At 42.9% G+C, this 144179-nt stretch overlaps 2 protein-coding genes across 7 annotated transcripts; one reads left to right on the forward strand and one right to left on the reverse strand.

Annotated features, from left to right (window-relative positions):
• The first annotated feature begins 7854 nt into the window (after positions 1–7854).
• TBC1D30 (TBC1 domain family member 30) lies at positions 7855–92847 on the forward strand. 6 transcript variants are annotated; one of them, XM_037136022.2, is made up of 14 exons: positions 7860–8592; positions 12327–12491; positions 55418–55479; positions 56325–56390; positions 58620–58745; positions 60363–60548; positions 62818–62986; positions 64853–65021; positions 71383–71488; positions 80850–80962; positions 85652–85791; positions 88341–88547; positions 88720–88782; positions 91821–92847. In XM_037136022.2, exons 1-14 carry the CDS (start codon positions 8145–8147, stop codon positions 92600–92602), a joined length of 2802 nt encoding a protein of 933 aa, XP_036991917.2. In that variant the 5' UTR covers positions 7860–8144; the 3' UTR covers positions 92603–92847. The 6 variants fall into 6 exon arrangements, with proteins under 6 accessions (XP_053517901.1, XP_036991917.2, XP_036991918.2 ...); XM_053661926.1 differs by lacking the exon at positions 88720–88782 and having other exon boundaries at positions 7855–8592; XM_037136023.2 differs by lacking the exon at positions 88720–88782 and having other exon boundaries at positions 91893–92847.
• Positions 77741–78154, reverse strand: LOC119042294 (10 kDa heat shock protein, mitochondrial-like). The gene has a single exon (XM_053661852.1). It carries the CDS (start codon positions 78152–78154, stop codon positions 77741–77743), a length of 414 nt encoding a protein of 137 aa, XP_053517827.1.
• Positions 92848–144179: the final 51332 nt, after the last annotated feature.

A 144179-nucleotide genomic window follows, 5' to 3' on the forward strand; every position in this document is an offset into this window, starting at 1 on the left:
GTTGATAGATATGTATTTATTGTCATTTTATTGTTCATAGTTTTGATCTTCTTTTTCTTTAATAAGGCCCTTTAACATTTCATATAATAATAGTTTCATATAATAATGGTTTGCTGGTGATAAACTCCTTTAGTTTTTTTCTTGTCTTAGAAGCTCTTTATCTGCCCTCCAATTCTAAATGACAGCTTTACTGGGTAGAGCAATCTTGGCTGTAGGTCCCTGCTTTTCATGACTTTGAATATTCCTTGCCATTCCTTTTAGCCTGCAAAGTGTCTTTTGAGAAATCAGCTGATAGTCTTCTGAGGATTCCTCAGTAAGTAACTAACTGCTTTTCTTGCTGCTTTTAGGATTCTCTCTTTATCTTTGACCTTTGGCATGTTAATTATGATGTGTCTTGGAGTGGGCCTCTTTGCATCCATCTTGTTTGGGACTCTCTGTGCTTTCAGGATTTGCATGTCTGTTTCTTTCACCTAATTTGGGAAGTTTTCTTTCATTATTTTTTTCAACTAGATTTCCAATTTCTTGCTCTTTCTCTTCTCCTTCTGGCACCCCTATAAAGCAAATGTTGGACTACTTGAAGTTGTCTGGGGGGATGCTTACACTATCCATGTTTGTTTTTCTTTGGATTCTTTTTTCTTCTAGTTCTGACTGGTTGTCTTTTGCATCCTTGTTCCAAATCATTGATTGGATTCTCAGCTTCATCCACTCCACAGTTGTTCCCTTGTAAGTTGCTTTTTATTTCAGTGAGTGTATCCTTTGTTTCTGACTGAATCTTTTTTATGCTGTTCAGGTCCTCTGTAAGTTCCTTGAGCATCCTTATAACCAGTGTTTTGAACTCTGCATCTGATAGATTGCTTATCTCCATTTTTTTTAGATCTTTTTCTGGAGTTTTGATCTGATCTTTCATTTGGGTCATGTTTCTTTATATCCCCATTTTGACAGCTTCCCTGTGTTTGTTTCTATGTATTAGGTAGAGCTGCTATGACTCCGGGTCTTGGTGACTACTATATGAGGTCCATGGCCTCATATAGTAGGTGTCCTGAAGGGTCCCATGGCTCAGCCTCCATTGTCACCCAAGCTGAGTATTTGTTGTGTGCCCTTCATTTGTGCTGAGTCCTCCTCTTGTAGTTGAGCTCTAGTTGGTGTTGGAAGATCAATGGAAGGGATTTACCCAGGCCAGTCAGGTGCAAGGACTGGCTATGACCACTGACCACCAACCTCCATCCTCCTTGGAAGATCATCTGTGCAGGGGCAGGATGGCAGTGCTCTGATGTGGTCTGTAGCTGTCTACTGCATTTCAGGCCCTAGGGTTTCTTGGATGGTGCAGGCCAAGGTCAGCCCCTACCTGTTTTTTGCCTGGGACTACCCTGCCTGAGTTGTAAAGCAATCTGAGACAGCTGCTGCTTGTGCTGGGCTTGGAGATTTCCAGGCAAAGCCAAGCTGTGAATCTAGGCTGGCTGCTGCTAGGGCTGGGCCTGGGGCTACTTAGCAAGAGGTACAAGGGCTAGGGGCTCAGGGAGGCCAGCTATATGAGAGGATTTAGAAAGTTGTGAAACATGAGCCAAGACCTGCCGCTCACATGAAAAACCCACTGTTAACAGCTCTAAGTTAGGTGGGACAAAGTCTCCAGGGATCTCCAGGGGGGAGGCAAACAATGTTAGCCAGGTTGATGGAGTTTCAGATATGGCAACAGCCTGCTGGCTCTGTGGCTCTGCCAGTGGCAGGGGTTCAGAAAAGGGACAGTGGCCTTTGCCCACCTTTCTGACTGAAAGAAAGCTGTCCCCCAGCTCTCACCTTGGTGCCAGATACTTCAGCTCCTTCCTGGGTGCCTCTGGTGCCTTTGAAACTACTCCCCTTGTGTTGGGGCTCAGAGGGGGCAAGTCTGAGTAAGTCCGTGTGTGGGTTGTTTGAGAGGAACTGCTCGGGACTCCAGAAATTTCTTCCATGACTCAGTCCCTGCTGTTTTTTGCAGCCAGAAGTAATGGGGTCTTATCTTCCTGGCACTGGAACCCTAGGCTGGTGGGCCTGGTGTGGGCCTGGGACATCTGGATCCCAAGAGATCCCTCCTGAATTTTTATCTACCACATGTGGATGTGGGACCCACCCATTCTGTGCCTCTGCCCCCCCTACCTGTCTGGATGGATATGGTTTCTTTAATTCTGTAGTTCTCAGACTTCCATTCAGCTTGATTTCTGATGGCTCTGAGAGACAGTTGTTCTAGAATTAAGCTGTGATTTTGCTGCGGTTGTGCTAGGAGGCCAGACCTATTTACCTGCATCACCATCTTAGCTGTTATCTTTAGTCATGACCAGCTTGAAATCGTGTTCTATTAGATTAATGGTTCTTTCTTACATTCTTTCAGTCACCAGGCAGCAGGAATGTAGTGTACAAAAAGAGGCTTCTGTTTGCTACTTCTAGGATTCTGTGTAATGGAATGCACTTTTCTTAGGGGAGTCGGCAACTGGTTGGTTATCTCTAGTTTTCATTTTATTAATTCAGTTAATCAATTTGGCAAATATTTATTGAGTACCTACAATGTGGCAGGGACTGTTCTAGGTGGTGGGCATACATCAGTGAACAAAACAGATAAAAAAAATCCTGCCTTCAGGTGCTTATACTTTACTGGTGTGAAAGTGCATATAGTTGTGGTAATAACCTGAACTTCCTGTGTTGGTTGAGGTTCAGGCTTTGTTTGGGTGTTTTCTGTTGCCAGCCTGTTGTCTGTGTGACTTAAAACACCTGTCTGGTAATAATTACTCTCTTGAAAACTGGGATGTTCACTTTCTAAGGGAACAGTTATTGAAGAGCTATCTGCTAGAACCCCTGCTGTATGTAGATACTAAAATTATGAGCCCCTATCCTGTGAATTTTTGTCTTGATGGACCACAATTACCCAGGACTTTTTACAGCTAAACTGGCCAACTTGGGGCTCCTTTGAAATCCCCAAGTTAATTTATCTGTCCTGTCAATTAGAAGAAGACTATAGGTTGGGGGGAATGGAGACAACTGTACTTGAACAATAATAAAAATATTCAAAAGAAAAAAAAAGAAAGACTATAAAACTAAGCAGTGACCCAATCTCAGCCCCTAATGGAAGCACCTATGCTACTGGCTGAAGCAATTGGAGTTTTAAAAGATAACACTATAGAAGCAGATCATTTAGCTGTTTGACAAAATAGAAAGAAAATTGTGAGAACAAGGCTATAAACTTGACTTTAAAAGAAACCTATGGGTAGGTCCCAAAGACCAACCACTCCTCTCTGATTGCATACAGCATCACATAGTACAATATGTACATGGCTTAACTCACTGGAATGCTGATAAAATGGTTTTATGGGGGACAGCAATACTACTGGAAGCCATTTCTATAGATAGCTTCCCAGGCAGACCCCAAACATCAAATCTTCCCAAAGCACAACCCTGGAAAGCCCTTTCATCATAACTCTACTGGGCATTTTCCCTTGTCATTAGGACCCTTTAAGGTTTGGCAAATGGACTTTATTCAGTTGCCCCCTTCTCAAGGGCGCAGATATGTGTTAGTAATGATTGGTATGTTTTCTCATTTCGTGGAAGCATTCGCATGCGGCAGAGCCACGCCTCAGCCATAAGTTCCTCGGGAAACCCCCTCAGAGCTCCTTAGTGACTGGAGAACTGATTTCCACCAGACAAGTTGTACAGTCTGTTAAGATCTGGCTGACTTTACATTTCTATTGTGTTTATCATCCCCCAGTTCTCTGGTCTTGTAAAAGAGACTAATAGGTAATCAAAATTCAATTGGCAAAATCCATGAAGTCTTTTAATCCTCTTTGGTCTAAAGCCCTTCCCTTGGTATTGCCCAACCTAGGATCTGCTCCCTTTGGCAAGCATAGATTGTCTCCTTTTGAAATTATTACTTGGAGACACGTGAGATTAGATCAAGTTATGTATGAACCTGCACTGCTGAAAGGAGACCTCCTGTTTACTGCAAAACAAAACAAAACAAAACAAAACCGTAAGGGCTCTTATGACTCCTATTTGTAGAGTAATCTCTCCATGGCTTGTTCCTGGGAGGCAAAGATCTGCAAATCATGATCTCTAACCTGGAGATTATATCTATTGGAAATGCCATCTCCATAAAAATACCCTTTAGTCCTAAGGGAAAGGGCCATAGAAGGTATTGTTAACTACCCCTCGTGTTGCTAAACTTAAAGGTATTGACTCACAGATTTGTGTTTCTCATTTAAAAAAGGACACCCACACCTGAGTGGTCATCTCAGCCTCATGAAGATCTTAAGCTGAAAATCTCTGAACAACCCAAGATCACCATTAGAATTTTTATCCTCAGATTGAAGCAGAAGGCACCTGATGTAGATGGTTCTCCCAAGACCTTGGGCCAGGACAGTCCATCCTATATGATTCCACACAGCAATACTTGCACTGTTCTTCCATTTGAACACCTTTGTTTCATTTACTGATTGTGTTGCTATCATCACCCCCTTTTTTTTTTGCCTGAACAAAACTCTTTGAGAAAAATGTTCTTCCTTTTCCTAGCTCATGAGTCTGACTTCAAGATGAACATGCTCAGATTCTTATGTCTGCTTACTGCAATGACTGTTCTCACGGTCCTTTAACACCCTTTCGCGCCTGCTATCCAATGATTACCCAACAGTACTAATTTAACTGCCTGTTGGATATGCAACCGAGCTAACAATACCCACGATGAACTAGAATTTGTGGCTTGGCCCTTAAGCCTTGAAAGCTTACAAAACCTAGCTAGACATAACTCCAGGTTTAAAGTCCTTTCTAATTTTCAAACCTCAAAAAATGTGGATGGAACGTTCAGTTTTCCTGTAGCCAGATCCACTCATAAGGTCCCTCAGCTCCTCAAGGAATACCCATAAGTACAGTCTGGATTCTTACTGATTATCTGCCTATTTGTTTTGAAAATATAATGGTTCAGGTATACTTTTGGGTTTTTGTCCCTTTAAAAATATGTAACTACATTCTTTTGTATGACTCAAACAACTGTGAGTTCACAACCCCATAGACTTTAAGCAATCATGGTATTACTCCTTATAGTGGCTTTCTAGTGCTGGAAAAATGCAAAGAATAATGTCACTCACTTTTGGACTTTTTCAAAACTGAACTTTGAACTTGGATAAACCAAATGGCTATATCCCAATACAGTTACTGGAAGTGGCTTTGCATCATTAAACTCCCTATTAAAAAGTAAATTCTTTGTCCTGGCTGGTGTGGCTTAATGGATTGAGTGCTACCCTGTGAACCAAAGGGTTGCTGGTTTTATTCCCAGTCAGGGCACATGCCTTGGTTGGTGGCCAGGTCAGATCACCAGTAGGGGGCATGTAAGAGGCAACCACACATCCATGTTTCTCTCCCTCTCTTTGTCCCTCCCTTCCCCTCTGTCTAAAATGAAATCTTAAAAAAATAAATTTTTAACCTAGAAATGGACATGAACAATAAATATGGATTGCACAGTATATGTTGGCTTGCCAGCCCCAATCACAGCTCTTTCAAAGCTATTTATGTAATGCTTTTGAAAGCCTCCCTTTTTTCTGTTTATAAACTGTCTCTTCTTTCCCCACTCAGAACACATTGGGTTTCTACCCAGATCTGTGACTTCTGCATTTGCAATTCCTAAGACCCCCAAGTAAAACTTTTGTTTGCCTTACCCTGGATGGTGTGGTTCAGTAGATTGAGCACCAGACTGCAGGACTGCAAACCGAAAGGCTGCCTCCCAGTCTGATTCCTGTCAGGGCAAACGCCTGGGTTGTCAGCTGGGTCCCCAGTAGGGGGCAGTCGAGAGGCAACCCAACAGTGCATCTCTCAAAAAACCCCAACTCTTGTTTGCTTTACAGTTCTTAGTCAAAACTGATTGACACCGACAGAAGACATAATAAGATGAATCAGTAGAAGATATGGAATGCTGGGCAGTGGTATTATGGGAAAAAGAACAAGGAGTGGGGAGAATGGAATACAGGGAAGGAATAAGGGAATATATGCAGGTATTAAAGGGAAGATCATTCTAAGAGTGTAATTTCCTTTGAATTTGCCTGCCTTATTGTATTTTGCCAATTTGATAATGATGGAGAATGGGACATAAATTTTCAAGTTCTAATTAATTTATTGTAGAAATGTTGACTGTCAGTGACCTGCTGTTTTTCCTGGTCTTTTTCACAATTCCCTTTAGCTCATTTTGAGGTTTTTTTTACCCACAGGTGTTGACAGATAATATAGATGAGGTCAGTGCTGAAAACTAGCGGTTATCACATCTCCTACTGGGCTGAGAGAGGAAGGGCTGGGAAGTTGACCAGGAAAAGAGATCCGATTTTAGTGCTTCCCTGTATAAAAGTTCTGCTTGTTGCAAATCTGGGCATATGAAGATAGGCTCCCAGGACTGTACTGAATGCCGGAGACAGCAGGGAAAAAAAAACCTTAAAAAGAAAACCATAACAAAATAGTAACCCTATTCCTTTTATTTCATAGATTTTTAAAATTAAATGGATGTAGTAGTAATTAACAGTTATACAATATTTCTAGTATGACTTTAAATTATGGATACCTAAGGGAAACGTTCTAAAACTTCTACTTTCCTCACATGAACTCCAATTTCAAAAAGGGTCCTCCCGTTCTGACTGTACGGTTACACACGTGTTGGGGTGGGTGCGGAGGGACCCCGGGTTTCCACCGGGAGGCCAAGGCCCTGTTCTAAAAGTGCCTTGCAAAGTGAGAAGTGTGCTCAACAAGCATCCAGCACCGCCATTGCTCACCAGGTGCATTGTTGCTCCTTTTAGAAATTCAGCCAGTATTCAGTGGCTTTAAGAAACACGTGCTCATCGCTAATGAAAGCTACACTTTGGCTTTAAGAAAAGTTGTTTCTTCCTCTTTGTGAACTGGCAGCTACTTAAACTCTGTGCCTCAGTTCCCTCATCTGGAAAGTGAGGATAAAACAGTGCTTCCTGTATTCGCCCACGTTTTGTGTGCATTACATGTGGAATTATTATACCCACGGCACGTCATCATTATACCCATGTATAATGCGCATCCTTGGTTTTCCCTCACAAACTTGGGCAAAACCGTGTGCATTACACACGGCAAATATGGTGCCTTTGTAACTGCATAACGACGGATGTTAATTTATTGTGGTAGTTATTTCACAATATATACAAATATGAATTAGTATGTCCTACACCTGAAACTAATATAATGTAATATGACAATTGTACCTCAATTAAAAAACAAACAACCCTGCTTTATAGGGTTAAAGTGAGATGGTGCCTCGGGCTCCATTGAAAAAGAACAGTGCCTAGCACAAAATCACTAAAAGTCGCTGACAGTTATAATTAAGTTTGCAAAAACATCTACAGCGGAGGGGACCTCAGAGTTCTCCTGTTGAGGACTTCCCCACCGACGTCCCTACGGACGCCACTGTAAAGTTTGGGGGTGACTGTGAGGCATCCCTACGGACACCACTGTGAAGTTTGGGGGTGACTGTGAGAACCCGCTACCTCGCTTTACTGGTTTGGTCGTCTCTTGGGCATTTATTAAACCCTCACTCTCTCGTCGGTCGTGTGCCAGGACATTAGTTAGTTGACTTTCATCCAGTGCTTGCTTTTTCACCGACGGTCACAGCCTTGTCACAACTCAAGCAGATGCCAGGGCTTCCGAAAAGTGACTGTCAGCACCCACACTGAGGAGACCTCGAGGGCGCCCCGGTCCGTCTGGTGGGAAGGCCACGCGGGCCGGGAGTCGGCGCCGGGCGGCGAGGGCGGCAGCTCGGGCCGCTGCCTGTGGATCGGCGTCCAGAACACGCCGGGCGTGGTTTCCAGCCGGTGGCCGAAGACGCGGCAGGAACTGCTTTCTTTTTGAGTGAATCACGTGCTTAAACGTGAAGGTGGCGGCGGCTGGCGCGCCCTGCCCCCGGGGCCGAATCCGGCCTCACCTGCTGCAGGTGTCCCCGGGGAGTCCGGCGGCGCCGCCACCCCGCTCCGCGCGCCGCCCCGAGCCCCGGGCCGGTGGCTCAGACGCCGGCGCCGGGAGGTTGGACGCCCGGGGGCCCCGGTGGCCGCGGGCCGCGGGCGGGGAGAGGCCGCGCGCCCTCCCGGAACTGGCGGGCGCGGCGGGGCGGGCGCCGTGGCGGCGGGGCCATGGAGGTCCTTCCCGCGGGCGGCGGCCGAGTCCCGCAGGCAGAGCCAGAGGCGAGGCCGGAGGACGTCGCGGAGGAAGCGGTTCCTGAAGAGCCCCGGGCCCCGTGCCCGCGGGGGGCGCCCCCGGCGGGGCCGCGGCTGTGCTCCCGGGATTCCGGGGAAGGCGAAGAGGACCCGGAGCTCGCCGAGCCCTGCGGCGGTCGGACGAGCCGCACGGCGTCCCTGGTGAGCGGGCTGCTCACCGAGCTGTACCGCTGCACCGAGGAAGAGGAGGGGGCCGCCAGGGGCGGAGGGCCCGCGGCCCGGGACAGCCCGGACAGCTCCACCGAGGCCTCGGGCTCGGACGCGGTTCTGGGCGGGCGCGGCGGGGCGGGCGGCTCCGCGGAGCTGCAGGAGCTGCAGGAGCGGCCGAGCCAGCGGCACCAGAGGCAGTACCTGCAGCAGAAAGGTGAGCGCCCGGAGCGGAGTCCGGAGGAGGGGGCGCCGGGGGCGCGGGGCCCGGGCCCTGCGGGGTCTGCCCGGGCTGCCGCGCTCACCTGTGCGCGCCAGGGCTGAATGGACCAGGGCACGGACACCGAATTGGTAGGGTCTCCTTCGGTCTGTCGCTGGTGTCCACAGGGTCACGGATTCCTGAGTGGACGTATTTCTCGTCTCCCCCAGCCCCTTCCGACAGTTGAGTGGAGCACATCAGTGGTTGGCGCGGTGGCGGCGGGTCCCTACTCCCCCCCATCCCATGTGTTTGTGGGGTCTCAGAATGGCGAGAAAGTCGAATTTCTAATTTCTCCAGAACAGCTGTGAGGACAGGTTTGGAGTTTCTAATATATGAAGTCCCAGAGGGCGCCGGGAGAAGAGAGGTGCCTTGGGGCTTTAAAATACAATAAAATAATAAAATCAATACAGTAATCCGCCTCCCTGGTCACACTAGTTGGATAGCGTTTAACTAGTGGGGCAGAATAATGCGGTTTCTAAGCAGGACGTGAGAATCCCATTTTTGCCAAACCTCTGGTTTCGAGCAGCTCACTGGATGGCGTTTTTATTAGTGGAGGGCCCTGGAGTGCTGGCATCAGCACGGAATTCAGCCGCTGGCGGGGACCTTGTGTTGGAGAGGTCATCCGAAAATGGCCTTGGTTTTCAGGGGGAGAGGCTAATTGAGTGTTTCTCTTGTTACCAGACTCGGTGCTGTGCCCAAATTGAGATTACCCCCTCGCCCTCAACTGTTCATAAAGAGCTTTTCTTTCTGGAACGAACACAATTATTGCAGTTGTCTTTTGAAAATAAGTATATCAAGGCCTTGATTTACAAAATGAAGTGAGGTGTGGAAAACAGATGCTAAACCACGTTTTTCCCATTAAAGTTCTTGTGCTAAATAACCGGGGGAGAGGGGAAAGAGAATGCATACTATAGAATGACATTCTGTTTCTTCTAATTGAAAAATCAGACTAGCTGTTGCCAGAAAACAAAACAAAACAAAAAAAACTAACCAGGAAAGGAATACCTCTGTCTGCTTTATCAAATCTATGTAACAGTTTTCAGCTTCCTCTCGGCTTCCTAGTGATGATTTTTCCCCCCAGCTGATTGTTACAAATGACTTCCACCTTCCTCCTCCTTCCTGGGACTTCGCTGGAGTTGTGCCATTTCATTTTATACAATTATCTGGCTGTTCTCAGAATGTCTGTTTATGCCTGGAGTTCCGTAGGGCAATAGTTCTTCCACAATCCAACAAAATCACCTCCAAAGAATTATGATTTGGCTTTCTGTTTTCACAAGGCTGGTCACTTTTCATTACAGAGCAAATTTGTAGGATTAGTAATTTCCTTTTGGAAGAGGGAATTTGGCAAACTGATGTTTAAGGAAGTGACGGTGTAGTTTTGCAAGTGGGTTTCAGATGCGTGACCCCTCAGTCATCATTCAGAAGGACTCTGCTTTGCTCAAGTTTCAGTCTCACTGCACGGTCAGGTGCCTGGTAATTTTTTTCTCGCGGTCGACCCTATTAGAATGAACAAGGTGCCATATTATAACAGCTGTCTGCTTTGTTTACAGCTTATTAGGTTACCTGATTTTTTTTTTCAGGGTCAGAAAAATCTCTCAGCACAATACCTAGTAGGAGTCTCACACAATGCAGATAACTTGTATATTATTAATTTACTCTCTTTCCTGTTAGAGAGATTGCTGTAGCATCCATGTAGCTGCTATCGTTACATATTTAGCACGTGTGGGCCCTTTATTTATCAGAGGCACCAACATGGTTTCTCAGGAAATCTAAGCTCTGGTCTCAGTGTTTTCCTTAAGGGATGGACTTTGGAGTCAGAACGCTTGAGTGGATATCCTGCCACTGTTCCTTACTAACTGTGCGACCTCAGGCAAGAGGTTTCACCTGAGTCCTTGTCCTCACCTGTACGTAGGGATCATAACAATACCTGCCTCAGAAGGTTGTAGTGAGAATTATGTGAGTTAACGTGTGTGAAGTGCCCAAATTCCTTAGAGAGGAAATTGGCCACTGTTTGTCATTTGATGATCTCATTTTCCTATTTATTTAACACTCTGTTAGGAGCTGTAGCTCCTGCCGTAAGGCAAAGATAAGACTTTATGCCTGACTTCAGAATGCTTATATACCAGCAAATCTCCAAACTTGGAAGGTTTTTCCCGTACAGGACAATATGTGTAATTCAGAGACCCACAGAGCTGTAGGTACCTTAAGAGTCACCGACAGTGACTCCTGTGGAAGGAAGTATAATTTAAATGCAAGATGATGATATTCTTACCCTGAGGACAGTTTTTAAACATTCAGAGGGAGGACATTTGCTTTCTCTGAAGGAATCTAAGAGTGAAGACCCTCAGATCTCCTCTGGCAGCTTGTTCTCATGTTTGATCATCCTTTTTGAACCCAAAGAGTTTCATTTAACCTAAGTAACCTCTTACTTCCCATTATATCCCATCGTGTTTGAACTCAGGGTGAGAGAAATAACTGGTCTTTGTTCTCATCTTCACAGACATTCCTTAATCTTATTTAAGTCCTATTTATATTAACATTTATAACAACCATTAACAGTTGTTTCTCAGAATAATCTTGCATTCTAAGCATAATTTGAGACTTGGAGCACTACCTTGCCTAAGATCACACAGGTGGTTGGTCAGTCCAAAGGAAGTTCTTGTTAACTCAAGGTCAAACGGCATTTTCCAAATGATGTGGTCAGCTACGGCAACCACTAAAGCACCCTCCTGCACTTCTCTTAAACAAGACCCAAACACTCCTTCCTTTCACCTCTGAAGTAATTTCATTCCTTTTGAACATTTCTTTTGTTCTCTTCTGGTCCTCTCTGGTTTCTCCAAATCGTTTACAACTTGAGTAGATCCAGACTCCATACAGGATCCCTAATGAGGGCCTAGCCAATGGCAGCCTGCCTTCCACTCACTGCGGTGACTCATGATAACATCCAGTGTGGCAGATGAAACTCCCGAATTGTGATGACTGTTCATGTAAAGACTGTTGACATTTCTGATTCCAATCTTTTCTTACTTATAGAAGACGGCTGTTGAGAATACTAGCATTATGAATGCAGAACTATTTTTAATTTATCTGTTTAAAGGAAATGTATTTTCTACATATTTTAAAAATTACTGAGTCTCTAAGTTACCTAACAGTCAGGGTATTGGAAGACTGTGTATTTAAAACAAAACCAGTATGTTCACATTTGTCTGCCTTAGAAAATGTGGTAGTATTATTTACTTTTAACTGATAATTTATAAGCAAAGGTGAATACTTTTAAAAATAGTTGTTATCAGCTATTAGGATTGTCTTTGATGTAACAGATTCAAACGATTCTTTTCTTGTAGCTTTGCCTCTGAACACATTAATGATACAAAATGTGTATTCCAGTTTTTAATCAATAAGAGGCAACTTTGCAACCAGAGCTAAATATGGTAAAAGTAAAAGTCTTGCTTACATGTTACAGGATCAAATTGATTTTAGAGTATTTGTCTCATGGACAGAGAGGAAATGGATGAGTGACTAAGTTGATCAGAGCATCTTCACTAAGTACACATAGTCCTGGGTGAGCACTCAGAATTACTTGCTTTAAGTAGATGTTCTAGATCATTTATGTTAAACAATTAGTATCATGTTGGCACTTGTATTCCTCTCAGGGTGTTTATTGCTCTATTTACGATTTTCTTTTTTAATAGGCACTAATGAATTGAAGATGATCCTTCGAGAGCTTAAGAACAGGATTGGTATTCAGTCGGTGAAGTTACTCCGGCAGCTGAAGCAGAAGGATAGGCTTATGCATAAAGTCCAGAGGAACTGCGACATCGTGACCGCGTGCCTTCAGGCCGTGTCACAGAAGAGAAGTGAGTACTGGAGGGGGGTCCGCCCTGGTGTGGCCTGCGTGCAGCTGGGATGCTAGCGAGCTGAGGCCGTAGTTGCTGTGTTTCTGAATCTGTTGAAAAATTTTAAATGGAAAGTTACCCCCTCAGCATTAAGAACTATGAATAACTGGTACAGTTTTGGGTTGTTTTCCAGTTAAAATGTGTGTTACATGTCTAATGTTACAAATTTAGTTTTATTCTAGATTTGTAGTAGTGCTTCACTGTGTGACCTTGGTTATTTTTACATGATGCTAAATAATAACCGAAATCTTTATTTTAAAAACAGCATCAAATAGATACAACCTAAAAGGCATGCCTTTTTTTTCTTACTCTCTTTGTGTTAATAAGTGAATTAAAAATTAATTTGAAAGGAGGACACTCTTGTAACAGGATCTTACAACTCGCTCTGAAACCTGAAAAGGACAAAATATTTTAACAAGTAAACCCATCTAGTATGTAATCCATTTGTAACTAAGAGACGCATGGTTTGTTAATTGAGTTAAAAGTAGTTTAATTACTAATGCATGTCAAATACCAGATATAAAACCTTGTGAATTAATTTTATAATTCTCCATGCAATAGTTTTATGTTTTATTCTGCTAACATTTCCCTATTTTTGTTTTGTATTCTTCATTAACATGCAGCATGGCAGAACAGTATGTTCAGGTATGGTAAACATAGGCGCCAATGAAGTCTTTTGCTAAAACGCCTGTGGCAGCTTTTCAGGTGCATGTGCAAGTTGCCTCTTCTTGTTCCCTTACTGTCACATTTTATATGTAAGGTGACGCCTCCTAGAGTTTTTCTTTTAAATTCCGGATTCAGATGTATTTATATTGATAAAAGCATTCTCAGGGCTTGGTTAGTTTCAGATAACATTAATGACTTCAATTCTAGTCTTATGTTTATTATTTTAAAAAAAGTGATGTGTTTTCTTCCTTCTCTTTTATTATAACACTGTTATCTTCAAATTATTATTCTTGCTAGTTACTAAATAAGGTGTCAATATAATGGGTGTTAAATATGATGCTGCTCCTCTAGCACACTGACCCGATGGCCCGTAAAGAAGGGGGACTATGATCGAGTAGACTGTTTTCAAAGGGAGTTTTCTCCAGAGCCAGTCGTCTGAGATGGCTACGGAAGGAGGGTGTAGATGTAGCTATAGATGTGTGTATATCTATTCATAAAAACTGGCCTCCATTATAAGCACTTCACATTTTCTTCATGGACTCTGATTGATTCACAAGGGCCCAGTAAACATGTTATTTTCTTCTTTTAAGGAACCTTGATTTTGATTTTTCCCTTTTCAGCTCTGTTTTCACCTACCCATTGTTATTGTTTGTACCAGAAGTGAAAAGCAGAAAGAGGTGACTGTGTGGAGTTTGCAGGTGTGGGAAAGCGTAAAGGGGCGCAAAGCCAGTGTCAGGAGACGGAGGAGAGTGCCAGGCTAGCCTAGGATCCTGGGCGAATAACTACCAGGGACTGATAATCATTTAGAATTTGAACTTATTTGCCTGATGAAAGGACCCACATTTATGTCTTTTTAGAAAAATGTGTCCACAAGCACCAATTTAATTTGTCAATTGGTGAATGCATGCTTCCCATGTATTTAGGTGAAGCAGACTCCATCCAGCGCAGTCCGTATATTGTGGATGAAATGAACAAATTCACATGGACTGCAGAAGTTCTGTGGAGAAAAAGGGATGGTATAGCCACTGTCAGAGAGAGAGCACCCCGACCCTTGCCTGGACAGGCTTTTATTGCTTTCTAATAGCATACATCAAAGAAGGTTCTCATTCATTATACTCGGGTTTGCTTTGGGTGACTACTTTTTACAACTAAGAAAGGAAAGGATGTTGCTGATTACTTCTTACCGATTAACAAAGAAACAATGTTGCAAATACAAGGGACCAACAAGGGTGATTGGTCTGGTTACACTCTGTCCTTGGGAGAATTAGCACAGACTTTAGGAGGTTACTTTAAAGATATGCAGCAAACATTTGGTGCTTCAACTCAGGGTGAAGGAGTTTTAGCAAAAGCAAGCCTAAAAGCAGCTTAGGTATAATGCAGGCCTGGTTTCCCATGGGAAAGCCAATTTGTGGGTCTGGCTCCTGTGAGCTGACTCGTGCCTGCCGGTTTTCTGATAGGGCTGGGCTACATTTGCCATTGCCAAGCAGACTGGGTCTGTATATTTAGGATTTGTTTCTTTAATGCTAGACAGGGGTTTGTACTTCAGACAACATGAGGTTAGTGACTCTTTTCCTAGAGAGTTCAATTCTCAGCTTGGTCCTAAGACTCTATTAAATCAAACATTGTATTTTTGTTAAGAAATGATGGTGCATCAAAATGATATTTTTCATCATATGGTACTGTTTGATGATGTAGGTAGACAGAAATTTGAGTAGGTAGGGTTTTTTTAATCCCTTATAGATCTCCAGAGGTTAGATGATTTGTGAATTAAATGCCTGATTCTAGTAGTTGTATTTTTTGCCTTTTTCCTCAAGGAAAAGGCAAAAGGTTAACCAATAACATACATTCAATTAGAGTTCTAAAGAACTGATATCTCACTATTCCATTGACTTTCATTTTTAGCAGTGATTGGCAGTGGTGTATTCAAATACAGCAAACCCATGCAAAAATCCAGACAGCCTTTATTTTTCCCACATGGGTTCAAAGCTTACAGATCTTTTCATAGCTGACTTCCCCCTTTCAGAACGTGCTGTGGAATAAAACTATTTTATTAAAGTGGGTTATTTCCTGTTGATACACCCAGGGAGATATAATAATTTTGAAATAAGAATACTAAGTTCATATGTATTATGAACCAAAATGACTAGATCATTTTTATCTCTAGCACAGGTACTGTAACTGCTTAGACTTTATGGTTTCCTAACCAAGCCTTATGGTAGAATTTCTTTATTTTAAAATGGGGGTAGGAACAAGAAGAGCAGGATCAGTATTTGCTTATGGAAGAGGAGATGTTCCCCTTGTATGTAACCATTCATCTTAGGATAATCATGGCGTAACCAATGTATTAATGTATTAATACATTGTATTAATGTATTAATACAATATAACGTATTAAGAATAAAATCAACGATAACAATGGCAGCAGCTCTAACTATTCATTACGTGCATTCTTTCTGCCAAAATGTTGGTTTTGTCTCTTATAGCAATTCCAAAAAGGTATGTATCATTTCGCACATTTTGTTAAGGCGCTGAGATTCAGAAAGCTTAATTTGCTAAGGTCACATACATAATAAATGGTTCAGCTGGAATTTGAACATAGATGTCTTAAAAGTCCACTCTTTTCACTATAAACTGATGTAAGAGGGTTCTACTTTTTTGTAGCAATTAGACTGATACTTCTGTAATATTATTGGAATATAGGTGGAACAAGAACTAATTTGTAACATACATAGGAGGTAATACAGTTTCAGGTTTATATATTCTGAGTATGAGTCTTTGAGATACATGTGCTATGAATACCTTCTCCACTTTTTTTATGGCTTGCATTTTCACTCTTTTCAGAGTGACATTGAATACAAGACAGTTCTTAGTTTTGTGAGGGGGCACCCAAATTATTTTCCGGAGGGTGGGCCCCTTGTAGTACAGGTTTCCCCACCAGGTGAATGTTCTAGGAACCCTTCTGTATCAGTGTAGCAGCTGGTGGTGTTGTGAGAGGCTGCGTTTGGCTTCAGGAAAATTTTTTTGAAGACTGCCTCAGTGTGTTTGCCCATTTTATGATGGGAGATTTACGAGCACACCTGCCCACAATGTGCTGAGTGTTCAGCAGTTTTTGACCAAAACCAGCATGACCCCTGTGTCCCACCCTCCCTATTCACCTGAGCTTGCCCTGAACAACTCTTTTTGTTTCCCCAATGAAAAACGTCCTCAAAAGGAAGTATTTTTGCCAATGTAGAAGAGGTGCAACAAAAAACAGCAGAAGCATTAAAAGGCATCCAAATTGATGAGTTGAAAAATTGTTTTGAGCAATGGAGAAAAATGTCTCGATAGGTGTATTGCATCAAGTGGAAAATACTTTGAAGGTGACTGAAGTTTGTGCAAGATTAAATACATAATTTTATAAGTATTGAATAAATTCTGTCTTTTGAGGGTCCCTCCTTGCACATAGTTCAATTTATTAGTCTTTTAGCGTTTGGCAGGGCTGGCTTCAGGGGCACGTGGCTGTGTAGTCACTCAGGGCCCTGTGCCCAGGAGGGCCCCACTCTTGGTTTCCTGCTCTCTGTTGCTTTCTTCAAGTTCTTAATAATTTTTGAATAAGAGTGTCCCACAAATTATGTAGCCAGTCCTGACCTTGTGGCTGGTACTTCTTCTACCCTGTTTAAGAAATCTTTTTTCAATACCCAACTGATGAAGAATTTCTTCCACATTATTTTCTTTAAAAAATATTTTATTTATTCACTTTAGACAGAGGGAAAGGGAGGGAGAAAGAGAGGGAGGGAAACATCAACGTGTGGTTGCCTCTCGCGTGCCCCCAACTGAGGACCTGACCTGGCCTACAACCTAGGTGTGTGCCCTGACCAGGAATCAAACTGGTGACCCTTTGGTTCGCAGGCTGGTGCTCAATCCATTGAGCCACACCAGCCAGGGTCTATTATTTTGAAGCTTTATTCTTTTGTTTTCATATCCGGATCTATATCCACCCAGAACTGATTCACGGTGTGACGTGAGAGCACCCTTTACCACTGCCCCCTGGTGCTGTGGTCGTATAAAGGCAGGTGTGTGGCATGCGTGGGTCTCTTCTCGGGCCCTTACTTTGTCTTATTTGTCTTTCCTCGAGCCAATGCAACACTGTCTTACTTATTTCACTTTCTAATAAGTCTTAATATTTGATAGTGTGGGTTCTTACACCTAGTTCTTCTTCAAGGTTTTTGGGTTGTTGGCTTATGGGAGGATAAGTGATAGCTTGACAATGTTGATCTTCCAATCTATAAATACGGTGTTTTTAATTTTATTTGAATAATATTTCACAAGTTTCTGTGTAGAGACCTTGCATCTGTATTTTACTACATTTATTCTTAAGTAGTTGAGATTTCTTGATGCTGTTTTAAATTGGTATTTTTTTAAAAATTAATTTTCTGTTTGTTCTTAGTACATAAAAATATGGTTGTTTTTGCACATGGTCCTTCTATCCAGTAATCTTACTTTTTCTTCTTTTGATTTCAGTAGTTTATATGTACATTATTTTGCATGTCTCCAAGTATATAATCTTTAGCATCTGTGAATACTGTCAGTTTTATAGATTTCTTTACTATTCTTACATTTCTTTTTCTTGCCCTATGCACTAGCTAGAATCTCTACTATAATGTTGAATGGAAGCAGTAATAATGGGATGAAATTTTTGTTTTATGTTCCGCCTAAGAGGGAAAATTTTTAAAAATTATTTCATCGTTAAATACAATACTTCTTAAATGTTTTCTGTAGAAATCTTTTATCAAATTGAGGAATTTCTCTTGTTCAGTTTGCTAAGAGGATGAATTTTTATCACATACTTATCTCATATTGAGGTAATATGTTGAATTTCATATATTTTATTGAATGTTAGAACATCTTTGCATTCCTGGAAAATTTCTAAACATGTATGTATATTTCTATGATGTGGATTTAATCTGCTGATATTTTGTTTATGATTTTTATGGCTATGCAGTGAGTGAGATTAACCTGTAATTTTCCTGGCTTGTTTTGCTCTCACCAGGATTGGGAGCCTCATACAGGAAGTTACAGAGTGTGCCTTCCTTCTCCGTTCTTTGGGAGAAGGTTGTGCAAGACTGGAATACCATTTCTTCCCTGTTTGGTAGAGTTCACTGGCAAAACACTTGGGTCTGATGCTTTCGTTGTAGGAAGGTTTTAAGTTGTGGATTCAACTTTAAGCAAAAATAATTATGGGATTAGTTGTATTTGCTATTTCTTCTTGTATTAGCTTTGGTAAATTATCTGGAATTTGCCTATTTCACATAACTTCACATAGACAGAATATTTTGGGGGTTCCTTTAGTGTTTCAAAATATTAAAACAACTTCACTGATTTAAACAAGAATTTACTTTCTACTTAAAATATTTTTTAGTATAGAGGGGACTTCCACCAAGAGGGAGGCTTAGGTGGAAGCACTACACCTTCTCGCACAACCAAATTTAAAAACAACAAAGTTTTAGCAACAAAAATGCAGCCAAACCACAGAAAATTGAACTACATGAAAGTGTGATAACAACAAACCCTTCAGCCAAACTGGTAAGAGGGAAAGAGCCAGCAGCAGAGTGGGGTTGGGCAGGAAAGATCCACTGGAACGACCCGGTGCGTGACCCAGTTGCACCAGCAGCCATGGGTGGATCCCAGGTGTGGAGTAGTGGGCAGACCCACTGAGGGCTGATCGTGGTTACACATTCGCATGCAGATAAACTGGTGAAAAAGCGAGCAGTGAGATGAACCGAGCAGGCCCCAGATGCAGGAAGCAGCAGAGGGAACCTCCACTGTCCCTTTCTGACCCCGCCCCCACATACAGCGTCACAAACCAGCCACCTGGGTGGCCCTGCCCTGGTGAACACCTCCTTGTACATAACAGGCACGAACAGATCAAAACATGGCTCAAGAACAACTCAGAGCCCCAGAGCCGATAAACCTAAGTGGCGAAGAAATAGCCAAACTTTCAGATGCACAGTTCAAAACACTGGTGATCAGGATGCTCATAGAGCTGGTTGATTATAGTCACAAATTAGAGGAACATATGAAGGCTAAACTAATTGAAATGAATGGAAATGCACAGGAAACCAATAGTGATGGAAAGGAAACTGGGACTCATAACAAAGGAGTGGACCAGAAAGAGGAAAAAAATGACCAAACAAAAGGGTGAGGAAACAAGAATTCAAAAAAAATGAGGAGAGGCTTAGGAACCTTCAGGACATCTTTAAACATTCCAACATCCAAATTATAGGGGTACCAGAAGGGGAACAGGAACAGTCACTAATGGAAACCTTAGTTGAACAAATAATAAAAGAGAACTTCCCCATTCTGGCAAAGGAAATAGACTTCCAGGAAATCCAGGAAGCTCAGAGAGTCCCAAAGAAGTTGGACCCAAGAAGGAACACACCAAGGCACATCATCATTACATTAGCCAAGATGAAAATGAAGGAGAGAATCCTAGAAGCATCAAGAGATAAGGGGACAGTCACCTACAAAGGAGTTCCCATCAGACTGTCAACTCATTTTTCAAAAGAGACCTTACAGGCAAGAAGGGGCTGGAAAGAAGTATTCCAAGTCATGAAAACCAAAGACCTACAACCAAGATTGCTCTATCCAGCAAAGCTTTCATTTAGAATGGAAGGGCAGATAAAGTGCTTCTCAGATAAGATCAAATTCAAGGAGTTCATCATCACCAAGCCCTTATTATATGAAATGTTAAAGGGACTTACCTAAGAAAAAGAATATAAAAAAGATGAACAGTGAAAGGACAGCAAACTCACAGTTATTAAGAACCACACCTAAAACAAAAGCAAACTAAGAGGACAGCTAGATCAAGAGTGAACCATAGAAATGAAGATCATGTGGAGGGTTAGCAACAGGGGAGTGGGAGAAGGAGAAGTGGGGAGAAGGTACAGAAAATAAGTAGCATAGATGGCAGGTAGAAAATAGATAGGGGGAGGGTAAGAATAGTATGGGAAATATAGAATCTAAAGAACTTGAGACACGTGTTCATGAACTAAAGGGGGAATGGTGGGGGAGGGGTGTGCAGGGTGGAGGAGAATGGAGGGGGGAAATAGAACAACTGTAATGGCATAATTAATAAAATATATTTTAAAAATTAAAAAATATTTTTAGTATAGGATGTATCATCATAAAGAGGAATATTCTAATATTATCTATTTTTAAAAATAAACAGATATATGTATGTGGATATCTACCTATCAAGACTGAATAATAAATATCACTGTCACGTTAGAAGTCCCTTTGTATGCCTCCCTGGTTGATATCTCCTCTCTCTCCCACATATGTGTTAATTATTCCCTTGCTCTTCTCAATAGTTTTTCCATCTACTGTGTATATTCCTAAGTGACATACAGTCTTAAAAAACTGAGTAGCAAGGCCAAGCCTAATTGTGTAGGGTAAGGGTGACGTTGTCTTTGTTAAATAAAAGCTCTCAGAAGGTAAGCAGTTTCGGGGCACAGAGTCTGAGGTTGGGTTCTCCGAGAATGCACAGGGAGGGACTCATCTGGGAGGGCCGGGGGCAAGGTTATAAATGAGTCCTGTGGCATGGGCCAGGGCTGGTCACTAAATGATCTCTAGGTTGGGGGAGTAGCCTGGTTTTTATTTTTCATTCAAAGCCCACCATGACCTTGCTGTTGCTCTCAGAAGTGAAAGCAGAACAATTTTGGGCATGGAGGGGAAGAGAGAGCAGGCATTCATGAGCATGCTGTGGGTTACACCCAGACGACAGTCTGCACCAACTCCCCTGGGCATTCGGTCCTCCTGTTCGAAAGGTGGCCCAGCAGCAGGAAGCATCTTCTGCTGACTGCCATTTATATAAGTGTTGCTTGAGCCGCACCGCTCGGGGCTGGGCTGGTTGTGCCACATGGCTCTGGCGCCCATTGGCCCTCATGGGATGGCTCTTCCCTCTCATGCTGCTGGCTGTCTTTGTCTCTGTCCTGTATCGGCTCTCTCATGTCCTGTTGTCCCGTGTTACTTTCCTTCTTTCTTTGATTATTTTTATGTTGTTGCCCATATGCCTTGCCTTTGAGGTAAATTTTTGGAACTTGTGCAGGAATGAAAATGTCTTTATTAAATCCTCACTTTGATGGGTAAGTCTATAGTCTCTCTGTTGACTTTTTGCTTCCATTCTTACTCTCGAGAAGTCAGAAGCCTTTCTGAGTCCTCATTCTCTGCCCTGGAGTGTTGCCTTTTCCTCTTCGAAGGCTTGTGGAATCTCCAAAAATTCATGATCATCTTGCTTGGTGTTGGTCTGTTTTCACCCATTGTGCTCTTTTAATTATTTATTTTTAAAGATTTTATTTATTTTTAGAGAGAGGGGAAGGGAAGGAAAAAGAGAGAGAAAGAAACATCAATGTGTGGTTGCCTCTCACACAGCCTCTATTGGGAACCTGGCCTGCAACCCCGGCATGTGTCCTGAGTGGGGATTGAACTGGCGAGCCTTTGGTTCACAGGCCGTTGCTCAGTCCACTGAGCCACAACAGCCAGGGCCCAATGTGTTCTTTTAATGATGCAACTTGTGTCCTTCATTTCCGCAAAATGTATGTGAATTATTTCTTTGATCCTTTTCCTCCCTCCTTCTCCAACCCCCTGGCATTGCTGCGATTCTATTGTTTGGCTGTCAGAACTGCCGGACTGGGCCTGGAATATTCTCCTGTTTCTCTTTTCCATCTTTTCTCCGCTTTTTTCTTTGCTTTCTCAGAGGTTATCTCCAGTTTATTTTCCAACCCTGTTATGAAGACCATTTTGGGGGGTTGTTACTTGGATGTTTCTTTTATACAATTGTATCCTTTTCTTGTTTCATAGATGCAATGTATTTTCTTATTGCTCTAAGGATATTAGTGATAGAGAATAAAACAAACAGAAAAGAAGTTAGAGGAAATAGATAATAGGGGGAGCAAAGAAACTTTGAAAACTGCTCTTATGTTTCAACTCTTGCTCTAACAGGGTGCAGCCAAGAGGGGGGCCCCAGAAAAGGATTTGGGATGGGGTCCAGAGTTCAGGGTGTCCAGGAAATATTAAGATGTCCTCCTCCCCGCCCCCGGGGAAGGGACAAATGGAGCAGGGCCATTGAGAGCTGTTTTGCATAGCAACAGTTTCGCAGCTAACCTCTGGAATGGCCATTTAACGTATCTATAACCTTTAACTGGTTTCATAGATATGTTAAATAGCCGTGGCCATGCTTTGAGCCAGGGAGAAGGGAGTGACTTCCCCAAGATGTAACTGGGGGGGCTGGTCCCCTGATTTACAGCGCCTGCGTGAGAGCTTGGGGTTGACTGGCTCCACACCATGGGGCCACACCTGCCCAGACTAATGATGGCAGCCCAGTACACTTGAAATAATAAGGGAGTCCTGGCAGGTGTAACTGACTGTAGGAGGAGTCGGAACTGGGGCTGCAAAGGAGGATGGGTGCAGAGATTTAAAACCAGATGTGGAAGCCATGAAGAGAGAGCCTTGTGGTTTTGGCAGAGTGCAGACCCCTTCTTGGCGAGGTGAAGAGAAAACCATGCAGTTTTGGCCAGAGTACAGACCCCTGCAACCAGGTGAAAGGGAGAGCCACGCGGTTTCAGCAGAGTGAAAGAGTGCCGCTCGGCTTTGCCAGAATGGGGACCCCTGCAGCCAGGTGAAGAAGAAAGCCACACGCTTTTGGTCAGAGTGCTGACCCCTGAAGCTTTGGTAGAAGAGGCCCACACAGCTTTGGGGTGCTCCCTTTGGCCACGTGGCCTGGGAAGCAGGAGAGACTTTGACTGGAAAAATGGGTACAAAGAACTCTTGCCAGTGGACCGTGAGAAGGTGCCACATGACTTTGGATTAATTGGAGATCCTGCATGGAAGGTGACACAGCTGACGGTGCCAGTGACCTGAAACATAGACGTGTGCTTCTTTTCCTGAGATACAGTACCCCAAATTAGGGCAGGGGGAGAAGGAAGCACTGTGGGTGTATGTGGTTATCCTAAAGTACTTTGATATTTTAATGGGGACATTTGGTCACTACTTTTAAGTCTGTACAGCTTTAAATAAACCTTTCCTTTTCACAAATCTCTGGCATTGAGAGACGTCTTTCCAATTGGCGGCAGACAGAAGAGCCCAGTAGGTATTAGTATTCCGTCCTTGGGAGGGGCCCCTGTTCTGTAACAGTTTTTGGCAACCCTCGGTGGGCCAAATATTGCCCACCCCCCGGACCTCTGTTTGGTAACATTTCCTCAGCTATCTAGTAATCCTTGGCTCTCTGCTCATAATTCACGGTGGGAGTCTAAAGTAATAACTTGAACTCTGAACTCCCTGGTGGGATTTATTGACTTGAAGCTTCACTGAAGAGTCACCTGGATGGGCCCTTTGTGACAAAGTCCCCAGGTCCATTCCGTCTGGTGTTTCTTCTGGGCCTGGTCTCATTCCTCAGGGAAGGCTGTTTCCTTTGACCTCCCGCTTGGACGGTGAATTCAGGCCCGAGGGGCTGAGGCCTGGCGTCTCAGACTTCGGTGCGCACTGGTTGCTGAATCCCTCTGTTTCAGGGAAGCTGGTTTTCCAGCAACTCTCTGGTTTGCCTGTCTTCAAAAATGAGATCTTCACTCTTTGGCAGGGATGGGAGAGGAATAAGTGACTGCCCAAACCCAGGGAGTAGAGGAGAGGACTGGGGGAGCTGATGGCTCTCCCACAGTCATCTCCGAGTTCTCCTCGTGAAGTCTCCCTGTAGGCTGCCTGTGTCCGAGTGGCTTGCTGACTGTGGTGTGATAGAGGTTGAATGGTAGCTTTCCCATGATGGTTCGGGTTTGGCTTTCTCAGGTCTGCAAAGCCAATTTCTGCTGGTCTGTACGCTTTTTCAGCTTCAAAATTCTATTGCTGGTGTCTCTGCTTCTTTTCCCCCTGCTCTTTGTGGGTGATGATAAACAAAAATCTCTGCCCTGTATTTTTAGTGTGGTTTTGGTGGGGACAAAAATTAGATGCATTTTTTCCTCCAGTTTTACTTCTTAACCCAGATGTACATATTCCTCTTATGTACATTTATTTGTTTTGATAGGTGAAAAGAAGTTAGCAGTTTTTCTGGCTTTATTGAGATATACTTGACATATAAAGAAGTTAGCATTTAGATTAAGATAGAATTGCCTTGAACTTGGACCTTGGTTGCAGGATTGTGAAAGTTGTCACGAATTTGTCAATATTGGTAACAGATTTAAGTATGTTTCGATATATAGTTAACAGCTTGGTGTGCCCTGAAATAACTTAGTAAACATTTGACTAGGTGAAAGAAACTGGATTATAATCCCTTACAATGTGTTTTAGCAATAGTTTCCTCTGATTATCTTAAAACTCTTTAGCATCTTATAACTGAGTTTTTTCCATTTTTGCCATAATCATTCTTATGCATACTGTAAATTTGTGTAACATTTGCAAGTACAACAATAGCTTTTTTTTAAAAGATTTTATTTATTTATCTTTTTAGAGGGGAAAGAAAGGAGAGAGGGAGAGAACTGGTGCACCCAGATCACCAGAGGCAACAATAGCTTTTGAACCTCCAGCTTCTGAGAGATTTTTGTAGCTTTGAAAAAAAACAGATGTTTCTTGCCACCTCATTATAAAGAAAACTGGTTTTTATGGGAAAAATATGAATCTCGAAGTCAGAATAATTTAGAGGTAGAAGAGAATTTAAACCTGATTTCTGCTTACTCCCAACCTGTGGCCGAGCAGAGTGACACGTGGAAGAGCTAACAGCCACACTGAAACTCACACAGCAGGTTGGTGACTCAGGCAAGAACCTCCCCCCTCGAACTTGGTGCCCTTGCTCTCAGTTATGACAAAAGAAAATTATGCGTACAGCCAGCAGGGGGAGCGCTCTTTGTCTTTTATTCTTTCCCAAGAACTGTTAAATTTGTGTTCTCTGTGTTGTCAGGACTTGAATCCTGGTTTGTACACTTTTTAAATGCGAGATTTTGTGCAAGTACTTTAACAACTCTGTGCTTCAGTTTTTTCATCAGTAGAAAAGAGATGATAGTACCCACTTCATAGGTCATTGTGAGAACTGGGCGAGTTAAAGTGTAAAACATGCTAGAAATTGTGTCTGGTTATAGATTTACTGTTATTGCCACTATTACTGCTGCGGGGGAGGTTTAGAGCCTGCCTTTCCCAGCAGCATTTGCATAGTTGCCTTTTTAAAGCAACTGTGAAGGTTTCCGGGGCTCATCACATTAAAAAGAAATGAGTGGTCCCTGGCAGGGTAGCTCAGTTGGTTAGAACATTGTCCCAATGCACCAAGGTTGCGGTTTGATTCCCACTCAGGCACATGCAAGAATCAGCCAATGAGTGCATCAATAAGTGGAACAACAGATCAGTTTCTTTTTCTCTCTGTCTCTTCCCTTGCCCCTACCTCCAAAAATCAATAAATAAAATAAATCACTGGAATGAGATTATTTAAGGAGGAGACATTGAGTAATTGTAATTACAGATTTTGTAATTTATTAGCTCTTTGGGAGAGGCTAGCTTACTCTTCTTCAGTAACAGGAGAGGAGATTGCTGCTTCTTTCTGGGTTTCACTTGAGAAGATGGCATGTGATCATGCTTTTGGGACACATATTCTATGTCAAAGTAGGTAACTGCCTGTGTGTCCCAAGGGCAGTAGGAGCAAAGGCAAGAACCAGCAAAATCCTCCTCGAAGCGTCAGGAAGCATTTGAAAGGAACCAGGATTAGAAGAATGATTGGAGTGAAGGAAGGAGGGCTGGGAAGACATTCCAGGCAGAGATAATGGTGCAGAGGCTGTGAGAGCATCAGGTTGGGGGGACACTTTGAATTGTCTAGCATTTACCGGATGCAACACTGGAGGCCGGAGGGAAGTGGAAGAAGTTGAGGCTGGGCTTCGCTCTGGGTCCCGTAGCACCATCACTGAGCGCTGGAGTGGCACAGCTGGATTTGCATGTTTCCAGGGTCATTTTGGCAGCAGGCATGTTACAGAACAAGAGGTGGGGGGGAGGGCGGCAACATTTGGCGCACCTAGGGATGCCAAAAACTGCTACAGAACAGGGGTCCTTCCCAAGGACATAATACTAACATCTACTGGGCTCTTCTGTCTTCTGCCAATTGGAAAGACATCTCTCAATGCCAGACATTTGTGAAAAGGAAATGAAATGTTTATTTAATGCTATTCAGGCTTAACGCCTCGACTAAAATATCAAAGTCCTTTAGGGTATACACCTACACACACACAGCTCTCCCTTCTCCCACCGTCCCAACTCCGGGTACCGTAAATCAGGAAAAGAGCACACGTCTGTGTTTCAGGCCGCTGGCACCGTCAGCTGTGTCACTGTGCAGGATCTCGAGTTAATCCAAAGTCATGTGGCACTCTCTCACGGTCCACTGGCAAGAGTTCTTTGTACCAAGTTCCAGTCAAAGTCTCTCTTACTTTCCAGGCTACGTGGCCAAAGAGGGCACCCCAAAGCCGCGTGGGCATCTTCTACCAAAGCTGCAGGAGTCCGCACTCCACCAAAAGCATGTGTCTTTCTTCTTCACCTGGCTGCAGAGTTCTCCATTCTGGCAAGCTGCGTAGTTTTCCCTTTCACCTGGGAAAGGGGGGTCTGCATTCTGCCAAACCTACGTGGCTCCCTCTTTCACCTCACCAAGAGGGGGTCTTCACTCTGCTGAAACCGCATGGCTCTCTCCTACATGACTGCAGGGGTCCTCAATCTGCTGAAACCTCGTGGCTCTCTCTCCACATGGCTGCAGAGGTCCTCACTCTGCCCCAAACCGCGTGGCCCTCTCCTCACCTGGGCAGTTATCCCCTCATGTCCTGGAGCCAATCTTTTCCAAGCTCTCACACAGGCACTGTCACTCAGGGGCGCAGCCCCTAGTTACATCCTGTGCAGAAGCCACTCCCTTCTCCCTGGCTCCAAACTTGGCCACAGCTATTTAACATATCTATGAAACCAGTTAAAGGTTATAGATATGTTAAATAATCATTCCAGAGGTTAGCTGCAAAACTGTTGCTATGCAAAACAGCTCTCAATGACCCTGGCTCTATTTGTCTCTTCCCCCTGGGGGAGGGGCAGGACATCTTATATGTCTCTCCAATATTCCTATACACTTTGAATTCTGGACACCATTCCAAATCTTTTTTTTTTGGGGGGCCCCCCCTTGGCTGCACCCTGTATCAGTCAGGGGAGGGTGAGCGGACATGAGGATTATCAGGAGGCGACTGATGCAGCAAACCTGTACAATTGATAGGCGCTGGGTCAAGGAGCTCTGGGAATGGAAAGAAGACAATGAGATATTTAGGAGGGAGCTTGGATTGGCCTGGGACTGGGGTAAGGGAAGAGGAGGAATCCGAACAGAGGTGAGGGCTTGGGGAAGGTGTGGGAGGGAAGAGGAAGTGCTTGCAGCTGAGCTCCTGGCTCAGGAGAACCACACAGGCCTGCTGGGGAGGAAAGAGCAGAGGAAGACAGGCGAGCACAAAGGAAGGCAGTGCTGAAGGAGCTGCTGCAGGACAGGAAAGTCTCAAGGAGGCGCAGTGTTTGCTTCTATAGAACAATTCTCAAGAACCATGTAAAGCACATGGACATGCATCTATAATTACTGTAGAGAAGTCAAATAGGAAAAGGATTGAAAAGGGCATTGGAGTTTTGCCATTTTAAAATGATGGGAGAGGAATTTCTGTTTCAGTCAAGTGGTGAGATAGAAGCCTTATTATATGTGGTTTATGCAGCAAAGGGTGTGACATTCTTTCTAAGGGTTTTGGGTGGTGAGATGGGGGGAGGACCAGGCCTGTTCTGCCTTGTACACAGGAAATGATGAACCTCTTCTCCCTCTGAACCCCACATTTTCTGTCGTGATATCTATAAGAGCACCAATAATATTTTCTTATGTTTGTTCCCTTTTTTATTGTGGTAATTTGCCTCTTTATACCATTGAACATAGATCCTCTGGGGAAAGGGCTGAATCATTTATCTTTTTAGTTTTAGTGTCTATTGCAGTAGGTACTTGGCACTATAGTCGGGCCCATTGGCTGTGGGATGGATGGTTGGATGAATGGACAGCTGGGCAGGTAGCTAAACTGAGGTTGGATCAGAGTTACTCTGTGTGTGCACCTGTGAGGCAGGTGACTCAGTGAGGAAAGTAAGACAGGCTAGGATAGGCTCAGAGCTTGTGAACAACAGCAGGTATGTGGAATTACCACTGTGGTCAGTGGCAAAGGGACTGCTTAGGAAGGAACAGCTTCAGGACTGCTGAGACTGGAACTTTTTAGTTAGTAAATGTGCAGGAATTTTGTGATACCATCTTAGATTTTTGGAGCTACAGGAAACCTCAGAGTTAGTCTAGTGTAAACCGTCTGTTCACAGACTGGCTGCAACCCAGGCACATGCCCTCACCTGGAATGGAACCAGCGACACCCAGCCTGCTTTGCATGATGACACCCAACCAACTGAACCTCACTGGTCAGGGCCAGTATTGCCTGTTTAACACCATTGCAGAAGGTGTGTTCACTAAGGACATGGTCACTAAGGCAACATCAAAGTCCATTTAGCCTGAAGTCTCTCCTAGAAGGGTTTTTGACCTGCATGAAAGGTTCTTTAGCTGGGTGCCTTGGTTTTTTTTTTTTTTTTTTTTTTTTTTTTGCATGTTTAGTTTCTCCAGCTGAAGGTGGAAGACCGAAAGGGGTCTCCTTCTCACATTTAGGTGCCACTACCCAGGATGACCAGCAGAGGGCAGGCTTGCTGCTTTCTCTGATTTGGGCCTTGGACTCACTTCTGCCTTTGTCTCATATACAGCAGTTTTCTGGTATGTCAGATGACACTGTTTCTAGAATCAGTTATGTAATATATTTAAAAACTATTGGAAAAGGGCTGCAAGATAACTTTCTTGTTTTCTCCATACATATCGACTCTTTGGGGGCCAATCTCTTTTAGCTCACGTGGACTACCCTCCGAACTTTTTCCGCCCTAATTCTCCTAAGATCACCCATGAAGGTATAAGTGACCCAACCCTTAACCCTTGTAATGTGAAGAGGTTTGTGGTGTTCCGGTGTTGGATGATGATTTTTTTGAGATATAATTAACATACAATGTTATATTCATTTCAGGTGATGTTTGTGTGTATTGGGAAATGATCACCACAATAAGTCTAGTCAATATCCATCACCACACGTAATTACAGATGATCCTTGGAGGAACATGAAAGAGACTTCTCATGTTTGATTCCCACATCAAGGCCCAGAGCGCTGCAGCACCTCTACAGAAGACCTGGACTTCTGTGTAGCTGAACTGTCTTTACACATCCACATTTATAGACTTTGTGTTCTTGGAAAGATGTGACAATAATCCTCCCTTTTAGAGGAGGAGCTAAGTTTGCAAACAGTGTTGGGCTGTGAGTTCAGGAGCCCCGGGTTCTGTTTTCAATGCTACTGCTTTTTCTGCACATCATCCGTTTGCCTTCGTTTACCTGTTTGTGAACATGTGTTCTTCCCGGGAACTTACTGGTGACGCTTCTTCAGGGTGTCTCACCGAGTGTTTCTTCTTTAACTCCTTGGTTGTCAGGCTTCCATACAGTTCAATTTTCCGTTAGTTCTGGTCGTTTTTTGTTTTTAAATTGTTGTCCTTCTCTTGGTTGTGAGAGGAGACACAGTGTGTCTACCTGTGCCTCCCTCTTGGCTGGAAGTTTTATTGAGAAAAATGTGTTTCCTTTTTCAAAGTTTTAGTCACTGTATGAGTGGGAGGATTCATCTACATCAGATAACATAACATTTCCTGGGAAATGACCATTTCTCTCTGCCATCCCAGGCTGAGCATGTTTTTTAGTTGCAATTTTATCCTTCTAGTGAAAGTCGAATAATGAGCCAGTGTCACTATTATATACAGTCATGGCTAACAGCCAACCCCTCCTGTGGGGGGCAGTTTGAAAGGTGAAATTCATTCCACCTGTGTGGACCGGCCAGCTCCAGTATCCAGTGGTGTCCGTGTCCTCTCCACGGACGGCTGGGACCGGGCTCTCTGAAACTTTCCCATTAACTTAATGCTCCCCGCACTTGAATTTCAGTCTGTGTTTTCCTTGAAACCATATCTAGAGTATGTGTCAGTGCTGTGAATATAGTTAGGGAATGTGAGCTTCAGAGTGATTAAATGACTTGTGTTTTTCCAGTAAATCAACCTAATTCTCCTCTAGATTCATAGAACGATGACATTTGAGATCCTTGGGGATCATCTAGTCCAATGCACTCATTTTACAGACGAGGAAATTGAAGGCTCAGAAAGGTTAAATAAGATGTTTTCAACCACCTCACACCCCTTTGGATGACTGCTGTCAAGAAGAAACCAAAACAAAATAAAAAGTGTTGGCCAGAATGTGGAAAAGTTCGAAGACCTCCTGCACTGTTGGCGGGAAAGTCAAATAATGCTGCTGCTAAGGAAAATAGTATGACAGTTTCTTAAAAATAAAAATAGAAGTACCATATGATCTAGCAGTTCTATTTTGGGGTGTATACCCCAACGAATTCAAAGCAGGGTCTTGAAAAGATATTTGTACACCAATATTTATAGCAACATTACTCACAATAGCAAAGGGCAGAAATGACCCAGTGTCCCTCACAGCTGAATGGATCGACAGAACGTGCTACAGGTGTATGGTGGACTATTACTCAGCCTTAAAAAGGCAGAGAGTTTTTGTTTGATAAGAGGAAAAGAATTCCGGAGATGGTTGTGCAACAGTTTAATGCACTTAGTGCTACTGAACTGTGCACTTGAAAACTGTTAATAGTGTAATTTTTGTTACGTGTATTTTAATACAGTGCCCCCGTCCAATGTGCATGGCCACCTGGGGGCTTTGTGCTCCCTTTCCTTTCAACTCCCTATTCTGTGCTTGTGCTCATACGCTCTGCAGGCCATTCTTTCAAAAAATTAATGGATCAAAAGCTAAAGCATCCTTCCCCCGCTGTGTACATCACCAACCAGAAAAATGATCTTCAGAGTTGATGCTGTTCTGGAAAGTGCTTTTGGCCACCTGGTCTGAACGAGGTGCTCACTCTTTTCAGGGTCATCCTGGTCACGTGGAATCGTTCTACTCTGTGTCCTGGCCTGCGGCTCACCCTGGAATGTGCCAGGCTAGTCTCCATAGTCCCAATGTCTAGCTCCTTGCTTGCCCAGAGTAGGTGCTTGAGAATGTTTGCCAAAAGTGAACTACATCTTGGAAGACACTGCTGTACGAGAGACATTCAAAAGAACACCAATTCATGCCCTGGCTGGTGTAGCACAGTGGATTGAGCATGGGCCTGTGAACCACATGATCGCGGTTCAATTCCCAGTCAGGGCACATGCCTGGGTTGCAGGCCAGTTCCCAGCAGGGGATGCATGAGAGGCAACCATACATTGATGTTTCTCTCCTCCTCTCCTTCCCTTCCTCTCTAAAAATAAATAAATAAAATCTTAAAAAAAACCAACTAACACCAATTCCTGATCTTGAAAGCTCTGGCTTTTTTTTTGTTTTTAAAGGGGTAGCTCTTATTTTTTATCATAGTAAAATCCACATAAACTTTGCCATTGAACTAATTTTTAAGTGTGTAGTTCGGTGGTATTAAGTACATTCACACTGTGCAATCTTTAGAGCTCTTTGTACCTCGTAAAGCTGAAACTCTGCACCCGCCGAGCTCTGACTCCCCATCCTTCCCTCTCCCCAGCCCCTGGCAACCACTGTTCACGCAGTATGTGTTCTTTTGTGACTGGCTTATTTTGCTCAGCACAATGCCTTCAAGGTTCATTCATGTTGTCAGATGTGTCAGAATGTTCTTTCCTGTTAAGACTGTAATACTGCAGTGCGTGTACGCACCACATTTTGTCTGTCCATTCGTTCGTCAGTGGACGTGTGGGCTGCCTCCGCCCCTCGGCTGTTGTGAATACTGATGCTGTGCTTGTGGTGGCTCTGACTCTGCCAACGAAGCCAGGCTGCCCTGGTGCCTTTCATTCAGCGCCACCAAAAAACATGCCTTTCATACCCTGAATTCTTCACAGTCTTCATCTTGGATTATTTTTCTTTGTCTATCTACTTTCTGTCCTGTTCCAATCTCTTCAGCTTTGATCTTGTGACTTGTTTTCCTCACCCCAACCTGCCCCTAAGGGCTTCTCTCTGCCCCTGAGACGCATACCCACCCCCCTCGTTGGTGCTTTCGGATGTAATGCTGCAGGGCCAGTCTGAAGACCTGCTCCTGTACCTCAGTGTTTGGGATCTCGCGATAGAACATCTTCCCTTCCCTTTTCCTTCTTCACGTTCTCCTCCCCTCCAGGCCTCTGTCTTGCACTTTTGCAGCTATTCCCATCAGAGAAAGGAGGATTCACTGGCAGCAGCCCTCCCAGTCTCTGTCCATCACAAAGCCCCTCCTTGTCCTTTGCCTCCTGCCCCATCCATCTCCCGTGATTGCAAGGCCTTGAAGATATGAAAAGTAACCTCCTAGACAACCAACAGCACAATGCAGCCACCTCTCCCAACAGTCCTCATTAGCGGATCTGTGGGGGGCAGGGAGAGCAGTCAGTTGTCACGTGCTCTCTCTCTCATTCCTTCCTTCACTTCACTCTAAACCTGTTCCTTCTCTCTCACTCCCAGAAGCATCACTGGCCCAAGGTACCGGGGAGGAAAGCTGCAGCTTGGAGGAAAATGAGAAATGGCTGACCACTGAATTGAGCCTTAGACAATATTGTTCTTCAATGTTCTTTGGCCTTTCTTCCCCTTGGAATTTCTCCCTGACAGTCTTTTCCTTTAGGCTCTAGTGACCTATTTTAGAACTCAACTGTCCCTACTGTTAAGAAGCCAGAGGCTTGGGAGCTAGAAGGTTAACCTGCATCACTGCCCTGCCCCAGTTTTTCCCTCATGGAAGAAGACTCAGTTAGTTGTAGGTGCGTGTGCTTGGCTGTAGCACCTCTTCCTCTGGTTCCAGCTTGCCCGGATGAGGTCAGGCAGGAGGGTGGAAGCGTTTGAAACATTTCTCTTTGACTAAAGTTTGTTTCCAATCAAGTCATACATCAGACTTTGTCATGCGAATGTCGGGCACGTGGTGAGGGAGCATCTGTGGCACTGAGTCCCTGCGCTGATGCCGCCACATCAGGAAGCGGTCAATGAGATTGTTATACTGTGGGTGATATTGTGCAAGGGCTTGCAAACATGTTTTTATTTTTTATTTAATTTTATGATCTTTAATTTAATTAAAAAAATTTTTTTTTGCAAATACGTTTTTAAAAGTCCGGGTAATTTGGTTTTAATCATCTCAGATTTACCCTAACCCGAGATGTCGATTATGACAGCTGCTGCTTGCACTCCAGGGAACACAACAATGCTACAAAAATTATTCAAAACTGATTATCCGTTGTGTTCGTATCGTTTAACATTTTCTCTCTAGGCAGAGGGTCTTCGGTTTGTTGCCTTTTCAGCTAATGAACCAGCTTCCTGTTTCCCATTTTACATTTGGCGCAGTATGTTGAGAGACAGATCATAGCCGTAGTGTCTTGGGGAACTCCAAGGTGGCCAGATCTTTCCTGGATGTGTTGTAAGGTGGGTCGGTGCAGAAAGACATGCCCCGTGAAGTCTGCACCAAGCCCCGTCTCTCTGTGGGCCCCAACGAACGTCTGCACGCCCTGCCACGGGCTGTATGAGATAATAGCTGGCCTTCTGTCGTCCTCACCTGAGAACTGAACTTGTTTGCTCTGGCATCATGGAATTGTTTTGTTCACTGGCTGTGCTGAGGTGACCTCATCGAAGCCATTTATTATCTTGTTTGTTTTAGTGGGTAAATAATGAGGGGAAGAATACATGTGATTTGAGGACATGATGGACCTTTCATTTGCTTCCATGAGTAACATAAATGGGGCTGTGAACAAGTCTCCATTCAGAGCTTCCCAAATGTTTTTGATCCTGCTCAGATAAAAAATGTCTGGTTGTATTTCATCAACTTAGTGGATGGGGTGTGGCTTCAGATTGAGACACCTGGGATCCGATCCCAGCTCCACTGCTTATTAGTTGTACGAAGCTGGGAAAGTTACTTAAACTTTTGGTTTGTTTGTTTGCTCATTTGTTCATTCATTCATTCCTTGTTTCTGTTCTTCATGAATTAAAAATTTGGTGAAATACATGGAAAAATACAATAAATTCCCATATTCCTGCTACTCAGAATTAGCTTTGTATTTGACTATATTTTCTATTCGCCATTTTCACCTGCGTTTAATTAAAAATTATTCTGATAATATATGTGTGCACTCTCCTTTTACTCCTTGGAAAACAGTATTTACCTTGCTGGGTTTAAACGAGATCAGGTAATTAAAGCACCTGGCCCAGGGACTGATCACACTAGACAATTGGTGTGATCAAGTCATTGTTCTCCTTCTCTGCTTGCTCCTTTTGTTGTATATCTCCTCGAGAAAATATAGTCCTGGCAAACTGATGGACGTACAAAAATGATTTGTATCGACAAGCTGTTTCTCCTTCTAGGAAGTATTTGCAACCCCCGGCTTGAGGAGTTGGGGTCACTACACGGAGGGATGTAGAACACACCGTAAAACTTACCTATACTGCCAGTAATGAAAATGTATTGAAAGACCAGAACTCTCTCATAAAGGATGGGCTACCTTTGGGGAACTCTTTAAAATAAAGTGATTGAATCCAATTTTAGAATGCTTTATGCATTATTTAAAAAGCTGTAATATTGGAGCAATTGAAAGATTGAGAATAAAATTGCTTACTCAAACTCTGCTGTGAAGTAATCATTTCATGCTTGTGGTGATCTCAGAAAGCAAAGTTCTGTCACATAATTAATGCAGGGGTGTTATTCATTTATGAGGAGCAGGGGAGGACTAATTTATCTTTATTGAAGCAAATTCTTTCCAAGTAACATGTTGAAAAAAATCAAGACGATGAAAAATGTGAACAACTTGTCAATTTAAATGAATGTTCCTGGGACTTCTGCCAAAATGGAGGCGAAGGTGGAAACACTTTGTGTCCTCACACAACCAAACCTAAAAACAATAAAGTTTTAACAACAATAAACGCAACCAAACCACACAGAAAATCGACAATACGGAATCCGAAAACAACGAAATGCTCAGCTAAACTGGTAAGAGGGGCGAAGCCAGCAGCAGAGCGGGTCGGGCAGGGAAGATCCCCCAACCCGGGAGGTGCACAGGCAGCCGAGGGCGCAGATCCCAGTGCGGGCTAGCTACGGGCAGACATGGTGAAAAGGTGCAGCTGGCTGTCTGCAGTCGGTTGCATTTGCACTCAGATAAACCAGTGAAGAGGTGAGCACTGAGACCGTGCGGCACAGGGCGGTAGGCTCGCACATTTGCGCTCAGATAAACAGGCAGGGGGCGAGCGGTGAGGCAGACTGGGTGAGCAGAGAGGACCGCCCCTCTCTGACCCTGCCCCCACATACAGCGCCACAAACCAGCGACCTGGGTGGCCCTGCCCTGGTGAACAACTAAGGCGCCTCTCCTCCTATGTAACATGCACAAACAGATAAAAACATGGCTCAAGAACAACTCAGAGCCCTAGAGCCAATAAATCTAAGCAATGAAGAAATAGCCAAACTTTCAGATGCACAGTTCAAAACACTGGTGATCAGGATGCTCACAGAGCTGGTTGATTTTAGTCACAAATTAGAGGAACATATGAAGGCTAAACTAATTGAAATGAATGGTAATGCACAGGAAACCAATAGTAATGGAAAGGAAACTGGGACTCAAATTAAGGGAGTATACCAGAAGGAAGGAAAAAATGACCAAACAGAAAAGGATGAAGAAACAAGAATTCAAAAAAATGAGGAGAGGCTTAGGAACCTCCAGGACATCTTTCAATGCTCCAATATCTGAATTATAGGGGTACCAGAAAGGGAAGAGGAACAGTCACGAGTGGAAACCTTATTTGAACAAATAATAAAAGAGAACTTCTCCGTTCTGGCAAAGGAAATAGACTTCCAGGAAATCCAGGAAGCTCAGAGAGTCCCAAAGAAGTTGGACCCAAGAAGGAACACACCAAGGCACATCATCAGTTACATTAGCCAAGATTAAAATGAAGGAGAGAATCCTAGAAGCAGCAAGAGCTAAGGGGACAGTCACCTACAAAGGAGTCCCCATCAGACTGTCAGTTGATTTCTCAAAAGAGACCTTACAGGCAAGAAGGGGCTGGAAAGAGGTATTCCAAGTCATGAAAACCAAAGACCTACAACCAAGATTGCTCTATCCAGCAAAGCTTTCATTTAGAATGGAAGGGCAGATAAAGTGCTTCTCAGATAAGACCAAATTCAAGGAGTTCATCATCACCAAGCCCTTATTATACGAAATGTTAAAGGGACTTATCTAAGAAAAAGAAGATAAAAAAGATGAACAGTGAAAGGACAGCAAACTCACAGTTATTAAAAACCACACCTAAAACAAAAGCAAATTAAGAGGACAGCTAGATCAGGAGCAGAACCATAGAAATGAAGATCATGTGGAGGGTTAGCCACAGGGGAGTGGGAGAAGGAGAAGTGGGGAGAAGGTACAGAAAATAAGTAGCATAGACAGTAGATAGAAAATAGATAGGGGGAGGGTAAGAATAGTATAGGAAATATAGAATCTAAAGAACTTGAGACACGTGTTCATGAACTAAAGGGGGGAATGGTGGGGGTGGGGTGTGCAGGGTGGAGGAGAATGGAGTGGGGGAAATAGAACAAATGTAATGGCATAATCAATAAAATAAAAAATATATAAAAAACAAAAAAAATAAATAAATGAATGTTCCTCTTTCTGGGCTTGGACTGGTTTCGCACTAAAACCTCTATGCCAAAGTGGGTGGTAGCATAATTAAAGAGCATAAGAGCTGGCGTGACCACATAGCATTGTTTGTAACCTATGACAGTGTTAAATGTCTTCCCTTTAAAACATGGTCTAAGTGACTTTAATACTATAAATGATACAATAGGTAATATCTATTACAAGCATGCCTTGGAGATATTATGGGTTGGGTTCCAGACCATCACAATAAGTGGATTGTAATCTTTTTCCTGGTAAAGGGTCTTACCTTCAATTGGCTTAAAAAGAAAAAAAGCAACATCTGTGAAGCATGATAAAGCAAAGCGTAATAAAGTACGGTATGTCTGTATGGAGGGAACTAGACCAAACAGTGTGCTAAGTGCGTGATGTGTGTCACTCCATCCTTAGAATAACCCCTCTGATGTAGGTGCTTTGGTCATCCCATTTATGAATGAGGAAACTGACGCAGTTCCCTTGCCCTAGTTAATTAACGTGCTGACATGGTGGAGCTGGGTTTCCAGTCCCACAGCTCTTTCTAGAGTCTGTGACTTTTAGCTACTATACTATGCTGACTGCCGTTGTAGCTACAATTTCAAGAGTATCTCTTACCTGGTAAGTACAGCAAATATGTGATATTTGATCCTCATATATTTTGGGGACTTGCCAGGAAAATTAAGCTGGTACTTGTACATTGCACAAATGTTAGTTAAAATAACTGTTCATACACACATCTCATTTCTCTCGTAGTTGAATTAAAAGCCCTTTTTTGTTGAGTGAGAAGGTGTGGCTCTCTTCTTGACATGATGAGTTTATGATGTTACTTATTTTTTTTAATAATCTTTAAAACCAGTCATGTGCCCTGACCGCCATCTAACTGGCAACCCTTTGGTTTTTGGGTCAGTGCTCAATCCACTGAGCCACACCAGCCAGGCCTTAATGTTTAATGTCACAAATCTGGCTATTCACCCACATTTAGACTTTTTTTTTAGTGTTTATTTATTTTTAGAGATGTGGGAGGGAGGGAGATGATGTTATTTATTTTTAATGTCACGTGCTAGGTGTCCAGTGTGTATGGAGCTCCACGTCAGCTGCAGTCAGGGGAGGGGAGAGATTCAACAGTGAATTGAGAGACTTAGTTCCTGTGCTCAGAGGAGTTTATGATTTATTGAGAGGAAAAGGTCACCTGTAAATAGTTCAAGTGTATGGATGAATCAGGTGTGGGAGTGGGAGGAGGGTGGCGCATGGAATACAGGCGTTAAGGCAGGTACCATTTTTAAATATCTGGTCAGCAGGACCCCAATCTGATATTCTTTGTGTGTCATAGATGCAATTAAAAACCACATTTACTGTGCGCCTACTGTGTATCGGGCCCTGTATACTGTGGGAATTTTTTTTTTTTTTTGCTTGGAGTGCGCCCAGATTTATTGTAGTATTACTTAAAATAGTAAAAACAAAACGAACACAAACCATTAACTCAAGTGTTTTTTAATTTTTTTAAATTTATTTTTAAATATTTTATTGACTATGCTATTACAGTTGTCCTCATTTTCCCCCCTTTACCCCACTCTACCCAGCACCTCCCACTCCCTCAGGCCATCCACACACCTTTCTTCATGTCCATGGGTCATGTGTTTAAGTTCTTTGGCTTCTCCATTTCCTATACTGTACTTTACATCTCCTTGGCTATTCTGGAACTACCTGTTTGTACTTCTCAATCCCCTCACCTCTTCCCCCATTCTCCCCTACACCCCTCCCACCTGGCAACCCTCAAAATGCTCTCCGTATCCATGATTCTGTTTCTGTTTTTCTTGTTTGCTTTGTTTGTTTTTTAGATTCAATTGTTGATATGTTTATTAGCATTTTATTGTTCATAGTTTTGATCTTTTTCTTTAATAAGTCCCTATAACATTTCATATAATAATTGTTTGGTGATGATGAACCCCTTTAGTTTGTTCTTGTCTGGGAAGCTCTTTCTCTGCCCTTTCATTCTAAATGATAGCTTTGCTGGGTAGAACAATCTTGGCGGTAGAACAATCTTGGCAGTAGTCCCTGCTTTTCATGACTTTAAATATTTCTTGCTAATCCTTTCTAGCCAGCAAAGTGTCTTTTGAGAAATCAGCTGATAGTTTTATGAGGATTCCCCTGTAGGTAACTATTTTATCTTGCTGCTTTTAATATTCTTTCTTTATCTTTAACCTTTGGCATGTTAATTATGATGTGTCTTGCAGTGGGCCTCTTTGCATCTGTCTTGTTTGGGACTCTCTATGCTTCCAGGACTTGCATGTCTGTGTCCTTCACCAAATTAGGGAAGTTTTCTTTCATTATTTTTTTCAAATAGGTTTCCAGTTTATTGCTCTTTCTCTTCTCCTTCTGGCACCCTTGTGATGCAAATGTTGGACCACTTGACCACTTGCAGTTGTCCCAGAGGCTGCTCATACAATCCTCATTTTTTATGTATTTGTTTTTCTTGTTGTTCTGATTGACTGTTTCTTGCTTCCTTATGTTACAAGTCATTGATTGGATTCTCGGCTTCATCCACTCTACTGTTGTTTCCCCATAAATTGTTCTTTATTTCAATGAGTGTATCCTTTGTTTCTGACTGAATCTTTTCTATGCTGTTGAGGTTCTCTGTAAGTTCCTTGAGCATCCTTATAACCAGTGTTTTGAAATCTGCATCTGATAGATTGCTTATCTCCATTTTGTTTAGTTCTTTTTCTGGAGTTTTGTTCTGTTCTTTCATTTGGGCTATGTTTCTTTGTATCCCCATTTTGACAGCTTCCCTGTGTGTGTTTCTATGTATTAAGTAGAGCTGCTTTGACTCTGTGTCTTGGTAGTGTGGCCTAATATAGTAGGTGTCCTGTAGGGTCCAGGGGACAGCCTTCTCTATCACCCAAGCTGAGTACTCAAAGTGAACCCTTCTGTGTGGGCTGAGTACACTCTCCAGTCATAGTTGAGCCTTGATTGCTGTTGGCAGATCAATGACAGGGATTTACCCAGGCCAGTCAGCTGCAAGGACTGCCTGTGACCAATGATCACCAACCTTTGACCACCAGCTGATCCATGGAGGACCAGCTGTGCAGGTGCAAGGTGGTGGTGCTCTGACATGGTCTGTAGTTGTCCACTGGGTGCGCAGGCTCTGGGGTTTCTTGGGTGGTGTAGGGCAAGGTCAGCCCCCCCCTGTATTCTTCCTGGGGCCACCCTGCTTGAGCTACAAAGCAATTTGAGGTGGCTGCTACATGTTCTGGGCCTGGAGATCCCCAGGTGAAGCTAAGTTGTGAACCTAGGCTGGCTGGTGCTAGTGCCAGGCCTGGGGCTCTTTGAGGCCAGCTCTTGCTTGTTTGATAGGATTTAGGAAGTTAATGCAGCATGAGCCAAGACCAGCCATGGAACAGCAGCTTGGGTGAGTATGTTGGGTGGAGTGAAGTCTCAGGGGATCTCCAAGGCAGGGCAAACAGTGTTAGGTTGATGGAGTCTCAGATATGACACCAGCTTTCAGGCTCTGTGGGCAGAAGGTTCAAAAAAGGGACAATGGTCTCTGCTTATCTTGATGTCAGATACTTCGGCCTCCCCCTAAATGCCACTGGTGCCTTTCAAGCTGCTACCCCAGTGCTGGAGTTTAGAGGGAATGAGTCTGAGTAAGTTTGTGAGTGAGTTCTTTAAGGGGAACTACCTAAAACTCCAAAAGTTTCTTCCACTGACTCAGTCCTCACTGGGTTTTGCATCCAGAAGTTGTGGGGATTCATCTTCTTGGCACTGGAACTCTGGGCGGGAGGGTCTGGTGTGGGGCTGGGACTCCTCACTCCTCAGATGTCTGTCCCACATTTCTATCCACCACACATCAGTGTGGGACTGGCCAGTTCTGAGCTCCTCCTACCAGTCTGGAGGGAGTATTGTTTTTTTAATTCTGTAGTTGTCATACTTCCCTTCAAGTTGATTTCTGATAGTTCTGAGTAATGGTTGTTCTATATTTGAGCTATAATTGTGATGTATTGTGGGACGAGCTTAGCCATGTCTGCCTATGCCGCCATCTTGACCGGAAATGGGACTTAATTTTTAAGTATTAGGAGACTTTAAAATTTAGAGAAATCAGATGTAACTTTTAAAAGACATAATCTATTCCCTCCCAAGGAGCTGGCATAGCTGATTGATACTGGGATTAGGCCAGCCTGACATACTGCCAGTAACATTCTGGTAAGCTGGGACTAAGGACAGTGGTAATTAGAAGTTCCAGCATTGCTATATTAAGTACCTGAGAATACTAGGCTGCACTTATATTGCTTGTAGAAGAGAAGGAACACATAGAAAGTGTATTTATTAAGAGCTTTCTGCCTCCATAGGAGTCTATTACCAAAACTTCAGGTGGAATTTCAGAAACTAGAACGCACATATGACTGTTCCCAAAGGCACACGGGTGAACTCCTGTGTCTTTACGTAGGTAAAGATCAAGGTGAATGTAATTCACCAGAGGTGCTACCCTTGAAAACATTGAGGCCTGTATTGGCTAACGTACCAAAAAATTTCTCTTACCCCAAGTATCTGTCACCCATATAATTCAGAAAACATGGGCTTTCCTTTCAATGTAGTTCCTGACATGACCTGAAATTTTTTTTTATTTCCTGTCTTGGAGTTTTACACAGTGAGAATAATGATGTGAAGATAATGTAAGATTCTTTTTAAAAAATTTAACGTATTTGAGAGAGGGAAAGGGAAGGAGAAACAGAGGGAGAGAAACCTGGAGGTGAGAGAGAAATATGGATTGGTTGCCTCTTGCTTACACCCCAACCGGGGAATGAACCCACAACCTAGGCATGTGCCCTGACCAGGAATTGAACCAGCAACCTTTCCCTTTGTGGGACGATGCCTGACCAACTGAGCCATACCAGCCTGGGCTAAGATTCTTAATAAATATGTAAAAATTCAATTTATTCAGAATACACTTTTAACGTCAAAAAAGTATAATGAGACATTTAAAAGTCCTTAAGAATTAAAGTTCTTTTTTGTTTAACTTCAGTTTACCTGAAAATATAGCAATCCAAACTATATTCTCCAAGCATTATAATTGCCCAGCATGTTTATTGGAGTGAGAAATTCTTCTAGAGTAGTAGACTCTGAATATCAGTTAAATCGGCCCCAGAGAATCAGTGTTGGAAGCATTTTACTGGTGTTGATAGGTGAGCCTCACCTCATTTCAAATGTCCTTTCACAGCACTCCTGCCTGCGGGGCTTTCAGCCTTCACCGAGAATTCCAAAGAGCAGGACACTGAGGATCTCCTAAAATGATATGTTTGATTATAGTGCATTCTTAAGATTTTATTTATTTATTTTTAGAGAGAGGGGAAGAAAGGGAGAATGAAAGGGAGAGAAACACCAGTGTGTGAGAGAAACATAGATTGGCTGCCTCTTGCACATCCCTGACCGGGGACCTGGCCCACAACCCAGGCATGTGCCCTGGCTGGGAATCGAAACAATGACCTTTTGGTTACTAGGCTGGCACTCAGTCCACTGAATCATACCAGCCAGGGTGGTACGTTGCTAAATTTTTCTGCTATCTACCTCTCTGTAACTCCTATTCAGCCGTTCTGATTTAGCCCTTTGGAGTAAACATGGAGCTCGTCTCAATATTCCCCCCAGTGACTGAGGACACCAGGGTAAGAAAAAGAAGAGGAGTGTCTGGTGAGGACCCCAGGGGGTGTTTTGGCCACTCAGACTCTCCCTGTGGGTCAGGTCCTGGGTCTTTTTCTGGGCTGCCTTCTGGATAGCCTACTAACAGGGCCCTCTTAACCTTTACTTTGTATAGTGACAACAAATATTAAGAAAAGGAGGACACCCAAAAATAAACATATTGAGAGACTCTTTTGTACCAGTATTGTGCTTGAGTCTTGATTAGCATTATGTCATTTATTGCTCAAAATGACTAAAAAAATATATTGTCCATTCTAAAGAAGAGGAATCTGAAACCCATAAATTAAGTGAGACAGAGTAATAAGTATGTTTGCTACAGTTCTAACCTTGGGAGCCTGCCTCCCAAGTGCATAGCCAGCACTTTTTGGTACATTCTTTGGCGCATTGCCTGCTGGAGGGCCTTACTAGGTATAGTGACTGCGTAGTTCCACACACTCCCTCACCAGTCCCTACATTCTGTCTTCTCTTCGGAAGGAAGCCAGCTGAGAGATCTCTGGCTCCCAGGCCCCCCAAGCTAATATTAATGTGGTTCTCATCTCGCCCCCTTCCTGATGCTTCTCTTTTCTCGCCATTAAAATGAACAGGATCGCTCTTCTCCAGGAACTGAGGTCTGTCCGGAAAGTATCCAGCCACATAGTATGAAAAATAGAGACATTTACTGAAGAAAACACAAAATATAAGAAACACTGTACACAGGACAGTGACGCCTCTTTCCCCTTCAAAGTAGGCACCTTGGGATCTCACACAGTTCTCCCAATTGCCATTAGCTGCCCTGTTGTATTTTCCTGAATCTCACCGATGATCTGAACTCTCTTCCCTTTCAAAGGTGATTTTAGTTTTGGGAAAAGCCAGAAGTCACGGGGCAACAAATCTGGTATGTAGATTTGTTGTGGCTGAGTCACCTGGGTGATTTGATGTGTGACCAAAAAAGTTTGCACGAGACGTGATGACCAGGAGCATTGTTATGATGAAGCTGCCAACCACCAGTTGCCCATAGCTGCGGCCTTCTGCACTTGATCTTAGCCAAAAGGCCGAAAAGCGATAGCTGGGGCCTTCTGAATCATCCAGATGGTTTCCTATTCTAGAGGAATGTTCATGCTTAGGGGAAAATTTGATGCAGATTTGTAGTTCTGTTCACTCAGTCATTTTGAATGCTACAGCCACACAGTACACATGCTCACTCAGTGGCATCTTCCGCCTCCACTGACTAGTGCAGTGAAGTTGTCATTGTTCACACATGTGCATTCTAGTCCACTCTCCTTGGCTGCTGGGTTACACTGATGTCACTCAAACCATTCTCATTGTATTAACAATAGCTGGATTTTTTTCCGGAAAGACCTCATATATTTTTAAGCCAAACTAATCTGCATCAACAGTTATGAGAAATCTGTCCTTTCATATCCCTCAACAGGGTCAAAAAGAATCTTAGAATAGCCTGGAGTCAAAGGTTGGGAAATCTAAGCTAAGTAGTTCATCATAACCAAGCTAACCGCTGATTTCATCTTCAAGTGGTGGGTGGGCCCTCCAGTTACACTCACTCCTCATGCGGAAGTGAAGTTTGATTGTGAGTACCAGAAGCACAAGAAGCACGCAGAGATTTGTCCTTGGCCTGCTTTCGGGTGAAATTTAGTAGTTCAGTGAAATGAAGCCCAGGGAAATCACTGGGATGGACAGTACTCAGGAGGAGGTGGAGATAATGGTGTCCCTCCAAGGGCTCACGCAGTGCGCAAATGGACCTGTCCCACTGTCCTTCCGCTGCCCACTTGTCCCTCCCTCAGTACACTGTAAGCTCCTTGAGGGTAGAGAATGTACTGAATTTACGCTTTTATTCGGCCATACATAGCACAATGCCTTTTCTGCAGCAGTTGATGAATGAATGAATATATAAAAGAAGTATAAAGTGGTCTTTATGTGGTCAACATGAACCTACCTCAAGTGATGTTGAATCAGTTTCAGTTTTATTTTGAGGCAAGAAAATACTTTACAGAAAATAACAAGCCAAGGAGACTAATATGATGACTTCTAAAATGTTGAGTTACCATATCTATGAGTTTCAGGTTACGTGGTCGTGGCTGCAAGTCCTGGCTGCAGGGCTTTAAGTACATTTCTGGTGTGGTGCTCTAAAGTGGGCCTTTCACTCCAGCTGTGAATTAAATTAGATAAGTTTTTAATCTGGAAAATTTCTGGTCTGTATATAAAGCCGGTTATTCTTAAAACACTTCACCCAAAATATTTGAGTGTGGTTGGGGGGAATTTTAGGCGTGGTTTTATTTTTTAAAATATCTGATAGAAGGGGATGGTCCTGAGAGAGCATAAACAGGGACTGTCAGGAGGGAGAGAAGGTGCCGAGCAGGATTTGGTGTTGGAATTTCAAAGCCTCTGTGTTCCATGCCTGTCAGCATCCTTTCTCTGAGATAAACAGATACAGAAGGCACACCTGATTGTCTTCAAGGAGGCCGGCATTTAAACAGAGAAACAGGTTTTTATGACTTAGAAGAGAAAACCATACAATAAGAAAATAAAATGTCCCATGTACGTAATGCGGTGTGTCAGATAATTGTAAGGTTTTTTTTCCTGTCCCCCGCAATTTCTTTCTGCTGCCCTGACTCTGCATCTCTTTCATGAGGGGAAAATGGTTATGATGCTTGTCACCATGAGCTCATAGTGTGTGGGCTTCGTCCTGGATAATGAGTTGGAAGAACTGCTTATTAAGGTCCTACTTTGAGGGGTGAGGAGAATGTTAACTTCTTATGGTGCTGGCCAGTTACAGTTGCTTTCAGTATTTGCTCACAGATCTTCAGATGCTGTGGGGGGAGCAGAGAGGAGAATAGTGGTTTTTATGTCACCAGACCCCTACCCTTCTGTTAGCAGGTGCACAAGATGCACCGATCCCCTGCACAATGGGAAACGACAGCCCTAGACCTGTGTCTGGTCAGACCCCTGCTGACTCAGCGGCTCAGTGCTGGTGGACAGCTGACTGTCGGGGAGCTGCAGCAGCAGGACGAGTCCCAGGCCCACTTTCCAGAGCAGGCCAGCTCCCTGTGCTTTTCTCTCCTCCCAGCTGGCTCCGGGACCTTTTGCTCTTGGTAATTGTCACCACTGGTTCTGCTCTGTTCCTGAAGATAAGCACGTAGGCCCTTTTTATTTTAAGGTTTTACTGTTAAACAAAAATAGCAGCATTAGGAAATCGTGGAAGTCTCAGGCCTGATTCCCTTCTGGAAGCCCTTGGGACATAGCTGTTATTTCTTATGCGGGAATTTCTTTCTCTTCTGGCTGCTCCCAACCCCTTTCCCCATGAAAGGAATAGTTGGCTTTCAGAGAAGCCCACTCCCAGCACGTAGGACCCAAGACTCCCACTTCCTTGTTTCCGCCTGGGAACTTGCAGATGTTCCGTGGGGACTGGACTCGGACACGTTCAGGGCGTTTTCTCTCAGTGCTCATTCTCTTTGGCAGTCCAAGTAACAGACTTGCATCCAACACGAAGTTTTTCTTGAGCCTTCTTTTCCCCAAATTCACAATTGTTTGGGACCATGCCAAGGTGATTTGCCCAAACATGAACGCACAGAAATTACTTGATTAGGAAAAAATCACTTGATTAGTAAAGAGTGGTGGCGAGTGGGCTTGGTGGGAAACCTCACGGTAGTGATCCTCCAGCAAAGTCCACGCCAGCATTGTCCCTTCTGCGAGCGGGCTTCAGATGGCATCTTCTGCTTTTGGAAAAACAGTGTTCCAGACATGAATAAGAAACCATGAGTCATACAATAAATAAATATAATTGTAGGCTTGTGCCATGGCTGCTTTTAGAGCATTGTATTTTAGTGCTCACTTAATTATCTGTTTGCTATAAAAGTTGGCAGTCTTGGTTTTCCTCTCCAATGTAAACAAAATAATATTATTTAATTCCTTGGCTAGTTATTGCTATAATAGTAGGAACTCTCTTTCTTTAATGAAAGGATGATTTAGAAAGTCTCAGAGGTAAGAAAAGTGAGCCAGCTGGGCGTAGGCTCATGAAAAAAGTTACAGAGACAAAAGGGGGGCCCTTGGAGCTTAGGAGAGAGAAACAAAGGTAAGGCACCTGGGGGGAATGCAGAGTGGAAGAGGAAAGGTGCAGGTATGCTCCGGGGAGGTGGAGTTGCCAGTAGAAACTCTTGTTTTATTTAAAAAATATTTTTAGAAATATTTGTATTTGTTTAGTTTTTAGAGACAGGGAAAGGGAGAGAGAAAGAAAGAGAAACATTGGTGTGTTAGAGAAACATTGATTGGTTGCTTCTTGGACACCTTCAACAGGTGGCAACCTAGCCCACAACCCAGGCATGTGCCCTGACAGGGAATTGAACCAGTGCCTTTCGGTTTGCAGGACGCCACCCAAACCACTGAGCCATACCAGTCAGGGTGCCAGTAGAAACTCTTAGAATTTTTTTTTTTGCTTGTTTCAACTTCTGGGTAGTTTAGAATAGGAAGTTTTTAAGGAAGTATGTATGTATGTATATAAAAGAAAAAACCATTCAGTTATTCTTGTACTAAATCTGAGGTGAAATATAATTTTCATCTAGCAAGTAAACAAGCCCTGTCACCAGTAGTAAAAATGTAAGTGAAGAAGAATTGGAGAGAGAGGCCACATTGTCAGTCACGTGTCTGCGTGTCTGGGGTCTAAGAGGTCAGCCTGGGCTGTCCAGGAATTTGACTTCTTTAGCTCACTGAGAGTTAAGTGAACTCAGGGGTATTGACTGCTGTTAACTGGTTAGTATGGCTTTTCCTCTGTGGCAAAGTCTGTCTCTATGGGAACCAAAATAATGGTCAAAAGTTTGCATGATGAGCATGGAGTCTGAGCCAGAGGGACCAGATGGTCTGAGTGGCACATGTCAGCCAGCCTTGGGAGCTGGACGTCCTTCTCTGCACTCCAGAGGCAAGGCTGCAGAGCAGAGGGCATTTCTCCTTCTGTTGGCTGGCAAGGCTGTCTTTCCTGCTGGCCCAGTGCTGGCAAACTGAGCGTGAATAGACTCTCTTGTTAAAATAGAACACAAAACCCTCTAAGGTTTGAGCAGATGAGGGCTTGGGAAGACGAGACTGTACATGCAGACACTAGCTTGTTCTCCTGGAGTTCCCCACTCCTCCCAGTTTTCTCCCTTTGATTCTGGGTGTTTATTACCCTCTTCACCCCAGGGGCCTGTTGTGCCCTTGGAAAAATTGGCCAAAGCCAAACATCAGATTTCTATTTTTGTTCTCAGCATAGGTGAGATGGGCTAAAAGAGTGAATGGCCATCTTCTTAAAATTAAGAGAAAGCTAAAGGAAAACAAACGTACCGAAACTGTAAAATCATCAAGCTGACGAAGGATAGGTTTCTCTGTGTGAGCGTAGTGTGAAACCAAAGCCACACGGTTAAACGTGACCAAGTAAAACAATGACTTCATCTTCTAAAGTGATGAGGCAGAATACTGCCTTTTTCAAAGCATCTGTGCCTCAGGCAGTCATAACAGACCAGTTTACGTGTGACTTATCCTCCTGGTTTATTTTTACAGATGACTAATCTCACTTTAAGATTCTTATATATGAAATATATATTTCATGCTTGGAGTGGTACCATTTCTGACATTGTCCTCACACTCAGGGGCATGTCTCCAAGCCCAGAATGTACTTGATTACAAGCTCAGTGTGCCAAAATTGTAAGAATGACTTCTTTTTTCAGCTCTTCCAGAGCAGCATTAGGAGTACACTTTTAAAATATTCAACACTTTTCAATCAATAATAGCTATTATTTTTGATGCTAAAATTGTTCTAACTTTGGCCAATAGAAGCCTATTCGTGAGGCTCCTGTGCCCTTTTGAGGTGATCCCATTAGTTTTGGAGTACTGCTGTCCTCTCTGAGCTCATCGGGATATTTCAGGCTCATCTTGTACTTTTTCTGGCCCAGGTCTGGGATCAGTCACACCTCAAAGGAGCCCTGGGTTCCTTTTAGTGGAGAATTGTTTTTAGAGACCACAACCTGGGAGCTGGGTGTGTTCATAGCTGCTGGGTCGTCCTTACTTCTAAACCTATTCCATGGATGCATATGTATTTTGGAAAAGAAAAAAAGGGAGTTCATACTAGTATTTCCAACTTAAGTATACTATTGCAGGATTTAAGAAAAGCTTTTTTTTTTGTATGCTTGTATTTTCTTTTACACTGAAAACATCTTGGTTCCTCTTGACATTACCATAATTATGTATTTGCTTTATCTGTAGTATATATAAGAATTAAAAACATAATACCAACATTACTAATGACAATAAAGCTACTGAATAAAATGTAAGATTTTGTTGCAGCGTTATTTGCTTTGGAATCACTATTCACATTTTGTCAGAATATTGCTATTCAAAAGCAACTTATTAATTTTTTCTGTGTTCTTATGCCATCAAAGAGATAATCCCTTAAGTTCATTTGTTTTCATTCATTTCCAATTTTTAGGGTTTTTAAATTTAATTCATTAATATTACTAATATAATGAGTCAGAACTATGTAAGACACATTTAGAGAAGCCTCAGTTTTCATTCCTTTCTCTTCCACACTGTTCTCTCCCACATACATATTCTTTTTTATTAAATTTTACTTTTCGATTGCATTTTACACTCAAAATTATTTTGTGTTAGTTTCAGGTGTACAGCATAGTGGTTAGTCATATACTTTACAAAGTGGTCCCTTGATTTCAAGTACCCACCTGGCACTATACACAGTCCTTACAGTATTATTAAAGGACTATATTCTTTATGCTGTACGTTACATCCATGTGATTATTTGTAACTACCAATCTGTATTTCTTAATTCCTTCACCTTTTTCACCCAGTTCCTCAACTTCCCTCCCATCTGGCAACCATCAGTCTGTTCTCTGTTCTGTGAGTCTGTTTCTATAATACTTTGTTTATTTATTTTGTTCTTTAGATTCTAAATATGAGTGAAATCACATGGTATTTGTTTTGCTCTGTCTGGCTTATTTCACTTAGCACAATACCCTCTAGGTCCATTCATAATGTTGCAAATGGTAAGATTTCATTCTTTTTTTATAGCAGAGTAGTATTCCATTGTATATGTGTACCACAGCTTTTTAATCCACTCGGCTATTGATGGGAACTTGGGTTGCTTGCATATCTTGGCTGCTGTAAACAGTGCTGCAATGGACACAGGGGTGTATATATCATTTCAAAATAGTGTTTTGGCTTTCTCTGTGTATATACCAACAAATGGAATCTCTGAGTCATAAGGCAGTTCCATTTTTAATTTTTTGAGAAAACTCCATACTGTTCTCCACAATGTCTGTACCACTTTGCATTCCCAGCAACAGTGCACCAGTGTTCCCTTTTCTCCACATTCTTGCCAACAGTTGTTGTTTGCTGAGTTATGGATAATAGCCATTCTGACAGGAGTGAGGAAATATCTCATTGTGATTTTAATTTGCATTTCCATGATGATTAGTGACATCGAGCATCTTTTCATATGTCTGTTGGTCATTTGTATGTCTTCTTGGAGAAGAGTCTGTTCAGGTCCTCTGCCCATTTTTAAACTGCATTGTTTGGTCTTGAGTTGTATGAGTTCTCTACAAATTTTGGCTATAATTCCTCATCTGATGTATCCCACATAAATAGCCTTTAGTTTTTGGTTTTCCACCTAATGCTCCTTTTCTAAATGTTAGTAAACACAAATATCTTTATATTCTGCCCCACAGCCTGTCTTTCCTTATTCTTCGTTCATTTTTATGATTAGTATTCCACTGGTGAATGACATAGTTCGGGAATGAGTTTTTTAAAAAACAGTAATGATAGCAAATAGTTCTGAACTAGTGAATCAGATCTCTAGATGGAGAGATGAGGAAGCACTTAAAAATTGCTTTTAATTGGGAACACTTCTTTTTTTTCCTTTGCATTTCAATTTGGGAATTTTCAGATTTTAAATATATTTTATTGATTATGCCATTTACAGTTGTCCCATATTCCCCTCTGCCTGCACCCCCCCACCTGCATCCCCCCCACCTTATTCATACATATAAGTTCTTTGGCTTCTCCATTTCCCATACTCTCTTAACCTCCCCCGTCTATTTTGTATCTATCATTTCTGCTACTTATTCTCTGTACCTTTCCCCCCTCTCTTGCCCTCTCACTCCCCCACTGATAACCCTCTGTATGATCTCCATTTCTGTGATTTTGTTCCTGTTCTAGTTCTTTGCTTAGTTTCTTTTTGTTTTTGTGTTTTTAGGTTCAGTTGTTGATAGTTGTGAGCTTGTTGTCATTTTACTGTTCATAGTTTTTATCTTCTTTTTCTTAGATAAGTCCCTTTATCATTTCTCATATAATAAGGGCTTGGTGATGACACTTCTTTTTTTTTCCTTGAAGAGCACACTTCCAAGGTAAACCACCAGTATTATTACTATATTTTTCTGTGCTTGCCAAGCCTTTCAAACTGCCAGGAAAGAGTTCGACACAATTTGGGGTGGAGCTTGGGCTTGGCCAAGTGCCAGCTGCTGGCTGACCGCCCCTTCCTGCCTGTTCAGATGAAGTGGGCATTTGCGTCTCACTGGTGTTCCTCATCTGAGACTTGCTCCCTTCGGTGTTCCCGTCATCCTCTCCCAGACCTTGCAAGTAGCATGGAAATCTCCAAGCTGCTTCTGGTTCCCCAGTGCGGTTGCTCACCTGCCGGCTCCGGGTTCTGGGCTCCGCAGCTCGGCTGCTCCTGATGTTGCTGGAAGCGGGATAAGCGCTGGGAGCAGGGTAAGTGCTGAGAGCAGGATGGGCGCTTGGGAGCTAGAGCTGCCCCGCCTTCGCACAGTGATGCTGGGATTGGGATTGGGGGCAGGAGCGCCGCCTTCCTCTCCAGCGTGCTCGCTCGCTGGCTCGCTTGCTCGTGCCCGCCCTTCTCCCCGCCCCAAGCCCTCTCCTGCCTCAGCCGAGCAACTCCGCAGTGCAGATGCCCGCTGGCCGCCCGCGCTCGGCGCTTCCAGCTCCGGAGGGGACTTGCAGGTCCCCTCGACTCCCAAGTGCTGGCCGCAGTCTCCTTGTTCCCAAGCGACCCTCGACTGAGCTGACTCTCAGAGGCCCCCTGGGAAGCCTCTTCACCGGTGGGACAGGGAGTATCTGGGTGGACGGTGGCTGCACCGGAGCCCGGGCGCTCCCGGATGCGGCAGGAGAAACTAACCGGCTCGCTGAGGCGCGGCGGGAGATGCCTGAAGCGGCAGGGTGGCGGCGGAGGCAGCAGCGGTAGCGGCGGCGGCGTGGGCACCATCCTTAGCAATGTGCTCAAGAAGCGCAGCTGTATTTCCCGGACCGCTCCCCGGCTGCTCTGCACTCTGGAGCCGGGTGAGGACCGGGAGCTGCAGACCGGGCGCTGGAAAGTAGTGCGGCGCCCCGGGAGTGGGGCTGCTCCCACCTCTGCCTCGGCTGTACTGCACCTAGGCCGGCGAGCGTGCTCGGCCGCTGGGTGCTGGGTACCGAGGTTTGGCGCGGGTGGGGCTGGGTCAGCCTGGGAGGGCCGATCGCAGACGAGGGCCTGGGCGGAGGCAGCGGCCTCCCCAGGCACGGAGGACCCGCAGCTCCGCTGCCTGCCAGCGGGTCCCCAACCCCGCGGCCTGTGCATAGTCCAGCCCTGCTTGTGCCTGGAGCTGGGAAAGTGCTGGTGCCGGGGCCATCAGAGGCTGCGTAACCAATTGTGCACCAGGCTCACAAGAAGCCAGACCTTGAAAGAGGTGTGCGAGGCAGAGAAAGGCACAGGTTTGATACTTTGGGTCTGAGAGGAAGGCAGTGGCTGCAATGGAAAAATCGGGTGCATTTTGCTGAGGGTTCTCTTTGGTGAGTGGCGGGTCCACTCGCCTGGAGCCTCTAATATGTGTCCTAGTGTGGAGCTGGCCGGAAACAGTTCCGCAGCCTTGAGATCCTTTCTTACATATGAAGTCCCGGAGCGCACCTGGCCATGCTGGGCAAGGCCCTTTTTTTTCTCTCAGCCCGTGTTTACACGTCCCTGCTTCTCTAGGCTACATAACTCTGCGTCTTCTCCACCCTCTGGCATCCCTCCCCGGGGTTTTATGAGCCCGGCCCTGGCGCGGTAGCCTGGGCGCAGAGGGAGCCAGCCGTACTCGCACCGGCGCTTAGCGCTCACCTGTTCCCTGAGTGGCACTAGCTGGGTGCCAGGCGAGTTCGACCTCCCTCACCCCCAGTCTCCCAGCACCTCCGGGGACCTGCGGTCCTGAGGCTGCCGGCAGCCGACCCCTAAAGGGCGGAACGCGTGGCTGCCTTTTCGAACCTCGTGGTTCCTTTGTTTTTCTCCTCAAGGAAGTGTCTACTTAAAGAGACTGTAGTATTTATTCACCGTCTTACTTTACCCTTAAAAAAAAATCTCCTTTGCACGTTAAAAGTGTTTTGTATTTCTGAACCCAGAACAGCCGTGATCATCAGATGAAACATAAACCTCCTCCCCGCCCTTATCCAGTTCGCGGGAGAGGTGAAAATGACCTGATTTCAGCTTTTGCATACAGGCGGCGAATGATCAATCCCAGTTTAGTCCTGTGACTCATTTTTGATCATGAGAAAATAGTTGTGGTTTTGACGAACCAATCCAGCTGGGTTTCAGCGCTGCAAGGCAATCGGCAGGACTCCTGGCAGGGGCTGTGAGAACAACACGGGATCACATTCGGTATCACATACAGGGAGTTCGGGGTTTTTAGGTCGGTAGAAATAATTCAGTGCAGAGCCGAATTTCCTGGTCTTTGTTAGAATGATGCAAATGTCGGGACTGCGCGCACCTGCGTTCAGCACCCGGGGTCTGGACAGCGACCTCAGCCGGGTTTGTCTCGTTGCGCCTTCCACCCTGCGCTCCAGCCGGAGGCGCTCTTGTGCCCATTGTGCCCTGGCTCAGCACTGAGGCCGCGGCTTGCTTTAGACCAGCTCAGAGAGATGAGAGAATACGTGGGGATACTTAGTACCTATTCAGGAAGACAGTGTTATCTGTCTAGGCAGAGTATGGTTTTGAGCCTGGAGCTTTGAAAATAAATATCTTGGTAGTCTCTACCACAGCCTGACTTGAGAAATTTAGAACCAACTCACGTACTCACAGCACTCTTCCGAGACTCCGAGAAGGGCATCGGCATACTCTCAAGGGCTTGGGCAAGTCAGACACCTCTCCAGCTTCTGGACTCTGTGTGTGTTTTTAAACAGACAAGTTCACTTTATTATTGTAATTTTGCAAACTTTGAAGATTGTACCTATCCAGGTACCAGCCCTAAGTAGTCATGAAGAGGTTTTCAATATGCCTACTATGCAATCAACATCTTAGAAGTAAAAATGTCATTGTAAATGACAGTTACAAATAGTAAAACCGAATGGTATTGCTAATATTTGGTATATCTTGATCCTTAAATTTAATATAATACATCTTAAAAAGTGACTTAAAATGTAATTTCATTGATTTTGTAATTGCAAGAAAAGAATATATAGCATTTTTAGATTTGATTGTATTATTTTAAAACCAGAATTTAAGTGGAAATAAAATTGTATTTAATTTCACCTCAATAACAACAGAATATCTAATATGGAATTCTGAACAAAAGCCCAATATAAATATTAAGCATATAGTCTTTTTGTAGTCTCCTGTTTATTTGCTTCTATAGATTTGGGATTTGAAACAAAGAACTTTATGTAAAGTTTTAGATAACTTAGCATTAGAATTCAGTTAATTTTTAGCTTGTAGTTTATAATTAAACATACAGACTTTTTTAAAAAACATTTTATTTATTTATCTTTAGAGAGGAAGGGAAGGAGAGAAGGAGAGAAACATCAATGTGTGGTTGCCCGTCATGAGTCCCCTGCTGGGAACTGGCCTGCAACCCAGGCATGTGCCCTGATTGGGAATCGAACCGCAATCATGTGGTTTGCAGGCCCGCGCTCAATCCACTGAGCTATGCCAGCCAGGGCAAACATACAGACTTTTATCTCCAATAACTAAGCCCATCAAAACAGAATTTAAAAACATATGAAAATCTCCAGGTAGAATCATTAAGGATTCCGTAAGTGGGAAGGCAATGACACCATTTTTATAACTTTTTTTTTTTCAATGTATGGTTGCCTCTCATGCGTCCCCTGCTGGGAACTGGCTTGCAACCCAGGCATGTGCCCTGGCTGGGAATTGAACCGAGATCCTTTGGTATGCAGGCCTGTGCTCAATCCACTGAGCTACACCAGCCAGGGCTATTTTTATAACTTTTGACATGCCACTGAAATTTCCCTAATAGCCTTAATCCACTCAAGTGTCTTAGAAAATAAAAATAAGTTCTGTAAGTAGAGAATTCTCTTCCTAAGGTTCATGAATATTAATTGTACAATGGTATGTGATTTACACTTAATCATCACAACTGTCTACTGAGATAGACTTTATTATGCTAGTCTTAAAGATAAAGAATGGAGACCGAGACATGTTAAGTCATTTGACTCCAGGAACCAACGTTAAATGGAGGTTTCTATGACTCCAAGCCTGTGAGGATTGGGTTTTTCTTTTTCTTTTTCTTTTTTTGGTTGGCACTATTGCAGACAGCTGTGGAAACTACTATCTTTCATCAAAAGCTCCATTCTGTTGCCATAAGATATTTTTCTATTTTAGTAACTAGTATTCTTTTTCTTTAATAAAATTAACTAAAATTTAGTAAAAGTAAATGTTTTAAAAATTTCATTATGATTCAGTAGAATCAGGTTAATGTTTACTTTTATTTTTGATATAGTTTATTTTCTCCCCAAATAACAGTTATGTGTTTTTGTTTTAGGAGTTGACACAAAGTTGAAGTTCACTCTTGAGCCATCTTTAGGTCAAAATGGTTTTCAGCAGGTAACTTTGTTTTTGGTTTCAGTAACACTCTTATTTCTGGGTATCTACAGGATATATACTGAGATATATTCTCTTAAGTACCACACGCTAACCAACTGCACCACCGGAGCTCCCGGAAATATATTCTCAAAGTGGAGAAACTTTGATAAGCATAAGAAAACAAGTCAGTTTTTAAAATGTAGATAAAATAGCCTATGAAACTACAAGTGGCTTGAGTTTATGCTTCCTATTTTGTACTTTCTTTTTTTAAAAAAATTTTATTTACTTATTTTTAGAGAGAGGGGGGAGGGGAAGGAGAAAGAGAGGGAGGAAGACATCAGTGTGTGGTTGCTTCATGCTCATCCCCTACTGGGGACCTGGCCAGCAACCCAGGCATGTACCCTGGCTGGGAATTGAACCGTAACTCTTTGGTTTCTATTCCAGTGCTCAATCCACTGAGCCACACCAGCCAGGGCCATTTTGTACTTTCTATTAATATTGTAAGTATGAAGAAAATTCCCATGAAAATTTTTGTATTTTTTATTAATGTTGTAAGTGTGAAAAAAAATTTCTAAAACCAAACATCTATTATTCTAAGTCCATAATACATGTTTTGGTTTCTGAACCAGTGCTTCCCAATTACTGAGTATACTGCAGAGGGATCACAGGTGTGTTAACTGTGGCCCAGGTGGGGCTTGGGGCAGTCATGGTCCTCAGACCAGTCACATCTGGCTGAAAGAAGCTTTGATTGCTACCCCAGTGTGCTGTACCAGCTTTACACTATACAGATGTCAAGATGGAAAAAAGGTTGAAGGGCCTGCACAGGTCAATGTATCACTCTGCCAGTCTTTCTTCTTTGTTCCTAGTGGTACGATGCTCTCAAGGCGGTTGCCAGACTGTCAACAGGAATCCCAAAGGAATGGAGGAGGAAGGTAAGGAGGGTTCATAGGGCTAAAATACAAAAGGACCATCACTCTGTCCCTCTTTAAAGTCTCTGGAGTGTCAGAAATGATATTCTAGAATTAATAATTTGAAACATGTCTCTTTTCATCATATTTCATTAAATAAGTATTTATTGATTATCTATTCTGTGCCAGGTACTGTCTTAGGTACTGAGGATACAGCAGTGGGAAAAAAAAAACCCAGACCAAAATGTTTGTCCTTCTGCAGCCTCTACAATGAATAACGTATCAGATATGTCAGATGGTAATAAGTACCATGGATAAAAATAAAGCAGAGAAATAAATGAAAGTGTGGGGAAATGGGGATATGGAGGTGGAATTTTAAATAGCAAAGTGACATTTCAGTAGGCCCTTGCAGGAGGTGAGCAGTGGGCCCTGCAGCTGCCCTGGGGGAAGAGTACTCCAGAGAGCACTCAGGTGGGAGCGTCTCAGGAGTACGCAAGCAGAAGCAAGAGGATGGGGTGGCTGCAGCATGGTGAAAAAGAAGAAGGCAGTGGGAGAGAGGGTCATAGAGGTAATGCGATGATTGGGTTAGGAGGATGGCAGATCATAGGTCACAGTAGGACTTTGCCTAGTGTGAGAAGCATTGGGTAGTTTTGAGCAGGGGAGTTCAATGATACAGCTTATATTTTATTTTATTTATTTATTTGTATTTTATTTATTTTTAGAGAGAGGGGAAGGGAGGGAGAAAGAGAGGGAGAAACATTAATGTGTAGTTGCCTCTCACATGGTTCCCACTGGGGACCTGGCCTGCAACCCAGGCATGTGCCCTGATTGGGAATCAAACTAGCAACCCTTTGGTTCACAGCCTGTGCTCAATCCACTGAGCTATGCCAGCCAGGGTGATACAGCTTATATTTTAAATGGACCACTTTGGCTACTAACTGGGGAATATGAGGGACAAGGACAGAAGTGGGTGACCAGTAGAAGGCTTGCAATAATTTAGGCGAGAGATGGATCAGGGTTGTGGTAGTGGAGATGGAGAGAAGGGGTTATATGCCAGATACATTTTCAAGGCTGAGTTGGCATGAGTTCCTATTGGATTGAATATGAGGTAACAGGGATGTCTACAGTGACTTCACAATTTTGACCTGAGCTACTGGAAGGGAACAGTTACTATTTACTCAGATGGGAGGAGCAGTTGTATATGTTTGTATGTATGTATGTGTAGTTAACTTGGTGGCGGATTAAACGATTGGCTTGGGTCTGTTAAGGTTGAGATGTCTATTAGATACCTAAGTTGAAGGTGTCAAGTGGGCATTTGGACTTATGATTCTGATGCTTAGGAGAGAAGTCCCACTGGAGATGTGGATCAGTGATATTCCTGCTAAATGAGGCTCAAATACCAAAACTTGAAGTGCTCTCATTATATCAATTTATAAACCTAGTCTAATACTCCTAGAATTTGAACATTGGGGGGTCCTCAAAATATATGTTAAAAATGGCATTATGAAATACATCTAGAAGAAACAGCTTTTTAGGATAAGATAATGAAAGGAGTAAAAATACACAGTGACTCTTTTTAAGAAGTTATTCATTATGGGAACTCATTTGTCTTTTGTGTGTGTGTGAGAGGGATGAGACCGCTTCTTGGTGAGAACAGGCCCTTTCTCTGTGAATGACCAGGTGGCTATTGCCCAAGTACAGACAGCAATTCAGAGCCAAGTAGAACATGCTCAACACATAACACAGCAAATTCAATGAACTGAAACAAAATTTAAAAAATTTTAACAGTATCCCTAATATCAGGATCATTGCTTGGTATATAGTGGGAACTCAGTAACTATTACTTGAAAGAACATGTGAAAGGCCCTAAGTGGTTTAATTCAGTACAGTATACACTTCAACGAGATTCTTCTGGATTTCTGCATGTGAGCTAGGAACAGTTCCCATTTTCTTTTCTTTTTAAGATTTTATTTATTTATTTTTAGAGAGAGGAGTAGGGAAGGAGAAAGAGAGGGAGAGAAACATCAGTGTGTGGTTGCCTCTTGTGTGCCCCCCACTGGACACCTGGCCTGCAACCCAGGCATGTGCCCTGACTGGGAATCAAACCAGTGACCCTTTGGTTCACAGCCCACACTGAACCCTTTGAGCTGCACCAGCCAGGGCATGTTCCCATTTTTTTGTTGGATGCAATAACCATTTCTAATAAAGGTTAAATTATATATTTTACTTTAACATTCTTTATTACTATTTTAGGTTTGGTTGACCTTGGCAGATCATTATTTGCACAGTATAGCCATTGATTGGGACAAAACGATGCGCTTTACTTTCAATGAAAGGAGTAATCCTGATGATGACTCAATGGGAATTCAGATAGTCAAGGTAATGCCCCTGACCTTGGCCTATTGTCCTAACTTAGAAGGAAGATTCTAAGAGCCAGATGTTTCCTGGGTCAAGCCTTGTGGTCTGAATATCTGTATATTTTTTGCTTCTTCATTTCATTAATAATAGCTTTTTAATGGGGGAACTTTGACTATACCTTGTCTTCAGAAATTTGTATGTTGCTAGTAGAAATAAAGTGTTTCCATTCATAGTCATCTTATTTGTCTTGCTCGTATGATAGGCAATTGAAATTCTTTTTTTTTTCCAGCATTGGTCAGTGCTGTTAACTGTATTTTTATATAAGAGTCACTGAGAAACTTAAAGTTGAGGATATTCCACATTAGAATAGTTGGACTCTTATTAGGGTCTTTGATAATTTCTTAACTGTCAATTTATTAATATAATTGGATTGACTGGTAGGTCAAGGGTTCAAGCCAGCTGTGGAGGCAGCCGTGGTTTGCTTATCTGGATTATTACAGTTCATTACCACCTGGTGCCCAAAGCCAAGGATGCTGATTCCATTTAATCTCACTATTATTCTCTTGCATAAGCCTCTAGTACATGGTTTTTGATTTCATGAGTATATTACAGTGACTTTAAGCTGAGGTTTTAAAAGGAAGCCTGCTTCATCTAAATTTTAGCCATCACAAGATGCTAATGTTTTGGCAGTTTTGCAGATTTTTTTTTTCAGGAGGAAGTGCTAACTAAAAGGAGCTAATTTCTGATCTAACTTGGTCTGTTTCAGACAAATGATAAAATATTATGGGATTTATATTGTACGCTTAAAAAGTCTTGGCATTTTTATAGTTTAGCTGCTCATTTGGAATGGCAGAATGCATTTCTCAGAGATGAAATATTGCATGGTTGAAGTATTTTTGTTTAAATTGTAAATTAAGACAATGCACATTTTATAACAATCATGTTATTAAGAGGACCTTTTACTTATTATTGATGTGAATACTATGTCAGGAAAATGTCTTCATCATCTGAAGATCACAGTCTCTGTTTGGTAATACAGTTATAGATATTGCCCTGACTATTAAATTTTTGTCTGTTTTATACAAATTTATAAAACATTTTGGACAGAATAGCTTTTCTGTTTTGGACAGAATGACTTTTCTCTCTACAATACAGGTTGCATTTTTTGCTATTTTGATTTTGCTCCTTAATACTATTGTGAGTTTGGGTAGCTAAATAAACACTATACCATTTTTTGTAGAAAGAAATATTGTTGGCACCTATCATACATGTGTTGAAATGACTTGTTTTATCTGAGACATATTATTAAAATAAACTGTCAATTTATACGGAATTATAGTGTAATTTTTATTAATTCGGAGTCCCTGTTTGTGTTAATTCTGGAAATACTTTAAGTAGGAAATTTGCCTGACTGTAATTTTTCTTGAAAATGTCTTGGAATACTAGAAAAAAAATTAGGAAAAAGAAAATAGAAAAATAATTGATCTGGGCCACGCGTGTCAGTTGCACATACATTTTAAAAAACTACAATCCATACTGATAATCTACTTAAGGGCCAGGAAAGAAATAGCCACAGTTTTCTTCTGAGAGAGAGCGCAAGGACTCATTTTTTAAAATACTGTTTCCCTCTCATTGCAGGACCTTCACCGCACAGGCTGCAGCTCGTACTGTGGCCAGGAGGCCGAGCGGGACAGGGTTGTGCTGAAGCGGGTCCTGCTGGCCTACGCGCGATGGAACAAGAACGTCGGGTACTGCCAAGGCTTCAACATCCTGGCCGCACTAATTCTGGAAGTGGTGGAGGGCAACGAAGGGGATGCTCTGAAAGTAAGTGTCAGGCTCTGAGGGAGGCGACTGAAATTCTTTAGAGAGGGAAGTATTGGAACTACGATCTCTCTTCCCTGATGCCCACTGCCTCCCAAGGTGCTGGCCTCACCTTGGTGATTACCCGTGACACCATGTCCCCCAGGTTACAACCAGGGTGGCTTCCAGATGTGAAGAGAATGAGGATGTTTGTAGCTTCACTTGTAAGACATTATGATTTTAAAGCAAGTTAAATATTAATTCTGTTCATTACTTACTGTTGCATAACAAATTAGCTGCTTAAAACAGAAAAATATGTGTTACCTCACAGTTCCTTTGAGTCAGGAGTCCGGGCCCAGCTCAGCTGGCTCAGAGTCACATTACGGTGGCATTCAAACTGTTGGTGGGGGCTGTGGTCTCATCTGCAAGCTTGACTGATTGGGGACATTCATTTCTAATTTCAGTCATTTGGCTGTTGGCAAGACTTAATTCCTCACAGGTCCTCGGACTGAGGGCCTCAGTTCCTTGCTGGCTGTTGTCAGAGGCTGTTTAGTTCCTTGCCATGTGGGGCTTTCCATCGCACAGCATTGCGGTTGGTCTCCATCAGTGAGCAAGGGAATCAAAGAGAGTGAGCAAGGCAGGAGGGATGAAATTACAGATTTGTAACCCAATATCAGTCACATTTCATCATTTTTGACATATTCTATTTGTCAGGAGCCAGACACTAGGTCCAGCTGGCACTCAAGGGGAAGGGCTCATACAAGGCTGTGGCTGTCAGAAGGTGGGGATCACTCGGGTCGTGTCAGAAGCTACCTCCTCCACCAGATGTGCTTAATTCTGGTTGGGTCTTATTAGGTTGCTTTATTCTTTCATAGCTGGGGTGAGGGTTGGAGGAGGTAGGCTGAGAGTGAATGTCTATGATGAAAACTGTTTGCTTGGAGAAATTTTGTAGAAGTGAGTTATATTTATTATCTTTTAATCTTTGATACTTAGGGCCTTTATTAGTAAGAAAAAATTCTGGAGTCACTTTCAGGGGGGACACCAGTTTAGGGATACAGGTCTGAATGTGATTCACCCAGTTACCAGAAATGGGCTTTAGGGGGAATGAAGCATTTCACGAGGAGGACGGCCTCTGCTTTGTTTGCTCAGCGCCATATGGGGCTGCTCAGTCATGTCTGAATCCTCAGACTGCTGTTGACTGCAGTGCTTGGTGGTGGATAGAATGGCTACTTGGTCTTTGAATTCAAGTACGCCTCCTCCTGCGCCCCACCTCCCCATTCTTTTCTGACTGTGGCGAACACCTTAGTGATATTCTCAGTCACTGACTAATGTGATATGGAAAAATAAGGGAAATGTTCCTTCTGGTTCTGTACACATCATGGTGGGAATAATTATAAATCCAGCCTGACATGGTCTACATCTGTATTCAGCCTCTCACTTTTTCCATTCGTGTATTTAAGGAAACAGCTTCAAAGCTACTTGTTCGTCAGACAGGCAGGGGTTGAGGAGGGGGGCAGTGACCAATCAAATACATGACGAAACACATTTTCCATTAAGGAGCAATTTTGTTTTTGTAGTCTATCAGCTTTGGTCACTTTTTCCAGATATAATTTGTATGACTTTAAAATGGGGAGTGTTCTGTGGAAAAGCTGGAATAAGTAATTCAGGTTAGTGCTGGGCGGGGAGGTTTGGGGAAGGGGACACAATGTCAGTCAGATCGTGAAAGGATTCGGTGATGCTTGAGACAACACTAACAAGTCCCATAAGAAGATGGATTAGATAAAACTGAGAAACTGAATATCTATATTTCTGCCTCTACAAAAGCAAACTTTGTGGGATGAGATGGTATTATCATCATTTAGGAATCTGGTTGGACATTTAATATGCAGAGGAAGGTGGGGTTTATGAAGAGGCACCTCTGATGCAAAGGAAAATATTGAGTGTTGGTGTTTTTCCAACAGTTGTTTTGGCCTCTGCGAGTCGTAGTGATTAGGGAAATATAAAGTTGATTAAATGTAGGTAAACCGTTTTCCTTGCTTCTTTGCACTTAGTAACTGGTTTTTCTTAGTAACTATTTTACTTAGATACTTATGGATTCCTTAGATAAGTATACCACCTGTTCTGATCCAGAGTGGAGGTGAGCCTTGAAAATCCAGAACATTTGGTACTGACACATTTAAAGGGCAGAGTGCTTTGGGCAACTACATTTTATCCATTTGAGTGTGTTCTTTCTATTTAGGGTATGTTAGGATGCCGTTTTTTATGGAGCAGTCTTGTTTATCTTTTTCTTCAGATTATGATTTACCTCATTGATAAGGTACTCCCTGAAAGCTATTTTGTCAACAATCTGTGGGCGTTGTCTGTGGACATGGCGGTCTTCAGAGACCTCTTGAGACTGAAGCTCCCTGAGTTATCTCAGCACCTGGATGCTCTTCAGAGAACTGCAAACAAGGAGAGTGGAGGTAGTGATGATTTAGTGCTGTCATACCCTGGAAAAGATTTTACTTCTCTGATTCCACTGTACGTGGGAGCCTAAACGGTGAATGGAAGCACTTCTTTTTGGGTATTTCTGTTGATGAGAGTTTGATGCAATGAAACAGATTTTTAGAGAACAGGAAGAAAACCACACACACACACACACACACACACACAAGCCACAACATTGGGCCACATGTCAAACCTTTAAATGGTCATAGTTAGGAAGCTGGTCAAGAACCTAACATTTTACCAGAGCCAGATCAACAATTAAAAAATAATGTATTGTTTTTTAGATGAAAAACCAGGCATTCTTTAAACTTGAGCTACAGGTACAGTTTAGTACGAACTGTGGTTTTTTTCATAAAACATTAGGGTTTTGGAAGAGTGGAATATGTATTTTCATAAAGTCGTAGGAGTTAATTTGGCTTGAAATGTTTAATGTTCCCTTTATTGATTCATACTAAGGGTATATAAATTTACTTGAGATGAGTGGGCCAGTTCTTACTGGAGAAGGTTCTCTTGGGTCCCCAGGGAGAATCTGGACCCTGAAGGAAGGCACAGGGTTGAGTAGGGTGGCGATGGAGATGTCTGTGCCACCGTCCTGGGAGTCACTGCCGTCCAGCGGGCCTCACCCGGCTTTCCCAGCTACCTGAACTAGCGCTGTGATTATACCCACTGGCTGTGCTCAGGATACCATAAAGGACGGTCAGAAGTGTGTGGTGTTTCCTGTAGATGGTTGACAGTTAATGGCCACACATTTAAATCTAGGAAAATCTTAAATGATTTTGAGGACCTATCCTGTGATTAAAATTACATGGGAAATTTTAGTGCCACCTGGGCATCTCTAAGCATTTCCTTCTAAATCATTTGAATAATCTTCTTGTTTAATTTGGCTGTGCAGTGCAAGCATGCACCTGTGTGGATTTCATAAGGCTTCCAGATAGACCAACCTTGCCTATTTCGTAATCAGGCACGATTTACGGGGGAGTCCATGCATTTGCCTGGAAGGGGTGACCTCAGATTTTAGTCTCTGAAAAAAGATACTCCCTCTGTTCATAGGTAAGAAGGAAGAAAACAAATATGCAAGAGAACAGATCCCTTTTTGCTTATACTTGGGTAGATGCACACTCTGACTGTAATTTGAAGGGAGGATCAGTCCAAATATTTAAATTTTATTTCATTAAAATACATAATTTTGCCATCACAGGACATGAAAGGGAGCCTCGTGTTTTTCAGTGAATGCAGAAAGTTCAAAGTGAGCCAGACCCCAGATATTTAAAACTGTGTATGGTTTAGTTCAACATACTTTAAAATTTCATGTGGCTTAATCTCTAGCTATTTGGGGTTTTTCCAGCTATCTTTCTGTAATTGATTTCTAGTTTAATTCCACTGTGGTCTGAGAACTATGTATAATTTAACTAGACAAGTAATTCCTTATGAGCAGTTTTATTTTTATGAGCAACATTTGAATAATAGTGGGTTTTAGAATATTTTGAAAATCGGTATTTGCTTTTAAGAGAGTTTTCTTTTTATCCCATTTTTTGGTGAGGAAAACATTCTCCTTAATTTTGACCATCCCATAATAGGTAGAACCAAATGGAGTTTTAGGATAAGATTTCTGAAATATCGTAAAGAATTTGTGAAGTTCACATTATTGAGATTTTTATTAAGCACACCTCTGCTCTTCTAGAAAAAGGAATGAAAAAAGAGGAAAGAACCAGAATTCAGTGATATAAACATATCAGTCAGGACATGTAGCATTCGGGTGGACATGGAGGACTTGAGAGAGGTTATTGTTATATCTTGCAAGCTGTCAATTCTGATGAAATGCAGTGTTTGTTTTGTTTCAGGTGGATATGAGCCCCCACTGACCAACGTCTTCACGATGCAGTGGTTTCTGACTCTCTTTGCCACGTGCCTCCCTAACAACACTGTTTTAAAGATTTGGGATTCCATCTTTTTTGAAGGTTCGGAAATCATCCTAAGGGTGTCGCTGGCTATCTGGGCAAAATTGGGAGAGTAAGTGATTTTCCCCTTTTTCTGTTCTGTGGTGTTGGGGGCCTTGAGCAATGTTTGTGCTCTCACATGTAAAGCATCGATGTTTAAGTGGGGAAAAAGAGAAAGTTGTGAAATTTGTGCAATTGCTTTAGCCTTCTGGGATCTCAGCTGGCACATTCTTGATGGGATCTCTTTTAGAGAAGGGGGTGGGCTTTTTTTCAGGCCTGTGGTTCTCCTCTTCCTCAGTGCTTGTCCTGTGTGGTTTATACTCGGTCAGCTTCTCTCTGGACACTTGTTGGGAAGAGGGAGACTTAGGTGCAAGAGGAACCATGAAATCTGGAAAGGAGTAGGTGGATTCGTTGGTTCATACCACAGTTTGAGGGACATCTGGCCAAGATGGAGGCATAGGTAGATACACTGTGCCTCCTCACACAACCAAAATAAGGACAACAAGAATTTAGAAACAAAAATACAACCCATACTGACAGAAAATTGAACCGTATGGAAGTCAGACAGCCAAGGAGTTAAAGTAGAAACATTCATCCAGACCAGTGGGAGGGGCAGAGTTGGGTGGCTGGGCGGAGACGGGTTGCAGCAAAAAAAGTGGTGGATGGTGGACCCGGGTGGGCAAGATGGCAGCGGGCAGACCCAGCCAGGCGGCGGATTATGGACGGGTGCAGCGCACAAGGCAGACTGAGCGGTCTCATATTCATGTGCAGATAAACCAGGTGAAACTGGGAAGCAAGACAGACTGTGCAACCCAGGGTTCCGGTGTGGGGAAATAAAGCCTCAAAACACCAACTGAAAACACCTGTGGGGGTTGAGGGGCTGGGAGAGACTCCCAGCCTCATAGGAGAGTTTGTTGGAGAGACCCCCAGGGTCCTAGAACACACAACCCACCCACCTGGGAATCAGCACCAGTTTGCTTGGGGGCCCTGTGGGGCCCAGGTTACTTGGGGGAAGTGGGGGAAGTGATTGAAATCTGACAGAGAGCAGAGCAAGCGCCATTGTTCCCTCTCAGACCCTGCCCCCACATACTGTGTCACAATGTAGCCACTGGGATTGCCCCGCCCTGGTGAACAACTAAGGCTCCACCCCTCACTATGTAACAGCTGTGTCAAGACAAAAAAAAAAATGGCCCAAACAAAAGACCAAAGCTCCAGAAAGTGATGAACAGGTGGCCAACCTATCAGATGCACAGTTCAAAGCACTGGTGATCAGGATGCTCACATAATTGGTTGAATTTGGTCGCAAATTAGATGAAAAAATGAAGGCTATGTTAAGTGAAATAAAGAAAAATGTACAGGGAACTAATAGTGATGGAAAGAAAACTGGGACTCAAATCAAGGGAGTGGACAGAAAGGAAGAAAGAAACAATCAAACAAAAGGATGAAGAAACAAGAATTCAGAAAAATGAGGAGAGGCTTAGGAACCTCTGGACATCTTTAAATGTTCCAACATCTGAATTGTAGGGGTACCAGAAGGGGAAGAGGAAGAGCAACAAGTGGAAAGCTTATTTGAACAAATAATAAAGGATTCCCCAATCTGGCAAAGGAAATAGACTTCCAGGAAATCTAGGAAGCTCAGAGAGTCCCAAAGAAGGTGGACCCAAGAAGGAACACACCAGGACACATCATAATTACATTACCCAAGATTAAAATGAAGCAGAGGATCCTAGAAGCAGCAATAGATAAGAACACAGTTACCTACAAAGGAGTTTCCATCAGACTGTCAGCTGATTTCTCAAAAGAGACCTTACAGGCAAAAAAGGGCTGGAAAGAAGTATTCTAAGTCATGAAATGCAAGGGCCTACATCCAAGATTGCTCTATCCAGTAAAACCTTCTTTTAGAATGGAAGGGCAGATAAGGTCAAGTTCAAGGAGTTCATCATTACCAAGCCCTTATTTTATGAAATGTTAAAGGGACTTATCTAAGAAAAAGAAGATAAAAAACACGAACAGTAAAATGACAGCAATTATTAACAGCCACACCTAAAACAAAAACAAACTAAGCCAACAACTAGAACAGGTACAGAACCACAGAAATGGGGATCACGTGGAGGGTTAGCCAAAGGGGAGTGGGAGGAGGAGAGAGGGGGAAAAGATACAGAGAATAAGTAGCATAGATGGTAGATAGAAAATAGACAGGGGGAGGGCAAGAGTAGTGTGGGAAATGTAGAAGCTAAAGAATTAATGACACATGAACATGAACTAAAGCAGGGGGAAATATGGATGGGAGGGGGTGTCCAGGGTGGAGGGGAGGGAAGGGGGGAAAATGGGACAACTGTAATAGCATAATCAATAAAATATATTAAAAATACCACAATTTGGATTACATTTGAGTCTATTATTTACTTTGTTTGGCCTTTCAGGGCCATGATAAAGTTAAAGGAGATACTGTATGTCAGGTGTCCAGCATGGTGCCTGGTACATAGTCAGCAGAACATATGGAACTTCTTTCTTTTCTTGAAGAAATAATACTGTGTGGGAATCCATGACTATTAAGTAGATTTTACTTACATTCTTTCCTAGTAGCAGGGCTGAAAAAGACAAGGGTATTTTCATCCACCTTGAATATATTATGACTGTTATATTAAAATTCTACCTTTTGGGTAACAGAAGAAATGTTAGAATGAAATTGTTATAGTTGACTTAAGATGCAGAGGTGTTTGATGTTTCTTCCTTAGAGCTGTGAATGACTCGAGTGGGTACCCATTGTAGACAACGTGTCAGAAAACTAAGTCACTGCCAGTATTTTATTTCAAAAACCTGTTAACTAACCTTCTTTTTTATAAGTTCTTTCCTGGGAGACTTGCAACATTTTTTATTTTTATTTTTTTGTAAGAAAGATCCACCAACTATCAGTTCAGGGACTTTAAAAAATCATGAGTATGAGTATTTTTAAACATCACATAGCTCCTGTGCCTTTGTTTTATTGCGCATTACTTTTAAATAGGCAAATAAATCCATTGGTGGGGAATTTGGTGTGCTATTTACTCATCTTTTTCATTTTCTCTAAATATCTACCTCTTTCTGCAGTCACGTATTTCCAACATACTCTATATCTTGTAAGTTCTTTGATAGTTTCTCTGGGTGTGATAGTGCAGTTACTGAATAATTAGCTCATAGGATTAAAATAGTAAAGCATTTACTATAACAGAGTAAATAGTAAAGCATTTACTATAACAGACTCAGTTATAGTCTCCCTGTGTTCTTAATTATATGGCAGGAAGAAAAAAGGTGATGCTGGTTTTATCCCCATCTATTCATTATCTGTGGGATCAGAATTATTTTAATCCTCAGTGAGGACAGTTTTTTCCCATCGCTTTTAGAGAGAGATGAAGGGGGAGAAAGGAAGGGAGAGATAAACATTGATGTGAGAGAGAAGCAGCGATTGGTTGCTTCCCATAAGTGCCCTGACCAGGGATCGCCTGCACCCTGATGGGGATGGAACCTGCAACCTAGGTATGTGCCCTGACTGGGAATTGAACCCGCAACCTTTTGGGTACGACTGATGCTCCAACCAACTGAGCCACACTGGTCAGGGCTGTAGGATCAGAGTTTATTTTGCTCATCGCAGGGATGTCACGTGGTTGAAATAACAACAGCTACACTTTCAAATTTGACATTCATTAAGTGCTTTCAGTGGACAAGCATTGCTCTAGGCACTCTACAGTAAAACTAACTCATTTGGTGCTCACTATCATCCTGTGATTTGGGTACTGTTATTATCCCCATTTTACAGATATGGGGACTGAGGTCCAGAGAAGTTGGTTGCCCAAAGTCACTCAGTTATAAGTGTAAGGGCCTGATTTTGAACCCAGATGCCTTGGCTCTAGAATCTGTGATTTTGATAATGTGAATATACTGATAATAAATGGCTAATGTTTATGCAGTTCAGGGGATATATGTGAATCAGACTGGTAGAATTTTAAATGTTTCAGCGTGTTGATTATAATTCTACACATTTTGGGCGTGGAACTTGTTAAGGCAACCAACATATATCGTCAAGTGCCCATAGTGTCATCATTACATTAGGCAGTTTACACACATTATTTTCATTTTGCCCGGAACCCCATAAAGTAGGTGGAACTTAATCCTGGATCTGTCGGATTCAGTGCCTGTGATCTTCCCCACCAAAATCATGACCAGCACAGAGGTGATCTCCAGTTATGTGTACCAGGGTAACATGGGCCTTGTGCGTGGTTATCCATGGGGCCTCTCCTTTCCCTTTGCTTCCACAACTTGGCTGTCTTCCTCTCACCACACCAAGGGTGCTTTTGGAATATGTGAGTTGTAGACCATTGGCTCACCTTCACTGGCATCTATTTGATGTGTCCTTTCTCTTCTGACCCTACCGCTTTGGCGCACTGCCTTGTTCCCTTGTGCCTGGCTTACCTTGGTGTGTCTTCTGTGTTTTACCCGTCACATCCACTTGCCATGCCACCTCCAGGCCGACCTCGCCAAAAGCACATCTGTGCCCACACACCCTGTTAAGAACCTTTCAGTGATTCTTGCTTTGAAGGGCCTCAGCTGGGAAGTGAGGCCTTGTGGTCCTCTCTCTACAGCTTTTTTCCCTCAGCTCTCAGAGGCTCCCTCTGGCCCTGCAGGCCATCCACCCCCACCCCTGCTCCATCCTTGCAGAGCCTTGGCTGGGGCCTGCTGCCCTCTCCTGCATCCATGTCTTTGGAATGCTTTTTCTTCCTTGTCAACCTGGAGAATATTTTCCTAAACTCATCTTAAGCATTATTTCTTTCCTCATTCCACCTCCCCACCCCGGTAAACTTAACCACTCTGCATTTTTGTAATAACACTGCAATAGTTTATCTCATTTATTTATTTGCATGATTGAGGCAGTGAGATTTGAACAGCACTTCAGAGCCTGAATCTCTTCCAATATCTTATTTTTGGGGGATGGCTCTATGAAAATCTGTCAGTATTTGTGTACATCATAGTATATCTCTTGTAGTTGGTGGGCAAATCGAGTCATCCCACTGTAAAAGGACATCATAGCAGATAAATACACAGTGCTCCTCATTTTGGACTACTCCTTTTTTTTCTCCCCTCAAGGATTAAAGTCCACGCTGCCTCACAAGTTGCCAGGTGACAGAGTATTTACATGTACAACCTAATGCAAGACACAGTGTGTAATCTCCAGCTAGCAGCGGTGTCCTGAGAAGAACAGGAAAAATTCTGCCTGTGAAAACATCCTGCAGACTGATGAAATATGCAGATAAAGTTCTCATATTTCTCATCTTTTATTACTAGTGTGGTTTGGTTTCAGTCTGTCAACGATACCACAGTTTGTAGATTAAGAACAACAGATTTGCTACTGGGGATAATAGTTCTTCATACCTAATTTCATAGTTATGGTTTCTCATCAGTGGTGGGTATTCTGATGTGTAAAATGAGTCACATGGAAGCAATAAAGTTGCCACTGGTAGGGCTGTGAGGCTGGGCAGCTGTGTCGGAATGATGGGAACTTACCCTGTAATAAATACCTCTGAATTGCCTTTGATATTTTATATCTTTTCTCTGTAAATAGGTTCTGTGAGTGTGTTCCAGGACTTTGATTTTGTTGATTGCTAATGTGATTGATGTGATGGTAAGAGGCAACACAGGATGAGGTCTTTCTGGAAAAAGTCCAGCCATTGTTAATATAACGAGAATAGTGTATGGGATGTGGATATAACCTGGCAGCCAAGGAGAGTAGACTGGAATGCGCATGTGTGAACAATGATGACTTCACTGTACCAGTCAGTGGGGGAGGTAGAGGCTGTTAAGTGAGTGCGTGTACTGTGTGGCTGTAGCATTCAAAATGATTGAGTGAGTAGAGCAGTGAATCTACATCAAATTTTGCATTAAGCTTGAATGTTCCTCTGTGGGAATTATTTTGATGATTCAGAAGACTGCAGCTATGGGTAACTGGTGATCGTCAGCTTCATCATAAAAATGCTCCCCATGCATCATGTCTTGTGCAGAGTTTTTTGGTGACACCTCAAGTCACCCAAGTGACTCAGTCCTCCTACAGCCCAGACTTGGTGCCCTGTGACTTCTGGCTTTTCCCAAAACTAAAATCACCTTTGAAAGGGAAGAGATTTCAGGCTGTTAATGACATTCAGACAAATATGATGGGGGTAGCTGATGGTGAAGGGGAGAAATGTGTGTGGTCCCAAGGTGCCTACTTCGAAGGGGACTGAGGCATCATTGTCCTATGTACAGTGTTTCTTGTATCTTGTATTTTCTTTAATAAATGTCTTTTTCATATTGCATGGCTGGATACCTTCTGGACAGACCTTGTATCCTGGTGTAGCTGGAGCACGTAGCTGATAGACAGCATGGGTGTTCTAAACAATTCCTTGTTTTGTCCTTTTCGCTACTAGGCAGATTGAATGTTGTGAAACAGCAGATGAGTTCTACAGCACCATGGGGCGCCTTACCCAGGAGATGCTAGAGAATGATCTTCTGGAGAGCCATGAACTCATGCAGGTGAGTGGGCAGCGTGGCCCCGGCTTGGCCTGGGGAACCCCAGGTACTGCGGGCACAAGTGGTGACAGAGCAGCCGTCTTGGGAAATGTACATGGCCAACCCTCAGATTTAGTTTTTCAATGGACCAGGAGTCTATATGTAATTTGATAAGAATCTTAACTATGTCACAAGAGGAAGAAATGAATAATAAATACTTGCTGTAGCTTTCAGTCAAACTTGTTTAGAAATCATGAACTGAAATACAAAAGTAGATTTAAAAAACTGGAAAAAAACACCCTAAAACATTAGGTGCTTATTCTCAATCTGATTCTTAGTATTCTTGAGGGGAGTCTTATGGGGGTGAAGTAATTATTGGGGGGGGAGAAATTATTGTGAATAAAAAGGAGATTATTATGATCAGCATTTGAGTTTGTTTCATCCACATTTTCAACTCATGTTATATATGAATCATAAATTTCAATCTGAGAGATTTGAAGGGTTTTGTTATTTTCTGGCATGATATTCTATGTCAGTATAATATTTCCCATGCCATTCAAATCAACAATGAGAACAGAGAAGAGCAGATTTGTTAGCACCCTCTCCTCCACTAGGATTTATAACATGATTTTACCTTTACTCCAGTGCTTCTGGCCGCTCTTCTTCCTGGTTCTTCCTCTTGCCCCCTGACCTTTCCAAGGGTAGGTCTTTCCAAGGTTGTCCCTGGGCCTCAGTTTCTTTGTTCTCTGTGATGTCTCTCTCCTTTTTCTTGCTTTCAACGTTGACTTTTTATGTTGGGCTCCATGCCTGAAGTCATTTTGGGTGCTGGGGCCCAGGTTAGAGAACAGACACGCAAGCCCCGATTTAGGACTTCACCAGTGTGGAGCTTCCATCCCTTTGTTCACATCCCGGCGCCTCCGCTCCTCCTTTGAATTCCTGATGTTGAGCATGCAGATGCCTGATTTATTGAGAATGTTGACCGCTTGATAAAACCTTTCTGAACATTCATTATTTTTCTGTTCAGCGTTTCTTTGCATTCTCTCTCCTCTTTTCTCCCTGCCTGCCTGTCTCAGATGAGGAAGTGTTCTGACCCTGACGCCTTGGCTTGATTTCCACTCTTCTCATGTTGTCGTTCCTTACCACGCACTCTCTCTCAGAGGGAAGCACCTTTTATTGAGCACTGCTCTGCATGCCAGGTCCATGCTACATCCTACAGATTCATGTGCTTAAAGCAGGACTCTGAGATAACATCCCTTCCCCCTTACTCATAAAACTTAAGTGGCTACTCACTGCCTACCTAACAAAGCATGGGTTTCTTAGTTTATCATCCAGGGCTTTTGACTACCTGTCACTAACCTGCCTTTTCAGCTAGAGTTCGTATTCCTCCCTTTTGTAGGTTTGACCTATTCTATCTAGTCAAGTCAACTGTCTCCTATGCTCCCAGAGATTCTTGGGAATATGCTTCCTCTATACCTTTTCTCTCTCGGCTCAGTCTTTCTCTTCTACCTTCACATGTTTAAGACCTGCCTCCTTGTAGAAGTTCCTGTTCAGATGCCATCTACTTTATTAAACATTCTCTGATAGCCTCAACTAAAATCACCCCCCATTTCTATGAGTCACAGTGACATTTTCTTTGTACCTCCCTTGGGAACATTCATCTCTGCCTTGATTCGAGGATAGGATTAAGGATACCTTGTATCCTATTTCCTCAGTGGTAGTTTAAGTTCCTCCAGGACAGGGACTGTGCTTTGTTAAGAATATGTAGCACTTTGCCTTTTCCTAGAGGTGCTCAATTCATTTATTAATTTGGTAAGCCAACATCTGTTGAAAGTCTGTGATTAATTTTCTACCTTCTCTTTTTCAATAAAGGTTTGCTGAGTCAAACAGCAGTCATAGATGATGTCCCCCCTTCCAGATTCCCTCTGCTCCAGTACAATCAGTATTTGGCTTCCAGAGTAATAGCCTACACTTGCTGCTTTGGCCATTTCATTGTTATTCACAAAATGTTCATTGCTTTCTTGTTATTAACTAGAGTAAATAAAATGCTTCAGCCTTGTTTCTGTATTAACTTCTGCAAATATTTATTGAACACCTCTATATGTCAAAAGTCTTCCTTGAGGAAATTAATGTCTGATTTTACCTTTGAAGACTAACAGCAGTTGGTCAGGTATATTTGTGTGTGCATATACATGCACGTACACACATGCATGTGTGTGTGCATATGTGTTGGAGGCAGTGGCGCAGAGCAGAGAGGCAGTTCCTGGTTAGAGAGGGGGCAGGGTGAGCAAAGGCACAGCGGTGGAGACCTTTACAGTGTGTGAAGGGAACTACAAGGAGCTTGGTATGCAGAGATGGGTGTGGAAGACCGCAGCCCATGGTAAGGAGCTTGGCCTTGGTCTTTTAGGTCAGTGCTGTGAAATGTGTTTGCTGGAGCTCTAGGGCTTCTGTGGAGCCTTTGGAAAGAGAAAAAGAAGAGCTGTGCACCTGGAAGGTGTTAAGGAGAGGAGAGAAATGGTCTGAGTTGTTTCTCACATCGACTATGCGGCAGCTCTGTGAAAAGTGGACGTGGCGGGGTCAGGTGTGGTAGCAGGAGGCCTTCGAGGAGCAGTGAAGGGAAGAAAGAAAACTGAACTAGAGACAGTGCTTAGAAGGTGACATTGATAGGACTTGGCCACAGAAAGTGGATATGGTGTGAGGGAGAAAGAAACGGAAGAGATGAGGGCAACCTGCATGTTTCTGGCTTAAGAAGAAGAGGGTAGGTTTATTGGGAGTGCAAGATGAGGTAGCTTTCAGGCAGGCTGCACTGGAGATGCATTTTGGCTGCCCTGTTTACCCCCTACTCACAGGTATTCCCCACTTCTTCACAACTGGAACCTATTGCATGGCTCACAGCTTTATACCCTGCCCCCCCACCCCCCACCCCCCGCAGCCCCTCATAGTCCATGCCCGCTCCTGTGACAGGGCCTGGGCTTCTGAGAATCCTATCTGCCCCCACCCCTGGCTCCTACTCAGACTCTTCTCCCCAACCCCTGCACAGCTTCTATTACCTCAGCTCTCGTTAATAATGACGGCTCTTTTGAACACCTTCGGTATTTAAGATTTCCAACAGTTGGTTTATAGCTGTAGCAGATTATTCGGTATTGTTCGGTGCATTTCGAATGTGTTAATTTTATCCCTCTAATGAAGTAGCAAGTTCCTTAATGACAGGGGCTTCATATGACTCTGTATCTTCATAACACCTGACATAGTTCTAAGAATACACCTGGTTGCTCAGTGGATGCACAGAACCATAAAACATTTGAACCTGAGGCAGGAGTTTTCAAACTTGCCAGAGTATAACAAACATCTCAGGAGTGCATTCAGATTCAGGTGTTTGCTCCAGGGGTGGTTCTGATGCATGCAACTTGTAAAAAATAGCTAGAGAGACTCTGACTTAAAGGAAGCTTAAAGATTAATCCAATTCTGCCACTTCACAGAGGGGACACTAAGACTCAAAGAGCAAGCATCTTGCCGGTTTCCTAGGCTGTCTAGTGGTCGACCCGGGACTGGATCCCAAGACCCCAGCTCCTGGCCCAGTGATAGTTCCCCACCATCCCACTTGCTGCTTCACCTTGTTAGAAACATGCCTTTCTAAGAACCGAAGTCCTCTCCAGAAGGATAAAGCAACATTTTATGTCACTTAAAGTTCACACATTGCCGGGTGAGATACACCTGCCATCTTTGACCTCCAGGAATTTAGGTATTAGGAGGAAAGAGAACTACTCTGCTTTAAGAGAATCCTAGAGGGAAGATGTAGGCCGTGGCTTGATTGATTAGATTCCCTTTTAGTAGCATTTTTTCCTGCCGAAGAAAACATTTGGGTGATGATAAACTGAGCCGAATTTTATACAACTTATGCTTTTATATTTCTTGTAGAAGCATGTCAATAATGAAAAAGAAATATAACTTCTTTTCAGTGCTGCCTAAATATAAATGTCTGTGTGAGTGTGTGTTGGTGGTCTGGATAATAAATATAAATGTCTACGTGAGTGTGTGTTGGTAGTTTGGATAGTGAATATAAGTGTCTGTGCGAGTGTGTGTTGGTAGTTTGGATAGTGAACAGGCTTCTTGGTTTTCCTTGGCATCATCGAGTATTAAGTAGAGAAATATTAAATGTCATTTCAAGCCACTGTTTTCATGTATTCACTCTTGGAAAAAAACTAACAATGGCCGTGGTCCAGTCATGGGGGACCTTCAGTCTGTCAGCAAACCCGAAGTGGCTCCAGATGAAAATGTGGACTGTGTGTAAGGTCAGTGAATGAAAGATTCTCCTTGTTGGTCCTCCCCATTTCCGTTGTAAGTGCCAGACACAAAATCTGGCATAATCTGTAATAATCTATAATAATCTTTTCCTCCCCTGTAAATTACATCGCTTTTTAAAATTAGCAATGACTATTTTTTTTAAATTGAGGTTTAAATTTACCTTTCTCTTATGACCAAGGACGATGAGCATCTTTTGATGTGCTTATTGGCTATATAAATGTCTTCTTTCGTGAAGTGTGTTCAAATCTTTTACTCTCTTTTAAAATTGGGTTGCTTGTCTTATTAGTGAGGTGTATGAGTTCTTTTAACAGTTATGTTAATATTTTAGATACGACTAATTTGTTAGATACAAATTATAAGTATTCCTCCCTCCCCCCAAAATGTAGATAGTGTTAGAGAGATTGGGAGAGTGCCAGCGACATAGTATAACATGGATTTCGGATACATGGATTTCGATACAACTTTTTTTAAAATCTTTACCCAAGGATGTGTTTATTAATTTGGGGGGTGGGAGGAGAAAGAGAGAGAAAGAGAAATATTGATGTGAGGGAGAAACATCTGCCAGGGATCAAACCTACAACCTTTAGGTGTATGTGATGCTTCTCCAACCAGCAGAGCCAGCCAGCCAGGGCTCAGTACAACTTTTGACAAATTCTCTAATGAATGCTTTGAGGACAATATAAAGAAAAGTTAATTAGGCTCTGGCCAGTGTGGCTCTGTTTGTTGGAGCATCGTCCCATAAACCAAAATGTCTCAGGTTTGATTCCGGGTCAGGATACATGCCTGGGTTGTGAGTCCCTGGTTGGGTGCAGCTGATAGATGTTTCTGTCTCACATTGACGTTTCTCTCCCTCTCTCTTCCCCTTTCTTCCTCTCCCTCCCAACCCCTCTCTCTAAACGTGTTCTTGGGTGAGGATAAAAAAAAACCCAGAAGAAAGTTAGTTAGATCTAATTATTAGAAGGTTGGCAGGTGCTTGGAAAAACGGAGGCCAAAGTTCTTGCTGATGGTTTCCTGGGGCAGCTCTCACGTGCCACAAGGTGGGTCTGCCCTTGGACTGCTGACGATTTTCCATTAGTGATGGGGTGGAAATGAGAAGAATGTGGATGCTTGTTCAATGGAAGATAATGTTTGACTAATTAGTGCTTTCGGAAATTAAAACCGTCTGTCCTGCAAAACAGCGTGTGCTGGAAGTGTTTCAGCAGTGCCTTTATGACCATCTGTTGGAGATGCTTTGGGAATTCCTACTTGGGGCAGGGGTTGAATTAAATTATGTTTAAATTCTTTCCTAACCCCAAGATTCTATTAGTGTACCATACAAGTCTTTTGGCTCTATGATTATAAGTAAAGTTTTTTTCTTGGAATTGGTTGTCAATCCCTGACTTACAAAGTTGAAAACCTAGAGCTACTCAGGTACCCCAAGCAGTGTGGTGTTGGGCCAGGGAAACGCATGTTCATGTGATAAACATGCCTTCAGACACATGAGACCTTCAAGGATGTGAGTGAATACATGCAAGGAAGCACTGTAAACATTTTCCAGGCATGCTGATTTCACCTTTGAAGGACTCACTAAAAGGAGAAGATAGAGAAAGGAATGCGAAAGTAGAAAATGAAAGCTTAATGGGGCCAATTTTCATCTGGTAGGATGTCTTTAGCTGAGTGGTCTTTGAAGGAGCTTGCTAAGAACCCAGGCCATCTCCCCCAAGGGGGTATGGATGAAGCAGGGGCAGAGGGTATTTTTGATTCCCCCCTCCCTCCCTCCCTTTCTTTCTTTCTTACCATTTATTTCTACATTTTTATTTGGAAATATTTATATCAGTGCAGTGAAAGTACATTTTCAAAGACACTAGATGTCATTACTTTGGATATTATTAGTTTATTATAAAAGAGACATGGAAATTATTTACATGATGAAAGACTTCACCACTTCAGTGGAATGGGTTGTGTCCCATGATGCCATTTCAATAGTGATTTATTTTAGTCTACATACTTTCCAAGAATGTCATCATGTCTAGGTAAGACACAACCCTTGTCTAGAACTACTTTGGTTCCTCCACATTCTGGAAGAACTTTCTCTCCAATTTCCACTCTCACTGGCTGCATGTCTCCACCCCTTCCTTTGGAGCCCCATCTGACAGCTACTACAGTTGCTTGCAATACTTTTCCTTGAGATTCTTCTGGAAACATAATGCCTCCTTTGGTTACAGTTTCTGAAGCACACCTTTCAACCAATACATGGTCAAAGAGGGGCAGAAACTTTCCAAGTGCCCGCCTGTCATGACTCCAGCCGCTGAAGTTTGTACTCTGCTCTTGGGCTGCAGCCGTAAGGAGAGACCAGCAGTTGGTCCCCCAGGACACATGAACTTGGAAAAAGCTCCATTTCTTTCTCATAAACGCCCTTCATGAGGCTGTACAGGGGAATTTTCTGATAAGTTTTTATAAAACTGGCAAAAATAAAACAGTGAATTTTTAGCTAGTTACCCCACTAATTATCTTCTGTGAGATATCTTCATTTGGAAGGAATTTCGAAATTTCTAGCATTAATGATTTCATCTTTTAAGCTTGAATCCAAATGGCACAGGCTTCTTAAACGTCTGAACCAAGTTTCCAAAATGTTAAGGAAAAAGGTCCTGTGAGGGAAGGGCAGGCCAACTCCTGATCCAGTGGTGGGACCACATTGGGTGCGTGGTGGTCAGAGGCTGATGCTGCTGGGCCAAGGTCCGGGTGGAGGAGCCGTGCCCTGAACCTCCAGGTGGGGTGCTGAGGAGACAATTTCCCATCTGTCCATTTTCCTCCAAAGGGTGTGTGCAGCTGAGGCAGGTCATAGGAGCAAGGAGAACAGAATTCCGTATCGACAATAAGGCAGCTTCTTGGGTGATGATGAACTGTTGGCATCCTCTGTGAGATGAAGAATGTGAGACTTCGCTCTGACCATGTTATTAATGAACTTCAATGAAGTATTTCAGGCATACTGAAATGCATTAAAGATTAACAAACTCACCACCCAACTTAAGAAAGAAAACATTAACAAACGTTTGAATATCCTCTTACGCTTCTCTATGATCTTCCCTCCCCTCCCCTCCCACTTCTTCCTTCCCATCTCCTTTTCAAAGAAATCACAACCTCAACTTTCATACCCTTCATTTTTCGGGTGAGGAAAGTAAGATCCAGAGAAGTTGGGAACCAGCCAATCTCAGACTAGTGGGAACCACAAAAGGCCTTCTGCTTCTTTCCATGGGGGAACACGTCACTGTTAGTAAATGTGTATTGCTTCTCAGTCTTTTGGGTATAATTAGGTGTGTAGTGTATAAAATAGCTTAGGGCTGACTTTTGGGGTCTCTATAAGTTGTGTTAGCTTCACATAGTGAGCAATGGAAAATTGAAGGGAAGGAGTTTTAGCCAACACTTACTTGTTCAGCATCTTGGGGTGGTACAGTAAGGTTTATAAGTGGATACTTTTTTTGTTTTGTTTTGTTTTGTTTTCTAGGATAAGTGGATACTTTATATCTGTTTGGGGATAGTCAGATGTGGAGGCTGTTTGGAATCAAAACTGTGGTGGGTGGGCACAGAGGTGGCTCTGGTCTGGAAAGTGAATCGGCAGCACGGTCAAGCCCCTCTCAGAAGCTTCCTCTCTGCACCCGTGCAAACATCAGATGTCTCCTCTAAGTCTTCAGGAAAACTCTCCTGCTGGGATGAAAACATACCACTTTAAAATATCCCCCTAGAAAATGTCAGGGCATTTAAAAGCTTCCTGGGAGAAATGGAAGTTAGTGTGATAAACATATGTTTTCTGATGAATAAGAACCTTAAGGATTGATGTCCCATTTGTTTATTCTTTCCTTTATGTCCCTTGCTCCAGGGGACAGATAAGTGAAAATACTGCCATGTGGAATATCTGAGGTTTTCCTGTTTATTTTTTTTCCTCTAGGACTTTTATGGTGTCATGACTTATATTTAAATCTCTTATCCACCTTGAGTTTATTTGTGCGCGTGGTGTAAGTTGGTGGTCGAGTTTCATTGTTTTGCATTTAGCTGTCCTGGTCTCCCGACACCGTGGGGTAGGGGAGAGTGGTGGTGGGAAAATGGAGACAACTGTTCTTCAACAACAATTAAAAGAAAAGGAAATACTTTAATAGTTTTAAAGCAGATGCTATTAGAGGGAGAAGGTGCGGACTGGTTGAAAGAAGGTGGGGGGATTAGCCAAAGAACATACATGCATGACCCACAGACATGGACACTGGTGTGGGGACTGCCTGAGAGTGGGGGAGGGGGCCTGGAGGAAAGAGGGCTAAGGGGGAAAAATTGGGACGATCGTGATAGTATAAACAATACAATATTTAAAAAATAAAAAAAAGAAAAGGGGCAAATCTAAAAAAAGTATAAGGATTGAAGAAAAATATAATTAAAATTTTGGAGCAATTTTGATAAGAGAGCAAATAAGATTACTTTCTTTCCGCTGATAGAATGACATACAATTGTGAAATTCTGGAGGAAGCACAGGTGTTTTTCTCATTTTTACTTAAAGATGTTTAACAGCCTGTGCTTTATACTGTCACTTTAAAAAAAATAATGGCTAACAATTTTCACCTAGCACCAACTCACAGATATTTGAAAAAATGGTGTTTTTGGAGAAAATGTGCAGTTGATCAACACATCAACTACGAGATTTAATTTTATCCAGCAGGCTGACCTTAAATTTCTATAAAAGTAATCAAACAAAACTTTGAAAGACAAGCACTATATATGAAGAACATCGATGGGTTCTTTATTAAAGAAGGGCTCTGTGGGTTTCTGAAGTCGCCCATTCCATAAATGGGCAGCAGGAAGTCACACCGCCCCATTTGCCTACCCATGCTCACCAGCCAAAATGCCCACTCGCACCTGGGTTGATTCGAGAACTCATTATTGTATTTATCAGTATTCTTTCATCTTTCTCTAAAAACGGATATGGAAGTACAATCTTCCCACTCTCTGTGTTGGAGGCAGTATTTTTCCTTTCACACTGAAATCATAATGTCTTTCTAGGATTGATAAGAGTTATTGAGGCCTCCATTTCAGGCTTGGCATTTTTGTTTTTCTTTTTCAGACTGTTTATTCTATGGCTCCATTCCCTTTCCCACAGTTGGCAGAGTTGAGGGAAAAATACACCTATAACATTACACCATTCCCAGCTACAGTTAAACCCACCTCCATTTCTGGGTAAGGTCTCTTTTTTTTCCCCTTCTTGTTTTCATGATAGAAAACTTAATCCCTTAATTTGTTATTGTAACTTAATAGTTGTTATGCACTAGAAATATATTCAAAGTAGTTTGGTACTTAAATCCTGAATGTTTTTAAGGTGTTGATTTAAACTTAAGAGGGTGATTTTTAAAAGTGTACTTCCTAGGGAAGATTAGAATGTAAATTGAAGTACATCTAGCAACCCCACAACTTATTTAAAAATATCAAATATTTAAAATCTCAATAATTAAAGTAGTGTAGAACTGGTGCATGAAGAGACAGTAGAACTAATTTAAAATACTGTAAAGACCAGAAATTGATAAATATATACATACGGGAATTTAGAATATGAAAACTTGGCATATCAAATCAATAGTGAAAAGATATGTTATTTAATAAATGGTGTTAATGAGACCTAATCTGGAAAGAAATAAAGTTAGAGTCTTCCTTCACATCATATATCAGGATACATTTTATATAGATGAGAGAACTAAATGGAAAAAAATGAATAGAAAAGTTTCAAGATGGTGAAGGAGTAAGTGAAAGCTACATGAACCTCCTCCCAAGACCAATCTGGAATTAGAACTAAATTGTAGAGAAATCATCCTGAATAATGAACTGAACACTAGCTGGAGAGAAGCCTCATAGTCAAGGACAGACAGAAGAAACCACTTCACCACAGCAAGGCTGGTAGGGAGTGTGAAGGGGGCACAAGAGGGCTGGCTGGGCTCCGACAGGTGGTAGCTAAAGTTCCAGATGGATATTTCAACAGCCCGGGGGTTCCCCTTGAGAAATATGGGGTCTACATCCCAAACTGGGCCCCCCCTAGCTTACAGCACCAGAGCCAAAAAGGAACCCAGATAACATCCAGCAGTGAAAAGCAGTGAGATTTCTCTCTACCAGTGAGAAATGGCTGGAGACTCAGACAGCCTCTTAAAAGTCTTAACACACAAAATTTTGTTAGTAGCTGCTTACTCTGGGCTCTGGCAGAGCGAGGACCTAGGGGAGTAGGGACACCTGAGGCGAGTCTGGGCTTGGTGGCTCTGGGGAGAGAACTGAAGGAATAGCCACCAAGATCCCTGTGTTGACTCATGCCCCACACTGCAGAAGCCATCTTTGTCAGGCAGAGCACTCCCCTCCAAGTGGCATCAGCCTGAAGGGAAGCCATAGCCCTGCCTGCAGGAATTATTCTGGCCCAACATGTGGTGCTTAAGCTGATTACAGCTTAGTTTAACAACTAAGTTGGAAAATACAACGAAGCAGCCAAATAGGGAAGGCATAGAAACAGACACCAAATGAAAGAACAAGAGAATTTTCTAGAAGAACGAAATGAAATGAAGGCAAGCAATTTATCATATAGAGAGTTTATAGTAATGATTATGAGGGTGCCACTCAATGGCATGGAAAAAGACATAGAAACCATGAAAAAGGACCAGTCAGAAATAAAGAATGCAATACCTGAAATAAATAATGCACTGGAAGGAATGAACAGTAGGTTAGGGGAAGCAGAGGATCAAATCAGTGATTTGGAAGGCAAGGTAGAAAAAACAACCAGGCAGAACAGCAAAAACAAAAAAAAATTTAAAAAGTGAGAATAGCTTAAATATTTTGGACAACATGAAACAGAGATGTCCACTTTCACCACTCTTATTCAACATAGTGCTGGAAGTTCTAGCCACAGCAATGAGACAAGAAGAAGAAATAAAAGCATCCAAATTGGGGAGGAAGAAGTAAAACTGTCTGTATTTGCAGATGACATGATACTGTACACAGAGAACCCCAAAGATTCCACTAAGAACCTACTAGAACTGATAAATGAATTCAGCAAAGTAGCAGGATACAAAATAAATAACCAGAAATCAGTTGCATTTTTACATGCCAATAACAAACTAAGAGAAAGGGAAATTAAGAAAACAATCCCATTCATAATTGTTTCAAAAAGAATAAAATACCTAGGAATAAACCTCACCAAGGATGTAAAAGACCTGTGTAATGAAAAATTATAAGACACTGAAGAAAGAAACTGAAGAGGATACAAATAAGTGGAAGCACATACTGTGTTCATGGGTAGGAAGAATTAACATCATTAAAATGTCCATACTACCCAAAGCAATCTATACATTCAACACAATTCTTATAATATTCCAGTGATGTATTTCAAAGAACTAGATCCAATATTTCAAAAATTTATAGGGAACCACAAAAGGCCCTGCATAGCAACAGCAATCCTGAGAAAGAAGAACAAAGTTGGAGGAATCATACTGCCTAATATCAAATGATACTATAAGGCCATAGTAATCAAAACAGCCTGGTACTGGCATAAAAATGGACACAAATTAATGGATCAGAACAAAGAGCCGAGAAAGAAACCCACACCTTTATAGTCAATATTTGATGGAGGAAGCAAGTACATACAATGGGCAAAGATAGTTTATTCAGTAAATGGTGTTGGGAAAAGTGGACAGATATGTGTAGAAAAATGAAGCCAGACCACGTTCTTATACCACACACAAGAATAAATTCAGAATGGATCAAATACTTAAATATTAGACCCCAAACCATAAAAATCCTAGATGAAAAAGTAGGCAGCAAAATCTTGGACATTGCTCATAGCAATTTCCTATTGATATATCTCTAGGCAAGGGAAACAAAAGAAAAAATAAACAGGACTATATCAAACTAAAAAGGTTTTGCACAGCCAAGGAAATCATCCACAAAATAAAAAGACAGCCCACAGAGTGGGAGAACTTATTCACCGATACATCTGATAAGTGGTTAATATCCAAAATTTATAAAATACTAACAAAACTCAAAACCAAGAAAAAAACCTGATTAAATGGGCAAAGGACCTGAACAGACACTTCTCCAAAGAGCACATACAGAGGGCTAATAGACATGAAGAGATGCTCAACATCACTAATCATTAGAGAAATGCAAATTGAAACCACAGTCAGATAGCATCTCACACTTGTCAGAATGGCCATTATCAATAAATTAGCAAACAAGTGCTGGTGAGGATGTGGAGAAAGGGGAACCCTTTTGTTCTGTTGGTGGGAATGCAGACTGGTGCAGCCACTGTGGAAAGCAGTATAGAGATATCTCAGAAAATTAAAACTGGAATAAATGGTGTTTTCACCCAGTGATTCCACTTCTGGGAGTATGTCTGAAGGAACCCAAACACTAATTGGAAAGAACATCAGCACCCCCATGTTCATTGCAGTGTTATTTACTATCTCCAAGATATGGGAGCAGCCCAAGTGTCCATCAATAGAGGAGTGGATAAAACAACTGTGGGACATTTACACGATGGAATGCTGCTTGGCCATGTAAAACAAGAGAATTTTACCCTTTGCGATAGTGTGGATGGACCTGGAGAATGTTATGCTAAGTGAAATAAGCCAGCCAGAGAAAGACAAATACCATATTATTTCATTCATATGTGGAATGTAATGAATAAACTGAACTAACAAGCAAAACAGAGACAAACTCATAGATGGAGAGCAGATGACAGCTTGTGGGGGGAATTTAGGGAGTGGAGGGATTGAGCAAAAAGGAAAAAGGACTCATGGACGTGGACAACAGTGTAGTGATTGCCGGAGGGAGGGGTATATAAGAGGACGAAATGGTAATGGGAAAAATACAATAAAGATTAAATAAAATGAAATAAAATTAGAAGAAAACATGGAAGAATGTCTTTAGTTCTTCAGAACTGGGAAGGTCTTAATAATGGACTCAAATTTTTTAAAAAAAGGAAGAAAATTAAGTACTTTAAAAAGAATTTTCTGTGTGACTGAAAACAAAACAGAACAAAGGAGAACCTCCACAGCAGACACTAAAATGTTTGCAACGATTTCTCAGATAACTTTCCACCTAACTGAAAAATGATGGGACCAGGTAGTTTACATAAAAAGCAGCACCACTTGTACTGTGAGAAATGTAGCATGTAACTCAATTGCGATTCTGTTGTTTTAGCTATCAGCGTAACAAAAATTCAAAACGTTGATATGTACTCTCTTGATAAGGTGATAGGGAAACAGACATTGCTGGTGAGAGGTTAGTTACTATGGGACTTGTGGCAGGCGATTTGGCAGTATTTGCCAAAATTAGTAATGCATATATTCTTTGAGCCAGCAACTCTGCCTTTATGAATTATTCCACAGATATAGTTGTACACATGCAAAACACAGAATGTATGGGGAATTGAGTGCAGCCTTGTTTATAATGGTGTAATATCGAAATCACTCGAGTGTGCTTCGTGAGGGGGCGGTTCCATAAAATGAGCCACAAACATCCCGTACAGTACAGCTGAACAAAAACGGATGAGGAAGGTCTCCGTACACATATGGAGAGAGTTCTCAGGTGAATAAAAGCAAGGTGTAGAGGAGTGTGTACAGCATGCTAATAGTATTTATGCAAAAAAAAAGAGAAAAGTAAGACTATATAGTCATATTTCTTTCCCATGCATAAAAAAACTGAAGAATAAATAAGCTAGTGGTGTTCACATGTGGGGATTAGGTGGGACAGCTGGGCAGAAGTCGGATTGCAATGAGAGAGAGACTTTTTACATATATAAGTTATATACGTCATTTAAACCACATGACTATATTACCTATTTTTTTAATGCCACTATTTTCTTTGAATATTTATTTTTTCTTTATGTTTTCCAAGACGACATGGGAAGGGCAGAGACAGTGATGAAGAGAATGACCCAGATGACGAAGATGCTATTGCTAATGCCGTGGGGTGTCTTGGACCTTTCAGTGGGCTCCTGGCTCCTGAACTGCAGAAATACCAGAAGCAAGTTAAAGGTAAAAGGGTGGCTGTCAGCTTAGACAGTCACAGTGTGTTAGTTCACTCTAGCAGGATGCTATTCTTGTGTGCTATAAATTCCTATTATTTCCTGAACTGGTTACCCCTATTAAACATCTTTATTAAAAGAATCTTTTCTGTTACTTTATCATTTAGTAGGATCTTTCTGTGTTATGTGTTGCCTGCATAATACATTTATTTTTTATGGTGACTTTGCCCCACTCATCTGATTCAATTTTGCACGCTCAGCTCCTTAGGGTACAACCTAGAATATAATAGATGCTTGCTGTATTCTGTTTGAGTTTAACTGAATTCATTCTAGACTGGCTTCTCTAGCAGTATAGAAATACCCTCTGAACCTAAAACATTCAGTGGTGGCCTCTGCTTGAATTTGAGTGACAGGAAACTCATTATCTCATAAAACATCCTGTTAGATTTCTCCACTAAGCCCATGGTTTCCACTTGCAAAGAGATAACCTCCACCTACACTTCTATTAACAGTTTGTCTTTTCAGAACAAAACATAATGAGTCTACTTCCCCTTCGGCTGGATGGCTCTTCAGATCTTTGAGGAAAGCCATCATGTCCCCAAAAGCTTTCTCCATGGCCCAAGTTTAGAATTTCTTCAAGCATTTCTTGTAAGAAATGACTTTCAGAACTGTGACTATTCCATAAACTCACTTCTAAATGTTCTCCAGTTTGGTAGTGCCCCCTGTAAAATGCAGTGCTTCGAATCGCATGCCGGGCCTTCTCTTTTTTCTCGCACAGAATAGATTTTCCATGGTCTAGACATAGTTGGTAACCAACTCTGTTGCAGCAGTTCGAGGTTCTCTCACTGTGTTCTTTCCCATCTTGAGTGGCAGTTCTTCCTTTGGAAAATTTATGTTAGGTCTTCAGTGTGAAGAACCTTGTCCTTGCTAAAAGGGGACAGAAACAAAACAGATGTGAGACACCTTGGCCTTCTCTGTCGTCCGCTAACTTTGTACCACATTCTCAAAGTCATGGGGCTGTCTTCTCATTCGCATTCTCTAGAAGTTTTCTTCTTCATCTTTATCTTCTTTTTCCCGCTCCTTCTCTTCTTTGTCATTGTCATTATTGCTTTCTTTTTCTGCCTCCATCTTTGTTTTCTTCGTTTTCCTCCTCCTCCTCTTCTGCTTCATCGCTGTCACTATTGCTCACCTTTTTCTTCGTCTCCTTTATTTTCTTCATCTTTTTGGTAGTGCTAGTTTTAGGTGTTTTCCCTAAGCCCTAGCTTGTTTTTGAGTTTTAATCTGTTTCAGGGTTTGGGTTCATACTTTTGTGTGCATGTCCTTGGTATGTACTTTCCTCTCAAACCTTCTAAATCTTTTTAAAAGGTTTTTAAAAATGGGAACCCAACAAGAGCCCTATTGATTTCCTAATGCCATCCACCCTCTCTCTTGTTGCCCGGATTTCAGCTTTTGGTTTCTAGCCATGGGATCAATGTGAATTTTAACTCTAAAATTTTTGAACCCGCGTTTCCGAAGTCTGAGTCCGGGCACCATTTTCCCCATCCTTCTTTCTGTGCAGTTCTATGCTCCAGGACGACCTGATCACTTTCTCCTAACTGTCATCGTCAGTCTTTTTGTTGGTTTTACTGAGGTTCAGATGTGCCAGTCCCTTTTTTTTCTTTTCTTTGCACAAATGTTTTCAGCAAAAAAGGAAGTAAACTTATCAGATGTTTAGCCTTCTGAATAACGCTTTCAGCAGTTGTTAGAGTAGTTGGAATCCCTATTACTCTTTTTCTTTGAGCCGGGCCCCAGGCCAGTTTCACACACTGGGCTGGAGGAGCCTCGGCCGGGCGCCCTGGCCCGTGCAGCCTGCGAGCGCCCTTTCACACAGTTCTCGTTCCTCTCACTTACACGTAACCTCCGTTTTATTTCGGGGACAAATCTGCTAGCTGTGGGTGTCACGGGAACGGAAACCACACCGGACGTAACACACGCAGTATACGGTCAGGACATGGTATTAAATGGATAAACACATTCACTTCTAGTGGTAGAGTGTCTCGAAGTTTTGATAACTTCATAGAATGTGTTGCTGTTGTTAACTTAAAAACTCACTTTTCAAGGCTGATTAAACTCTACGAACTATCAATCCCATATAAATCCTCCTGCATTTATCTGGAAACCTGAACAATGAGTTGGCATCTGGAGTAATAATTTTCTAAGGGCATTTAAGAAAAGAATGGTGGATTTTTTTTTTCTGGAAACAATCTTATGTCTCTATATATAAGATTATGTATATAGATTATGTAGATACATAGATTATGTATATAGACAAGAAAATGGTAATTAAACAGTGAGCCCACACCGCTTATTTCAGACCCACAGTTAGGCTAATAAGAAAATGCAGAAATATTTTCAAGACCAAATTAAAACAAGCACTAGACAAATTCTCCTGTACATTTTTTTTGTGGTTTAGAATTTTCTGGAGATTATGATGCAACTTTGGGTTATAGTGAATCTGTTCCCCTTTAGTTCCGCTCTCCTCCACTGACACCGTCTGCTCATCTCCTCCCTCGAGCGCAGAACCAAATGAAGAGCAGAGTCTGAGATCTAATAACATTGCGGAGCTGAGTCCAGGAGCAATTAATTCCTGTCGAAGCGAGTACCACGCCGCCTTTAACAGTATGATGATGGAGCGCATGACCACAGACATCAGCGCGCTGAAGCGGCAGTACTCTCGGATTAAAAAGAAGCAGCAGCAGCAGGTTCATCAGGTGTACATCAGAGCAGGTAACGTGATTCTTTGAATCCATTTCAATTCCGTGTTCAGCTTGTGAAAGGAAGAACGAATGTTCCTGGGATGGCCTCGGGATTACTGCTCCCTGCAGCTCACCACCCACAAAGGCAGCTGGCACGAGGTGATAGCAGATTTAGCATCTCATTTTAAATTTTATTTTATCAGGCTTTAAAGAAGAGAAAGACCGTGGGTTCTGTTTAGGTGCCAAGGACCGGGCAACAGATGATGGTATTAACCACATCTTCACTGTGTGTGCTTGCGGAGCGGGGTTTTACAAATGATTAGAATGTTGCAAAGCCAAACAGTCCTTGGACTTGAGATGTTTGGGAGCTCTTGCCTGTGAAATTCCGGGCATTTGAAAATAGCATTTAATGATCTGCGCATCAGGAAGTTAAGCTCTCTGTTAGTCTTCCGGGAGGTAATGCAGCAGATGTTGCTGCATTACCAGAAAAAGGAGAAAGCCGTCACCGCGCCTCCCTGCGGGGCAGAGTCTCCGGACTCTGCTGAGAGGGGCGGTCGTGGTGCAGCTGCAAATGCTCTTTTCCAAGGATTGTCAAGCTTCTTTTTTCTTTTTAATTCCAAAAATCCCAGTGAACAATCTGCTTTGTTGTTTCCTATATGCTGATTTTGGAATTGATTTGCCTTGTTCTAAGTGAAATTCTAATGAAAATGATACCTGTTCAGAATTGCCCGAAATATAAACCCGACATGTTTTTAAGAGGCTTGTGAGCATGTGACTGATCTTGCACAAAAACTGACTTTACATCCCACTTCTCAGGGGTAGAGGGCAACTTCTCGAAGGTGTGCACTTTATTCTGAATCATTAAGAAAGCAACCACAAAAGAAACTGACCGCTACAGCACTTTAATGTGCAAAGCACTGGCACATACATGTCCTCATTTGGTCCTTAAAGCCAATCGGTGAGGAAGGCAAGGACAGATACCCTCACATCCTATTAAAAGGCGAGGAAGGGGTGAGTCAGGAAGGCTTAGCAATTGTCCGGGATTATGTAGCTACAGCGAGTGGCCAGGCTGGTGCTAGAATCCCCGAGTTCTGATCGTTTGTGTAGTCTCTCTTCAACTGTACTGTGTAAGTGTTTGGGTGGATGTACAGTGAATGGTCACCATTGGGTGCCAAGTCAGCCCAGCGCTTTGTTCTGTAGTCAGGAGTCAGCAACCTATGGTCTACAGGCTAAGCCCTGCTTGCTGCCTGTTTTTGTAAATCAAGTTTTATTGGAATACAGGCATGACCATTGTTTACATGTTGTTTGTGACAGATTTTATACTACAGTGGCTAAAATATTTATAATCTGGTCCTTTACAGTAAAAATATGCCAACCCCTACTCTGGATCATGGCTTATTTGGTCGTTTTTAGGGAGAGACTGTTCTAGAGCCTTGCTTCTCAAACTTTCCTGTGCATAGGAATCACTTCGGAATCTGTTAAAATGAAGTCTGTTTTGGTAGATTTAGGGTGGGGCTGAGGTTATATATTTTCAACAGGCTGTTAGGTGATGCCATCACTGCTGGGGTGGGGGGCCACACGTCCAGTTGAAAGGTGTTAGAGGAGGTGGGATGGGACAGGATTAGCAGCCCAGGTGGAGACCGAACTCAAGCCAGATGCAAAGGATCCTCCTTCTGAGACTTAAAGGAAGGTGGTAAGGAAGCTGGTTGAGATACCAGCTTCCAAGCTTGCAGAGGGCAGGAAGGTGAGGTCATTCAGACCTAACAGCTTCTTTTTTCATGGAGAAATTGGAGCAAAAGTTGCTTTCTTGGGAGTAAGTTGGGGGTTGAGTGGGAGCTTAAAGAGGATAATGAAGGTTTGGATAGGCTGTCGGAAGGACCGGCAGAGTGGAAGAAAAAGATCATTCAGCAGCATCGAGGACCTAACTAAACAGGAAGCTCTGAATTCAAAGGGCCGTCAATCCACATGGCCGTGTGATTCCCCCCCCCCCACAGTGTTTAGCTGTGCTCCCTTTTGGAAAAGAGAACGTGGATTGTGGATCCCGTTTGGGGTTTTGCCGGGCACGTGTGACAGAGGGAGAGGGGTGCCCGGAGCATGTGGTCCCTGGGGAGGCAGCGTCCAAGTGGTCAGCCGCGCAGCCATCTGGGCGGGGGTTCCAATGGGCCAACGCTAGACAAGAAGTAACTAGAGGATGGAGGGCTCAAGGAAACAAAGTTTCAAAGTTCCAAGGATCAGGAATCAAGGAACTGAAGTTCCAGCACTGGGTGGAGTTCAAATAAGAGCCTGAGAGCTGGGAGAACGAAGAGAAGAATATTAGACTTGAATGTTTTCCATGTCATGTCGATCTAGGCGATAAGGTTTAGGATGGAACAGGGGAGGCTGAGAAACTATGAGGATGGGTCCCTGAGACAGTAGTTGCCGAAGCAGATGGTGGGACACGGGGTGAAGAGGGGACAGTCGTCAGCTCTTTCACTGAGGCTTGGCGTGTGACCAGAGGTGATAGACAACAGTGGAGAAGTACAGAAGGAAGTTCAGCGGGGCGATGTCTGTGTCGGAGGAAAGGTTGCTCGCTCAGAGAGGGCGGAACCTTCTCCCTGCTCCTTCTGCTTGCTGCTGTTGTCTCTGGGGCCAGGTGTGTTGAAGCTTCACAGAGTAGGGGCCCTGTCATGGTCACAGGAGGAGTGCAACAATACTGCCAACGGTGCCCTCCAGGAGAACACAGCTTTTGAAGATTTCCAGTTTTCGACTGGCTTTCCAAGTGTGTGGAGGGCACAGCAGTTTCTCATACCTGGGACCAGACATTAGATAGCCGCAGTTTTGCTGTGTTTCCCCCAACGTCCCATCACTTCTCTCATCCTGCCGTCTCTCGCTTCATAACACACAGTGTGTTCTTTTCCTCCCTCTCAGAAACCAACTGCTGATAATCCATATGGTTGTAGTGTTTGACTTACTATTTTTAAAATACCTTCGACATTTTCTGGATAGAAGACTTCTGAGGTTGCTGCTAAGAGACAAAATCTCCCTGGAAACCTATCAGGGCTCTGATCAGTCATGAGGGATCACAGTCCAGTTCCTTCTTACATCCTCAGCCCTTGGTCTCTGCCTCTTTGAAGAGGAGAGAGTAGGTGTCCCGGGCTCTCGGTGGGAATTCAGTTTTTGTTGCCTTCAGTCACATGACTCCGCCAGTGCCTGGGGAATGTGGGGGAGAGGGTGTGGGGACAATCTCTGTGTGATTCCAGTGACGCGAGGGTGTGTTTTGCTTCTCTGGCGTGGGTTTCACACACCCTTTCAATGCTTCTTTCAGACAAGGGACCAGTGACCAGCATTCTTCCGTCTCAGGTAAACAACTCTCCAGTTATAAACCACCTTCTTTTAGGAAAGAAGATGAAAATGTCAAACAGAGCCGCCAGGAATGCTGTCATTCACATCCCTGGTCACTCAGGAGGCAAACTGTCTCCCATCCCCTACGAAGACCTTAAATCCAAGCTCAACTCTCCGTGGCGAACTCACATGCGAGTCCACAAGAAGAACATGACAAGGACCAAGAGTCAGCCAGGCTGCGGGGACACCGTGGGGCTGATAGAAGAACAGAATGAGGGCTGCAAGGCTACCAGTCTGGGGGCAGCGGAGGCGTTTTCTTCCAGTTGTGCAGCGACCCCCGGAAGAGGAGGGGGCGGCGCCGAAGGCAGCGCGGCGAGGACTGTCGAAGGGCAGTCTCCGGAGCCAGTGTTTGGAGATGCTGATGTGTCTGCGGTCCAGGTGAAATTAGGAGCCTTGGAACTGACCCCAGGGGCCGCTGCTGCTGACGCCGGGCCCAAGGGACCCCCGCCCTGCCTGCGGCACTTCCCGGAGCAGCCCGATGCCCCAGGAGAAAACAAAGCCACCAGCAAAGCTCCCCAAGGCAGCCACCCGAAAACTCCCATCTTCAACCCCTTCCCCAGCGTCAAGCCACTGCGGAAGTCAGCCACTGCCAGGAATTTGGGGTTGTACGGCCCCACGGAACGAACCCCAACCGTGCACTTCCCTCACATGAGCCGGAGCTTCAGCAGACCTGGTGGCGGAAACAGTAGCACTAAGAAACGATGATTCCCAGAAATGTTTTATCGAGATTCACCTTTTCAGGTGGTACGAGGGTTTCAGGTAAAAGGCTGCAAAAGAATTTCAGTTGTCCAGTGAAAAGGAATAGTTAGGTTCAGAGATGAGCCGCGTTCATAAAGATGGGAATTGGAAGTTTTATCCTGGGAGCTAGAGTAGGGGTGTTTTCCTGTCCACTGATGACTGATACGGTGGATGCTTGTGGCAAAATAAATATCGTGGTTTTAAAATGTGAAGTTTTTCCAATTTTTCATTGTCAACTGCTTAGAAAAGACTTATGTGTCTAGACTGTTAACCCTTTTTCCTTCTTCCTGTTTCGATGGCCTTCAGGGTCCCCAGAGCTTCTAGTCTTTTGGGCATTATTATGATCAAGCATGCACCACTACCTTGCTAGACAGAAACTGTGAAAAGGAAGTAAGTTCTTAGTTGCAAAACTTCCCGATTTTCCTCCTCGTGTTGTTGGGGGATGTTTGTATGCGTGAGTTTTCCTTCCGTCATCTCTCCTGGCCAGTCTCAAATGATTTTTTATCCTTATGCTAAAGTGCAGGAGAAAAATCTAGATAGCTTTTCCCTTACTTTCTATTTCTACATGCAAAAGGAAGAAAACCTCTTTCCCTTGAAATGTAGGTTGATCACTGACTGGAAGATCTTATGCAGAGACACAAATGGGATATGCACTCAGCAGCTGCTCTGAACAGCTTGCTCATTCCACTAAGCTTTCCCAAGGTGCATTTTCTCCTCTTAACGGCATGTGGGGCCCCAGTGGGGGCTGACGTGATGGGCTCCAGGCGCAGCTTGTCCCACCTTCTCCGCTGTGCAGCTCATTTACCTCCCAGCTCACCGCAGCAGACGCAGCCAGGCCTCTGCTCAAAAGCCGGAACACAGCCCCTGCAACTCTGTTACTTGAATTTTGTGCTTTTTGGGGACTGGAATACTTTGAACACCTTGCTACTTGAACACTGCCTTTCTATGGAGAAGGCCACACTGCTTTCTAGCCCCCTCTCACCCACTGCTCCCTGGGTCCCAGCAGGTCAGAGACAGACCTGTTATGGCCACTATGCAGAAGGGGACTGAGCCACAGAGAGGTGGAGTTGCACTTCAGATACTCAAGGTAAATACTGCCAATATTTAGCACGACTCAGCCACAGTTCCTCCAGGGTGATAGGCGGGGTCAGTGCTCTTTGTATACAGGTGCATTGGCTACGTAGGTTCTACAAAGCAAGACTGGGGAGCCGTTCACCACACTCCCTCCTGACTACAGGGACCTTTTTCCACACCCCAACAGTCCTGTGACCGTGTTTCCCAAAGCCAGCTCGACCCCTTTTACCTGAACAGATGGTTCATTTTTAAAATGCTGCATGAAGCCGTCATGTGACCAAACAGAAGGTTCATCCCTCACACCCCTTCCCTCACCGTCAGGAGAATAGACTCAGCATCTTTATCCTGTCTCTGGAAGACCGCAGTAGTGCTTGTGGACATAGTGCCCATGCAGTCAATGTTAATTTGGGCTAATTGGATGGCCAATTCTGAAACCAAAGCTATAGGTTTAGACAGGGCTTTTACTCTGAGGGGTCTACATTTTTATAATAAAAACAGAATGTGGTTGTGTGGGCTTTTGTGAATATGAATCACAAGAGGACATATGCAATAGCAAAAACTCATTTTATCCCTTTTGTGCTATTTTTACCCCCGAAGGCACTGAAGATGGGAAGCATGACTAATAAGATATTGCAGTTTTGGTCATGAATTCTGTGTCACCTGAAGTTAGCATGTAGTGTCTTTAAAAATCAGCCAGGCCCACGGCCTGCGTCTTGGGGAGGGTGGAAGTGGTGCTTATTTCTGCAAACCGCTCGGGCCCAAGGCCCGCTGCCTTTCTCCAAGTTAAGCAAATGACATGACTTTCTTTCATCTGTTAAACCTGACATATAAGAATGATTCCACCTCATATTCTTTTCTCTTCCCCCATCCCAAGTGAGTCAGAATAGTCTCATTCCCTTTGAGGGATGTCTGACTTGCACAGAGAATTGCTCTTCCTTCTCTTGAGTCAGCTCACAGCTCCCTGAGGGTCTGGGTCCAGACAGGCGGCGGTGCATCTGGCCATCGCTGTCACCACCTGTCTCCATGTTGGCAGCACATGTGTGTTCCTCGTGCTGGTCTGAGAAAGGGATGCATAAGAATGGGATGAGTATTTGTGGAGTGAACGAGTAACTGAAAACATAATCGTGTTCTGAGGTAACAGGGACCTCGTCAGGGTTGAAAACACTGACAGATTCCCTGTGAAAGCACTCTCTGTACCAGTAATGTGCATGCATTGTGCCATGTAACCACTTTCAATTATGAGTCAGTCCACTTAGAAGCCTTGCCTCCTTTAGGAAATACATCCGCAGCCGCCTCCACCACACAGCATGGACAAAGACCAGTATGAACTCGTTGTTCCCCCTGTGTATCGGACACTGTATGCAAGCACCCAAAGTACTCACCCCGTAGTGGTTTATCTTTAGGGATGTCTGCGCCCTGTCAGCACTGACGCCGGGAGCCGACTCCGCCTGACGCCTCTGCACCTCAGTCCTCTTACAGGACCTCCAGACAATCTAAACTTAACCCTAAAGTTTGTCATGTCAACCTATGGCTGCAACTGTTTGGAATAGAACATTCCTTTTTTTGTCTCCCTGATGTTCTGAAGAACTGTGTGGATTACAAAGATATGTGCATAAAGATCCTCACAGTGTTGTAGCTGTTGTGCCGTTTTTTATCTGAGTGCGTGTGTAGAACACTGTAGTGAGATCCCCCTTCCTGTCTTCTCTGCACCTTCCCCCACCTTGGTCACACGAACCAGGGAAACAGCCCAACCAGCTCCACCTCCCTTGGCGAAGCTCTGGACTGCACAGTGGCCTGCGGGCTGCCGAGAACTCGGCAGAACAGGGGTTCCTGAATGCGAGTCCACAGGGATCACTTCAGTGTGTGCACGTGTGCCTGTAAAATTAACCTTTAGATTTTCCTTTGTTTTAATAAAATAGAGCAATAAGAATGCAACTTAACTTTTTGGTCTATGGATTCCATGGTAATAGCTGTTACCAAGTATACGACAGCTGCCTTGACCCATCCATCATGTGGGGAAACATTTTAAATATATATGTGTCCCAATCAGAAGAATGATACATTTTAAGAGAATTAGGAAAACAGAGCACAAGAAATCACCCATATTCTGGTGTGGGTCTTTCCAATACGTTATTGCGTGTGTGTGCACGCGTGTGTGTACACCATTACCTATGAAAGGTCTATCAAGCGTACAAGTTTAAGCCGTCTTCCCAGTAATTGCTCTCATGCAGTGTCATTTCTTTGACTAGAATTGCATTGGGTGTTCATGCCAGATTTCAAACAACAGGTATGTGGTGCCACCCAGCTTGTTTCTGATTGTTGATAGTCCTGGAGCGAGCGAGCACCCTAACATTTACATTTTGGGGCAGAGCCCTAAGTATTTTCTTAGGGTGTGTTCATAGGGATGGAAGTGCAGGTGTAGTATGTGCCTTTTTGAGACTTACATATATTTCCAAATTGCCATCCTTGAAGATGGAACTTATTAGATAAGCAGTGAATGAGAATGCCTGTGTTTCTGTACCTCTGGAAGAGGCAGCAAGTTTCTTCCGCCCCCACCCCTGCTAGGATCTTCATTGTGGATAGAAGCAGTGATAATAGCCATTCATATCTCACTCCTGACCTTTAGGGAAACCATTAAGTAAAATGTTTGCCTAGATTTCTGGTAGGTATCTTTTTATCAAGTTAAAGAAACTACCTTTTATTCTTTGCTAGCTAAGAGTTTTGTTTTGTTTTTTTTTTTAAATCAACAAGTGTTGAACTTTATCGAATCATCTCTAGTTACATCCTTTGGGAAGGAAGGAGTACTTGGGACTTGGTATCTTGAACTCGAGAAAATAACCACGTTTCATCAAAGAATATTAAATATTTTAGAGTTGGAAGTGATAGCAATAAAACTTTTATGTGCAAATTTTCATTGCAGTGTTAAATTTACTGCCGGAATTTTGGAAACAATGTCAACATCTGAGAACAGGGCAAGTGGTTGGGCGAATCACACAGGATGGGAATACAGTGGCCCAGGTGTGATCCACTGAACTCACGGTTGTCCGTCATTCACACGAGGCAGTTCAAGTCAGTGAAATCCCGGGTCAGAGAGTCACTGGGTACCACTATGGATGGGAGGCCCCCTCCTGGATGGTGGCTGAAGAAAGAATTGTGCAGTGTGGTTCTTCCACAAAAGTAGCCTGTGCTCCAGCAAATGGGGACCAAGTGAGGACCTGCAGGCTTTCGGGGCTGGGTCGGCTCCCATGAGGTCCCAGCTGGCTGTTCCCTGAAGCTGAATCTACTTGTGTCCTGGTGCACAGCTCAGGTCAAACCCTTTGACCTCCCACAGAGTCATGCTCCATCCCCTTCTCTTCCTTCCATCCAGCACGGGCCAGCCTTTTCTGATTGTTTACCCTGCACCCCAATGGCCTCAAGAGTCTTCTTTTTAAAGTTAAAAAAAAAAAAAGAAATAGAAATTGGGCAGATTCTTAATATTGCATTTCTGTTACAAAAATTCCACTTTTCTTCAGTCAGTGCTCATCCTTGGGAAAGAGGTGGATCAGTTTCCTTAATGGGAGGCAGCTCTCTGGGCTGGAGTTACCTGACACCTCAACCCAGGTGTCTTCTCACCTCTGGAGAGCCCAGGAATCTATTAAAACAAAGCAATAACAAAACAATCCTCCCTGGAAATTTTGACACTGAACTAGATTTGGCAACCACGGGTCAACCTACTATTTTAATGGACTCTTAACTAGTCCCCTTCCCCCAACCCACCCTAGCTCCCTCTGTTGTGGCTACACATTATTGCCAGAGTGATCCTAAAATGAAAAACTGATGGGAGCATTCCTCTGATCAATACCCTTCATTTGTCCTTCATTTTCTGGAGGAGAAAAGCTAAAGTCCTCGTCTTAGCTTGATCTGGCCCATGGTTATTTTCCCAGCACCTTCCCCACTGATCACCTTCCCTCAAAGGCGCGGCCTTTGCGCTATCTCGCTTCTTCCTCCCAAGAACCCCTTGAAATACGCGGTCCCTGCATCAGAGATGAGGAAAGTGGGGTGAGTGGTATGTCTCTGACCATGGTCACCTAGTTGGTAAATAGAGTTCTGACCCATCTGAACCAGAGCTTGAGTTCTTTCCTTTGCGACAGCGTCTAACGGCTTTGCACAGATGTGAAATTCCCTGAAAACTCCCTGTTCTCCCGACACCCTTGTACCTGTGTGCTCACAAACCTCAGCTGAGAACACCCTCGGGGCTCCAGTCTGCCTGGGAAACACCCACTATATATATTTTTTGTCTTGCCACACACATCAATGGGGGCAAATCCAATTCTGCAACTTTCCAATAGTACAATTTTGTACAATTATTAACTATGTTCCTTTGGCAACAGACCCCCGATTTGACTCGGGGAGCCAGCCCTCTTCACCTCTGCCCACCGGCCTCTGGTGGGGTTGGTGCCCCAGGAGCACAGGGCCTGAGCTAGCCACTTGGCATTCTCCGTCCTCCCGGCCAGGGTGTCTGGTCCATGGACGAGCACCCTGGCAAAGAAGCTCAATTCCTGAGCACTTGTTTTGAACTCTTGGGGAAAATGACTGGCTCATTTCTACTGGATTTGAACTTGCAAGGAAAAAAGTCTAGGAGTTGCATCTGGCAGCCATCTTTTTGGAGAGCTTTTTGGAGAAGTGACTCAACTCTGAACAAGCAGAGCTGAGAAACAGAAATCAGGCCCTTTGTGTGTCAGGTGGCCCCTGGATCAGGCCTTACCTGAAACGAATACATTGCTCTACACTATTTGTTATGCCGGCCAACATTCCAATTTTTGGTTTCATCCAGTTTGGTCAGGGGTTCTATCATTTGTATTAAAAATCCATTGATTGAAACAGGGATATTATGAGGATGACAGGTTATAAAGGGAATATAGTGGATGTGTAGCCAGTCAGCGTAGCTGATATTTTTATCTTACAGTGATTCAGAACTCCCCTGAGCTCTCTCTGCCAGTTTTACCCTTGTCCTGTCCACTGTAACCATAAGCATGTGGGGAGTCAGGCGGCATGGACTTTGTCCTGTTGCAGATGAGCAAGGTGAACTCTAGGGTAAATTCCCAGATAGAAAAGTGCTTGTCAACAATGTACATTTTAGATTTTGACAAGTATTGTCAAATTACTCTGCACAGATGTTCTATAGTTTTTTACTTTCACTGATGATGTGTGAAAGTACCCTATTACTTCTACCCTCACATTACTTGTATCTTACCAAATATTTTTGATTACGTATTGAACATACATTTAAAACATATGCATGAGGTTAACATTTATTTAGATGTCATTTATATATCCTTTGTTTATAATCTGTATATTTGGACTTTTATTATTATTTTTTCAAAAATTTAAAAAGATTTTGTTTATTTGTCTTTAGAGGGGAAGGGAAGGAGAGAGGGCGAGAAATATCAATGTATGGTTGCATCTCATGCATCCCCTGCTGGGAACTGGCCTGCAACCCAGGCATGTGCCCTCACTGGGAATGGAATGACGATCCTTTGGTTCGCAGGCCTGTGCTCAATCCACTGAGCTACACCAGTCAGGGCGGTCTTTTTTCTTACTGATGCATGGTCTTTATGCATTAAGAAAAATGTTCTTGTCTGTAATATGATTTGCAATATTTTTCTCACTTTGCCAATTATCTTTGACTTTGTTTATGCTAATTTGTTGACATGTATATATGATTTAAAAATAATCTTATTTAGTCAAATTTATAAGCTTCTTCTTTTATAGCTTCTGTTTTTTGTTTGATATTTAGAAAAACTTTCCCTACATCTTTGTAATTATTTGAAAATTCTTCCCTAGCTGGTGTGGCTCAGTGAATTGAGTGCCAGCCTGTGAACAAAGGATCTCTGGTTCGATTCCTAGTCAGGGCACATGCCTGGGTTGTGGGCCAGGTCTCCAATAGGGGGCACATGGGAGGCAACCACATGTTGATAATTCTCTCCCTTTCTTTCTCTCTCCCTTCCCCTCCCTCTAAAAATAACAAATAAAATATTTAAAAAGAGAAAATTCTCTTATTTTTTTCTTTTACTTTTTTTTTTTTATTACAGAGGTCTTTAATTTTTTCACACTTCTCTAGCCATGAATTCATAGGGAAAGGGTTCCAGCAGCTCAGGCTCCTTCCCACAGGTTCTCACACAGGGTGCTTCTCTGGGTGGAGCGGGATGGTGCGTCGGTTGAACCCAGGTACTTTTCTCTTTGACTTCCTTTTTCTTCTGATCATTTTCCCTCACGCGTATCCTGGCTCTCAGAGTGCTTAATATCCTTGGTACCTACATGGATTCTCTTCTTCCAGTTTTGCCGTGGGAACATCTGTGGGGCACTCCTTTTTGAACATTCCCATTTGAATCTGCCAGAAAGTGCCCATCTCCCTTTCTGGTAGATTCACATGTTCCTGGCCAAAGGAATAACTCCATGTTTTTCTAAACGGCCTAGAGAACAGATAGCAGGTGCCTCTCGTCTTCCCCTTTGTGTTAGGCATTTTGGTGCATTACTGGAAGACGGCAGTTCTGGCTGAAAAGCTTTTTCTTCTGCTTTTTTTTGGGCTTCATTTTTCATGCTTAAAATTTTAATCCTCCTGGAATATACTGTTGTGTAAGATGTGCACTAAGGTTCTATCTTAAAATTATTTCTGAATGGTTACCCAGTGGTTGAAACACCATTTATTAGATAGTATGTGTTCCCTTTATTGATTTGAACTGCTACCTTTATCCTATAGTAAACTCCTGTATGTTTAGGATGTACATATGGACTCAGATCCATAACAGATCTATGTACTCGAACCAAATCCCCTGAGCTGTATCAGAGCCCTCCCCACTTGGTTCCCTCTCATTTCCAAGGTCACCCCCGAACCACTTGGTGGAGGCCTTGGGGTTCTGGTGACAAAATGATGTTCTGGTAAGAACACCATGTATATCCCTTCCCTGCTAGTGTGCATGGAGTGTACCATTGACGCAGGAGCTGAGAGCGGGTCACAGGAAGCCAGCTAGTGAGCACAGAACCCCAGTTAGGGTTTCCTAGGCAGCTGACAAGGAACCCGGGCTTAGGGAGATAACTAACTTTCTCAAGATCTTAGGCTCTAACAGTGGCAGAGGATGGAAATGAACCCAGGGAGTGCGACTCCAGCTCTTACACCCTGAACTGCTTAGTGGTAGCACTTCTAGAAACCTGCGCCTCCACCTGCCTTCCTGGGGCGCACTAGATCCCAAAATACTGAAACCCACACTGCTTCTCTTCCCTTATTTAGTCTTGGAGTAGGAGAGCCATGACTGTTAAAAAGTGAGACAACTATGAGAAAAAAAAACGTAAAAATCAGTGGAGGGAAGCTTGTTTCACAACTGTCTTAAGAATGACCCGGTTGAGTAAACAAGAACTGGGCGTTGCGGGCGATGTGCAGCGGTTTGCCCTACGCAGCAAGCACACCCTAGCAGCAGCGCCGGGGGTACGCGTGCCGGAAAGAAACCCTGGCTGTGTCCACGACTGGATGGAGGCATAGCTAGGTATTTAAGTGTTCAGTAAATGCTACATGCTTTATTTTAATGATTTACTGTTTTGCTGACTTTTGTGTTTCTTACCGACTTCCCATCAGGTTTGGTTGGGTAAGATAGGAAGGATGTGAAAGGATTGGGTTTTTACTGGTTTTTCTCTCGCTGAAATTGAGCAGGGGATGTGATCAACTTGTGTAACCACTAGATGTCACTGTGGCTTCATGCAAACATCACCAGACGCCTTGGTTCCAGTCACAAGCTGGGACTTTAACTCTTCTGTGTTGGAGTGTTTGTGTGAGGAAGGGAGCCAGAGGCTCCCATTGTTGACCCCCTCACGCCCCCACCCCAGAAACTCCCATCTTATAAATTTGTTAAAGTATGTAGAATTGAATGTTGGATAAAAAGCACTCGATGCAGATTTCCCAGCCAAAGACCATCATTTCTTGAAGAGTGACTTCCAAAACAGTTTCCTTTTAGAGGCAGAGCGTCAAGTATAGTGATGGAAAGCAAATGCTACCCAGTGTCCAGTGCCAGAACCTCTGTGGCAGTGAGATGGCCCTCAGGGCAGCTGGTCTTGGCTGCATGTGGGGTCAAATTTCAGCCTCCCAGGCAATTTGGGTGGGGAGCCCAGCAGTGTCCCCCCTTTGAAGACCAGGATGCACAGTAGGGTTCGTGCTGCTGCTGTGGGGAGGGGGGAGCAGGAAAAGCCAGGTGGAATCCTGCACTAGCCATGCACGTGCCCCTGTGGGGATGCCTCTGTGAGAGGGGAGCTGCGAGGGCTCTGTGTCACCCACTTCAGTCTCCCGCTTAGTGCAGATGATTCTCGGCAACACCCTTGCTGGGTGAGCACCCACCTGTGCGAACACTGTCTGTGCTGATTCCTTTCTTAGGCACCAGTTTTGTTCTGTTGTGGGGCAGCTCTCTTAGAAAGAACATTTCGGGCTAAGCTGAAACACCTCTCCCTTCAACTTCCCTGAATCATTTCTCCTGTGAATTTCAGACTCTCCCATATCCTTTCTGGGTAATTTGGTACTTACGTATTGAACAGCATTAAGTCCAAGGCCTGTGCTAAACGGTCTGGGGCATCCCCTGGAGACAACCGAGATTGCAAATGTCTGTCTTGCTGTATCTTTGCTGGAATGAAAGGTAACATTCCAGGTGAGGTCTAATTCATGCCAAGTATGATAGCAGTTGTGACACTTGATCTGGAAGCTTCCGTGTAACAAGATTGTATTAACTTTTTTATATATTATAATCATGCTGGTTCATTTGAGTGTGAGTTGGAATTCAATCCCTAGGATTCTTTTGTTGGGATGTGTCAAGTCCTGTATGTGTTTTACATCCTGTACTTAAATAATTATATTTGATTGATTATGCTGTTACAGTTGTCCTAATTTCCCCTCCCCCCTTTCCTCCCTCCACTCACCCTCCCCCACTCCCTCAGGCAACAACCCCCACCATTTTTCATGTCCATGGGTCCTGTGTATAAGTTCTTTGGCTACTCCGTTTCATCCCCATGGCTATTCTGTAACTACCTTCTTGTATTTCTTAATCCCCTCACCTCTTCACCCATTCCCCCAACCCCTCTCCCATCTGCAAACCATCAAAACATTCTCCATATCCATGATTCTGTCTCTGTTCTTGTTTGCTTAGTTTTTTTAAAGATTCAATTGTTGATAGATTCATATTTTTTTGCTATTTTATTGTTCATAGTTTTGATTGTCTTTTTCTTTAATAAGTCCCTTTAACATTTCATATAATAATGCTTTGGTGATGGTGAACTACTTCAGTGTTTTTTTTGTCTGGGAAGATCTTTACTTGCCATTTGATTCTAAATGACAGCTTTGCTGGGTAGAGCAGTCTTGGCTGTAGGTCCCTGCTTTTCATGACTTTGAATATTTCTTGCCAGTCCCTTCTGGCCTGCAAAGTTTCTTTTGAGAAATTAGCTGACAGTCTTATGGGAACTCCCCTGTAGTTAACTAAATTCTTTTCTCTTGTGCTTTTAAGATTCTCTCTTTATCTTTAACCTTTGGCATTTTAATTATGATGTGTTTTGGTGTGAGCCTCTTGGCATCCATCTTGTTTGGGACTCTGTGCTTCCTGGACTTTCATGTCTATTTCCTTCACCAAATTAGGGAAGTTTTCTTTTATTATTTTTTCAAATAGATTTCCAATTTCTTGCTCTTTCTTTTCTCGTTCTGGCACCCCCATGATACAAATGTTGAACTTCTTGAAGTTGTCTCAGGGCTGCTTATACTATCCTCATATTTTTGGATTGTTTTTTCTTCTTGTTATTTGATTGGTTGCCTTTTTTTTTTTTTTTTGCTTCCTTATGTTCCCAATCATTAATCTGAGTCTTGGCTTCATCTACTCTACGGTTGTTTCCCCATAAATTGCTCTTTATTTCAATTAGTGAATCCTTCATTTCTGACTGCATCTTTTTTTATACTGTTGAGGTCTTCACGAAATTCCTTGAGCATCCTTATAAAGAGTGTTTTGAACTCTGGGCCTGATAGATTGCTTATGTCCATTTTGTTTAGCTATTTTTCTGGAGTTTTGAGCATCCCCTCTCATCCAAGCTGGGTACTAGTGGTGAGCCCTTCTTGTGGGCTTAGTATGCCTACCTCTTGTAGTTGAGCCTTGGTTGCTGTTGGCAGATCAATGGGAGGGATTTACCTGGGCTATCAGCTGCAAGGACTGGCTGTGACCACTGACCACCAACCTCTACCCTCCATGGAGGGTCATCTGTATAGGGGCAGGGTGGTGGTGCTCTGACATGGTCTGTAGCTGTCCACTTGGTGTGCTGGCCCTGGGGTTTCCTGGTTGGTGCAGGCCAAGGTCAGCCCCCACCTGTGTTTTGCCTGGGGCCATCCTGCCTGAGCTACAAAGCAATCTGAGATGGCTGCTATTTGTACTGGGCTTGAGATTCCCAGGTGAAGCCAAGTTGTGAATCTAGGCTGGCTGCTGCTAGTGCCAGGCCTGGGGCTCGCTGAGGCCAGCTCTTGCTTGTTTGATAGGATTTTGAGGTTGTAAAGCATGAGCCAAGATCAGCCATTCATATGGAAAAGCAGCTTGGGTGAGCCCATAAATTGTGTGGGGTGGAGTCTCTGGGAATCTCCAATGGGGGAGTCAAACATGTTATCCAGGTTGATGGAGTCTCAGATATGGCACCAGTCTGCAGACTCTGTGTGGGGAGGGCTTAGAAAAGGGACAGTGACCTCTGCTTTTGATGCCAGACACTTCCATCCCTCCCTGTGTGCCATCAGTGCCTTTCAAGCTGCTACCCAAGTGCTGAGGCTCAGAGGGAGGGAGTGAGTAGGTGAGTCCATGTGTGGGTTCTTTAAGAGGAACTGCTTGGGGCTTCAAGTTTCTTCCACTGACTTAATCCCCACTGCTTTTTGAAGCCAGAAGTTGTGGTGACTTATCTTCTTGGCACTGGAACCCTAGGCTGGGGGTCCTCATGTGGGGCTGGGGCTCTGTGCTCCTGAGATATCTTTCCCAAACTTTATGCACCACAGGTAGGTGAGGGACCAGCCTGTTGCACATTTGCACCCCTTCTACCAGTCTGGATGGATGTGGTTTATTTAATTCCTTAGCTGTCATACTTTCATTCAGCTTGATTTCTGATGGTTCAAGTGGTGGTTGTTCTATGTTTTAGTTGTAATTTTGGTGTGGTTGTGAAAATAGGTGAGCCATGTCTACCTATGCCACCATGTTGACTGGAAGTCCATCCTATACTTTTTTTAATGAAAATTTTCACTACAAACCCAGATCTTTATCTTTCTTCATTTATTCATTCAATTAGTGGTATTGAGTAGTTCACAGTCCTATATGTCACTTAGCTAGGAGACATGACAATTATTCTACCTTTTCTTTCATTTAGTGTAACTGAACCTCCCAGGGCTGTGTCCTTCACAGATTTGAAACGTGTGCTGGCTCTGACTTCATTGTAATTGCTAAAACATGGCAGCTTGTGCTTGTTTGTTCTACAGGAACTTGAGAAAGATCTGAATAATTTTTGTGGAATCTGATTCCACGGGAACATGAATGAAACTTAGCTTGGTTTTGGGATTCTGTTTTTCTTTGTGCTATAAAAACGGTGCTTTAAAATAATGGTTACTTAATTCCACATTTTTAGTAAAATATGATACATATAGATGTGTGATTATGTTCAAGGATGTTGCAGAACAATAGTGTATATGAGGAAAATCAGAACTAGACACTATGGAAGCATATATTGTCGTACACAAGTACAGAAGCACTGCTGATATTTAGTTTCTGGAGCTCAATTATTGTTTGGAGGAAACACGACCTTGAAGGCCCTTTTAGTATAATCACTATGGGCTTCTCATTTAGAAGGGTGATTGGAAGCAAAGATCCAGCAGCCTCAGCTTTATGGCGGAGTAAAGGTTTCTAAGAAGCCGTCTGTTGTGAATTAGAAATACAGTAGGCATCTCTTTTTTAACGAAGACATTGACCTGAGTTTCAATGCTGGTTTTGTTTGTGCCTCGATATAGTAACTGGTGACTGCCACACTGGTCAGACCAATACTCATCTGTATCCCTGGAAGAAACAACCTAGTCAAGTGGTTCCAAGTACTCAGCAGGTGTTGGGCTAAGCTCCTGAAATGAATTAATTGACACATTGTCTGAATAAATACTAGATTGGTTATTAAATGTTAGCTATACTGTTTCAAGTGTTTCATTATGATTAAGTTTAGAATTAGGAGTAGCTCTTTCCCTCCAGTTTTGGTCCTAGCTACTCGTTTCAGTAAATGACAAGATTAATAATTAGATAATGTTGGAATTATTGCATCAGTCATACATATTGATCTGCTATTTCTACATACATATGCCCTATTCATATGATAACTAAGCCTTTCGTTCATTTAATGAAACTATGTTACCATTATAAATAGGAAAACAGATGGAAATTAGATGGAGAAAAAACACTGACCCCCAAGAACTGTATGTGATAAATTATTAGGCAATGAAGCAGAGTGATGAAGGAAATATTCATGTTGTATGTCGCATTTTATTACTCAGATTGAACCTGCATTTCCTAGAGAAGTCCCTAAGATAAATCTAGGTTTAGAGAGAAAACTGTGACTCACAGATTTTAGTTTATCGGAAGATTGTTTTCACTCAGCTCGCAGGTCACCTCCTCTCTCGGTTTCCCTCCTGCCCGAGGACTGCTTTTCAGTGTCATTTGCTGGCTCTTCCTTCTCTTTCCACTCGTTTAATCTTGGGGCTCTGCGGGTCTCGGCTCTTGGTCCTCTTTACCTATATCTACTCCCTTGGTGACCTGTTCCAGACTCATGTCTTTCCATACCATCTAGGTGTGAACGACTCCCACATTTATACCTCCAGTCCGGAATCCCTCTGAGTTCTAGGTTTACAGGTCCAGCTGCTACATGGCGCTGGGTGAGAACCTGCAACCGCAAACTCCCGGTCAGCCCTTCCAAACCTGCTCACCTCAGCTTTCTCACCTCAGTTGGTGATAACTGAGAGCAACTGTTTCTAAGATCACAGAAGTAACAAGGGGCCAGATCACGGAAGGACTTGTAAGCACTTTGAGTTTCTTCTGAAGAAGAAGAGACAGCACTGGAGGGTTTTGAACAAGGAGTGAAATGATCAGACCTATATTTTAAAAAGCTCATTCTGGCTGTTTTTCCGAGAACAGACAGTAGGGCACGAGGGTATAGCCGGGAGACCAGTTAGGAGGCTCCGTCTGCAATAACCCAGGCATGAGATCATGGTGACTTGGACCAGGGTAGTAGAGGAGATGAGGAGAAGTGCTTTGATGCTGGGTGTATTTTGAAGGTAGTGTTCATAGGATTTCTTGCAAGACGCAGTGCTTTTAAAAAATAGAGAAGTCATGGATGACTCCAAGACTTTTACCATGAGCAACTGGAGGGCTGGAGTTACTTACCTTCAATGAGATGTGGAAAACTACATGTTGATTTGGCAGTATCTATTAGATTTAGAAGTGAATTATTTAAATGGGAAATTGAATAGTTTACTCTGGAGTTCAGGAGGGAGGGCTGGACAGGACATATTAATTTGGGAATTATTGGCATAAAAATAGTATTTAAATTCTAACAAGTGGAAGTGATCACTAACATCCAAAACACTTAAAGGGGAATTTCCTATAGACCTAGAGCAGTGGCTTTCAACCAGAGATGGTTCCCCACTCTACCCAGGGACAGAGTTGGCAGTGTCTGGGAACATTTTTGATTGTCACATTTGGGGGAAGGGCTGCTCCTGACATTTAATGGACAGAGGCCAAGGATGCTGCTGTATCCCTACGATGTGCAGGTTGACCTGGCCCTAAATGTCAGTAGTGCCAAAGTTGAGAAACCATTGTATAGATGGAGAAGAGAAGACCAAGGACTGAGCATGGGATGCCCCACTGCATGTAAGAAGTGAGATAGAAGAGGAAGAAGCAGCAGAGGAGATTGAGAAGGAGCCATCAGCCAAATAGAATGAAACCAAAAAGTTGTGGATTCTGGAAGCCAAGTGAAATAAGTTTATTGAGAAGGAGGTGTGTCAAATACTTCCAATTCATGAACTAAGATGAGAACTGAAAACTAATGATTGTGTTTAGCAACCAACAGATTTTTGGTGATCTTGACAAAACTAGTTTCAGTGTGTGTGGTGGGTGGGTTTGAGATAGTGTGGAAGGAAAGCTTCTGAAGACTGACAGTACTGAAAAGTCTCCAGAGAGTTCCGCTGCAAGGGGAGCAAAGAAATGGGGCGGTGGCTGACCAGAGGTGTCAGAGCACCGGGCATGAGTCTTGGGTGCTGACTGTGGGGCCACAACCAGGAAATGAGTCAAGGGCACTGAACCAAGGATAAGTCAGACCCGGGTTGAAAAGATTCAGGACACAGGTCAAGGATGAGGCAACGCTGTAGGATGAATTATTGTTGGGTGTCAGCCTCGTGGGTCAGAGGCAGGCCTGATGACTTGGGTCAAACTGGACAAGGAGTTCTAAGACAGTCTAACTTTTCAATGCTATTTTTAAAATAAAGGGCTGAAATTGGCTACATGAATTTTTCACAATTACTTGATACCAGACCCCCTGTTATCTCCAACTTCTATTATTTTGTGTTGCTTTGAATGTGCAGGTGAATGTCAGGGTAATAGATGTCTAAACTGTTGAAGTAGCCACTTATCTGACTTCAGCTTGTTTCTCTACACTCCTCCTCTACTTCCAAAGTGACCTTGGAAGAAAAGTGACCTTTTTTCTTCTTCTTTTTATTTTTAATCCTCACCCAAGGATATGTTTATTGATTTTAAAGGGGCGAGGGGAAGGGGGGATGGGGAAAGAGAGAGAGAGAAACATCAGTTTGTTGTTACAATTATTTATGCATTCACTGGTTGATTCTTTTATGTGTCCTGAGCAGGGGTCGAGCCTGCAACCTTGGCATAACAAGATGATGCTCCCACCAGCTGAGCTACCCCGCCACCCGCTGGACCGCACTGTGTTTCTTGTACCTCGCTGCTGCACATACACTGTTCAGTTTCACACCTCCATACCTGCGCCCATGCTGCTTACCTTTCTGAAACACCCTGTGTACTTTTCTGCGCTTTGCCAACCCCAGCTCCTTGTTCAAGACTCGTTTCCTTTAGGAAACTGTATAAATTAGGATTGCATTTGGTCGTGATTAAAAATGGCAGTGGCCATGCTGCTGTTCTGGGAACACAAGGAAGACACGGCAATTTTCAGATCCCGTCAGGCGCGTCCACAACCTTTTCTTGGAACAACCATGGCCTGACTGGGACTGGCAGATCTCGGCCTCCTTTTTCTTCGAATCTGAGGTGATGGTATTGTTGCTGTTTATTATCTGCTTTTAGCTTTGTAGGATCAGATCGTCATACATTTTTGCTTTGTTTTAGAAATTGTCATGAGCCTTGTTTGAGTTGAATTCATTAGTTCATTAATACATTCAGTGACTGTTTGATTCACATGTTAGTTCCCTTAACTTATCATATAAAAAGCCTGTCTCTTCTCACATAATCATCGAGGTTGCAGAGGTTAGACTAGCAGACCACTTATCCCTCTGTTACATCTCACAGTTTTGAGATGAATAATCCATCGCCTTAATTTTTTTCTGCTCATTCATGCAATTACTTGTTTAAAAAGGAATTCTTGAACATATGTCCCTTGCCTGAGACAGTGCTTGTTTTTCAGAATACCGGATGAAAGACGTTCCTCGTCCTGAAGGAGCTGCCGTGTAGTGTCAGGGTAGACAAGGAGAACGACGGAGTGGAGTTCAGTAAGTGCTTAGATGGAGGTATACCTGGAGAGTTGTGAGATTCCAGAAAAGGGGTGTGTGATCAAGACTTGGGTTTCAGGAGAGACTCTTCAGAGAAAGTGATGCTCGATCTGAGTGATGAGAGACTTAGTAGTTAGCAGGAAGCTAAAGTGGAAGTAAGCCAGGGGTGGACTGGTGGAAATAGAACCCCTATAATTTTCATCAATCCTAATGTACACCCCCCACCAAAGGCATATACAATCAAAGTAAAATCAATGTGCTTACCAAGCACATTGAGGAAACACTATTTGATTACAATGTCCTAATCTTCATTACTCTCACACCAAGTTATCCCAAACAAAAATATAATGCAAACTCCCTAATTGTAACTAGATTTCTACCTAAAGCCCCTCCAATAGAGATTTCTGGAGATATTACTGCCCTACGTCCCTCATCCCACCCCATCCCTCAAACTCATCCTTATTAATGATACCTACAAGTCGGCATTATCACTGGGCTCAGCCAGAGAGAAGGAAGAGGGGTCTGGTGCAGTGGAAGGATGTGTAGGCAAGGCTCAGAGGTGGGATGAATAAGGGGCGGGAAGAGGCTGGGGGTGACTGCTGCACATACCATACGGTGTTATGTGATATGTGTCCTCTGACTTGTGCCTTCACAGAACTCTGTTTCTGTCCAGTGGTGATGCAGAGGGGGAAGTAGAGAGGGTCTCACTCGCTAGTCAGGGAGTTATGGAAGTAGTCCGTGTACAATATGACGAAGGGGGTGTTGCTAAGAGCTATAGGGAGGGAGGGACAGAGTTGAGAAGTGTTATTTTTTTACATGAATTCTTCTGATTGTAAAAGAAACACATACCCATATAAAATTTTTGAAATTATAGAAAATGAGAAAAAATAAAAATTACCATAAATTTCAACACCTAGTTATAAGACCTGATCATAACGTATAATATTTTTCTAGTATATTTTCTATGCATAGTCAGATGAATTACATATATTATCTATCTATTTTATATAACTGGGATACAACTTCATGCACAATTTTTCTGGTACTTCTTTTTTATTATTGTGGTACAATATATATCATATAAAATTTATCATTTTAACTACTTTTAAATGTACAGTTCTGTGGCACTAAGTAGATTTACGTTATTATGATTCCTGGTTCTTTTTTTTAAAAAGATTTTCTTTGTTTATTTTTTGAAAGAGGGGAAGGGAGGGAGAGTGAGAGGGAGAGAAACATCAATTTGTGATGCCCCCTCTCTTATTCCCCCCACTGAGGACCTGGCCTGCTACCCAGGCATATGTCCTGACTGGGAATCGAACCAGTGACCCTTTGGTTTGCAGGCTGTCACTCAGTCCACTGACTCAACCAGTCACAGCCCCATTTCTTCTTGAACACATTCTACCTGTGAACACTGGTCCTTCTTTAATTCAAGAAAATTCTTTTCTAGCATATCTTGATTATTTCTATGGTTCCATTTGTTGTGTGTGTGTGTGTTAACCAACACATCATACTTTGAATTTACATTTGGAGGAGTGCAATAAAAGTTTGAATGGTTTCTCTATTCTAATTACCCTCTTGGCCTGCTTCAGAATTTAGGTGTTTGCTTTGCTAAGGACGAAGACCTTTATCTTAGAGAAAGGCCATCAAAATGCTGTGCAGACAAACCAAGGACTTGGAATGAAAAAGACTTGTGGCAGCCAGCACGAAGAACCAGAGCCCCATATGGCATGTGTGAATGCTCGTGAGTAAGGATGTCCTTGCTTTCCCAGGTCACCTGCAGAGAGAGAAATGTTGCTTATGAACAGAGAATTGTTCCTCTGTTTGATGATGTGTGCATCTTGGCATCTGGAAGTCAATGGACTGTTCTCTGTCTTAGACCCAAGAGCCTGGAAAGTGGGTGGGAAGGACAGATGTGATTCAGTCTTTCACAATGGCACTGAAGAGAACTCATCAACACTCAGTTCACAGGCAGCAGCTTAATGGGGATGATGATAAGGGCTGGACACATGTGAGGGTGTGAGTGAGGAGCAGGGCTGCAGTCGGGGATTTTAGGAGTTTGCTTTGATAAACTGTGTCTAGCTCAGTGCTGGGCATGTGTTGCTAACTCTAAGCTGGACATTTCCTTAGTGAGAGTCAGATGGAACCCTATTTTAAATCAACCATTTGTTTTGGTTTTCTAATTTTCTTAGTTTTAATAGGTTATTAGCAAAATCACTGAAATGCTAGTCATATGCATTGACTAACCGCTTCATTGATAATAAAACACAAACATTAAATACTTGGGTGCTGTAGGGAGAATCAGTTACTGTAACAGTATTTACATTACACCAAAGGGGATAGTTCAAGGCCAATAAAATGTTGGGAAGGAAATAATTTTTTTAATTTAAAAATAAATTTGATACTCAGGGGGCATCATGTTGTGAAGACATGGCTAAAGCCACAGGTTTGGACATTTTAAAAGGATAAGACTGGGTTGAATTTGATACCTTAGAAGAGCCCTTCTTGCTTTAAAATTCTGGAAAGCCTCCTTTTTTTTTTCTTGCTTGGGTCGATGGAATCACCATCTCTGGAGTTTCCTGACCAGGAAGTGTGGGGTCATCCTTGAGTTGCCCTCCTCCCCCACTGCCCGTGAATGTAAACGGGTGCAGAGGAGAGGCCGGCCGGGGAGGTCAGGCCTTCCTACGGGCCTGGAGTGCTCCGTGGTCTTGGTCACATCACGTATGTTTCCAAGTCTGTTTTCTCTCCAAGTCTGTTTTCTGAAAACAGAATCAAAAACACTTGCCATGAAGCGTAGGGACAGTGTAAGTAAAGCCCAGAGCCCAGCACCAAGCACAGGATAGTCCTCGATGCATGTTAGCGATTATCAAATAAGAGCCAAAGCTTAATAATATCTGCACACTAGCTCTTCTTACCGCTAGGCACCATGCTACAAGCCGTTCACATATATTTACTAATTGTTATAACACTCTGTTAAGGTAGTACTATTATTGCCCATGTATCTATTTTAGATGAGGAAACTAAGGCAGAGAGAGGTTTAGTAAGTTTTCCAAGACCACCCATAAGTGGTAGAACCAGGATTTGAACTTTGGACAGTCAGACTTTAAAGTCTATGCTCAATTACCAAAGTATTTTGATTTTTGTTCTGAAAAACACGTCTTCTATTTGGGTATGTTACTATGTATCCAATTCTCTAACTTAGGTTACCGTCATATTCTTCAGATGGGCCTTGTAGCCGGCTTTCTCCTCTTCAATCGGTTCTCCTCTCTGCCCCAGGGATGTCTTTCTAAAATACACATCTGTTCACATTTCACCCCAACTTTAAAACTGATGGCTTCTCTTTGCTTACATGAAAAAGTGGGCAATCCTACAGAAATGGAGACGACATGGAGGGTTAGCAACAGGGGAGTGGGAGGAGGAGAAGTGGGGAGAAGGTACAGAGAATAAGTAGCATAGACGGTAAGTAGAAAATAGGGAGAGGGCAAGAATAGTATGGGAAATGTAGAAGCTAAAGAACTTAAGACATGGACTAAATGGGGGGGGATGAGGAGGGGAGAGGGTGTCAGGATGGAGGGGAATGAAGGGGGGAAAATGGGACAACTGTAATGGCATAATCAATAAAATATATTAAAAAAAGAAAAAGTGGGCAATCCTGAGTGCAGCACACCAGGTTTTGTGGGCGTAGCTCCTGCCCACATTTTTAGCCTTATTTTCTTCTGGCTCTTTTCCTGTCCCGGCCACTCCAGCCAAATGAAAGCACGTGCTGCCCTCTGTGTGTCTGTGGGTGCTTTGGCTCATTCTGCTCCTTGGACTTGGAATTGTCCTCCCTCCTTCTTTCACAGTCTCATTGAAATGTCAGCTCCTCTCTAACGCCTCTCCCAGTGCTCCCAGGCCCCACTGTGGTTTGTTCCTCAGTGTGGCCACTTTCTCAGGCCCAATGGCATCTCACAGAGCTGCCCCTTGACCTGAGGCAGGGGAAGTCGCCCTCATTTATTTTGGTGCCCTAGCGCATAGTAGAAACTCAGTTAACCCTGAGTAGGTTATAGTCTAAATTTAGAAAGATAAAGGGAAAAGTTTTATTGTTTTGTTAATTTTGCAGGTAACCAGGCTCCTTGGATGGAATCAGACAACAAAGTCATGAGTCAAATTACCTCTCAGCCATCACACAGAGACAACCACTATGAGTCTTTAAGGATATTTTTCTCTGAACTTTTTGCCAGGCATATGTGAACATAGAGGGAGCGTTTTTTTTCTAGAGAAAAATGGGATCACACTGTGACTCCTTCTTTGCAAGATGTTCTTTCAGCTCAGTGTGCCATAGGTGTCTCTTTGTGTGAATACATATGGAGCCGGACACCATCACTTGTTTAAACAATCCCCCTGTTGGGATTTTAGGCTCCTTCCAATTTTCCTGCTACTATAAATAATACTGGGCTAAATGGCCTGGTATATACATCTTTGTGCCCCCTTTCAGTTATATTTATCCAATCACTTAAAAATGTAGGTTATTTTCAATATTTTCCTACTACTATAATTGTACTTGGATAAATATCCTTGTATACACATCTTTGTCCTTTTTGGAATTATTTTCTTAGGCTAACTTCCTAGAAGTAACCTCATTGGTTACACGTTGGTCAAAGGGCATGCGCTCTGTAAAGACTTTGCATATAGATTGCCAAGTTACCCTACAGAAATGTTGTGTCAGTTTGCACAAACACTACCAGTGAGAGAGGTTCTCCTTTGACCCCTGCATTGCCCACACACTGGCGTTTATAAATATTTTAAAACTAGGCATTACTCTGTAGACTGGTGTCAGACCTCAGCCGCGAACAGCACAGTTTCTTAGGCACGTGGATCCTACCTCAACGGCTGCCTTTGAGGCAGCGTTTTTTTCTACAAGTAGGGGATTACCTGGGAAAAATACCCTGAGCTCTGTCTTTAACACCCTTCATTAGAAAGTGTGCCGAGGCATGAGGTAGGTCCCTCCAAGTTAGCTTAAGTGTTGTGTACCAAAGGACTTCAAAGAAAAATAAATTCTCATTTAAAGAAGTCTTGGAACACACAGCCTCATGACAATTTTATCATGCTGTTCTAGAGGACGATTACTGTACAGTCCTGGGGTAAACAGGTCGGGGTATTTCCAACTCTACCAAGACCCTTCGTCAGGATCCAGGACAGGAGATGAATTGGCAAGGTCCCTCCAAATATGGCTTATAGTCCCACAGATTATATTTAGGCACCCAGCAGTAGAAATATGTAGACAAACTGGAAAGAGTTCAGAGAAAAGCAATAAAAATGATTAAGGGAACAGAGGGACTGATTTACGAGGAGAGATTAAAGAAACCGAAAACACAGAGCCAGGACCCAGAAATGACTTCAGAGAGCATGATAACAGACAGCAAGTATTTGAAAGGTGTAAACCACCAACATGAGTTCTTCTTTACACTTGGTACCAAAAGCACAAGCCACGGCAGGAGGTGAAGTGAAAGAGAAGAGCCGTACTCCATACTTGTTTCAGGAGTGCCTCTGGAGAGAGGTTAGAAGTTCTCTGACTGGAAACATTTAGCACCAGACAGCACCCGGCCTCCCCCGGGCAGAAAATTCTAGACCGGAAAACAAGAAAATACACCCTCAGGTTAGAGCGTGCCAAACTTTGGAGCCCTTCCACATTGTTACCTCATGGCGACTGTATGAATATGCTATCTGGGGTCCCAAAGGTAAAGTAATTTGGAGCATCTCTTTTTCATTTCCTGCCTTTAATGCCTCTTTAAGTTAGCAAGTTTAATCATGTCTGAACATCCGCTTCTTTAATCAAGGCCCTCCACATGGTGTCTTAGTGATAGAGGTGGGGTGTGAAGCTATTGTTCTGGAAGATGATAGAGATATCTGGGGTGTCCTTCGGTGCCTGTTTGAAATTGGGAGGGAGGACGGGGTGGGGGGGGGGGGGGGGGAAGACCTGAGCAGGCAGGCTCAGAGCCTGCCCGCCCCAAACCGCAGAGGATGCCTCTCACTAGTTGGGCTTCATCACTTTTGTTCCAAAATTTACCCTAATCACAGAAACGTTGGGGTTTTGTCTCCTTGAGAATTCACACAGACTAGCAGGTCCCAGGGGAGGTGGAGAAAGCATGTGAGGGCCCAAATCGGGGCATATGGTCCTGATTTGGGTCTCCTTGTTCTGCTGTCAATAATAGAAAGTTAATTTGTTTGGATTTTTTCCAGCCAGAACTCAATTATCATAAAATGGGAACAGAACAATAAGGATCATTGAAACTAACAATCACACACACACATTATTTAAAGTGGTTTTTGCCCCTCTGTGACAAGGCAACAAAGTATCTGATCAGTAGTTGTCATGTGCTCGATGCGGCACTGGCACGGTGAGCAATGCTGAAGCTGGCTTCTTGTGTGATATCCAGAATCAGTTCAAAGACAACTGGGGCCGGCAGCAGAGAGCAAAAAGGACAAAGGCAGACAGTGTTGCCATCTCTTCTTATTAGGTGTGGGCTGGGGGCGAGGGGAGGGAGCACATCAGCCAGTCCTTGTAGCTTTGGCCATCGACCAGGGCTTCTCTGCTTACTAACTATGGCCAACTGATTTGGTCAAATGGTCAAATGATTTAACCTCTTTAAGTCTTGATGGCTTTATTCATAAAAGCAGAGACAAGAATGGTACTTAGATCATAAGATTTTGAGAATTTGAATAAATACAGCATGCAACATGTTTAACCAGTCTTGTACAGAGTAAGTGTTATGGGAGAAACTCAGTTCTTCTTGCTGATGCAGTAAAGAATTACAGATCAAGCCTATTAGTGTGCAAAGAAAGTTTATTAGTGCTAAGTTCTCATGGAAGAGAACAGGCTTAGCTAAGGTAGCGTGAAAGGCAAGAGTTTGGGTGGCAAAAGCAAGGGTGGCTTGAGGCATCAGGTCCTTTGTTCTGAGGACTTACATAGTTGGTGGGATGGGGGTAAAAGAGTTACATGTTGATTGATGGGTCAAGGTGGTGCCAGCTTCCCCCCTGGAGTTGTGAGTATCCAACCGTAAGTGTATGTGTTTTTTTTTTCCCCCAGACAGTGGAAATGGTAAATAGAATTTCAAGGACTCCCCTCCTGACTTCTAGGCCTTGGGATGTTTAGGACACCCAGTAATCTTAGTAAGCTTGTGACAGAAGCTTACAGAAGCCCAGCCTCAAGGATTCTCCCTCCTCTTGTACAACCATAGTTTTGCTTGTGATATCCAGAAAGCCTGGCAATCCCATCCCACCCCGCTTGGGACTGCTGGGTCAGTGGGTGAGAGATGTCTTCCTTCGCTTCCAGCCTCCTGTAGTAAGTCCTTTGTTAGGTTATAATGGCGAGGGCTCTTCCTTTGTTTCCCCTCTGGCTGCTCATTCCCAGCTGCTCCCTAACATAAGTGCTCGGTGAAAGTTAGCTATAATATTCCCTCCCTCTTTCTGGGTGCACACACAGCAACTCCTGCCTTAGAGCCCACGGGTCTACCTGCACCTGGGAGGCAGGCAAAGGGATCTTCACTCTGAAGCTGTTTCTTAAGCTGCCACCCATGAATTCCTAGGAGATCTATGAGTTCAGTGAAAAGTTTTAAATGTTTTATTTTTTATGTCAATATTTTATTTATTTATTTGATTCTGGAATGTGACGCTCCTTTTAATTAAAGTATAGTCAACATACACTGTTATATTAATTTCAGGTATACAATACAGTGACTGGGTATTTATGTACTGTATGAAGAAGACAGATAAGTCTAGTAACTAACCATCTGTCCCTGTACACAGTTATTGAGATATTGTTTGCTAGTATTTTAATATTTAACATATTTAATGTTTCAATATTTAAAAGAATCCAGTCTAATCTGATTTCAGATTATATCTGAGATCACCTTATAACCAAGCACTACCACTTAAATTTACCGCCCACACTTGCATTTAGGTCTGCAACTACCCATCACAGAAAGTGACAGCTTTAAATATTTTCTTACAGAGAAATATAACCCACCTTATTTTTTCTGTATGTTTCTCAAGTTTGAGAAAGACTGAGCTACAATGAACGATATTGCAGGCAGAGGTGGGGAAGATGGGAGGGCATGTGGGAGACAGTCACAGCGATGCCTGAAAACAGCAGGGAGTTCTGGAAATAGGAGGCAGCGTCAGGGAGCAGTTAGATGGGAGGAGTGAGCCAGGCTGATCCGGGTTCAAAGGTCTACTGGCTGTGACCTGGAGCCTAGAGTCCATCACAGACATGTGCAAATTAGAGAATAATTTATGTGAAACCCCCTGTCCTGTCCACCTGTAGATCTGGACTTGTCTCAAATACCAATGTCCCTTCACTCCTATAGCATGACACCTGGGTCAAAGAAGTGGATTTGTAGTCCCTTGCAGGAGATTCTGGCCAATGCACTGATCGGGGCAGCATGGATTCCATGGTGGTGGCCATGAAGATACCACCCCCACTGAGCCACCACGAAGCCAAGGGATTGGGAAAAGGCCAACCCTGCATAATGAACGCAGAATCAACAGGGGCCAGTTGCTCATCTGGAATGACAGCGGCAGAGGGGCGCTTCAGTGAAGGAAACGGGAAAAGAGCCCATTTGAGACTGTTAGGAGGGGAGTGAGATCGACTGTATAAAATATCTAATATCGGGACTTCTAATCTAATAGCTGGAGCCTTGTGGGTTTGGCTACCTGGTTGTAATGTCCCTGCTGTGACCGGCTCTCCTGGTGGAGCATTGCGTGAGTCTTGATGCCACAAGCCTACCTATGGCTCCTGCAGCTCCTGGGGCAGCAGACACAGCACGTGCAGGAGGCTCAGCATCTGGACCTACTGTTCCACAGGGTCCTGAGAGCTCGCCCTCCTCTCTGGAGAGAACACACAAAAGTGCACACTCCTGGTCAGCCCAAACGTGGTCAGGAGGGCAGCGGCAGGCTTTGGAGGGGGACCAGTAGATTGAGCTAGCTGAGTTTCAGTTTTCTCCTCAGAAAAATAGGTATAATTGTGCGGACACAAGAAAAGCATTTAGTCCAGACCTGGCATCTAACAAACTGTAGCTGTTATGATAATTGAAATTCAGGAGTGTATGGTACAGGGCGGGAAAGCTTGACTTTGGCCCAGAGAACATAGACCAGAGGAAACTTCAGCTGCTCTGCCGCTGAGGCCTTGTGACCTCAGCAGGATGCCCCAAGGATGTCTGGGAACACACAGCTGGCCCTGGCTGGTGAGGTTCAGTGGGTTGAGTGCCGACCTGCAAACTGAAAGGTCACTGGTTCGATTCCTGGTCAGGGCACATGCCTGGGTTGTGGGGTAGGTTCCCATCGGGAGCCTATGAGAGGCAGGCAATAGATGATTCTCTTCCTCCCTTCTCCTCTCTCTAAAAATAAACAAACAAACAAACAAACAAATAAAATGTTTAAAAAATCAAAAATTCCCAACTGTTTTCCATACCAAGCACACTTAGGAGTGCACCCATCTGTGGACTGTGCTTGCAGGGCCCCACCTGGTTTCCCAGGACTGGCCCTGCCCACGGCTCTCCTGCTTAGTTCTGGGGCTTTGGACACAAACCTGTCCAGCTGACCCAAAGGATCCCTTTTCATCTTCAGTCTGTAGCTGGTTCAGGTGAATTTAAATCCTATAAATGATAGCTTTTAAATATATGTGTAGGGACCAATATCTAAGTATAATAAATGTAGCTCATGACCTTGGGAAGCCGTTGGACATTCAGGGTCTATCTCATCCTGACTGTGTGATACAGTCCTGGCCTCTTTACTATTTGGGCCTCAATTTCTTTATGGACAATTCCCCAGGAGACTGGATTAAATACTAAGGAAGGACCCTTTAGAATTTTCAGTTGATCTGTGGATGCATTGCAGAAGTACCTGAGTGGTTTCCGATTTTCTCTAAGGTCATGGAGCTGATCCCCATGTTCTTAGAAAGGCAGGTTCAGGAGAATCTGTTCAGGAGAATCTGAACCCTTGCTTATAGGCAGCAAATATTTAATTCAAGGATTGTCTCAGGCTTTAAATTCACCTTTTCCTTCTTCTGTCCACTTTTGGGTTTACTCTAAGTTGGTATTTCCATGATACTGTGGAAATAAATTGAACACCCTGTGTACAGGGGTGAGGAAAATCTTTGCTGCTTTTGGCTAGATGACAATTATAGTGTGTGATGAGTTTGATGGAATTTAAGCCCACTGAGGTATGTTTAGAGGAGAGCCTACAATGACCTGGAGAAGCAATAAGAAGATAGAGAACACATGACTGAAGATTCCTCTGTATGAAGCTGCCTCCGTAAATGAGGTTGCGGGACCCTGGGTGCCTGTAGACACGTGAAAACACTTTCACAGTGGGGTTCATCAGCACTGCAGACCTCCAGGTGTTTTTGCTGGGCCCACTGCTAGGAGGCCGGCTCTGGGGGCCAGGCTTCCCCGCTTCTTCAATTTCACTAAGGTGAACTCAGGATAGGGAAGACGTGGTTTATGATGAAATCAAGAGCCCTAAGAGGGATGTTGACGTGTGCTCCTACAACGAGGCCACTGTACATCCAGAAAGCATGGATGGAATTTTATTGGGATGTAGCTGGCTCTAATGTCTGAGGCAAAAGAGCGGGAGCTAGATTTTCTGTAACCTAACTATTGTATTTGAGCAGTTTGAGGGATCAGAAAACATGAGGTTAATGTACTCTGTGGCCTCACCAGCTCCTTTAGGGAAGCAGACAGCACATTTCTGGGTGTAACCGAGAGCAGAGTGTTGGGGCAGGGGAGCCAGTAGGTGGGAACTCTGTACCTCCTGATCAATTTTTTTGTAAACCTACAACTGCTCTAAAAAATAAAGTTTATTAGTTACAGAAAATGAATAAACAATAATTGGTGCTGTGGATCGTAGCTCCCCCTTTATCCGTGTGTGCACTCTCCATGGTTTCAATTACCTGTGGTCAACCACGTCCGAAAATGTTAAGCGGAAAATTCCAGAAACAATTCACAAGTTTTAAATGCGTGCGGTTCTGAGTGGCTCGATGAACTCTCGCGAGGCCCCGCTCCGTCGTGCCCCGGATGTGAATCGTTCCTTTGTCTCCAGGCCGTAGACGTTCTCCGCTGGGTAGTCACGTAGTAGCTGTGGCTTCACGATCAGATTGACTTGTGTGGCACTGATGCTTGGAGGTCTGCAGGTGGACTCCACTGCGAATGTGTTTTCATTTTTTTCAAGTTCAAGTAACCGTTATTTTATTTGAAAATGGCTCCGAAGCGCGAGACCAGTGGTGCTGGCAATTCGAATACACCAAAGAGAAGCCATAAAGTGCTTCCTGTAAACGAAAAGGTAGAAGTTCCTGACTTAATGCGGCATCTCACATCATCACAACAAGAATGGTGAGTACAGTACAAGTTATTTTCAGAGAGAAGCCACATGCACGTAACTTTTATTACAGTACAGTGTTATAATTGTTCTATTTTATTATTGTCGTTAATCTCTTACTGCACCTAATTTATAGATTAAACTTTATTACAGGCATGTATGTATAGGGAAAAACTAGTATATGCAGGGTTTAGTACTACCTGAGGTTTCAGGCATTCACTGGCAGTCTTGGAATGTATTCCCTGTAGATAAGGGAGATGACTGTAAACTGCTTTAAAAGTTACCAGTCATTTATCTGTAATTTCCCCCTTTTTCGTGATTACTGAGTCAAAAATCATTTCATAATAATAATAAATAAGTTGTATGTTAAAAAAAACCCAACAAACAAACAAACAAACAAACAAACAGTAGAGGGATGGGTCATTGCTGGCCTGGCTCCTGCTGGGGCTGCCCAGGGCAGAGGTAGCCCAGAACGTGGCATGTACTAGATGCTCAATAAGTATAAAGCAAATAAATGGCTCTGTGCAGGCTGCTTCTGGGGGCCAGCCTTGTCCCCTGTCCTGGGCACAGAAGCTGCCACCACCCACTCGATTCCCGGACTTCTTAAAATACAATACTTTCAGCTCACCTCTTTCTCATTGTCCCCCGGGGGCAAATGATCAGGTTTCTTTTGGACTTAAGGGTTTTGCTGTCAATGGGAGGGGAATAGAAGCAAATGAGAATTTTTCTGTAAGTTGCTGGCATATTACAAAATTCTTAGTGCCCCGGGCACTTGCACCTGGGTTCTCATCTTGCACCTGCAGTGGCAACTGGATGACCCTTCGGTCTCCAGTGATTGCTTTTATTTACTGTCGCATTACCTTCTTACCCTTTAACATTATTTGTCTTCTTGATCATTATTACTTGCCCCATTTTCTCTGTACGTAAGATTTTGAGAAAAGGATGCTGCCTGCCTTCTTCACCACTCTATCCCCAGGGCTTAGAAAAGGGCTCCTGCTGTAGTGGGTGCCCTGGTGGGAGAAGGATGGAACAGAAATCCAAGAGTCGAAGCCAGTTGGAGAAGAAATTTGAACCTTAGTTGGAAATACTAGCAGGACTCAGACATGTTTGGCAGGCAATTGAAACTATAAATATCCAACTTTATTCAGAAATTGTTACCTAAGCCCCTATCGCGTGCCAGCTACCTTGTGGGGCTTTAAATACAAGTTTGGTTTTCAGCCTCAGACATCGAAACCCGGGATTAGAACCTCCACATCAAGTTTGCAGCTTAACCTCTGCTGCCAATTGCTGTGTAGGTTGGACCAAGTTACTTAACCTCTCTGTGTACCATTTAGGTTAGCTGATATTCTGTCACCTTATAGGGCAGTTGTAAAGATTACTGGGCACTGATAGAGTGCTTTGAGATCCAGAGATGGAAGGTCTATTGATTCTGCCAAATCGCATGATTACAGTAGAATGGTGAGGACGAATGATTTAGTGCTTATTAATGACTTTGAAGATGAAAAGAGACTACTAAATCCTGTTGTGGGTTTTTTTTCCCCAGCTCCTGGGCAGTAATGACTTGGAGGTTCATGTGCCCCTGAGCTTTCCGGCACCACTGGGATTCTGTCTCTTTTCTTTGTCCTTCTCGAGCAGTTACATTGGCCCTCGAAACTTTTATTTTGCATAGTTTCCAAAAGAAAAATCCAAAGTAGCATTCTGGGTCTTGGAAACACAACCTCAGTAGCCTAGAGCTAAGGGAGAAGGAGGAAGGCACAGAGGAAATGTTTCCCTGACATTCTCATCCCCATGTTTCTGTTCAGTCGCTCACTGAGTGTTGGCACCAGTGAGTTCCACTGAAGGACAGAGTGACTCTCTTCTAGACAAAATAAAGCCCAGCAGCAACAAACCCAAAGGGTGGCTTGAGGCATCCATTTGTTTGATGTTAGATTGAGAAGCATGTTCAGAGATAGTCTCTGAGGATGCATTAAAAGTGCTTCACACGAAAAACAAAACATTTAGCGATACCCTGTGTCTTTCTGGAGTTACCCTTCCTTTGGGGGACCAACAAGACTCACTCCTGCAGGTGCCAAGGTTGCAGCATGGCCTCCCTCAGCCTCCTTCTGGGTTCCCAGGACCCTGGGGTCACTGCCACTGGAATGTAGACTAAAGTAGGGTCCTACTTTGGAGGAGGGCCCTGTGCATGGGGCAACAAAGCCTGTGTGGGTCTTCCTTAGGTAATTTCACTTGAAAGGAGTCCACTCTGTCAGCACGTTTCAAAGCCCACTTGGGACTAAACATTTGAAATAGATGTTAATAATATTCAAAAAAGAGGATATGAATGGGGCACAGTACCCTAAGGCTTCCTACCCACGCATCCTTTAAATGTGGAGTCCAAAGTTACTGCCCAACTGGTTCTACTCAAGGGATGGACAGGAGGATGTGAGGTTCAGGTGATGGGTGCCTTCTGATTTCCGCCTGCCTGGGGGGTTAGCTGCAGGAGTTTATCTGAGTTGATCTGAGGAGTTCCTCATACAGAAGAACTTGATCCTGGAGGCAACACAACCAGATGTGACCTGAATCTTGGTTAAATTCATAATTCTTTTCAAAAGAAACCTGTAAGACCAGAAGGTATGTTTAATTTCTTAACTTCTGAGGAGAGGGAAAGCTTATCTTCATCAGCTGTTTTCAAAACCTGACCGGGGAGAGAGATAATTGACTGGTCTTGGTCCTTCCCTGCTTCTCTGGATCTCCTATTTACCACTTAACTTGTGTAAGTCCGATGGTCTTTTTATTGGATTCTTTTAGAGTGTACACTACTTGGTGTCACCCAGGAGTTGGGGTGCGATTGCACTGATACATTGCCTCGTGCACTGACACATGAGAGTTGGCGTTTGAAAAACACAAAGCATGCACAATGTAAGCCAATAGCAGCAAAGTATGAATTCTCCCTGAGACCCATTTCTGGGCATTTTCACTACTGTACAAAAATCACTACTTTGCTAAGACTAAAGCAAGGGCTGTAATTCTGTGCCATGCCCAAATGCACAGGCGTTTCTGGACAGAACCTTCCTGTCTGAAGGACACGCACCTGAGTGCCAAGAAGAGAAAGCACCCTGTTTGAGTGAGAGTGGGTCTGAGGGCTTTCATCTGTTCTCTCAAAGCCTTTTAGTCCTTCACAGTCGGGTCATTCCGTGGTATAATTGAATTTTCCATTTTCTACAGAGTGATAGAGTAGCCACGTAGTCCGAGCCAAGCTCTGTCCCAGAATGTCCCATTTCTTGGCAGTTATCTTTGATGCCACAACTGAGCTCTATTGGATTTGGGGAATATTTTCTATTCTCTAGCCAGCACTTTCTGAAGTTGTAAGATTGCTTGATGAAAGGTGCTTTGTGAAAACAGTGCCTTGTTTTAAGAAAATATTACTCTGCTTTTATGCTATAACTTCCCCCAGTATTTGCGTTAATATATTGCCCTAGGTATAGCTAGAGTTGCAATCGTTTTTTAAACATAGTTTCTATATACATTTATTACTATGTTATTTTTTATTATCCCTGATGATTGTCCCCAGTAGTCTTCTATATATCTTGTTTTTGTTATGTCTGATGCTAAATTTATCCAGAGCTGGCTGTGGTTTGATGAGTTTAAATCACAGGAAGGACATGTGCCAAATTAAAGGCTTGTTGGTAATTTTTTTGATGCTGGGTATTTTTAACCCTCCCCCCTTGCCAAGAAGAAATAGGTTTTTATAAGAATGTATGTTTTAAAATATTTTTTGATGCTTGACTTCTGAAGAAGTTTGAGAAAGCTGCGGTGCAGGGATCATTTGGAAGAGAGACATAAAAATGATATATTAATATCATCTGACACTACTCTCAAGGCATTTGTTCTCTAGAAAATAAACGCTGCTACATTTCATTTTGTTAAGCCCGTTGTCTAACACAGTTGATATCTCTGTCTTTGTTATTTAATTATAGGCCTAAGGGACCACTGGAGAGGGAGGGCATCTGGTCGTACAATTGACTTTATTTATTGGTTGTGCTCAGGTTGTGTTCATGGGAAGCATGCAGTTTCTGAGAATAGCAGATTTTAGATGTTACTTAGTCCTTCTAATCGAAGAACTGGTCGTCTAACCAGAGCTCAGCAGCTGCCTGACCACCCCGGGTATGGCATACTGAATGTCATTATTCCTTATGGAGTATGCATAAAAAATTATCTGGTTACTCATGTTAAAAATCTCTCAAGTTAGAACTGGGGTGGGCAGTGTGGTTTGACTAGCCAGCTAGCCTCAATATCATTAGAGTTAGAAACTTAACTTTGAATTGAGTTTGATCGATAAGGTACAAGGGTACTGTATCTATTGACATGATAAGCCCCATTTTGTGTGGCTCTGCATTTTTTCCTGAGGAGAGAGTGAAGAGGTTTTATGAGGTTTCCCCAAAGAGCCCCAACTCTGAAAAGCTGAGAACTTTCCGAAGCAGATGGCTCACAGTCTCCTCTGCGCTGTGGACCGGCTCCTGCAGTCTCCAGCATATGGTCTCAGCCAGGGAGGAGCGCCAGCTCCCGAGGGGGAGCGCAGTGCTGATTTATTAAGGGCTGGGGTGGGAGAGCGAGCGGGACACGCTCCGGTCTCTAAAGGCTCTGGCGGGTGTCCTGGTGAGTGAAGCAAGGCTGGGGGCGTGGTGGTGACAAGGTGGGGGTTGTTGTACCCTTTCTGGGGTGAAGTTTCGTCAAGCAACTGTGTAGCCCTGGGCTGCTGTTTATGGGTCTCCTGGCATCCAAACTTTGAAGAACACTGAAGGAGCCTTAGAAACATGCCCGCAGGGCAAATTTGGCCACATTCTTGGGTTAGTCCCCTTTCTGTCAGAGCAGTGGTTCACACTGAGAGTGACTCAGGACCCTGTTTCCATAACGTACCTGGTGACAGCTTCTTTTCTACTCTAAAATGAAACCCAAAGGTAATATAACTAACACACATTATTTTAAAAAATGAATATGTTGCCTCAACTGAAAGACATAGGAGAAGTAACAGGAAAGAAACTTAAAACAAATATGTATATTTTAACCTGTCAACACTCAAGTGCAAACTATATTAGAAGTCTAAGCAAAAAGTCAGACAGAAAAAGTTAAATACCATACGATTTCACTTCAGTGTGGGATATAAAACTGAAAGCAACAAAAAGAAACAAGAAAAACAAACAAAAACTCACAGACACAGACAGTGCTATGGTTACCAAAGGGAAGGGGTTTGAGGGGATGGTGAAGGTTAAACGGGACCAAACATATGGTGACTGAAGAAGATATGACTTTGGGTGGTGGGTACACAGTGTACTGTACAGATGATATATCATGCAATTGTACACTTGAAATTGATATGATTTTATTGGGGTGATCAATGTCACCTCAATAAATTTAATTTTTAAAATGTGAAAATTAATTCCTATACATTTTCAAAATGTTTCCTAGGGGGCAGGACTGTCACCAGTGAGAGCTACAGTGCTAGAGGCTTCTACTGATAGGATTCCTATCTTGCCTATCCTATCTTGCCTTCTTAAACTTCTTGCTCATGAGTCTTAGCTCTGCTCTCTAGTGCCACACAGATTGCATCCACTTTTGCCTTTATGAGGCACCTTTTTAAAAATACAAAACAAGTGTCCATCTCTTCCCTCACACTGTACACCCTTCTCATGCCCAGATCTTTTCTTCTCTAGCCAGCACTTCCAGTTCTTTCAACTATTCCTGACATAGTTTACCAGTGTGACTGCCTTCTTGAGCCCTACCTCTGTCGTTCTAATTTTCATAGGACCCTACCTGAGTCCTGAATTTATGCTGTGTTGTAGGACATGTGTCACCTACCCTGCTCTCCTAGTGGGCATTTGTTGTCATCGGTGCATATTTATTTATTGTTTAGAGAGAGAGGATAGGAGGGAGAGAAAGAAACATCAATGTTTGGTTGCCTCTTGTGCACCCCCTACTGGGGACCTGGCCCACAATCCAGCCATGTGCCCTGACTGGGAATTGAACCAGTGACTCTGGTTTGCATGCCAGCACCCAATCCACTGAGCCATACCAGCCAGGGCTCTTGATGTTATAGTGACTCAGGAAGTGAAGACCTGCCTGGTTCTGAATGCTAGGTTGCCCCCAGACATGAAAGTACGTTGAAGAACTGGGATGCCAGATTTGATTGTATTTGACCTATAAAATAAGCTATAACCAAATATTTTCACTAGTGCAGTTAACTGCAGCCATATCCCATTTTTTTTGGTTCATTTCAGCAGGCTCCTTTGCTGCTTATATCATGTCCTAAGTGACCACATTGTTAGTACAACAAGTTAGCACTTTATTGAGGGCTCTGCTTTGTAGATGGGACCTTTCCAGGAGTTGTGGGAAGCTGATGAAATCACCATTTTTTGCCCTTTGTCCTCATGGACTATCTTCATCTCACTCTCCATCCATTCTAACATGAAACTTGGCCTTGTCTTTAAATCTACAAAACTTTAAAACCACTTACAATAAGAAATCATGATTTTATTTTTAAAACTCGAGAGTGTCAACAGGAGTTCCAAGTTGTATAGTGTGTAGACTTTCATCATCTCCCTAACTTACTTCTTTCTTACATCCCTCACTTGTTACTCCTGGATTGCTTGAGAAACTTCAAAAATACATTCATCTTTGCCCTGGCCAGTGTGGCTCAAATGGTTAGAGCGTCATCCTGTAAACTGAAAGGCCGCCCGTTTGATTCCTGGTTGGGTCACATGCCTGCATTACTAAATTGGTACCCAAAGTGCGAACTTAGAGGCAACCAATCGATGTTTTCTCTCACATTAATGTTTCTCTGTCTCTCTTTCTCCCTTCCCTTCTCTCTAAAATCAGTAAGCATGTCCTCTGGTGAGTATTAAAAAATATTTTTTCTTTGATACAGGATAATGTAATTCACATATCTGAAACTTTGGTCCTAGCCCCATATAGAACCTAAAATCCACTTGGGTTGCTATAGCAAAGTCCAGTAGACTGGATGGCTTATAAACAACAGAAATGTATTTCTTAGTTCTGGAGGCTGAGCTCTGGCAGACTTGATGTCTGGTAAGGATCCGCGTCCTGGTTCATAGACAGCTGTCTCCTCGCTGTGTCCTCAAGTGGAGGGAGCTCTCTAGGGTAGCTTATAAAGGCACTAATCCTGATAATAGGATTACCCTATTATACATCCTCATTCTAATCACCTTCCAAAGGCCCTATCTCCAAGTATCACCACACTGGAAATTAGTTTCAATATACAAATTTTTTGGGAGGGGATATAAACATTCAGTTTATTGCACCATGGGGGAGGGGTGAAATGGGGAGAGAGGACAGTGTTTTATTCTGCAGTCCAGTTTTTATTAAATTTATTTTTTAGACCAAAACATTCCCCTTTCTAAGATAGATTCTCATCCCAGCTGTGAAAATTATAATGTTTTCTGTGTTTTAATACATTTTTATGCTTTGTTTCACACAGCTATGTGTAAAGAGTACACATTCATCACATATTTGTATGTTCCTTCCACACCTGTTATTTAGTGCATGCCCTGTTCTGGAATGAGCTAAGCATTGGGATACACAGGCATTACCAATGAACTGGCATTTCTGTGACAGGAGAGTAAACAGACAAGTCAACTTTTTATAAAAATATATATTTTATTGATTATGCTATTATAGTATTATCTCCCTTTGCCCCCATGTACCTGGTACCCTCCATTCCCTCTGGCAGTTGCCCCCCTTAGTTCATGTCCATGGATCATGCATATAAGTTCTTTGGCTTCTCCACTTCTTATACTGTTCTTAACATCCCCCTGCCTATTTTGTACCTATCAATTTGTACTTCTTAATCCCTGCACCTTTTCCCCCATCCTCCGTCTTCCCCCTTCCAACACTGAACCTCCAAATGACCTCCATATCTATGATTCTGTTTCTGTTCTGCTTGTTTGCTTAGTTTGTTTTATAGATTCAATTATTGATAGTTGTGAATTTATTTCCATTTTAATGCTCATAGTTTTTACCTTCTTCTCTTTCTTATATAATTCCCTTTAACAATAATAGCTTGGGATGATGAAGTCTTTTAGTTTTACCTTGTCTGGAAAGTACTTTATCCTTCCATTCTAAATGACAGCTCTGCTGAATAGAGTAATCTAGGTTGTAGGTCCTTGTTTTTTTTATCACTTTGAATACTTCTTGCCAGTCCCTTCTAGCTTGCAAAGTTTCTTTTGAGAAATCAGCTGACAGTCTTGACAGTTATGGAAACTTCTTTATTGGTAAAATCTGCTTTTCTCTTGCTGCTTTTAAGATTCTCTGTTTTTTAAAAATTTTTTATTTATTTATCTTTAGAGGGGAAGGGAAGAAGAGAGGTAGGGAAATATCAATGTATGGTTGCCTCCTGTGCGTCCCCTGCTGGGAACTGGCTTGAAACCCAAGCATGTGCCCTGACTGGGAATTGAACTGAAATCCTTTGGTTCACAGGCCCGCACTCAATCCACTGAGCTACACCAGCCAGGGCTAAGATTCTCTCTTTATCTTTAACCTCTGGCCTTTTCATTATGATGTGTCTTGGTGTGGTCCTCTTTGCATCCATCTTGTTTGGGACTCTCTGTGCCTCCTGGACTTGTATGTCTATTTCCTTCACCAGATTAGGAAAATTTTCTTTTGTTATTTTGTCAAATATGTTTTCAGTTTCTTGCTGTTCCTCTTCTCCTTCCACTGCTCTTATGATTCGAATGTTGGGATGTTTGAAGTTGTCCTAAAGGCTACTTATACTAACCTCATTTATTTATTTATTTTTGCAGTTCTGATTGAATGTTTTTTCTCCTTTATGTTCCAAATAATTGATTTGATTCTGAGCTTCATTCACTCCACTGTTGGTTCCCTGTAAATTTTTTCTTTATTTCATTTAGTGTAACCTTTCTGTCTGGGCCATTTTTATGCCGTTGAGGTATCCAGTGAGTTCCTTGAGTATCCTGATAACCAGTGCTTTGAACTCTACATCTGATAGATTGCTTACCTCCATTTTGTTTAGTTCTTTTTCTGGAGTTTTGTTCTGTTCTTTCAGAAATTTGGGCCATATTTCTTTGTCCCTTCACATTGGAAGCCTCCTATGTGTTAGGTGGGGCTGCTTTGACTCCCTGTCTTAGTAGCCTGTTGTAGAAAAGTGCACCTGTAAGTTGGGTGGGGCAGAGCCAGGGTGGGGCAACCTGTGTGAACCAGATTGAGGGAATCTCTGATATGGTGTTGCCATTCTGTGGTTCTGTGTAGGGGAGGACTCAGAAAGGGGACAGTGCTGTTGCATGGCCTCTGGAGTTTTATCCAGGAGGAAGCTGTCCCCTGGCACTCACCCTGTTGCCAGACACTTCACTTTCTCCCCATATGCCACTGGTACCCTTCTAGCTGCTGTCCTGATGCTGTACCCCAGAATGAGTGAGTCTATGAAAGTCCTAAGTCTGTTTTAGGCCCTTGAAGAGGAGATTCCTGAGAATCCTGCTGTTTCTCCCACTGCCCCAACCCCCACTGGATTTTACAGCTATAAGTTATGGGGACTTATCTTCCTGGCCTTGGTACCCTGGGCTGGGTGGTTTGGTGTGGGGCTGGGATCCCTCATTCCCAAGGTATCCCTCCTGATTTTTATCTACCACACATGGGTGTGGGACTGCCCATTCTGTATCTGCATGTCTCCACACCCCTCTGTGCATCTTCACGTCTTCACCCCTTCTATTCATCTGAATGAATGTGACTTCTTTAATTCCTTGGTCATCAGACTTCCATACAGCTCAATTTTCTACAATTCTGGGTGATACTTATTTTTGTAGTCTAGCTATAATTTTTGCTGTGGTCGTGTGAGGAGGTGACTCATGTTTACCTATGTCTCCATCTATGCCTCCGAAGGTCTCAACTTAGTGTGCTTTGACAGCAGTGCATTGGATATGAGGGATACACAAGTGAGAAACATGTGATCTGGTGCTGAGATCAGAGAGGCCCAGGTAGACTGAATGATGAATGTGTCTTGGAAGATGAGCAAGAGTTAGCCAGGTGAAGGAAGTGGGGAAAGCAGTTCCATGTGGATTGAGAAGGTTGTGCAAATGGATAAAGTAAGACTGGAAGCATGTTTCAAAAAATATCAGTTCTAACCATGCTGAACTGGCCTGCTGGGATGGGGGCAAGGGCTCTTCCTGGGAGTGCCGAGTGCCCCTGACTGTACTTTCGTCCTACAAGTAAAGGTCCATGTAATTTGCCTGTGGCATTTGTTCAGCAAAGTTTTTACTTCTGGTATCAGAAGCTTTATTTTTCTCGTTTTCCTGTTGAATTGCTATTCTTCCCTCTCCTCCTGCCTTGGCAGCACAAAAGGGAATGGAGGTATTTGACTAGGCTCTCTGACATCTCATCTCTAAGTTAATAAAATCAGGATTCTGGATTGTGGGTTTATTCAAGGTAGAGCTCCTCTATCATTCTTTTTCTTGATGGTTTGAAGTTGAGGAGATCCAGGCTCATATCCCAGTTCCACCATTTTCAGCGGCCTCTGTACTCAGGCAAATTGTTTAACTTCTTTGAGTCTCAGTTTTCTTATTTATAAAATGGGACTAGAATAGTATCTACATTTTAGAGTTTGGTGATGTGAAGTAGCAAAAGCATTCAACAAATGGTTGCCTTTGTCTTAATCCTCATTAAAACTTAAGATCCCACCGTCTGAAGAGGGAGATGGTGGCTCTAGAACCTTTGTGCCTGTGTAAAATGGTTGTGAACTGAGTAGGGATGAAGGAAATCCTCTAAGGAAGGCTGGTTTCACTGTCTCTTTGTCACCAAAATAAGAAAATAATGAAGCTGATACAAGGAGGTTGCTGGGCCTCAGTGTCCCCTCTGCAAAACTAGACAGTGTTTTAAGTCCCTTTCAAGCAGCAACACTTCATTAACTTCAGTTTTCAGAACAATTGTGAAAAGAGGAATATCACTGATAAGGTTCAAGTCTTCTAAATGATGGTTATATATTAGAGTCCCTAGGAAGCTTTTTACAAATCCTGATGTCCAGGCTCTACATGGACATATTAAAGCAGAATCAGTAGTGGGGTAGCCAGGATTGAGGGTTATATTAGTGACTACAGTAAAAAGTCTTGTTTTTGATTTCTAGCTTATAGCATCATTTATATTAAGACACCTAAACTGAAGAATTAGATGTCAAAAGATAACATTACAAGTTGCTTCTCTTGTTTGCTTCAAACTTTTTGTTTCCCCCTCAAAGTGAAGAATAAGTCTAGATGTATGTAATTGCTAGTCTTTGAGTTTCCTTTACCAAAATAGTCATAGCATAAAGTCGTATGTTACCAATTATGTTTTTAATTAGAATGGAAATATGTGTAAAGCTCTTTCATAGAAATGCATACTAAATCTGTTTTAGAGAAACTTACTTGTAAGACTTTTTAAATTCTTTTTACTCAATTCCAATTGAGGCTTTGGCCTCCAATCAAGAGAAGCCACTAAAATGAAATGCTTTCTGACACGATGTGGAAATAGCTGTCCTTGATGTGTGTCTTTATTTATATCAGGACTCCTAACAACTCCCACAAATAAAACCTGTTTTTGCAATGAAAAACATATCAGAATAGAAGGCGGATGCATGTCATGTGGACCTAAAATAGCACAAGCATAATGAGCCCAACATGAAGGAGGCTTTAAAGGCCCAAGTCTTCATGGGAACTACTTGTTGATTTTATTTCACTATAATTGGAGGAGAAAACATAATGATATTTTAGCATGGCAGTTTCTTAATGTGTACTGATTGAACTTCAATATGTGTGGTCTGCTAAAAAGAATTTCATAGGAGAAACTTAATAAATCATATATGTATACAGGGGTGGGCAATCGATTTACAGTTGTGAGTATGTGAAACAGAGTTTATTCTTGTATTCTCATTTATTTATTGTTGTATTATTTATTTGTATTTCAACTGTAAACCTACTTTTTCCCACTCCTGTATAGACATAATTTTAGAGGAATAACTAGTTGTTGGGTTGGCTAAAACGTTTGTTTAGTTTTGTCCATATGACAGCTGTAATAGTGCTTATTTGTCTTTAACTTCATTTGAAACTATTTTGTCAGATCATATTGTGACAGCTGTCATATTAACGTGCATTTAAGAAAACTTATCAAAATTGGTGAATTTTTGTACAGACATTTTAATGTTGAAGATGGAAGAAAATGTGCAACATTTTTGACATATTATGCTTTAATATTTCAAGAAAGGTAAAAACACAACTGAAACTCAAAAACAGATTTGTGCAGTGTATGATGAAGGTGCTGTGACTGATCGAACATGTCAAAAGTGGTTTGTGAAGTTTCTTGGTACCGTTGACATTTTGGCCAAATAATTCTTTGCTGTCTTATGCATTGGAAAATGCTTAGCAGCACCCTGGCCTCTATCCTCTAGAACCAATAGTGGGAAATAGCTGACACACTCAAAATATCTAAATAAATAAAGTTATTGGTGAAAATGAAAAATGTGTCTTTTATTTTACAGAAAAAAATTAATGGACTTTTATGCCAACCTAATCCATGGTTCTGTAATGTGCTTTTTTCGCTGAATATAAGTAGACATTCTTCCTTATCAAAACCTTTGATCTCCATCATCATTTTAATGACTATATAATATTCCTAATTATCAGTACATCAGAATTTTATTTAACCAATCTCATTATTGGACATTTAGATCGTGTCCAACTTTTTCTATATTGCAGTGAACATCCTTGTTCATATATCTTGTCTTTGTATAATTATTTATTTATGATGAATTCATAGAAGTGAAATTCTTAAGTCACATAGTATTAATAATTTTAAAGATTTTGATACATATCTCCAATTTGTATTGAAGGCTGTACCAGTTTATATTCCTAGCAGCACAATTTTCTCATTCGCAAATTCTTTTCAGCAGTACGGTGTTGTCATCTGCAGAGTAATGTGAAGTCCAAAGTAGAACTCTCCCCTACTAAGTCAGCAAATAACTTCCAATCTCCCAAACTCCTTCTGCAAGGTAAAGTGCAAGAGGAAGCTGCACACATACTGAAGCAACAAGAGTTGGGACCCGGGAAGTGAAGAGGAGAAAGAGGTGGTCAACAATGAGTTTAGAAGAAATTAATATATTTTTCACTTCCCAGTGTCTGACCCAACATCTGAGACAATGAATGAGCTTCCTCCCAAAGAAAAGTTGAGGCTGTAACGAAGGGAAAACTAGAAATTCCATTTAAAATTCCACCAGGTCTTGTATTTGAGATTGGCAGCACTGAGGCATACCAGATGGCTTTGTCTATTTCTTTTGAACCTGCCTTTTGATCTTATTTAAATTTCTTCCTCATTTCACCTGTTCGGGGTTTATTGCCTGAAAAACAAGCAAGTGAACATATTAGCTGCTCCTTAAGGCACCACTAGGTTACAGGAAATTTATGTTCAGGTCAGGAATCGTATAATATGACTACATGCTCCACATTTATGGGCGAGTTAAGCAACAGGGAATTTTATGCTGGGATTTATGACACCAACTTGTAGCAGGCACATTGTGAGGTGGGAGAGAAATTTAAACAAGGGAAAACTCTGCCTATAACATTGATTCACGTTCTCCCATTGATGGAAAAAACATGTAAGGATTTTATTCTGGAAATTGCCTGTGAGTTAAACAAGGGGAAGGAAAACATGAATATTATAAATACATCACTGGTCCTTCGCCTATATATTGGTTCTCCTCTTTCAGATGAAATGACCTCAGATGAAGTCATTTCAGTTTTCTAGTCAGTCTGTGCATGGAGCAGAATTATCCAAAAGCATTTAATTAGGTGATTTAGCAACCTCTGTCCCCATAACTCCAAGCAGGAGGTGGGAAGAAAAGAGAAGCATGTGTTGAGTTGAGAGGGCAAGATTTCTACATTCCCTAAAAAACTGACCTACACCTTATGTATCCGTCCTTACAGCCCATAAAAGCCAGCACAAAGGAGAGCACCAGCTGGAATCATTCAGCAAAGGCAATGGCTTTCAGAGACCTGGCTAGCAGCAGGTGGAATATACATTAGGGGTCCTTTTATTCTTTAGTATTTATGTTCACTGGGAAGCAATGTGGTTCTTATATAGTCAATAAAGAACAAATTCAGGGTGTTTGCCCTTTAGCCAGTGTGGCTGATGATTGGTGATGACTCCAGACTCACATCATCACCCAGAGAGCTCAGAAAACATTGGACTCAAATACTGAAAGGTGTTGGCCCTGGCTTGGCAGACCTGATTCTTCACACCCACGGGAAGGTCCATAGACACATAGCCTAAAGGCCACGATGGGTCTGAGGGCTTAGGCTGCTGGTAGAATGCTTCCTTGGGAAACTGTGCTTGACGGACTTCTCCCTTCCTCATTTGGTCACTACACCCCTGTGGGTGGATAGGCTGTGTATAGCCCCAGGGGGATTTTTAGTAAATAGTCCTAATAACATTTTTTGCTTAAGAGTTAAAGTAATTCCCACTTTAAATATGGGTGGGTGATGGTGGTGGGCCGGTGGGAGAGGAGAGGGACTCTCTAACTTGTCCTATTGTCTTGGGTATTCAGGGATTCTAGGAAAGGTCAGTGGTGTCTACTACTGGGAGAAATCAGATCGTATGTTCCTTGAGGAAGGCTTTGCTGGTTCTGTTTTCCATTGTTCTTCCAGTGTCTGGCACATAGTAGGAGCTTGATAAATATATCATGTTGGCCAAGAACAAGTGGCATGGTGGGGAATAACACCACCATTTGTGACAATAGTGAGAACAAAAGCTTGTGTACTCTGAGGAGAGATGCTCAAGAAGCTTAAGGATGTGAAAAATGGCTCTCATCATTAATTTCCACTCGTCTTTCCCACGTGCAGGGTGGGCTGAAATGAGACAAAAGTGCCTTGGTTATTACCTTATCCATCATTGCCAAGGAATCAGCATACACTCAAATTCAAAGCCTAGGGAGTTTGTTAAATATAGAATAAGAGGCCGGACCTCAATTGAAGAGGGAGTGTGCAGTACTCAGTGCAGTGGCTCTCGAACTTGAGTGTGTGTCAAAGTCACCTGGACCCTCCTTCCATAGTTTCTGACTCGGTGGGTTTGGGGAGGGGCTGAGAATGTGCCTTTCTAACAAGTTTCTAGGTGATGCTGACTCTGCTCCTTTGAGATCCAACTCTGAGAACCAATAGCTTAAGGAAACACTCAGACATTGTTACAGAAGTCACAGAAATCCAGGTTCCTGTCTTGCTGTGTGACTGACAGATCAATGTTACTCAGCCTCAGTTTCTTCATGTACAAAATGGTGAAAATATCTACCTCACAAGGCTGTTGTGAGGACTGAAGAAAAGTAAAGTGAGTAAGATGGTTGGTCCATGGTAGTCACTCCAAGGACATGAGACCTTCCCTGATTGGTGGTGTTGGGTCCTTGTGCAGTGCGGGGCCTGCTTGAGGGTTTATGTCTGTGTTATGGAGCTTCTACTGTATTAATTTCTCTTCACTTAATTATATATCCTGAGGTTTTCACTATTACTGAACATTTACTATGTGAATAGCACAGTGTGAGATGATTTTTACATTTTCCAGTATGTAACATTAGATATTATTTCTCTTTAACAGAAAAGTGTAAGTAACTTGTGCATAAACCCACAGCTCGTAAGTGGTAGAGCAGAGTGTCCCACCAAGGCCTCCTTCTCAGCAGCCTGATGACTTCTTTGTTACAGTGGTTTCTCTGACCCCCTCGGAGTAGGAGATGCCAGGACTGTTAGGTCCCCCTCTCCAATGACTCACTCACAGGCTATTTCTGTCTACATAGAGAGCACTCCAGGAAAGTTAAGCAGTTACCCTGAGAGTGTATGTGAGAGGGATAGGCTTTCTTGAGCATCTTTTAAACCAGGCACTCTGTCTTGTTCATCCCACCACACTGCCTTGTGCACAGAGATGCTCAGCAGAGGCTTGTGGAATTAACACATGAATTGAAGGTTCAGATCAAATGACAACCTCACCTACCTTTGTGATTACTAGGTTTCCTCCTTAAATGATCAATATGACTTGCCTCATTATCATTTATACATACTGATTGGTACTGCTTTCTGAACAATTGATAATCTCTCAAGCCTATGATCTAGAACCTTTGATGAGATGATAAGCTGTTGTCATTAACTTCCCTCGCCTGGGTAACTTGCACCCATTGTTTGATTCACCAGATTGATTTGGAAAAACAAGTCAGGGACTGCCACCATGACAGGACCTATTGTGAATACTTGCAGGTAACGTTTCGGTTCCACTCTGCAAAGATATCCTTGAACCCTTCCGTACTCACACCTTCTGTCCTTAGAGAAGCAGTTCTCAAACATTTAAAAACATCAGTTTCTTACACCATCATCCTTGCTTCTTCCATAAAAACCTCTAGCAAATCAGAACAGAAAATTGCTCTGAGCAAGGAAGGCCACAGGGGTGGACTTCAGGGTGGTAAGGCAGCAAATAGAAGGCTTAGGGCAGGGCTGTGGATTGGCGATCATCCAAAGATGCAGGCAGGGCTCCCGCTCCTGCTAGCTGGCATTCCTGAGGGCAGTGGTGGCTTCCCATGAGGATGGCTGCAAATAGCACTCAGGGATGTACAGGGAGCGAGTCGGGGGTGGTCTGAAAAGGTGGTGGCCCTATGCTAGTTTTGTCATTGCTTCGTACCTTGTAGCAGACTCAATATTACTATTTTTGTCAACACAAGTGTTCCAAGGATAAGTTTTAGTTGTACCACAAGTATTTGGGAAAATAATGAAATTTTTTTTCTAAAAAACCCCAATTCCAATAAGCAACATTTAGTCAGCATGTACTAGTTAATTACTGCAGGTGTCTGTTATGAATGGTCACCACCTGTAAGGTAACTATTGCTAAATATTTTTAATATCATCCTAGATATCTGTAATAGAAACTACTAAAGCAGTTTATTTCCAGATTTTGCAAGAGGAATGGACTGATGACAGGGCATGATTCCCCGAAAATTAGGCCAACCCTGCGTTGTTTGATATGGGTGGGTGAGAATGGGTTAGATGGTGACTATCCTTAAACAACTGGATTTGGAACTATCTAATGGTGTACATAGGCCATGAAATGTACAAGAGGAAAAACGTGGTTTAGGTCAGACTCCCAGCCAGAAAACTGTTCTCCCGTCATGCACCCTTCCCCGGTTCTCTCCCTCTTCTAGGTCAAAGCAGCAGAGTGAAGAGGGCACACCCAGATACTCAGATCGGAGAGGCAGTCCATTCTCCGGTTAACTCACGAGGCTGGCAGGCAGGCTGCCTGTCATGGGGAATATTAGAGAAAAATCATTTTCTATAGAAATCAGTTGACAAAAATGATTCTGAAACTGAATTTTGATCAACTGCATTGCATCTGAAGAGATGAAGAATATTTGAAAATAATTGAAAGAGCGTGACTCAGCGTCACACTCAGCACAGACTGGCACAGGATAAACACAACGTGTGGCTCAGTGTCAGATCAGCAGCACCTGGGAAGAGGAATGCAGCTCAGGCCCACACAAGCACGCGCCTCTCATCTGTGTGGCGACAAAGCTAGTTCCATGCCCAGCACACTGTGCTGGCCTGGCTGCAGTGACAACAGAGACAGTTTAGTGGACAAGGTATTCACTAGCTGGAGCAAGCAGAGTAAGATATCTTTTCTGTTTTGAATGGAAATGAATGAGAAGTGGATGTTAGAACCAGTGACATGTAAATGGTGAATGGAAAATGATATCCATTTACTTTTTTAATTAAATATTTTATTGTTCTATTACAATCATCACAAATTTTCCCCCTTGGCCCTCTTCCAACCAGCTCCCCACCCCCAGCTTCCACAGTCAATCCCCATCCTGTTGTCCATGTCCATGGGTCAATTATACATGTTCCTTGACTAGTTCCTTTCCCTTCTTTCCACCCTTCTCCCTCTCCTTTCTCCACTCTAGTCACTGTCAGTCTGTTCCTTGTTTCCATGCCTCTGGTTCTATTTTGCTCATTTATTTGTTTTGTTAACTAGGTTCCTCTTATAGATGAGATCATATAGTATTTGTCTTTTACCACCTAGCTTATTTTGATTAGCATAATGCTCTCTAGATCCATCCATGCTCTCCTGAAGGGTAGGAGCTCCTTCTTTCTTTCTGCTACATAGTATTCCATTGTGTAAATGTACCACAACTTTTTGATCCACTCATTTACTGATGGGCACTAAGGCTGTTTCCAGCACTTGGCTATTGTAAATAGCATTGCTATGGACATCAGGGTGCATAGGTTCTTTTTAATTGATGTTTCAGGATTCTTAGGGTATAATCCCAGCAGTGAACTTAATGGATCAAAAGGCAGTTCCATTTTTAGTTTTTTTGAGGAAATTTTGTACTGTGTGCCACAGTGGCTGCATCAGTCTGTATTTCCACCAGCAGTCTACGAGTATTCTCTTTTTTCCACAACCTCACCAGCACTTGTTTGTTGATTTATTTAATGATGGCCATTCTGACCGGTGTGAGGTGATGTCTCGTTGTGACTTTAATTTGTGTCTGTCTGATGGCCAGTGATGTTGAGCATCCTTTCATATGTCTGAGCGATCTGTATATCCTCCTTGGAGAAGTGTCTGTTCAGGTCCTTTGCCTATTTTTAAATTGGATTGTTTATCTTTCTGGTGTGGACTTGTGTGACTTCTTTATATAGTTTGGAGATCAAACCCTTGTCTGAGGTATCATTGGCAAATATGTTTTCTCACGTAGTAAGTTCCCTTTTAATTTTGATGATGGGTTCTTCAGCTGTGCAGAAGCTTTTTGATTTGATGTAGTCCCATTTGTTTAATTTTCCTTTATCCCTTGCCCTAGGAGATATATCAACAAAAATATTGCTGCATGGGATATCTGAAATTTTACTGCCTCTGTTTTTCTCTAGGACTTTTTGGGTGTCATGACTCATATTTAAATCTTTTATCCATTCTGAGTTTATTTTGATGTATGGTATAAATTGGTGGTCTGGTTTCATTTTTTTTTGCACGTACCATTCCAGATCTCCTGACACCATCACTTCTTTAAAAATACAAGAAAATTTCATTTCCAAACATAAACCCTTGTTCCTAAAGTTTGGACTCACATATGTAAGGCAATTAATTTTTTATGAATTACTTACTTGCAGGTTCTGTGCAGTTGCACCATGGCTTCAATTATTAATAGATATTTGGAAGCAAAGTACAAAATTGCAGTATGTGGAAATTTTTTACAAAGTAAATAGGTTAAAATTTCTCTGTTCTATTATTCTTTTTCATAGCTTACACATGGAATTTTTTTAGTAATTCATCAGGCATTTATTGGATCGTTGCTATATACTTGGAATCACAAAGGTGATTGATTAAAAACTAAATATCAGAACTCTTTGCCACAATATCTTATTAAGATGTGTGCATATGTGTATATCTTAATTCTTGCATTCAGTTTGTGTGTGAGGATGGACACAGAGGTAGAGAAAAAGTTTTTTCTTTTTTAAAGAAAGTATCACTGGAGTTCTCTAATTTCAAAAAAGTTAAGAAAAAACTTATGAGTGACACTGGCGGAATTTTCTTAAGGGATAAGTGGAAGTCACGAAGGACTTCCCAAGCCAATGTCATTCCCGCACCATCCCCTCTCCTGTGCCCCAGGACACAGCAGTCTCCTTGTGACTACATAGGAGTAGTCGCCCTGGCCCCACACAGGTGCATTTGGGGCTCGTCGTCATCGGGAACCCACACCGCAAGCAGCCAGGCCCCGCAGGGTCCACTCGGCCTCAAGTGAGAGCAGCTGCGTGTTCTCAGAGAGTGTTTTCTCTCACCCTTTCTCTTATCCACCAGCCAAAATGAAGCCCAAGGCAATTTTAAAGGAAAAGAGGTGAAGTTTATCAAATTTCAGAAAAGAAAGAATTTTAAAAGGGAGAGAAAAGAAGTAAACACTGGAAACCATACCTATCTGGTAAGTAAAATTAAGCAGTAAGTAGATGGGGAAACTGCGTTGTTCCCAGTTTGGCAAAGAATAGTCACGACTGGCAAGACGGGGCCTACGAGGTGTGCAGTTGTTTTCTCAGTGTCAGTTCCACACTGTAGTTATAAAAAAATCTGAATTATTCGGGGGTGAATATAGTCAATAGAAGACATTTTTCCAGCCTGACCATTGCTTTACATCCCAGTCCTGTCTACCACCTGGGGGCAGCGCAGGAATCCCAGGCTTTAAAACTCAAGTTTTGCCTGCTTTCCTCATCTCAAGTTCGAGAGATCAACCAGTCCTGGGGAGTGTGTGTACGTATGAGATCTTGATTTTCTGTCACCGCAATGACTACAAGTTCTGTAAGATTTCTCTGTGAGCATTTGGGTGTTACGGTCAGGCTCATTTACCCGTAACTCTGGTCTCGTCACTCCTGGCTGGGTACTGGGCATCACGACATGAGCTTGTTTACACCCTGGGGTGGTTGGATTATGAATCATAACCCCTCAGAGAAGACCTTTGAGGGTAGAGTACTGAGCCTGTTGAGAATTACTAAGAACTATTAGAAGCGCTGCGTTCTGTTCCTATTTTTTCCAAAGCCACACCCAATGAGTAGACCAAGAGATTTCAGTGTTGCCAGGCAAACAATTTGTTGGCTTGGAGACTTAAAAATTCCTATGGAGTGAAAAGGAGCGGCGACACACTCGTCGTTACCCCACCAGAGGATTCCGAGGCCCTGGGCTCCATGCTATCCCTGTCCTAACCAAAGCCCCGTCAGAGGACATCTGGAAACCCAGGCATCCCAGTGGTTCTTAATTTTTTAGCATGCATTGCCAAATGCCTTCTGAATGCTGGTTCCTGTGTGGGCTTCAAGGTTGGGTAGGGGGTAGGGGTCAAAAGATATAAATGTATTCCCTACTGTCATATAGGAAGGAAAAACATAAATCCTGAAAAGCTATAGATCTACCAATGTTCTCAGCACATAGAACAAGGCTTGGCCCATAGTCAGTGATTAAGGAATGTTAAATTGAACAAGGATGTGGCTATCAGGGTGCACCAGAGTTTGATGAATTTCTTTAAACATCACCGATAATCTCTAATGTGCATAGGTTTTTAAAAAAAATCTTGAAATTCTTTGAATTCCTGAGATTCTAGGGAACAAAAAGAATATTGTCAGGCTGGGGAGAGTGCTCCGTGGCTCTCTGTAGACAGTGTATTGAGTGGTGGCTGTGTGGTTAACCAAACCACAAATGAGCTCCTTAGGGATCAACGTGGAATGCGCATCTAAGGCTAGCTGGTGATGAGGTCCGTTCCAAAGTAATTCACAGCGTTCCTATGCCAAAAACATAGTATTCCAGACGCCTATCTTGGAGCCTAGAGCTACTTCAGAAAAAAAGCCTCTCTTTATGTAATAGACTCTAAATTGCTTTGCAGTGGAGAAGGGAGCCTTCTTGGCGAAGAATCCATGTCAGTAAGGATGTCCTTGGAACAATCCTCAAGGCTGTTAGAGGATTGTTGTGTCCTCGTGGAGTCCTTGTCCCTTTCCTCCAGAGCACAGGTTTTGGCATGGCATAGTCATCCGTGTGATCACTGGGTTACTGCCTACCATAGTCCCTGGGGCTCTGTCAGGGCAGAGTGCAGGTGTGCTGTCAGTCACTCCTGAGTCCTCAGCACCTAGTATAGCATCTGGCACAGTTACCACTAAACAAACAAACCAGAACTTGTGTGAGTGAACTTATACTTTATTTAAGAGTCATACCATCACTGGATCAGTAAGCACACCTGCTGCTATTAGCTCCATCAGCTTGCAATTCTGCTCACATCTTGAGACTTTTAAGAAGAAATGTATATGGTACACACACACGTGAACATATATTACGCACACACATATATATTATACATATATGTGGATATATGTATGTACACACATACCTATGTGTTTATATGTATTTGGCAGAATCATAAAGACAGATCACAAATTGAGACAAATATATACAAGACATATGATAATCTGTTACTATCCTTATTGTATAGTGGTGAACATCAGTTAAATAAAATTAAAAGAGAGAGAATTTGGGTGTTTCAAAGCTGCCAGTAGCTTCTTTGTGTACAGTGTGGTTGCGCATCAAGATAATTTTGGGAGCGAGAACAAACCCTGATTCCTGGCTCTCACCCCAGAAGGTTCCATTTACTTGCTGTGGGTGTCACCGGGCATTCAGAGGTTCCAAGAATAACCCCAGTGATGCTGCTCTGGAGCTCAGGTTGTGAAGTTGTGGCTCAGGAACAGACAGCAAGTCACCTGAGGGCAGATTAGGTCATTTGCGGAGTCACTCTAAATTGAAGGCAGATTATTAACCCTGGCTGCCGAGGAAGTGCTTCAGGGACCTTTCTTTGGGGTTTGACGACGAGGGCAGGGGCACAGGGAGACCCAGGATCCTTTCAGGAGAGAAGAGATCATGATGTCGGCCCCTGCTTTTTTGTGCTTGACACTTCCAGTGCGTGAAGATGATCCCAACGATGGTCCGCCAGCAGGAAAAGATCCCTAAGGATCCTGAGAAGAGTCGTGAGAGAAGGGGGAGCCTGATAAGCTGGGCCCAATGTGACGTACATTGGGTCACCCATTACTGGGCCCACCACACTTATAGCAGCAATGATAAAAAAAAGTGGCAGACTGTTCTCAGATTCTTTTACCTAAAGTGATCTTTTGTTGGCTTATTGTAGTGTGTTTGACTTAAAGTTGGTGGCATCCAGTGACTGGCAAGCCCATCAGAGTGGCATGGGCTGGGGGAGCATTAGTTCTCCACTGGAAAATTGGATAGTAGGTTGGCGAAACCCAGCAGATGGGCATTTTTCTTCCAACTAGTTTGAAATCTCCTTGAGGGACTCTGCTGGGCTATACAGCTTCAACCTTTTTTAGAGATATAGGAATGTGGCTAATTATCAGCTTGCTCTACTTTTTTTCAGTTGAGGGTTAGCCTCAGACGCTGTTTCCTGGCCTCTAAATAATTTTCCTGGACTTGTGAGTGATACCTCATTGGAATGAGGGAAAAAATCTTTATACATGAGTATCTTCTATGTGTTGAATGAGAAAGTTTAAAAGGTGCCTCAGCCACGGTGTTCAGCCTCCGGAGCCTTTGAGCAACTGGGGCACCACAGGAAGACGAAATTCGGGCCAAGTCTCAACAGCCCTTGAAGTCTTTTGTATGCTCTTATGGAGTCTGAATGAGCGTCACTTCAGATGTGGTGGGAAGCTGAAATGGAAACTATTACATCAAAACATTTCATTTGGTGGTGGTGGGGGACTATTTGGAAAAATCCTAATTTTTTTAAGGAACAAAGAGAAGTTGATGAAAGCATTTGAGGTTATAATG

Source organism: Artibeus jamaicensis, unplaced genomic scaffold (assembly GCF_021234435.1).
Source record: "Artibeus jamaicensis isolate MK-2021 breed Jamaican fruit bat unplaced genomic scaffold, CSHL_Jam_final contig_233, whole genome shotgun sequence".
Lineage (NCBI taxonomy): Eukaryota > Metazoa > Chordata > Mammalia > Chiroptera > Phyllostomidae > Artibeus > Artibeus jamaicensis.

Bases quoted from the DNA above. Each gene is read 5' to 3' on its own strand.
- TBC1D30 (XM_037136022.2), top strand. From the start codon at position 8,145: ATGGAGGTCCTTCCCGCGGGCGGCGGCCGAGTCCCGCAGGCAGAGCCA. The intron at 58,746-60,362 runs GTAATGCCCCTG...CTCTCATTGCAG, and splicing joins TGGGAATTCAGATAGTCAAG to GACCTTCACCGCACAGGCTG. The intron at 62,987-64,852 runs GTAGTGATGATT...GTTTTGTTTCAG, and splicing joins TGCAAACAAGGAGAGTGGAG to GTGGATATGAGCCCCCACTG.
- LOC119042294 (XM_053661852.1), bottom strand. From the start codon at position 78,154: ATGAGAAAGAAATGGAGCTTTTTCCAAGTTCATGTGTCCTGGGGGACC.